Source organism: Phalacrocorax carbo, chromosome Z (genome assembly GCF_963921805.1).
Source record: "Phalacrocorax carbo chromosome Z, bPhaCar2.1, whole genome shotgun sequence".
Classification (NCBI taxonomy): domain Eukaryota; kingdom Metazoa; phylum Chordata; class Aves; order Suliformes; family Phalacrocoracidae; genus Phalacrocorax; species Phalacrocorax carbo.
This window is the reverse complement of record NC_087548.1, coordinates 56,109,640-56,230,408: the sequence shown is the minus strand read 5'-3', so window position 1 is coordinate 56,230,408 and position 120,769 is coordinate 56,109,640. Positions and strand designations below refer to the sequence as shown.

Sequence of the window (120,769 nt, the reverse complement as noted above, 5' to 3'; positions counted from 1 at the left end):
AGGGTCAATTAAACCAATTTTAAAAACATCACATTTTGAAAAAAATAGTTTACAGCAGAAATAGACTCAGAATTAAAAAGTTATTTGTAGTAGCTTTCTTGCATGGGTTGTTGCTTTGCAGCCAGATTCTTCTCAGGCATTTGTGACCAGGGTTAGTACAAAGTGAAATACTCACTGTGTGCGTCATGGAATGCTTTTGTGTCTACAAATCAAATAAAGAAAAGGCCTCTGCTTTATTGTTTCTAAGGAAGCCAACAGGAATTTAGTCCATGGAAGAAGTGTTAGATTCTTTGCTAGTATATAAGTCAGATTTACTATATTAGGAATTGCAGAAGTTCCACCATCAGTGATGCTGAAGGACTCAGAGAGTGTAGTGTGAAGAAGGAACCCCAGGAATCCAATCTGTAGAACAAAGGTATCACAGAGATTGTCCAGAAAACTTGATGGAAAACAATTTAGTGAATTAAATTTTTTTATGTACTACTAAAGGGAAATTTTTCACTGAATACTTCTTACAGTGTTGGGGGAATGTACAACTTCTGCTGTATATTAAATAGGTCCCTTCCGTTATGTCAGAGAAGATGAGGGTGATGTCACAGAACAGAAGGATAGGGACTCACTAAGTGCACAGTTGCAATCACTTTGATCAGACATGCTGGGAAGTTCTCCTCTGTGGAAAACTACCTTTTCTCTCAGGTCAGTTCTGTCAGGTGGGCTGGCAAGTCTTCCTTGGATGGAAGAACTTGAAATGCAGGGCATTCTAAAGGGACAAGACACTATGAAGTCAAACATAATGTATCACTGATTTGCAGAATCAGGACTTCTGTGTTATCTTTCACTAGTGAAGAATTCAAAAGGTTTTTCTGTGAACTTGTTCTTGAAGATAGAAATGCAATTGTTCTCTTCTAGTTCTAAGGAACTCTCTGAATTGCCATGACCTTTCAAAGATGATTGAGTGGCCTCACAATGACATTAGCCACCTTCCTAGTTAGCAAGGATGCCAGAGGAGAGTAGATTAAACAAATTTGATAGGCCAGGGATTTGGGGCTTCTTACCAGGGATAGAGGAAAACCAGATTAGGGAGCACTTAAACAAATGACATATATAAGTCCCTGGGGCCTGACGGGTGCAAAATCTGGCACTTGCCCTTGTTGAACTTCAAACGGTTGGTGATTGCCCAGCTCTCCAGTCTGTCCAGATCCCTCTGCAGGGCCTCTCTGCCCTCGAGTGTCAACAGCTCCTCCCAATTTTATGTCATCAGCAAACTTAATTATTATTCCTTCCAGTCCTGTATCCAAGTCATCTACGGAGAGATTAAAGAGTATCAACCCCAAGGTGGATTCCTGTGGAACCCTGCTAGTGACTGGCCACCAGCCTGTTGTAACCCCATTTACAGCTTTCATATAAGGAGAGGCAAAGAACTGGAACAGTTTAGCATGGAGAAGTCATGGCTCAGGGGGATATTATCAATGTGTATAAATACCTGATGGGAGAAAATGAAGAAGAGGGAGCCAGGCTCTTTTCAGTAGTGCCCAGTGATAGGAGAGCAGCCAATGGATACAAAATAAAAATAATAACAAGAGGAGAAATTCAATCTGAACACAGGAAAACACTTTTTTTACTATTAGGGTAGTCAAACACTGGAACAGGCTGTCCAGAGAGTTTGTGCAGTCTTCATCTGTGGACAATACTCAAAATCACACCAGAGACAGTCCTCAGAAGTCTGCTCTTGCTGACCTTGCTTTAGCAAGCAGGTTGGATTAACCAGCCTAAGCAATTCTGTGACTCACCTGCCACTTCTTTTGATAAAAAGTCCACCCTTAATGTCTAATTCCTTAGAAAAAGCCCCACATTGCATTTTCTTTTCTGGGTCCTTTAGCTCCACTCAATCCATTCAAAAGAGGATTTCACAACCTCATGTTCCCAAGACTTTACCTTCACAGTATTGCTTCCTCTGTAATTCATATTATTTCAAGTATCTTCTCCCCATATTTGTAAACCTACCTCTTTATACCACTCCTCCCTGATCTCTGGTCATATTAATTCCTACTGTTCTGCTCTGACAGTCTGTCCCTCTGCTCTGTTCATATTTGTGCAGCTTGTGCTTCCTTTAGGCATGGGACAATCCCTATCCTCTGCTTATTCTGATTCTACTTGAATAACAAGTTGTGATGATTAGAGATACAGCTGTAACATAAACAAAAATTAGCAGCACTGCACCACATGTTTATTAGCTGTAGGAACATTTCTTACTTCACCTTCTACTTCTAAGTGTTCTTTGGAAAGCAGCTGCACCTCTTATCTTGGGATGTTTGTGTTTAACATAGCAGACACTACTAGCAGCATCTCCTCTTCATTCCATCCAGTTATATTCTCATGGCAACAAATCAGCAATGTCAATGGAAAGCGGTGTTGGCTTGCTGCCTGCTGGCGGCCTTCCAGCAGAAGGCAACAAATTAATGTTATAATTAAAGAGGAGGCATTATAGACGATGGTATCTAAGGTGCCATTCTGTATTTCCTCCATTAAAAAAAACTCTCAGAAGAGGAGGTATAATTGCTAATTGTCTCCATGAATGTTTGTCAATATGCATATGAAGTAAGGGTAAGACCCTTCAAGCCCTCTCAGGCAGCTAGTGAGTCAGTGCTTCCCAAGGCATATGTCTCATGAAACAACTACCTTCCTTCCAGAGATGAGAACTACATATATTTAAAGGCTGGCCTCCCTTGGGTGTTGTAGCAATAAACTTGTGTCTCCAGCTTGATTGTCTGAGCGTGTGAAATGCTCTCGGCTCTTCCCAGGTAGGCAGAGCAGGCAGCTGGCTTATTCAGGCTGTTAATGTCAGTATGAGTTATAGACCCTGGCTTAGCTTTAATTCCAGCCCTGTCAAAACAAGGTGAACAGCTGCAGCGTATGTGTGCAGTGCCGATAGGTTTAAACTGAAGGGGAGTGAAGTGTAAGCATGTTTTCTTTGTGGGCTTTAGTCTTCATAAACCTTTAGTCTTCATAGTAGAACTGTTAATTGTGGCTGTAACTGCCCAAGTCAGCATATGTGCAGGGACCTCTACCAACCTGCTTGGAAGGAACTTCCAGACTGATGTTCAGTGATGCGCAGGGTAGTTGCTGTGAAGCTGTTAGCTTTATGTGCCTCTCAGACCAGGTCTTTCTGGCTCCTGTAACTTGCAGAGGAGTAGCAATCAGGCAAGGTAGCTACCACTTTTCAGACAGAGGAGTCTAGTTATAAACTACTAGGTTCTCATAACTGAAAAGTTAGCGCTTTTTTCTAGCTTCTCTCTATAGCTTGAAGGTCCCTAGCCATCAGCAGGTTGAGGAAACCTCTTAATTGTTTTCAATGGACCTGGACCAGACCCTAGTCATTATGTGCTCTCGCCTTCTAATTGCCACGAACTGTTGGCTCTTGCACAATGAGGTTCTAGTTAGAGAGACTTCTTGAGATGTGGTTTATATCCAGATGTTATTAGTACAATGCCTTTCTCATCTGCATGCTTCCAGAGAGTTGGAAGGACTTGCTTTTAAATTTTTTTTGCTCTGGAAGCATCTGTTCTACTAAATATTTAATTCCTTAAATCAAAAACATTTTGAAGGAGTCAGTAAAAATCCCACTACTCTTTTGCAATTATTTCCTTCATGTCAGAAGTACAGAACTGCAATCCCATATTTTCATAAATGCTTGAAAACATCTTTTAAAACCAGTTTTAAAATAGATCTCAGTACATTTAGAAATGAGAATTATGTCACTATCTTCCAAAGAACGGAAAGAAACAGAAATATCCTGAAAGTCTTTTGTAGTCTGATTGCCTTTTAGTCTTTCCATGAATGTTTATTGATGTAATATTCTTGTAATAAACTATTTTCCTCATTGTAACATATCAACAAACCACTATGGATGAATTACAAAGGGTACTACTCTGTAGTGGTCTCTAAGGAGTGACATCTACCTTTAGAAAAGGAGCTATCTTGACTTCTTTTGCAAGGTAAGAAAGCAGGAAAAAAATAAATTTGATAATGCAGAAGTATTTCACAGTGCACCTGACTTATAGGTCACATTTAATTTTGGAATTCATCATCAGAACAGATCTAATGACTCACTGTATTTTCCTTTGCATCTAAAGCCAGTAAGTTACCCATTCTGTGATTCTGATGGAACACAGATAAAAGTTTTCTTGGGCCATTTGCAAACTTTTAATTCATCTTAGAGTTCATATGCCTTTGTCCCTGTTCTGCAACTTTAATACAAGCAAGTTACCAGATTTGTTTTTCACTTTAAACCACAATATTCTATTTGTGTTTGTGGCATAAAGCCATCAGAAATCCCCACAGGGCTAAGAGGCAGTGGAAGAGCAAAAAAGGAAGTTTCTAGATTGTTGTCCAAAATTCACTATTCACAGTTAAAAGGAAGCAGTGAGATATTCCACTTTTGTTTACATGTAAGAAAAGAAGAGTGATGGAAATGCAAATTGGAGTGTGTTGTAAGAAGAAATTATGGTACAAAGTTAGCCAGTTTCTATGAGACCGTGGCATATATTTCATGATGGTGTTTAATTTTTGTAGACTTCTGTTGTGAATTATGGGCCTGCTTACTGCTGTTATTCTTAATTATTTAGTTTTCCTGTGGCTGCTGGAAATAATTTAAAATAAATAACCTTGCTATGTTTCTCCTAGAAGGCAAAATACAGGGAAGTCCAACCTCCTGCCATGCTAGATTCTGAGTTTTCACAGGAGAAATCTAGCATGTTCTAATTGACTAAGTGAGATGGATTTTCTGTCATATGGCATGAGTTTGCTTCCTCCTTTTTCCCTAGCAAATTATTTTGACAGCAGGGAAAAAAAGTATAACTCAACCTGCGATTTATCTCACACTGTTAAATTCACATAGGAAACAACTGACTTCAAGAGTTACATTTTTTCCTCTGAATTTGGCAACCTTGTGAAAAGTTTGAATGGGATTATAACATAAGCCTGGATGGCACACCTCTACTACACCATGAAACATACAAGCTTAGAGGCAACATGTAACTGGAGTTTAACAAGTACCTCTTGCAGCCCCTGCACTAGCTTCAGAGCCGACAGTGCTTTCTATGTTATTTTCCCCTCCCCTCTCTGCTGTGCCAATAAACCATTTGCAGATCAGTATGATAAACCAGATACAGAAACTGATCAAAGTAACTTTGTCAAAAAATCGTATCAGAAACTACTGCCTCTCAAATACACACTTTTCTCAATGCATGGTCAATGCAATACATGGTACTTGAAATTGCACTAATTTAAGCTTCCCTGTACCAGGCAGAAAACACACAAAATCACAACATAAACCACCAGGTGTTTTTATTGACTTTTTTTTGCAGGTTCAGACTTGTCTCCAAGATGCCCATGGCTGGATGTTGCGTTGGCGCTGGTATTTACACCGGACCGCTACCTTTGCCTGCGCCGGCTTCAAGAGGAGCACCTGTCTTCCGGCAGGCAGCCAGCACAGGTTCACGCGACGGGGTGGCCTGACAGGAACGCAACGGGGAGTCAGTCCCTGCCGCAGACCAAATGCTGGTCGCCGCCTGAGGCGGAAGCAGAGGCCCGTCGGTGCCGACCGGGCCTGCGGGGCCGGGCACTGCGTGCGCAGGCGGCCAGGCCCGAGGCCAGGCCCCAGGCCGGATCCCAAGGCGTTGCTGCCCGCTGGCGCGGGCCGCGCGCGCGCCGCACCACCCGGCTCCTCCTTCCGCCAGCAGGTCCGTGGCGAGTGACGAGCCGGGCGGCCGGGCCGCCCCCTCCCCGCAGCGACGTGACGAGCCACCCCACCTCCCTGCACTCCGCCCTCCCCCGGGACGCAGCGACGCTCTTGGCACTGATTGGGTCGAGCCCAAGGCATCACGCGGAGAGTTCCGTTAGCCCCGCGGGCGCCGCTCGCTGACTGGTTTTACCGCTGGGCGGTGCTCGACTCCCATTGGCGTAGGCGGGGCACCCTCCCCTTCCGCGCTGATTTCTGGCGTAGGCGCCGGAGCAGAAGCTGCTGCCGCTCGGGAGTCGGTTCCTCTGCGACTTCTAGCCCCCATGGCCGACCTGGAGCTCTTCGGTGCTCAGCAGCCGCCGGCAGCCGTCGGTAACGGGGCGCTGGATGGCGCAGAGGAGGATCCTGCCGCCGCTTTTCTAGCGCAGCAGGAGAACGAGATCGCGGGCATCGAGAACGATGAAGGCTACAGCATCCTGGAGAGCGGCGAGGTGCCCGCGGCGCTGCAGGGTCCGGAGGGCATTGACTCGGGTACGCGCGGAGGGAGGATGGGCCCCGCTCAACCGTTTCTCCCTATGGTGGGGGGGTTTCTGAGGGAGGCGCGCTGCACGGCGGGCGGGCCGGGGAGGAGAGGAGAGGGGTCCCGGCCTGGCGGGGGCTTCGCAGCCTCCCTTCTCCCTCGGAGGCCCCGTAGCCGGGAGGGGGCGGTGTCGGCGGGGCCCTCGCTTCGGCTTTCTGCACCGAGCACATGCCGCCGGTGAGCCGCGTCTGGCCGCCCAGGTGTGGCCCCGGGATTAGGTCTGGGCTGTGCAGGCATGTCTTCTTGGACGTCCTGAATATGCTCTGCCTTGTGTAAGTTATATCCCTGCTCCCCCAGACGGGGCGGTGTTTATATCTTGTAAAGATGTCTTGGTGCCCGGGCTCGCCAAAGTTAAGAACACTGATGATTAACTCTGATCTCGTCTAATCCAGGAGCTGCATGAAATGAAGATCCACTGAAAGCAGGATAAGTCAATATGTTGTGTTCTGCCGCTTGTGTTTCTGTCTTCCGAGGCAGTGATCTTGGTCTTCAAGTATGCTGTCAGTTGAGCTAATATTTAATTTTACTAAGCCTCTAGCCTTTGTTCCTTGGTAACCTTTGTACTGAATGTGAGAAAACCGACACTGCAGAACATGCTGTTAGATTCAGGGGAGGGTGGCTGCGTATGTTGGGAAAAAGAGGTTAGTGTGTTTTCAGTCAGTCTAACAGTACTTAAAGCAGCCCTGAATGAACACTTCTGATTATGAAACATTTGGGGTTTTTAACTGAAGTCTAATAGAAAGGTGTTGTGAATGTAGGGTGATGCTGCACCTAACTGATGCTTCAACACTCTTGGAAGACTTTGCTTGTACTCGTCTCTAGGTCCATAGGAATATATATTGCTCTCTTGTGACTTCCCTTTGTAACTTCAGGAAGATGCCACTCTTCTAAAGACTAAGTTGAATAACTTTGCTCACGAATTCAGTCTTGGAAAGCTTTAGAATTTACTCTTCATTATTCTGATTTCTAAAATTACTGCCGTGTCTTATGGGTAAGGATGCAGGTTCATAGTATCTCGTGGAATTAAGCCCAAAGCTCTAAGTGAGTAAAGGAGACCTGTTGTTTCCAGTGCTTGTTTAGTGGTAGCGCAGCCCTTATGCTCACCTCATTCATGAAGCTCAAAACATATGGGCTACGTTTGTAGTTAAAAAGGGTGTTTACAGGGGAGTTAGGTGCTCTAAGCACTAGAACATAAGCATAATTGTTATCAGAACACCATCCTGTTTTGATATCAGACATAACTTGGCTTCTGTGTATAATGCTGAAAAGGACACAGTAGACCTCCTTCAGAAGCTTCAGACAAGCATTACGCCTTATATGGTCTTTACATTCCAAACAGACTATGGAACACTGAAGAAGCTGTTCAAGGACTAAATTCTTTGGAGAAGGTTCTAACATTGGCCTTTCTCACAGGGTGCTAGAACTAACTAGCTCCATACCTTCTCTACATGCGTGCAACATGGCTATTGCAGAGCGATTCCTTGTCAAAATGTCAACTTGTTAAATACTTCTAGATTGGCTTGATATATAAAAGCAGTTCTTAAGCTGGTTTTCAAGAGCTTTTTCTTGACTCATGTAAGTTTACTTGTTATGGAATGCAAAACTGTTATTGGAGAACTTTCTTTACAAAGAGCATCATAAAATAATGAATATGATAATATGGTCTAAAGATCTGGGAGGCCTAGGTGTGATCTATATGCCATCTTGCTTTCTAATTTGCACTAGGATTGCATTTATGCTCTGGCCTATTAAACAGGCACAGCAGATTGTGGTTGTGCACTTTTGGTGGTCCCATGTTTTAACAGAACATACATTTGTTGAATGTCGGAGGCTGTACTTGCTCCCTCCTTGTTAAAAAGTGCAGGCCTGCAGCAGTGCAAAATGTACTGGTTCAGGCATGGTGACAAATGAACTAATGACTTCTGTTGCCGTTTGTGTTTGAGATTTCTTATCGTCTGATCAGTATTCTCACAAATACCACATAGCTGTAGTCTCTAGTGCATATTAGTTTATTAAACTGTTTTGTGATTAACTTAAATAGGTGAGTGCAAATTTCTTCTTGAAATAATACAAATTCTTATGTAAATCCTTAAGTACCATGATCAGGGATTTGTGGTTTTACTTTTTTAATGGTAACCTTTTTGAAGTCCTTATTTACAGATCTGTTGGATAAGTTTTTTTCTAAATACTGGGCCAAAAGTCATAACTCAGACAGCTCTCAACTGAAGTTTGAAGATCTTAACTTCAAATATTATGAGAAGCAGTCACCAACTTCTTCAAATATACTAGCAAGAATGTTGTCTCATACAACAAACAGATTTTAAATTACAGCCTCTGAAAAGATTAAACAGATACATGGACAGTAGTGAACTTCATGAACTGTTAATATCAGAAAACTGATATTAGTGTATATTTCTGTTAATTGTAGTAATGGTGGATACTGGGTGAGTATGGCGGGGAATGGCAGAATGTTGTCAAGCTCATGTGTCTCACCCAGCATCACTGCATATTGCCGTGGTCAGGGCTGGGATAGTGGCCTGGACCAGTAGGCCATTTATGATGTAAATAGCTATCCTGTTCAAGCTTCCTGGCCACGTGAAGGCTTATTTCCCTTGGAAGATAAGGCATAATCACTGCTTCAGAAAACAGAAAGTACTGTATAAGTCAAGTAATACAGTGCTGTTGCCTAGTTATTAGTAACTTTGTCTTTTATGAGATCTCTTTTTCAGTGATAAATCAATGCCTGCATTTATTTACAGTTAAATTCTTCAATTCTCTCCAGTCTTCAGGCTATAGCAGTTCACTTGCTATGTTCTCTGAGCAGGAGAGAGTGTATTCCATTAGAAGTGTATGGCTTCTAGAACCTGTATGTCAATATAAAAACCTTGTGACAGCTTGTCAAGTAGCTTCTTCTGGAGAATTACATTCAAAGACAAGCAGTTTTATATGTTAACGATCATGGAAATACACACAAGTTTAATGTAGGCTGTCTAGTTTCAAACATTGCCTTCACAGTTTCAGACTCTTGTCATTTTTATATGAACTTGAATGTATTATGCTTCTCCATCTTCTGAAGAGGCTCATGAATCTCTCTAGGAATTAAGAAGCTTGTTCGGTGGTTTGTGCATAAACCACATTTAATAGCCTTTAGGGACTGAATATCAATTTGCTTGAAAATATTAGGAAAGAATTGTTTCCTCCTGTAGCTCTAGTTAGCACCACAGACAGAAAGAGTTCCTAATTTGTGGCTATTGATATTTTTTCTTAATTGTTTGAACAGCCATTGCTCTGGGTTTTGCTATGCAATCAGGATCTTGAGGCTTCAGACCACCATAAGGTAGCACTGAGGTATAATAAAGGTGTAATAAATGGATGGTAATGTTTAACTTGTATTTGCTGTCTTGTGGTGGTACTGCACTATTATGAACCTTATGGCAGAAAAACCTATTTTTCTGTTTGCAAGAGAATACTACATCTGTTGGGAAGTTACAGAAACTCTCATGGCTCAGCATTATTGAAGAGGAAGGTGTGGTCTAGTACTAGCCTATTGATTATACTGAAAATGTGGGAATTCTAATGGGTTTTGGTACAACAGCAGGTTAGAACTAAAACAGAAAAGAACCACCCTTCCTGACCTTCTTGCTTTTATTTTGCATACAGGCATGAGACTGAGTTATAGGTAGGAAAACTATTCATCAGTTTATTGCATAACTAGCTAAAGAGAAACTTTTTGAGGATGAGAGGTAGGTGAAGGGGAAGCATGATCTATGCCCAAAAGAAAAAGGATTGGAAACTAGACCTTGAGTGGTGAAGTTATTTAATGTTATGCCAGAATATATTAAACTTTATTATATTCTTCTGTTGCTTTAACTATAGGTACTATAGTTAAAGTACTTTGAGTACATTGCACTCAAAGTAGCAATGAAGAAGTAGAGTACATGTTGTTTAAAAGAGATGCTGAAAGTAGCTCACAAAAATACTTTCTTGTATGGTCATATTGAATCACAGAATGGCAGGGGCTGGAAGGGACCTCTGGAGATCATCTTGTCCAACCCCCCTGCTTGAGCAGGCACACCTAGAGCAGGGGCACAGGACTGTGCCCAGGCTGGTTTTGAACACCTCCAGGGAAGGAGACTCCACAACCTCCCTGGGCAGCCTCTTCCACTGCTCTGTCACCCTCACAATAAAGAATTTTTTTATCTTATTGAGGTGGAACTTCCTGTGCTCCAACTTGTGCCCATTGACCCTTGTTCTGTCATTGGGCACCACTGAAAAGAGTCCAGTGCCATCCTCTTGACACCCACCCTTCAGATATTTATAAGTATGGTTAAGATCCCCCCTCAGTCTTCTCCAGGCTGAACAAACCCAAGTCTCTCAGCCTTTCCTCAGAAGGGAGATGCTCCAGTCCCCTGATCATCTTTGTAGCTCTTTGCTGGACTTGCTCAAGCAGTTCCACATCCTTCTTGAGCTGGGGGGCCCAGAACTAAACAGAGTACTCCAGATGTGGCCTTGCTAGGGCAGAGTAGAGGGGGAAGATAACCTTCTTTGACCTGCGGGCCGCCCTTCTTTTTATGCACCCCAGAATATGGTTGGCCTTATCCACAAGGGCTCATTACTGGCTCATGGTCAACTTCTTGTCCACCAGCACTCCCAGGTCCTTCTCAGCAAAGCCCCTTTCCAGCAAGTCAACCCCCAACCTGTACTGGTCCTCCCCAAGTGCAGGACCTTGCACTTGCTCTTGTTGAATTTCATGAGGTTCCCCTCGGCCCATCTCTCCAGCCTGTCCAGGTCTCGCTGGATGGCAGCAGAGCCTTCTGGTGTATCAGCCACTCCTCCCAGCTTGGTATCGTCAGTGAACTTGCTGAGGGCACACTCTGTCCCTTTGTCCAAGTCATTGATGAATGTATTGAACAGGACTGGACCAGCACAGACCCCTGGGGAACACTGCTAGTTATGGGCCTCCGATCAGACTCTGCCGTGTTGATCACAACCCTGAAGTTCATTTCTCCTCAATGAGGATATTGTCCAAAGCATAGCTGGATAGGAAGTCCTTAAGAGGAACTAATCCATGTGTTAAGAAATGGTTGCACTTATGTTAGAAGAGCTACCCCTGCAAAGTCCTGCCTCTGGCTGTTCTGATAACTGTCTTTTGCATTGAGAGTAAGACTTCAGAGAGGCTAGTGAACAAGGCTAAGCAAACTTCTTTTTATGCCAGGTAGTACTGAGGCTGATATTAGTGCAAGCAGTTGCCTTCAGAGTAGTTGATCATCATTGTGATAAGCCTCTGAAGTCATACGTTTACTTGTAGGACTGGAGTGACAAAACTATTCTTGTATTTATCTTCAAGCTACCTAGCCCTTTCTTTTGTAAGCTGTAGTACATGTGGAGGGCACTGATTCTAGCTGCCTGTTTCTGGCAAGCTTGGCTGTTTTTTCTCTCCTGTGAATGCAAGGTAGCTGATATGGGTTATCCTCTGCTAATCGTTCTAGACTTTAAAAACTATCTGGGTTGCTGTGTGGAATTTCATTATTACTCTGTTGTCAGCCTGTGTTACAGCTGTAGATGTTTGGACCTGTTCTTTGCAACAGTATCCTTAGAAATACAGCTTTATCCTAAGTTCAGGAGCAAACACCAAGGAGTATGGATCATTACTGACTAGAATAGTTCTAAACGTCCAATGTTAACTTCAGGAGCTTCAGGATGCAATACGGTGACAGAACTGGAGGGACGTTGAAGCCAGTAGAGAGCTCTCATTGTTCATGTCTGAGGAAAACATAATGATAGCAATAACAGTATTTAGGCTTTTTCTGTGGGAAGTCAGGTATGCTATGTTTCCATGGACAAAGAAATCTGATACACAACTAGCATTGATTATTGATACGAAGGCTGGCAAGTAGATAGTTGTTCTAGACTTCATATTGAATTATACAAACACTAAGACTGCAGAGCTGGAATAAAAGAATGTTTGACTATTGGTCTGGTTCCAGTTAGCATACTTGTATTACCATATGATAGTATGCTGGTACAATGCCATTTCCTCTTCTGCTTGCAGTATGCTTTGTCAGCATGCTGACGCTGCATCTTAATCACAAGTTTAAGGGAGCTCAAAACAGTTGAGAGGATTGTTTTAATACTTTTGATGCATCTGACATGGGTGCCCACTGGAAACGCTTAGCTCTGTGCCAGTTAGTGGCTCTTTCTATGCAGAAGAAAAGCTGCCCTAAGACAAACACATTTGTTTTATCTCAGCTGCAGCCCTCAGCAAGGATGTTCCTTTTACCTCAGCAGACCACCAGAAGACCTTAATGAATGTTTTTGGTATAACAAGAAAACTTAATCATGTTATCGCAGTTCTTGGAAGAATCTTAAAGACTTATTAGCCCTCTCAGGCAGCTAGTGAGTCAGTGCTTCCCAAGGCATATGTCTCATGAAACAACTACCTTCCTTCCAGAGATGAGAACTACATATATTTAAAGGCTGGCCTCCCTTGGGTGTTGTAGCAATAAACTTGTGTCTCCAGCTTGATTGTCTGAGCGTGTGAAATGCTCTCAGCTCTTCCCAGGTAGGCAGAGCAGGCAGCTGGCTTATTCAGGCTGTTAATGTCAGTATGAGTTATAGACCCTGGCTTAGCTTTAATTCCAGCCCTGTCAAAACAAGGTGAACAGCTGCAGCGTATGTGTGCAGTGCCGATAGGTTTAAACTGAAGGGGAGTGAAGTGTAAGCATGTTTTCTTTGTGGGCTTTAGTCTTCATAAACCTTTAGTCTTCATAGTAGAACTGTTAATTGTGGCTGTAACTGCCCAAGTCAGCATATGTGCAGGGACCTCTACCAACCTGCTTGGAAGGAACTTCCAGACTGATGTTCAGTGATGCGCAGGGTAGTTGCTGTGAAGCTGTTAGCTTTATGTGCCTCTCAGACCAGGTCTTTCTGGCTCCTGTAACTTGCAGAGGAGTAGCAATCAGGCAAGGTAGCTACCACTTTTCAGACAGAGGAGTCTAGTTATAAAATACTAGGTTCTCATAACTGAAAAGCTAGCTTTTGTTGATTTGAGTCTTCCCCTGCTGAAGCCAGTAACAATCTTCTTGGAGACTAGTATCTTCCGATTCACTGCCATGTTTGAACTGATGATTTTACAGTCCTCTACCTAATACAGTCAGTAATTGCTATCCAGGGCTTAGGGATAAGGACTTAATACTTGCCTAGTTCCCTGATAAAGGAGTATGAAGAGTTTCCTGTTGCCATTATCACTAGAGTGACACTGGGGCATACATAAGCACAAAGAAATAGAGCATACAGCAACATAATAGTCTCAGTTTTAGGTGAGTTAGCTATCTTTCTTAGGAAGGCGGTGCAGAATAACTGGATTTTCTGCTTACTGTTGCGTGGCTTTGCTACAGTCTCCTCTTTCATTGAAGAGTGTATTAACATGGTGGAAACACTTCTATGTGATAAGTTTATGCATGGTAGCATTATGGCTGAGACAAAGGTGGTAATACAGCCTGTTTATATCATGCAGGCAGATGTTACATAGCACTGTTCCAGACAGATGCCTTGCTCAGATTTAGCAGTTCTTGAAAATCTTGGTGTGTTTTGCATAGTCTGGAGATTTAACTAGCCTCACTAACTCAAACGTTTGTCTCAGCTGACACATGTTCCCCATGGCTGGGTTTTAATAAGATGAAATTTTATGGTTCTGTGGCAAAGCATTCTAGCTGATCCTGTTCCTGAGGCTCTACTGCCACTGTTACTTCAGAGGGAATAATATTGCATCTGAAGAAAGAAGCTATCAAACATGTCATCACAGAAGGCAGCAGAAAGGTGGCTTTGCTAGGAATGTTAGTTGTAGCTTTTGAGCTGGTTAGGAATTAGGAGGCAACCAAACTAGGACAAAAATTGCTAAGTGTGTTGGCTGCAGGATTGTTAATCTTCCAGGTGGAGACCAGACCACGAGAGCCATGCTTCTTCTGAACAGTTGTCTAGTAGCCAGCTTCTAAGATAGGGAGGAGAAAGTGGGAGTAACTTTAGAAGACTGTCTGTAGCAGCTTCCCAGCAGTGTCAGCTCTGCTGTCTATGTAGTCTGAAGCATTATCTCATGGTGAAGAAAAGACCTTGTATTACTGGATCTGCAAAATAATGGCTCACTTGGTTTTCTTGTGCCTATCTGGAAAAGTACGGAGATAAGGGAGTGACACTGCAGGGTATCAAGTAATGATCATTTATGTAATTCCCTCATTAGATACTCTTGTAAAGTTTTCCATACAAGTTACTGGAATCAGTAAATCTGGTGTTCTGTCTTTTCTCAAATGGCTAAACTGTAGTCACTTCTTTACAGGTGCTGTTGATGGAGTGCTTAATGGAGATGTCTATAAGGTAAGATAGAAGTGTTCTGTACTTAGAATGTCCTGTTATACTCTGAGAACTTTACCTTAATCTAGACTAATTTCTTGTCTCTAATGTACTTTTATGTCACCTCTGCAGAGGAACTTCTATTCTGACACTGCATCTCATAAAGCTGTTAATGCTCTTAATATGCTCTTCCTCTGAACTTAGAGGCAACTTAAAGCAGCAGCACATTTTGAATTATGGCTTAATAGGACATAACCACTGTCAGCAGAGTGACAAGCTCTGTGGTATGACTTAACATTGTCTTGCTACTGGCTAGTAAGCTGAAAGCATGCTCTGACTATGTAGATTGAAGCACAGTTTTCTGAATTGCTTGCCCTTTAAGGATAATTCACATGTCCTGGTTGTCTTACCAAGATTGGTCTTACAGCTGACTGAAAACATTGTCCAGTACTTAGTGACATAAAGTTACATGACATTAAGCTGCTGGCTAAATAGCGCAATCGTAGTATGGAAATGTGTTAGTCATGGTAATGACAAAAGGAAGAGTTACTTCATTTTTTAGTGACAGGGAGGAACGAGGCATGCTAAGGCAATCACTGTGTTGTAACTGAATTTCACACCACTGTGGCTAAGGCATTGTCACTGCCTGCTATCAGAGTTGGCTGGATAGCCCTGACTAAATGAATGCTTGGGAAGGGGGCATCATATGACCTACTTCTCCACAGAGTTCTAAATGAACACCAAACTTTGTGGAGACACAAACAGCTTTCACTGGTGCTAACATTTTTACATTCTCACCATTGCTGTGAGATTGATGGGGAAACTGTATCTTATTGGCCTTTTTGTTTCCTTGTACAACAGAAGGTAGATGAAATAACTTAATTTTGTTTGCAATTCTGAGTGACCAGCTGCTTCAGTTGATAGAGCTTCCTCTTAATGAGGAAGGACAGAGCAAATGGGCTATATGTATCTTTTGTTTTAGCTATCTGTAACTAGTTTGCCCCTGCAACTGGCCAGTTTATTTTATTTTGAATTGAATGTGAAGCCTGGTGGTGTTGTACCAGCCTAGCTCCTTCTCTTTGCATTATTCCTTCACTGAGGGCTACAGGAGGTCCAAAGAAGGGCAAGACACAGCCAAATCTGCCATTAGCTGCAATCCATCTGTTACTGTCAGGAGTGGTATTTCTTAGGTCTGTTAAGAGTAGGGTCAACCAATAAAAGTTATTAGACTTGGAGTATCCTCTGTGGCAAACAGCACAATATTCAGTAACTTTGCAAATCTGGCGTATTAATGATAGCCTTGTTTCTGGCAAGTCTTTGAGCTATTGTGTAGTAAAAAGTATGACAGTACTCACACTGTTTTGATGCTGAAATGTTGAAATGCCTCTTGTGTTCTAAGCTGGATACAGCAATCCAAATTCTGTAATGTCTTTAAAGGACATTGGCTTTTAATATTAATTAAGTTTTCAGATGTCTCTGAGGTACACAAATAAGTCAGAAGGTTTTAAACTCCTATGCACAAAACTGTAAAAAAAAAATACTCTCACAGCCAATATTTAAGGTGAAATGAACTTGAGGATCTCTAGGCCTACAACTGCCTAGTGAGGTGCTAGGCATTGTCTTCTGCTTTCTTCAGGTATAGAGCTCTGGCACAGTTTAACTTCCAAGTCAACTTGAGTTTGTGTTTGATCCCTGATTGCTAGAGGCAGTTCTGTATTAATTTGCTTCAAACCTGTGTAATTTGTGGCAAGAGATTTTTTCATGTTAATGGTGGAAATGCAGTATAACATCAGATGAATGTGTTATGTCCTCAGTTCTAATAGAGTGATTTTATGTAGCTTGCAGGCTCTTATCTGAAATATTGAGTTGTCATGTATAAATGACATTACTATTCCTTGCCTTTAAGGAGAGCAATGGTCCACCGGACTCATTTGCTGCCATATCCCAAGTAGATCGACTGCAGTCAGAACCGGAGAGTATTCGTAGATGGAGAGAGGAGCAAAAGGAGCGCCTGGAGCAACTTGGTAAGGAGGGTGTTTGTTGCAGTAGTGTTCTTGCTTGTAACTCCGTGGCACGTTCTTACGCAACAGAATTCTCAATGATGGCTTCTGGCTCTTGGTAATCTAACACACTTGAGTTTGAGCAGCAAGTCTAGATGAGTCTTCCAGTAAGCAGACTTAATACTGGTGTAGGAATCGGCAGGTAAGTGGCTTTCTGAACCTTGAAGTATTCATGTGGCCTGCCCTTTACTTAAAAATATGCAGACAGACTGAACAGCTTTTATCAGCAGAAAAGAATGAATAAATACTGCAGCCATTAGCACTTCTTTCAAAGGATAAAGATTGCTAATTTTGTAATTGCTGAGGCCATCTGTTGCCACATGGATCTTAATCTAATACTTAAGTAATGGACTGGTAACTAAAGTGTAAAATACAGCTATGAAATGCAGCAATATCTACCTGCGGACAGCTTCTAAGGGCCTACAAACTGGTATGCTTTTCACTTAACATTAGGGAGGAGGCTTTGCTGAAAATTTTTCAGACAGAACCTTCTGTACAATGCGCTTCTGGATAGAGTTGAGCTTCTTGCTCCTCTTGTGGGCTAGTTAGAGCAGATGAGCTTCTCCTGAACTGTAGGCTGGGTGTAAAAGCATGCTGACTCCCTCACTCTGTCTAAGCACAGAGGCTTTACTGAGCTTTGTTCTAGTACTAGCATAGCAAGGTTTCTGTTTTTGAATAGTTTGCAGGCCAGCAGACTTACTGAATCTGAATTAGTCTATTCTATAAATGCCCATCCTAAACTGGACTGTCTCAGTTTTGCAGTGCAGGCATTCTGTTTAGCTAATCCTCTGAACATTCATGGTATTTAGAGTTCTTATGGCCTAAATCAGAAAATCTCCTAACCCCTACCTGAGTAGGTCAAGCAACTGTCTGCACTAGAGTGCACCCTGAGCTATCAGCTGAAATGTTAGCAAGATCCAGCTGGAACAAACATGACTGACAAATCAATTCTTAAATCTTCAGATGCGAACTCACGAAAGCAGGAAGCGGAATGGAAAGAGAAAGCAATAAAGGAGTTGGAGGAGTGGTATGCAAGGCAAGACGAAAAGCTCCAGAAAACAAAAGTGAGCAACAGGTAAGATTTCTCCATCCCCAGCCATCCAAGGAGTTATGATACTGGATGTGAAAGTAATGGAGAAGAGAGGTTAGAATACTTCCAGTATGCCCTAAGGCACTAGGCCTTCAGATCATGAAAGTAACCCCTCCTACTAAGAAACGGGTCTCCAGTGGTAGACTATCTTTCTAAGTTTTCTTAGAATCTAGATTAAAAGTCTAGGAATAGCAAGAGAAAGCATTAAGATAAAACAGAATTACTGAAGATTCCTTAAGACACAAAGTTTGAATGTGGCCAGAAAAAGTTCTAGTCTACCCAGTTGTTTGCATGCTACTTGCTGCAAAGTTCTTCAGTGACTGTAATTACCTATCTTGAGACTAGCAATCTTACTTGCTATTTTTAGAGCACATGGAAGTGGCCTTCTAGTTAGTCTTTGCTACAAGTTAGTTCATTAGGTATCTTAAAATCTTTGGCTGCTCCTTTTGGAAGCATTTGAGAAATAACCTGACTCAGTTCTGCTAATGAAGAACTAAATGCTCACTGTGTCTATGTTGGGTTTGAATTGTCTAATTATGGGCCCTGGGGCAGAAACTAATAACATGGCTGCTAGTCTAGTAAGCTCTTACACTTTTAGAAGCTCCTAGTGAAATTTTGACTTGAAACTATGTAAAGGTAAATATGATAGTACTGATACCACTTAGATCTCTGCTTCTGACCTAGGGTTGCCAGCATCGTTCTGTCCAGGTAATCATCAGGGCTGCTTTATACTTTGGGAACCCACAGACTTTCAAGATGAACTGGGTTTTTTTGAAACACCGTTTTTCTTATCAAAATGGCCAGCAGGACTGTCTTGAGTAAGTAGAGTTTTAGGTAGACTCTACCTTTTACTAAAGGAAGAAAGAAGGCCTACACTTCCTACAAAATTATGGATTTGACACTTGCATTCACTGAGGTACTGTCTTTTGGTTGAGCCAAGAAACAAACAGGATTGGCACCCTTCTAGTTGGTGGCTATTGCTGCTGATACTCCCAAAGCTTTGTGGGCAGCGTTCGAAGGCAGGGTGTGCACTCTGGAGCAGGGTCCATTTAACAAGTGTCGTGCAGAAATAGTGTTTGGCATTCTCATCAGCCTGGTGAGATATCTCTCCCCTAATGGCAGTTTCTGTCCACTGGAAGTAGCCTAATGCTAACACTGGGGCTCTAATCTTAAACTAGCTGGTCCCACCTTCTAGGATGTAGCAGAGCTTTTGTGTTGCCCTCTGAGTCAGTGGCTTAATGGATACAGTTGATGTGGTAGCTGCTTTCCTGTTACAGTAAGTGTAGGTGAAATAAGGTTAACGTGCTTGTTAAAACTGCTTTCAGCTGTGTTCCGTACTTCTCATCCTTATCTCTTTTTTCCTGCCTGCTTGCCTTCCTGTTGGACTACTTGCTACCTAGGGTGGCAGATGAAGCTTTCTACAAACAACCCTTCGCTGACGTGATTGGTTATGTGTATGTTGCTTAACTACTAATTCTGCTTGCTAGTCAACTAGGTAATGAGGACTATCAGAAATAGTGCTGAATGTTTAAAGATTAATTCTGAATGTTTCAGAGCAGTACAAGCTAATATAAGTAAATAGCCTTTACTTTTTTGACTGCCTCTGAACTGCGGTATTAAGTGCCGTCTTCCTGTAAGGATCCCATACGCTGCACAATGTCAAGCACTTTCAGATTAAGTCATAGTATACGTACCACTGGAATTTTGGTAATGACTTCAGCAGTCTTTAGATGTAGGGGTTTACAGTTGCTTCCAGTCCAATGAACACTGCTTGGCCCAGTGCTTTGCTGGGTGTGTGGGTTAGTGTCTACAGGCTCACATGGGTGCTGTGTTTAGTCCTAGTCACTTCCACAGAGAAGCACAATGTTTAACTCTGCATTCTCTGCAGTAGGCATTGAGCTCCTAATCTGTGCTTATTTGCTTACATAATCAGAAAAATATTCAAGCACTGCTTGCATGTGAAGCTCCACAAGCCAAGGAATGGGAAAGGAATCACCTGCCATAAATCAGGGTAGGAGAGGTGTGTGCATATAGAATTAGGATGCCATTAGAGAACAGATGAGAAGTACAATAAGGTGGTATTGGAAAATCAGCATTAGCTGCTGGGAGAACATATATAAGAGCAGGAGCTCTGTGTAGACATTTTGCCAGCTTAATAGGTCAGTGAGAATACAGCCATGACTTTCAGGCCCCAGTGAGTATACTAGTTTCCATGGAGCAGAAGGATTGCAATGTTCATTGGCTTGTTCATGTGTTTTAATTTCTTACCTTAATTTGTACACTTGAATTGAAAGATGACCATGCCACAGATTCTAAGGTGACACCTTTAGAAGGTGTATTGGTGAGCCATGGTCTGGCTTTGAGTGCATTAATATTGAAGATCCAGTGTGCAATTCATGACCTAACTGTAGGTGGATGTAAACCAAGACTTGTGAAATGATGGATTTACAGGTGGTGTTTGACTTTTCTGAAATCTCCTGCAGTTGATTTAGATAGATTTTTTCCAATAAAACCCTTATTTTCATATATTCAATGCAAATGTGCAGTATAAGTGCTGCAGAATAAAATTGGCAGCCTGTTTCCTGAATATAGGCTAAGCTACTAGTGCATGTTCAGCCAGCTGATCATCTGCATTAAACTCATTCTCATTTTCTATATCTGACTTAAACTTTCTCTCCTTGTTTCTTTTCTTCTCTTCACCTTTAAGCACAAACATAAATCATCCTTGCTACAGCCTAGAACAGTTAAGTAAAAAAATCTTCACTGCCCCTTAAAAGTGTCATGTCACATGGAGTAGCAGTGTTGTAGTGACCCTTGTCTTCAGTGGTGTCTGTAACCTTATCATCCCTGTGAACAGTGCTGAACCCTCATGGGAGAGTCATCTTCACTGCTTTTTTTTTTGTACTGCTTGTTGGAGTAGATGGATTTGGTTTGATCTCTTGGTGCTTACTGCTCTTGCACTTAGGCAGCTACCAGGGCCCCACAGTTCATGTAAACTAGATGCTGGAGTGTTATCCATGCATTGAAGCAATGCTGTTGGCAGCATAGCAATGCCAGAACAATTCAGCTGGGAAGTCACTGGCACTAACCTGTGCATAATGTGAAAAGTCTCCTTAGAGTCTCTTTAGGGTGAGAGCAGGGGAAGTGTGTTTATCCTGTGAGCTGACCTCAGCCGAGTCATCCCTCTGCCAAGATATGCTTTAGCCTATAGCACCCACAAGCATGGGATTCATGACTTAAATTCCTTCTGATTCATGCTGCTTCTCTGCAGCGCTGGGAATCATCAGCAGATAATTTTATGATAGGCTATAGGCCTTGGGGCTGATTTAAATCCTCAAATGGAATCTGTTTTAAGACATGCTTGCAGGGAGTTGTAAATTTCCAGTTGGCAAGTGTCCAATATAAGCCATTAAGTGGCAGAGGCTTAACTTGTTAAACTTGGGCATCTCTCCATAAATAAATTGCCTACATAGGAGCACCTTACTTCCTCACAGTTTGTGTGGTGACTCCTTAGGCAGACTCAATTATCCTTAAAACCAAACACCTGTATTCCAACATTTTACACAGCAATCCTCTGCACTGCTTGTGCATAGCATACTACTGCAACCTACTTTCATCTCTAGGGTTGGGGCAGTGGGAGCTTAAGTAGTCATAATGTCCACAAGCAGCTGCCAGGTCACATTTCTTCTGAAACATGCTGAGAGAAACCGCGTCCTGTAAGAGGGAAGGAGCGCCTTATATATTGGGCATTAACGCAAGGTACATTGCATTGCTTTTAGGGCAGCTGAAGAAGCCTTTGTGAATGATGCAGAAGACATTTTTCCAGGCACTGAGTGGGAACGTGTGGCTCAGCTCTGTGACTTTAATCCCAAGTCTAGTAAGCAGGCAAAAGATGTGTCCCGCATGCGTTCAGTCCTCATCTCACTCAAGCAGGCTCCGCTGGTTCGCTGAAGGAAAGCACAATGGAAACACTACAAATGCAGTATCTTAACCTTACTCAGAGAAGCTATGTTTGCAGTAATTGGATTAATTGTTTCAATGTTTTTTTTGGACCAAACTTCATGATGTATCTAGAGCTGATCATTGTCTGATTGCATGTTCTTCCTCATGTTTCCTTTCTGTGTCTGAAATGGGAGAACCTTCAAAACTGTAGTCTCTGTGCCATTATGCACTGAGATGTCTCTTCCGACATTACTGATTAAAGATCTGTTAAACAGCAAAATGTGTTGACTTTGGATGAATTAAGAAGCTCTTCTTTCCATTTCGACAGGGGCTGTTTGAATTGAGTGTGAGCAAAAATTTCTCTTAATTGCTAGTTGATTTCACCTTGCTGGTGACTGACCAGCCAGCAATGCTCCTGGTCTCTGAGAGGCTGTTTTGCTGGTCTCCATAAGCTTTCTTAAAGCTCTTGAGAGCTTTAGTTTAAAAACTGCTTCCCTATCCAATTTATCACACAAGATAGAAGCTCTAGGAAACTGGAGTAGCAGGCTTGTTAAGGAGCTTAGCTCACTTCAAGCGGGACTGAGGACACTGCCTTCTGCAGGTAAGCAGTTCTGTGTAGTTTTCTGCTGTCACTCCAGCTGCAGATCTTAGGCTAGAAATACAGTACAGGGCACTGAGCAGTTAAAGCCTTTGACATTCTGCTGCATATACTGTTCTGCCATGTGTTTAATGCTGGCTTCATACACAAAGTCCTGTTGTAAAGAGGCTGTTTGGGTGTGTTTTGAACTGTGTCCTTGTCCTTACTGACTCTTGCAGACACTTTCTCGCATCAGGGTGGTGGACTGGAGGTTTGGAGAGCAAGGGAAAGGTAGACTTGCTCATCTACTGTGTTGGAGCTCTGTCTGCCAAGGTGGTTGAATTTGTAATAAACTGATACAGAAAATCTCTGTTATGCTGCTTCCTTGGCTCTCTAATCTCAGCCAGTATTCACAGGGGCTGTATTCTAGCCTTGCTTTGGTAAGACTTACATTAGCTGTCTATCTTGTAAGAATAGTCTGTTCAGTCTCCTACATTATTTCACCATTTTTATCGAAGATACAGTAGCTGAACTAGTGTGTAGCAGAACTCCTTTAATACCTTTTGTGTTCAGGTGAGGTTAGTCCAGACACTTTGAAGGAGGCTGAAGGTAGAGATTGAAATTTACTAAGGTTCAAGGAGTTGCTGCACAGCAACTGTCATACTAGCAGCTGTGTCCCTTTGGTTTATAAGATATTGAATAAGTAGTTGCCAGTTGGGCTTCAACAGTTAAGCTGTACTTTTCTGTTGTGTATAGTGGCTGGAGCTATTCTCATGTTCGCAAGTGTACTCACAACCTGCTGATGAGTGCTGATGAAAATGATAGTCTACAGGTCTGGAAGCTTAATTCTGTGGAAGATTAAAGCAGGAAAATATTTTCTGAACTGCACAGGGATGACGCAGGTGAGTTTAATAGGACTGAAGCACAGAGCAAGTCCATAGAATACTGATACTCAGTGCTAGCCTTGACCAGTTATGCATTCACCTTGACTGAAAACTTCCTTTCTTCCACTCACCCCAAAGCCCTACAAACAAAGGCTTCTAAGATGAATTGGTAACTTAATAAAGAAAATTCCACTGCATTAAAGATACAATGTTTAAAAATGTTAATTTGAATTTACTGGAATTTGAAAGATCAGCAGATTAGAGGGGCTCCTGCACAGAGTTTTGGAACTGATTAATCACCACATTGTCCTATCTCATATCTGTGCTAAGGGCATGGGGTTTGAGCTGCAGTCCAAGACAGTGGGCAAAGGCTTTCAATTCAAGGCCAAAGCAATGTGCTAGAAATCAAAGCAGTGTTTTATAAGCTGGGTTTGCAGGGGCTAACAATCTCTGGTTTTTTTTGTGTACACCATCTAGCTGGAACACTTAACGAGCAGCGCTCTGGGTTTTTGTTACCTCATCTAGCTCTTGTGCTGAGATTTAATTTAATTTTTTATTCAAGTATGCTACCTCGTGGTCTCCCTCCTACCTCCTGTATCAGTGCTGTTGTGGAATCACAGGAAGGACCTCTGGAGGTCGTCTGGTCCAACACCCCTGCTCAAGCAGCACCACCTAAAGCCAGTTGCCCAGGACCATGTCCAGGTAGCTTTTGAAGATCTGCAAGGAGGGAGACTGCAACACCTCTCTGGGCAACTTGTGCTCAGTCACCTTCACAGTGGAAAACGTGTTTCCTGATGTTTACAGAGGGAACCTCCTGTGTTTCCGTCTGTGCCCATTGCCTCTTGTCCTGTAACGGCACCAGTGAAAAAAGCCTCCCTCCATCTTCTTTGTACCTGCCATCCAGGTATTTGTACACATTAAGATGCCCCCCGAGCCACCTTTACTGCAGGCTGAACGGTCCCAGCTCTCTCAGCCTTTCCCCAAGGACAGATGCTTTAATTGCTTAAATCATCTTTGTGGCCCTTTGTTGGACTCTTTCCAGTCTATGTCTCTTGTACTGGGGAGCCCAGAACTGGACAAAGCACTCCAGATGTGGCCTCACCAGTGCTGAGTAGTGGCCTCCCTAGCGGTGTGGCCTCACCAGTGCTGAGTAGTGGCCTCCCTAGTGGTGTGGCATCACCAGTGCTCTACTTAGACTTTCTGTGTCTGAGAATTGTTTTAGATACTTAAACCATGTGACGCTGAGGAAAAGAACACTCAGCTTTATTTAGGCAAGTCTGCGCCCTTGTGTGTGCTTCTTAACACTGACTTTTTTCCTTCAGAGGTCAGCATCTGTCACTTTTTGTGGCTTCATGTGACTTCATGTGACAATTCTGTGCTACATCTGGCCTAGTTAAGGATACTCATTCCTCTGTTTACTGGCCTTAACTTCCCACTGTTTCTGCTTACCTCCATAGCAAATAGCTGATGTAGAAAACTGAGTCAGTCTGTGTGTCACAATCCACTGCTGCGTTGAACAGTTTGGCAGAGGTTAAACCCCCTTGCTTTCCAACCAACCTCAGATAATTCTGGGAGGTTGGGGGCGGCTGGGCTTAACTTCTGATTAACTCCAAAGTGTTGTCGTGACTAGGTTCCTTTTACATTCTCGAAAACAGAATTAAGACTCAAAATGGAGTCAAGTGCCAAGTCACTTTATTTGGCCAGAAATAGATACAGGAGAGAAAAGCAAAGAAAGAGGAAAAAAAAAAAAGGTGAAAAAGGGAACGAGAAGGAGGGAGAGAGCAGGACTGTTGCGATAGCTGTCACCACGGACCTGCGGCAGTCCGTCCAGTCTGGGCGGGGAGTCCGGGCGTCTGATGCATCTTTGAAGCTGGTGGAGGGGGAGATGTTCTAGAACACGACCCCCGTTGTCTCTGCTGGTTTCCCCTTTTATAAGGTTGCTCTCTTGCATAGTCAGTAACTGTTCTGCATGCCCCTGCCTCCCCCTCGGCGGTGGGGCAAATGCCTAGTGCTATAGCTAGAGGGTGCCTGAAAGTTCTAGAGGGTCCGAGCCCCCCTCATATGTTGCCAGTCGGCCTTGGGCCCGGGCGTATGTGCGGAGGACGAGTAGTCTGAGAGAACGGGGCGTACATTCCTGCTGGGTCGGGCTTGGTGGTTAAGCTGTTCTGCTCAGCTGCCGTAGTGGTCAGGCTTTGGTAGTTAAACTTGCCTGCCAGCAATGTTGAGACAAGTTTCTAGTCCTTGACACAGTGGAATCTGGAAAAAATCCTGGACACTTCCCATCCTTTGAGCACAACCCCATATGCATGTGCACAAAGATCTCGTGCAGGACTGAGAGAGAAGCACAGACTCCTGCTGAATACATCCTGGTATAGAACTTGCTTTGTTTACCTTGTGATCAGGTGGCAGACAGCACCCAGCCAGAAATGGTGATGAGCATTTGTAGAGAAGTAGGATGGAGAGAAGGTCATAGGTTCGTTATAAAGCAGGTAGCCTGTAAACAACAGTGCTGCACCTTCATCATCTTAGCCTCAGGAACATGGGTAACAGTTTCAAGTAGTCATTAACCAACATACTACGGCTTGCCTGTTTCTTGCTGATGTTTTTTTCTGACCAGCTGGTAAAGAGGGAAATGTATAGTTTACTGGCTTGTATTTTAGAATGGACAAGGAGGGTGTTTGTTGTTTTTGCCAAAAGAGGTTTCTTGCAGTGGCACCTGTCATGGGAAGCTTGTTCCTCTGCAGAACAGTGGTGCTGCAGCAGCACACTGTGGTGCTGGGTAGTAGCATCCCTGGGGCTGCACCAGATCTACAGGATCCTCAAATGTTAAAAGGTTACTGACCACCAAGGCCTTTGTAGTCTGACTTCACAGGGGATGGTCCATTTAAGTGTTGGTGTCTTGTAGTCCAAGAAAGGAATGTCTGCTCAACACTGTTCAAGAGGGGAGTGTTTCATTAGATCTTGTATCAATAATTCAACTTTCACTGACAATTAACACTTAGTCTTTTGCTTCATGCGGCTGTTTGCTGGTCACAGCTGGTTACCACGTGCAGAAATTTTACCTGGCTCAAGGCATGAGGTATGGATGAGGTCAAATCTTACTAGCTTTTTAAAAAGTGCAGTGTCGATACTTATCACAGGCCTGTGAAATTAAAAATAATAAAAAAAGAACCTCTGGAAAAAAATCAGGATATTACTTCAAAATGTTACCTTCAGTACAGTCTTCATACACTTTCTGTTTAATTAAGCACAAATTTGGCACTTCATTTGCACTTAAAATTTCTGTATAATGTGCTTCATGCAAAAAAAGCTGGAAGACCTAGTCTTCAGAACACCTGCAGATACAGTTAAAGCGGTGGTGAATGTGGTGTGCAGACGTGTTACCTCTTTTTGGACTATTGGAAAAAAATGTGTGATTTCAAGCATGCAAAGCTTTCTTCAGCTAGCAGTAACAGCCTGCTGTAATTTGTGATTTGTTAAGGATACAACTGACAGCTGTGTGAGGTCAAAAGGGTTGTGAACCCAAAAGCCTCCCTCAGTTTTGACAGCACCAGAAAGAATGGGCTGTATTACTTGTCCTCTCTCTGCCTTGCTCAATCTGAAACAGCAGTTTTTGTTGTCTGATTTTATACCAAGCTGCCACGTACAAGCAGTGGCTGGTTTGGGCACCATAGCAAAATGCGTGGCTGTAGCACGTACACTTCAGCTGCCAAAGCACTGGTTCTAATGTGCCTTTGACAAACTATTTTTCCTCAACACCATTATCTGGAGTGGTCCAAGGGGTGTATAGTCCAGGTGTTTTACCCTTACTAATGCCTTTAAACTCCCTGCAGTGTTTGGAAGGGACACTGCAATCAGATTTCACTGATGCACATTGCATCAGAGTATAAACTGTCTGCACCTGTGATGTGCTTATGTGATACAAACTTGACCTTCGATACACTTAAATGGAGGAAGGACAGTGCTTCAAGATCACCAGAAGGCTGTGGCATTTGTTAATTTTGAGTGTCTGGATGGCATATTGAAGACTCAAAATACTGAAAAACTAAACCTGCTACTCAGGAGACCAAAAAGAAATTCCAAACCTTGTTGCTGTACTGATCAGCTATGTGGCTTGCAAAGCATCAGCAATGTTCTGTAAAAAGATAGCTAGCAAAGCTCAACTAGCCTCTATGGTCCCAAGTCCTGGCTGGTTGGTTTTCTATGCTTATGCAGAGCTGTCATTGAAAAAGCAGACTTTCTTCCACCAGATGGAAGGATGAGGAGCAATGCAGTAGAGGGACTGATAGAGGTCTTACATTGGTTACATGAATTACAAGCTACAGCACTAAGAACTCCGCTTCAGTTTTAAGTCATCTTCCAACCTTTCAGCACTCTGCAGTTTAAGTACTGCGGGTACTCGCTCACGCAATGCTGATTATAAATATGCATGTCCATGAGGGGTCTCCTCCTGCCCAAGCTCTTTAGTGGCATATGCAATTCTGCTTAGAGGGCTGGACAGTGGCGTTCTTGCTAAGGCTGCAGCAGTTAAGATACTGTATGCACTTACCAGGTACTGCAAAACCGAACCTCTTCCTACAACATGTAGTATTAGCAGATGCTGCCAGTGCAGGTAACGAGAAGGCACTGCTTATTTAGACTCTGAAATGCCTATAATAGCTGGGGAAAGAGAGTTCAGCTGTTGTCTTGTGCTTTTGCTCCCCTTCTTCCCTCCCAGTAATGGATATAAAGTCGGGTTTGCCCTTGCTGGAGCCCATGACCTTCATGGTATGGGCTGCTCTGAAGGACATAGGACCAGCATCAAGTTACTGCACAGTACTGCAGATGTTCTGTGAACGTACTATATTCACTCTCCCTGTGACTTGATACAATTGGGAGCTGGTGTCCATAAAACCTCTGGCACACAATAAAGTGCCTGAAGTGCAAGGGAGGTTTCTGAACAGGCCAGGAAGGAGAAACAAACAAATAAAATCACTATTATGATATTAAATACGGTCTTTTTATTCTTTCTGATTTTATAAACCCACAAACTTCTTAGGGAAAAATGCAAAGACTTCTGTATCTCTTGCATGTTATTGTCCAGTTGACAGAAAAAACATTTTCAAAAGCATTTGAAGAACCATTTTCTTAACAGGAGGACTAGACAAAACATTTTACTTGAAACACCTTTAACAAGTTATTTAGTCTATGCCTGTACCTTCCTTTCAGCTGCTAAGAAAAAACATGTCTGGAGTCTGAGATACCAAAAATATCCTAGCTTCAGGAGGCCTGGAAAGCAAAAGCCTGGTCCCACTTTTAGACAGGCATTCCTTGTGAGCTAGAGGATGGGAAAATCAAGGAACGGGGCTTCCTCTCTGTTAGAACCTCAATACTGTTACCCCTGACCTGAGCTACTCACTGAGAGCAAAGCTGATTGCTCCTTTGACCTGCTCATGGAGCTACTGCTCTGGTATTGCAGTTACTGGGACTCACCAAGTAAACCAAGACACACAGGAAAAGGAATGAAGGACCCCTGGCGATACAAAGCCTGCCAGAACTTCCAAAATGGTTAAGAGTCAGTATTTACCAATTCTGAGAAAGACTATGGTATAGAGGCTTGAGCAATTATTCCTGGAGATACCAAGAAAGAGATCTGGCGGTGTTTCTAACGGCTGCTTATGAAGATGTGAGTTCTCAGTAAGCATTCCTTGTGGAAGAGAGGATAAAATGAAGGCAACTTATGTAGATTATATCCCAGAATTAGCCAGTAGAGTGGTTCACTACAGTAACAGCTATTCAGTCCAAGATTACTGTACCGCCCAGGGCAGTAGTTGCAGAAGGTTGTTTCATTTTGGTTGAAGAAGTTCAAATGTGCCAATAGCCCCTTTTATTCCCCTGTACTAGTCCATTACTGGGCTTCTGAGACTATCATCAGTGGTGGCTGAGTTAGATGTCAAAATAGGCCACTAAATGCAGGACAGAGGATGGTCTTCTGACTGTTTCTCCACAGGTACCTTCTTTCTGGGATAGTTGATCAGTTAGGTGGGTCTGTTTTTCAGTTTCTCCTTGTGTCAAATAGTTGTCATCATCTTGAAAGCATGTCAAAAAGCAGCTGGATAAAGACAGAGTTACAGATCACGAACAACTAGTTAAAGGAACATAAACCATGGTTTACCGAGGCAAGTCTTCATTGGTATTTGACATACTTTGCTCCCAGGCTTCTGAATGCCTTGAAGGTGAGGATGAGGCTCAGATCTGACTTGCCATCCTGCAAGCTGATGGCAAATGCAGGAAAAGAACAGTGTACCTGCAGCTACCAGAACTGCTGAGGAGATGCACTATGTCATTCCCCAGTGGAAGAGATTTCTTGAAAGGTAGTCTTTATGCTCGGATGCGCCACATAGCTGAACTTCAGCTAATTGGCTACCAATTAATAAACAGTCCCCTCTCTGCTAATTTGGCAGACATAGTAGACGAAGTTCCTTGAGAAAACACAAAACAATAAAATTCAAATAATTTATTGTTGGCCATGGCCAGAAGACAAAGATGCTCACTGCTACAGTTGTCAGTTTGTTTGGACTGCTCTGCAGGCTGTAAGCTCATGAGACCATTATCTTCTTCCTTCATATGCAAAGCTTCTAAAATGGGACTCTGCCCTCTAAAGATGATGCAATAAATAACTGCCTCCACCAAGTCCTTCATGGACCACGGCTTCTAGATGCAGCCTTTTTGACTTTTTGTAGAGGCAACTTTCTTGATTTCTATCCATTAAAATTGCTACCCGCAACTAGTAATTACATCATATTTACTTTGTGGGTGGAAGCCTGGAAACTAAAAAGCTGGTCACGTAGACTTCTGCTTTCACATAGGTGGGAAATGAGATATGGATCCTGAGATGTTAGCTCTAACTTGACACACCATACACATACTCCCCAGCATACACCAAGATATGCTCATAAATAATTCAGCTGTACTTAAAACTACATATAGGCTTACCAACAGAGGTGATTAAAAACAACAGAATTGCACATTAGTTCCTAAGAAGTCACATGAAATTTAGGAAAAATACAAAAAGATAATACCTCAATTAGGAAATGCTAAAATAGTTACTAACATTTCAGAACACTACTCTGATAGAGTAGCAGCTCTCATCAAAGAAAAATTTTGGGCAGAGTATTATCTCCACCCATTAGGAATTTCAATAGTCCATTTCTAAAATTATTCCAGGTACCTAGTATATTCTACGTGTAGTATAATCCAGTACAAGGCTAGCAGCTCCAAGAAGAGCAGGGTCTGCTAGATTTGAGACCACCACATCCACAGTTTTAACAGAGGACAGAGCCTGTCTATTTATCACATCTTTGACAACATTAACATAGTGGCTAGCTAGAACTCCAGAAAGGATCACAAGAGAGGGGTTCATGGTGTGCAGAATGTTCACAACTCCAAGGCCTAATGCTGTCCCAGCTGAAAAGATAAAATAAAAAGAAATTAAGCAGAATACTCAAAGCAGTCCAAGCGTCAGTTGTTGAAATACATCTGTCAGCAGCAAATGACACTGCCAGGGAAGTGTTCTATTCCAATTGGCAGGCAGTTTTAAGTTTATGTTATCAGACCATATGAGTTTGCTATTAATTTTTCTTTCAAAAGTGAAAGAAAAAAGGAAATTTTATTGCACAATAATGCATTATCCAATGATATGGATGTGAAAGACAAAGCAATTCATTACCACTCTTGTAAGCTAACAGTAAATAGGAAAGCATCATTCTACCATCTTAGTGCTGTAAGCTATGTATGAGGAAGAGGACTGTGCTTAAAGCTAGTGAAACAGTAAAATGTCCCACATAAAGTAATATGTAAATTGCCTTTGCTTGCTCAGACTAGCCATTCATTTTCCTACAATGAAATGTCCCCAAATCTTCCAGTATGAGCATGTTGAGACCACACTTTTTAAAAACTCATCTTTGCAGAAACTTTTCATCTACTCATTTATTGGAACAGAAACCTTTCGTACACACTTCTGCTCACATTTCCTCCAACATTTATATTTAACATTTCATTACCATTAGTAATTTAATATAGAGAGCTCCTCAATGTGTAGAGTTGTGTTTGTAATGTTACAGTGCATTACTGCTACTGTTTCCCCCAAAATCTAATCATGAGAGGGTTCCACACTTTGGGCTATGTTCTCACCTGTTCTGAGAATGCTGTCTGCTTTTGTGTTCCCAAGTTTAGCTGCTTGAATGAGATGTGCAGCACTAACAACCTCCTCCTTCTTCATTGACATTCCTTCTACTAAAAGCAGATCCTCTGAAGAGGATGAGAGAAGCCAAGAAAAGCATGGTGATGTGGTAAGTCAATAAAGGGAGGGTGACAAACAGGCAGTTAATATCTTTACATCTGTTTTACTTGCACACTGAAGCCTGAATCTGAGAAATCTGTCCAACCCTGTGTTTAGCCAAAGCAGTCATACCCGTATTAGTCAGGGAACTACTTGTAGCAGTAGGGCATCAAACTCAAACATTTACAGCATGGTAATTTACTAGTCTTGTCAGCCCCAAAAGTTAAGAAATGTTCTCAAACTTGGATTCTAAAACTGCGAAGCTATTGCTGAAAGGCACTCAGCATGAAACCAAACCTCACAGAATGCCTGTCTGATTACCTTACAGCATGCTTAAAAAGGACAGGCTGAACTCTGCTACATGCTTCTGGTAATATTGAGACCAGTGGTTCCAAATGTGGCTTGCCTGGGTATTGCCATCACTGAAAAACAACTGTATTGTACTACGCAGGTTGTGGCAGCTCCTGGGTTGGTCATACACAGGAATCCTCTCTGGTTGCCTGTACGCCTATTCTCATGTCCTCCTAGAAAAACACGATCTTTGCAAATTTCTTCCTATACTGCAATTTAGTAATCATGTTTTCAAAAATAAAGTACATAGATACCGTCATGCAGTTTCTTAGCTTCTCTCTGTAATGCTATTCCAGAGGCATATGCTTCTATACATCCTTGGCTCCCACACAAGCACTCTGGTCCATCTAAAGATACAACAATATGCCCAAGCTCAGCAGCACAGAAAGAACTGCCATGGATCAACTCGTGCTGATGAATGATTCCACCTCCAATTCCTGCAAAGACATGAAAATTTCTGTGATTAAAAAAACGAAAACAGTCTTTAAAGACCCCAATTCTGCAGGTCGTTGACATTTGTTTATTCTAATACAGATACGACAAAATATGTGCATCAGTGGTCTTCTGTACTAGAAACCAATTACTGGTTATTGAAGAACTCTTCTCTGACACACCTAATAAGCAAGCTCATCAGTCCCTCCTATTCATATATGTATCAAAATGGTATAAAATGCTTCTCCTTTCTTAAAAAGTCTATGGATGGTACTGAACTACTATGACAGATCTTTGAAGCTTGTGAGTCGTGCTCTTTATGCACAAAACTAACCCTTCAAGTGGCCTTAAAATTTTGCATTTCAGAGGCTATGTTTTAATACTGTATTTCAACACCTAAACCTGTTTGCTAAAGAACCAGGATGCTTCAATCCTCAATCCTCTGCTGGCCCTTCCCAAACCCTGGGTGGGATTCATCAGCTAGTTATAATTACCAACCGTTCTAAAGGACTACATATACTTAACAATGGGCAAAAGTTACCCTGCATTTGTATTTGAAATATTACAAGCATCATCTCTCATATTCAGCTGATTATCTTCTAGATACACGTATCCTGATCTGACTTGTATTTCTGCAGCTGGAAGACAATTAAGCTATAAAGCTGAAAAAAAAAGCAAAATTATTCCAGCTACAGTTGCTCAGACTTTCCTTATTTTGAAAAAATGGTTTGCCTGCATAGCTGGATCAGCAGAACTTCTCATTTGCTGGAGTACCTTTTAAGTACCTTAAAAGAAACAAATAAATATAGTAGCAAAAAGATTTTTCGTTTAAGAACCTAATGTATTAGGGTTTTGCAGGCACAGTGGTGGTGTTTATGCCTTTAAGATCAGCTGAGCCTCTGAATGATGGTGCTGGTATTTTGACTCCTGAGTTTCATTGAACATACCCACCTGTACCAGTAATGAGTGTTACAAAATTTTCTATTCCTTTTCCATGACCAAATTTCCTCTCTGCCAGAGCAGCACAGTTTCCATCATTGTCTACCCAAACTGGCAGGTGCAAAGCATCAGATATTGGAGTTCTGAGATCCACAGAGCTCCACTCCTGAATGAGTTTTGTAGAGTGAAGCACAATTCCTTCTCGGGGGTTTACCCGTCCCCCTGTGGAAATACCTAAGTCCCAGAAATACAGGAGAGAAAAATCAAAACTAAATCTGTGTAATACTTAAGTAAAAGATCTGTTTTTCTCTTTGCAGTGACAAGTGTCTTTATTTCTAATACTAGGCTTTGAAACAGAGCATGAAAGTAAAAATTTCTAAGTATTACTGGCAGTGCAACTTCTGACATGTAAAGATAATCCATTGAATTCCACTGATCTAATCACAACGCACCTAGTATCTTAAGGTTAAGTAGATGGGTAATGGTTAGTGTTAGAGTTAATGTTTCTACTTCAGGCAAGATTGCAGCAAATCACTTAATACTTGTGTTTCTTTTTAGACATGTATGAAAGACGTACAACACCAAACTGTACAAAATAAATTGTTAAAACCCTGGAACAATAGAAGTGTCCTGATATTTGCTTTAACTCTCAAGATTTAGAATGACTAAAAATAATCACTGGACTTTAAGTAGTAGTTTCTACTTAAAAATACACTGTTTTCCAGAAAAATCAAGAGCGTGTTCAGAGATTTGTCTACTGAACAGAATAATGGCCAATAATAGGCACTATTAGCCAAACCAGTTTTCTCTAGCTGGAAAGGCTTCCAAAGCTGAGGGACTCTGTCAGGACCTCTGAAAAGTAGGCCACTCTATTATGGAGGTATTTAGCTCTAGACAACAAAATTTGAACATTTTATCTATTATTCTTGTACAGAGATTATATAATTATGTCACTTATCTAAAGATGTTCAGAAAAAAAGGAGTCCCATTGTTAACATTGTAATAGAAAGCAGCACAAAAACTACAAGGTAAGCAGCTGAATTGAACAGTAACGCCGTAAGACCCCCAAAAATCTCACTTTATAGAGAACACATCATCTGAGAACCTGTCAGCAAGTACCTAATAGAAACAACATTCCCAATGTCCATCTGTGAAGGTCTCCCTAGGATTTTAAGAACCAAATGTTTATTACAACAAAACCTTATTCAATACTTAGTTGATAACTCAGCAATAGCTAGTAAAATATGTCTACTTTTTCTAAATGCTGTAATTCTGTCATTGATGTAAATGACTATGGGAATTAGCAGAAGCTATCTGTTCATCCTCTTTTCTCTACTCTCAGCTCCAGAAAGATAACTTAAATACTGCCTAATAGCAGTAAATAGATAGTTCTAACAAGTACCTCTGTGCAACATTTGTGCATAGATCTGGGTCTCCTTTGGTTTAAAATCTGTGTTCTGTAAAAGTAAAAAAAAATTCAGTAACAGCTGCTAGTGTTCTTTGAGCTTGATAGTCTACTTTTCCCTCATTTTCATAAAGCTGTTTTTAATGTAAATGCTTTAAGTGACAGAAAAAAAAAACACCAGCAAAACCCCCCAAACTGAAACTAACTGCAGAGCTGTTGCAATCTAGACTTACTTGATCATCAAGACAAAAAGATGTTGAAAATTATCTTTTTTTTTTCTAGAGTCCTACTTTTTAATCACTCTGCAAACCTGTTTTGTATTAGTGGGAGTTCTTCAATCAATGTTATACTCATGTAACTAGTGTTTTGATTATGACAGCAGTTTATAGGGCTAAAAGGAGGAAAACTTTTTTTTTTCATTGCTTTCTGTTAGTAGCTCTTTCTCCTTATTCATTCCCAATGGTTATTACTTTTACCCTTACCAATGATAGCTGGAAAAATTCCAGTATTACTGATAAAAAGTCCATGATTAAGTCCAGCCCTTCTGCTCAATCTTGCAAAAAATTTCTCCAAAGTTGTAGGAACTCTCCATTTTACGATTATTAGTCTTAGCGAAATGACTAGAATCTAATACATTCATTATTCCCACAGGAATTATACCTCATTCTCTAAAGAGGGCTTCCAGTTTCAGTTAGTGTTCTGATTCAAACTATGAGTCTGAATGAGGCAAAGGGCAGCTAACAAAAATAGGCAAGTAAGAAATTTCTTATTCTGTAGCATGACTTTTCCCCTCATTACTCAGTAATTGAACAGTAAGCAATCAGTCACAGAAGGAAGGGAGATGATGAATAAATCAGAAAGTAATTCTTGTCAAATGACAAATAAAAGGAAAATTTTCTCCCTGATATATAAACCTCTGTAAACCAGTTTATGATTTCATTATCCTTATAAACGTAACTGACTGTAAACTGTACTTAGATACTTGCAATAGTGAATACTCCAGAGTTTGCTATCTTTTCTACAGGAACTACGAGTCTTTCAAGATTTAGCATTTGGACATAATAAAATAACCTGGCATACTTATCCTTATGGATTTGTGTACTTAGTGTTGTTTTGAAAAATACTTTTAAAAGAATTTTGAATTAACTTTTCTTCCTACTGTGTGATTGAAGTAAGTTATGGTCTGGAGGAAACTACTTTTCTTTTGTAGTATCTCTCAGCTAAAATGAGGATTTTAGGTCCTCCTTAAAAATCCAGGACGTATTAATTGACATCTTCATAAATAACTGTAATATCTAAGACCAAAGCTCCCAGTCATCATTAAACTGAAGAAGCCCTGTCTGGTATAAACACACAGTTTAACTTGGAACTCTAATACAGTGTAAGTAAACTGGACATCAACATAAAGGCTGCTTTTGTCTCTGTTAACTGCTAATTTAATCTAACGTTTTCGCCTTCTTAGTCACCCAAATGTAACTGAGGATTCTGCTGCACAGCTGATCCTGGCCATAAAGAAAGGCTTGCAGACAACAGACGAAACTACTCAGCTGCACTTGTTTTAAGAGCTGTTTTGATACACACTAGGCGTGACTCACAATTCTGAGACTGCAGGGAGCTTCAAAATCCACAAAATATATATACCACACGTCAAATATAGTTTATATATAACTTAGCAGATTGTTTTCATGGCTCTAACAGACTGGAGCTTCTCATTTTCACAGACATTTAAAAAAGTTTTTGTGTTAATATAAGACCTCAAACTACTCAAGATCTGTTTTAGAAAGATGTTTTAAATTCATCAGTAGTGATTTCATTTCATGTTGAAAAACTTAGATGAAAAGACAATGTTAGTATTTAACTTACCTACGCCCAAAATTCTGCAGTTCACATTTACTGCCTCTGATGCAGCCTCTACACACATCTTCAGAATTAATTCTAGTCTGTCTTCATAAGTTTTAGGGTTGAGCTGGGTATACTTCTTAACTATTTCCCCCTATAAATTAAAAACAACAAAACATGCCCCATAGAAATGTACATCATGATAAAATTTCAACTTAAACTACAGGTCAGCTTGAAAATGTAGAGTCATAACTTCTCTCTTTTTAAAAAATACGGATGCATGCCTTAGATCTTGGTCCTACAGGCTGTTCTGTGCAAGATTCCTGACAACTCTCGGAGACAAGTTTGCAAGATTAGGCATTACATTCTGCTCCTCTGATCAACCTCCTGTCTGAAATAAAATACATATTTTAAGGAACACATGGATTGTGTAAGGAAAAATCACATGAGCTACTGAAACATTTGTTAGGAGTAAACCATGATACAACAATGCACTTAAGCACAATACTCTGAAGTGTTAAAAAAAAAAAAAAAAAGAACGAGAACAGCAATTTCTAAAAAGGACAGAAAACCCACAGTCCTTGAAGTATAGTTTCCAATTTGGCTACATGGAAGTTTTACATGGTGTCACAGACACTGCCATTTTACCAACAGAAGGAGTCAGTCAGGGAGAAATGCTAGAAATTTCAATGCAAAATTTACTACCCTTTCAGAAGGCACTTTTCTTCTAAGCAATTGTACTTCTGAGTCACTTGAAATATTTCTGGAGTGCTCTCTACTGTGATGTATGTTGTATAAGGGAGGAAGGGTCCAGCAGGAAGGGCTTGTTTTCAACCCTAGAAGTCATGCAGTGGTAATGAAAGAATTCACTATGCGTGCCTGAATCTGGAGGTACTAAGGAACTAACCTTACTAAAATGTTAATATTGCAGGATTAGGCCAGGAAACTGCAGAAGATATGCCACTTAGTGATGCTATTCTCCCTATTATATCCCCAGTACTCTGCAATAGATCTAGGTGAACAGCAGTGTATTAATAAAACTGAGCAAAAAGGAGTAACAAAGACAGTCTATATGCAACATAGCAAGTCATTGTTGCCAAAATAGCTTAGAAAATTTCAAGATGTCAGTGGTTTATTAGAGCCCACCATCTCAGCAACACATCAGCAACAGGGTGTGGGGATTTTTATGATGCTTAGTTTCCTCTTCGTTTTTGGTTTGGAGAGGGAGGGGAATCAGAGGAAGTTATTTTGGAAGACAAGGCTGCAACAAACATTACCAGAAAACACAAAAGCTTTTAAAAGGAGCTTCTGAAAATTCAGTTATTTTCCTTATGAAAAAACTACACCTTCAACTCTGCCATTTCCTGTTAAATGCTTACATCTGTTGTGTAGATTTTATTATGAAAATCTGATCCTTTTCACTTCAACTTGCTAACAGTTCAACATTCATAAATGCTACCTCAAGCTACACTCTGCCAAATGGACAGGGTTTTTTAAAATTCTTTTTTTTCCTGGCTGTGTCCGCAGAAAACGCGGTGTCAATTTTACTTCTAAAAAAATTACACTTATAAAAGTTTTCTTGAAGACCTTGAAGATCTGCTAGACATCTCCTTTTAAATGAATTCAAAAATTCTGGACTGGATCAGGTCAATTTACATAGCCCTTCATCTTTCTGCAGGCAACTTACTTTTCTTTCTGGGTAACTATGTCTAATTGATCTAGTTATCTGGAAGTATGCAGTGTAACAGTAGGAGTAATTGTCCAATACTTTTGAGAATAAAAGTCAAAGACTTCTCAACATGAGTTTTATTCACATCTTTAAAGTGCTGCAGAATTCAGAACTTTTACGGGTTCCTCCCCCCACCCCCCCACCCCAAACAGGAATATGGGTATCTGAATGAGTTAAAATGCTTCAGTTCTAACTATCATTTATCAGCATGCATAAGAATTATTTCAAATATTTTTACACCATCACCAACTAATTTTTATTCCGTAAGCTTGAGGCGCTCAGGTTTATGTAGAAATTTTGTGGGTTTTTATATTGATCTGGATAATCAGCTTGTTTTGCTATATGATGCCTTTGCAAGTGATCTGGCACCAGATATACTGATGCCATTTTGGTAGCCTCACTTGCTGCTTTTTAAGACTGAAGTTTTTGTTGTCTACCAAGTAATGAACTTTCATTTTCCTATGTTAGCTGTCAAACATTTGTAATATGTTGTCTGTGGTAGAGCTATACAAGCAGTGGATACTGATTAGTGCTATGACACAGGCAAGGGAAAGCCTCCTACTGTGCCATTACCAGAGAAATGGGGTGAGAAACTTCTAAGCATGGAGACCATTAAATCACACAGTATCCCTAAGCCTGAACATCTCTCCATACAGCCTTTACAAAGCAGTAACTTCAAGCCTATTTCAAATGGGTTACTTCTACAGGAAGAGAGGCAATTCAGACTCAAAACTCAATCTTTAAAGTCTCTAAGAATTCTTGTGTATGTATCAAATTCTACATACTCTGATGACAGTATTAAACCATCAAGTACCCCTTTTCATACATCAAAGGAGAGAGTCAAAACACACACACAAAAAACCAAAAACCCTATTAGGAATTTTTGATGATCATCATACAACTTAAATACACTATCCTTTTCCAATGCAAGATCAACAAACTACTATTTCAGCAACAGAGACACCATACCTTTCCAGACTATCTCTTCCAGCTTCTCTTGCATTGACTGCTATGCTGCATAATACGAAAAAGTTTAAAATAATTGTCCCTTCTGCTATATTGATACTTTACTACTTGTTCATGCACAAGCAGATCTGATTTTTCTCTTCATGGAAGAGGCTCGTACATATCTGAAGGCTTTTTTTTTTCTTTTCTTCCCAGTTTCTTCTTCTCTAGATGAAACAATTCTAGTTTCTTCAACTGTTCCCTGTTTTCCATGTCTGTAATAATTAATGATTTTCTCCTGATTCTCTCTCCAATTGGTCTCCATCTCTGTGGTGTGATGCATTACAGTGAACACTGTTCCAGCTGAGGCATGGTACTGTCTTACTGATTATACTTCCATTCAGGAAGATACTGAGGATTTTTCATTACTGGCTGTTCTTCTCTTGATAGAAGAGATGCAAAATTCTGTATCCTGAACCCATACACCATGAACCCACCACTTTTCCTCTGTAAATTGCTTTGCTAGATGCTGGTTTTTGCTCAAAATGGTTCTGTGTGTCCATCACATGCCTGTCTAAGGCACTGAGGAAGAAAAAAGACTACTGTTGGAGCCTTTCCCTTTTTTGCTGCACATATAAAAAGTTGCAGGGTGAATCAAGTCACCTTCTACAGGGAACCAACACATATAAAAGTTGTCCTGCTCTTTGAGGTCTGTATGACTTCCCAGAGAGAGGGAGCAGCCAGGACTATGCACAACCTTAGAAGAGCAAACCAGAAGGCAAATTTTATCAAGTTTGTATGAGAGGAGCAAAAAATGAGGGAAAATATACTTTACCCCTCTACATCAAAAGCCAGTAGGACTCCTTTGTTTTGGAGCTCTTCTGCATCATAAGCCCATATCCCCACTGTAGGAACAAAACCAGAAAGCCCAATGGAGTTTGCAGAATATCCAAAAGCACAACAGACTATTTACCTTCATACTGACAATTGCTACTCGGAGATTTGTTCCACCTAGATCCACAGCCAGAGCACTCTGTGTCTCTAGAATATGGTCAATATCTTGAGAGATATTATCTTTGACAGGAGGAAAACAGAATTTCTTTTGCAATGGCTCTTTGAGGTCAATAGATTTGAGGAACTTCAAAATCCTTGGAACAGCATTACCATCTCCATATATTTTTGAGCTATAATATGAAAAAGAAAAATCAATTTAATTGGAAACAACACTGCAAACTATAAAGTTCTTCGTATGACAGAAGGCTGTAACTCTTGTCATTACAAAATTATGATATGGCTACTATGACAATACTGCAGCTCACACTACTCGATTCTGTCATCGGATATGGTAGATAGTGTCAGTAGTCTGAAGATCACACAATGGATTATGCAAGTCGGGCGTTAGCTCTGTTTTGGAATACTAAACATGGAATGTAGAAAACTGGACAGCTAATGATGCCCCCCAAAATTTAAGAGTTTAATGAAAGGACCCACCTAATAAAGTTCTAAAATTATGGAAAGTTGGCGTATGTCCTTTATGTCCAGACAAGATGTACTTATCACACAGATGACAACTATATAATAATAAATTGTACATTCATGTAAGATTGCAACATGTAAGTCTGGTTTTGAAATATCATACATGGTGTCAGACATTTCATATTACAGAATTCAGTTCTGTTACTCTACTGAGGTTCTTAAGAAACACATTTTTGATTTTTGCCCTTAATTAGACAAACATTATCTCTTGCAGTTTGTAAGAACTTATGCATTAAACAACTGAGGGCCAATACTGGACAGCTGAAGAATAACAAAAAGCATCTTGCTATAATCCTGCAGCTCCCCTGAAAGCTTGCACTCAGGACTTGCTACGTATCATGCCTGAAAGTCAATCCAGCTATAAAGTAGCTGGATGTGTGTCCTTGAGGCACAAATCAGAGGTAGTGTGCTGGTTTTGGCTGAGAAAGAGTAGCCAGGGACCTTTCCATCTTCCCGCGCTCTGCCACGTGGGCAGGAGGCTGGGAGGGGCGGGGCCACAGCCAAGGCAGCTGACCCCGACTGGCCAATGGGATGTTCATTCCGTACCATGTGATGCCACAACCATTAACGCCATGCCCATTAATGGGGGCAGTCAGTGCACAGAGGGGTGGTTGTGCCTTGGGGATTGGTGGCGTTGGGCTGGTGAGTGGCTGCATCAGGTGCGGTTTGTTTCTGTTTCTCATTTCCTCCTTCCCCCCACTCCAGGTTTCATGCCTGTCTCATTGTTTTCCTTTTCATTGCATTATTGTTGTTGTTGTTATTTTAATTATTAATCTGTTCTTATCTCAACCCATGAGCTTTCTCACTTCCACCCTTCCGATTCTCCCCTCCCATCCCACCGTGGGGCAGTGAGTAAGTGGCTGTGTGGGGCTGAGTTGTTAGCTGGGGCTACACCACAACAGTCTCTTTTGGTGCCTAAACCGAGGCTCAGAAGGTTTGAGACAATAACAACTGCTGGTCACAGCCCCATGTTCTTGTTTTTGCAGTTCGTGTTAAAGATTGGTGTGGTTTGTTTAGTCTGCTGTGTTCTGCCGTGATTAGTGATGTTTTGTCTAAGAGATTTGTTACACAAACACTGGTTTTCAGCTTTATCTGGTATTTGGGGTTTTTGCTGAAACAGTTACTGTACTTTGGAAACCAAATTGAGGCAATTAGCAATGATACCTCCTCCTCTGAGAGATTTTATATAGAGGAAATACAGAATCGCATCTTTGTAACTTTTTCCTATGATGTCTCCACCTTTATTGCAACAACCTTTTTGTATCCTAAACATCCTTGGGTAGTTAAGATATACTTATTGTTAGTTTTTGGGCATGTTGTTTTGGTTTTAACTGAAGTTAGAAAGCAACTTAAGAATATCACCCAGAGATCTGCCCCAAGGCTTGATAGTTACGAGTGTCAGGGCATGTGGGATAGCATGGGCAAATGCCTAAGGCAGTGGGCACCCCCAGTGTTTTGGAGCTTTACCCCTGAACAAGCGCAGAATCCTGAAAAACTAGTAGAATATTTGGAGAAAGTATGTTGCTACGCTGGGAACTCCAGAGAGACACAGATACCTGCAACGTGCTGGGGCCTGGCCCATGCGTACCGAGCCCTGCTCAACAGTATTCAGTGCTCCCAAGGGGAAGAGATGGTCTCTGGATTGAAAGACAAAGCGACAGGCACTGCGGCCACTCCACCCCCAGGACAAGCACTGCAGCTGAATCAGAGAATCAACCCATGCCAGTATCAGTTGCCTCTATACACAAGAAAAAATCTTGGAAGTGGAAGTCAGCTTGTTCAGAAAGGGATGAGGAAGAAGCAGGGCCATAATGAGAAGAGGAGGAAGAAGTCATAAATGAAACTAAGACCACCTGATCCCTGTCCTTGAGTGAGTTGTGAGATATGCGAAAAGATTTCAGACATTGTCTAGGGGAACAAATTGCCACCTGGCTGCTCCAATGCTGGGATAACAGGGCCAGTAGCCTGGAATTAGAGGGAAAAGAAGCCAAACAACTGGGATCCCTTTCTAGGGAAGGGGGCATTGACATAGAAATTGGAAAAGGGAAACAAGCCCTCAGCCTCTGAAGGCAACTCCTGTCCAGAGTGAGGGAAAGGTACCCCTTCAAAGATGTTACATATCGCCCAGGAAAATGGACAACCATTGAGAAAGGCATCCAGTATCTAAGGGAATTAGCTGTGTTTGAGGTGATTTATGGTGACCTGGACGATCAACGATCATCCAAAGATCCAGATGAAGCCGAGAGCACGTGACCCATGTGGCAGAAGTTTGTACGGAGCACATCATCCTCATATGCAAACTCATTGGCAGTAGTGTCCTGGAGAGGGACGAGGCATGAACAGTGGCAGAGGTGATCGACAGACTCCGAGATTACAAAGCAAGTATCTCTTCCTCCCTTGTATCTGCTGTGGTGAAACTGTTCAAAGAGGTCCAGCAACTCAAAGAAGCTACGTCCTGCTCCCCGCCTCTACAGAGTAGTGTCTCAGCTGTTAGGAATAAGCATCCTTTGGCTCAAAGGAGGGGATACACACCACGGGCCACCCTATGGTTCTACCTGTGTGACCATGGAGAGGACATGATGAGGTGGGATGGCAAGCCTACCTCGACCCTACAGACACGAGTACATGAACTGCAAGGAAGAACAGTCACTCAGGGAGGCTCTTCCAGGAAAGCTGCTGCTCCAGTTTCCAGTGAGCAGTTCCCCAGACAGAGGAGCAGAAGCACTGATTTTATTTCTAAGCTTAATAGAGACTCTTGACTCATATTTACAGGAGGCGAGTTGTGACTGCCATGATCAAGACAAGAGGGGCCCTGCCTCCAACCAGGTGGAGGAAAGGGACAACTGGGTTTACTGGACTGTGTGGATTTATGGCCTGGCATGTCCGACCCACAGGAGTATAAAGCTTTAGTGGACACCGGCGCACAGTGCACCTTAATGCCATCAAACTATATAGGGGCAGAACCCATCAGCATTGCTGGAGTGACAGGGGGACCCCAAGAGCTAACTGTATTGGAGGCCAAAGTGAGCCTCACTGGGAATGAGTGGCAAAAGCACCCCATCGTGACTGGCCCCGAGGCTCTGTGCATCCTTGGCATAGACTACCTCAGGAGAGGGTATTTCAAGGACCCAAAAGGGTACAAGTGGGCTTTTGGTGTAGCTGCCTTGGAGATGGAGGAAATTAAACAGCTGTCTACCTTGCCTGGCCTCTCTCAAAGGACCCTTCTGTTGTGGGGTTGCTGAGGGTCAAAGAACAACAGGTGCTGATTGCCACCACAACAGTGCACCAGCGGCTATATCGCACCAACCAAGACTCCCTGATTCCCATCCATGAGCTCATTCACCGACTGAAGAGCCAAGGAGTGATCAGTAAGACCCGCTCACCCTTTAACAGTCCTATATGGCCAGTGCGGAAGTCTAATGGAGAGTGGAGGCTAACAGTAGACTATCGTGGCCTGAATGAAGTCACTCCACCGTTGACTGCTGCTGTGCCAGACATGCTAGAACTTCAATACGAACTGGAGTCAAAGGCAGCCAAGTGGTATGCCACAACTGATATCGCTAATGCATTCTTCTCAATCCCTCTGGCAGCAGAGCGCAGGCCACAGTTTGCTTTCACTTGGAGGGGTGTCCAGTACACCTGGAATCAGCTGCCCCAGGGGTGGAAGCACAGCCCTGCCACTTGCCATGGACCAATTCAGAAGCAGCTCCAGAACACCTTCAGGACATTGATGACATCATCGTGTGGGGCAACACAGCAGAAGAAGTTCTTGAGAAAGGAGAGAAAATAGTCCAAATCCTGAAAGCTGGTTCTGCCACAAAGCAAAGTAAGGTGAAGGGACCCGCACAAGGGATCCAGTTCTTAGGAATAAAATGGCAAGATGGACGTCGTTAGATCGCAATGGATGTGATCAACAAAATAGCAGCCATGTCTCCACCAACTAGCACAAAGGAAACACAAGCTTTTATAGGTGTTGTGGTTTTTTGGAGAATGCATATACCAAATTACAGTATGATCATAAGCCCTCTCTCTCAAGTGACCCAGAAGAAGAATGATTTCGAATGGGGCCCTGAGCAACAAGAAGCCTTTGAACAGGTTAAACAGGAGATAGTTCATGCAGTAGCTCTTGGGCCAGTCTGGGCAGGACAAGATGTAAAAAGCATGCTCTACACCGCAGCCAGGGAGAATGGCCCTACTTGGAGCCTCTGGCAGAAAGCGCCAGGGGAGACCTGAGGTCGACCCCTGGGGTTTTGGAGTTGGGGATACAGGGGGTCCAAAGCCTGCTATACTCCAACTGAAAAAGATATATTGGCAGCATATGAAGGGGTTCGAGCTGCTTCAGAAGTGGTTGGTACTGAGGCACAGTTGCTCCTGGGACCCCGACTGCCGGTGCTGGGCTGGATGTTCAAAGGAAACGTCCCCTCTACCCATCATGCAACTGGTGCTACATGGAGTAAATGGGTTGCGCTGATCTCCCAGCTGGCTCGAGTAGGAAACCCCAGTCGCCCAGGAATCTTGGAAGTGATCATGGACTGGCCAGAAGGCAAAGACTTTGGATTATCACCAGAGGAGGTGACACGTGCTGAAGAAGCCCCACTCTATAACAAACTGTCAGAAAATGAGAAGTAATACACCCTGTTCACTGATGGGGCCAGTTGTCTTGTGGGGAAGCACCGGAGATGGAAGGCTGCTGTATGGAGTCCTACACAACAAGTCACAGAAACTGCTGAAGGAGAAGGTGAATCGAGCCATTTTGCAGAGGTAAAGGCCATCCAGCTGGCCTTAGACATCGCTGAACAGGAAAAGTGGCCAGTGCTCTGTCTCTGTGCTGACTCATGGATGGTGGCAAATGCCCTGTGGGGATGGTTACAGCAACAGAGGCAAAGCAACTGGCAGCGCAGAGGGAAACCCATCTGGGCTGCCTCATTGTGGCAAGATATTGCTGCCCAGGTAGAGAACCTGGTTGTGAAAGTATGTCAGGTGGATGCTCACGTCCCCAGAAGTTGGGCCACTGAAGAACATCGAAACAACCAGCAGGTAGATCAGGCTGCCAAGATTGAAGTGGCTGAGGGGGATCTGGACTGGCAACATAAGGGTGAATTATTTCTAGCTCGGTAGGCCCATGACACCTCAGGCCATCAAGGGAGAGATGCAACATACAGGTGGGCTCGTGATCGAGGGGTGGACTTGACCATGGATGTTATTGCACAGGTTATCCATGAATGTGAAACCTGCGCTGCAATCAAGCAAGTGAAGCGGGTAAAGCCTCTGTGGTGTGGGGGACGATGGCTGAAATATAAATATGGGGAGGCCTGGCAAATTGGCTATATCACACTGCCACAAACCCACCAAGGCAAGCACCATGTGCCTACAATAGTGGAAGCAACCACCACCTGGCTGGAAACGTATCCTGTGGTGGCCCCATGCCACCACCCAGAACACTATCCTGGGCTTGGAAAAACAAGTCCTGTGGCGACATGGCACCCCAGAGAGAATTGAGTTAGGCAACAGGGCTCACTTCCAAAACAACCTCATAGGCACCTGGGCCAAAGGACACAGCATTGAGTGGGTGTATCATGTCCCCTATCATGCACCAGCCTCTAAGAAAGTCAAAAGATACAACGGACTATTAAAAACTACACTGAGAGCAATGGGGGGGTGCAATATTTAAACACTGGGATACACATTTAGCAAAAGCCACCTGGTTAGTCAACACGAGGGGATCTGCCAATCAAGCTGGCCCTGCCGAGTCAGAACACTTACGTGCTGTGAAAGGAGATTGAGTCCCTGTAGTACACGTAAAAAGTATGCTGGGGAAAACAGTCTGGGTTCTTCCTGCCTCAGGCAAAGGCAAACCCATTCGTGGGATTGCTTTTGCTCGAGGGCCTGGGTGCACTTGGTGGGTGATGCGGGAGGATGGAGAAATCCGATGTGTGCCTCAAGGGGATTTGATTTTGGGCAAAAACAGTCAATGAACTGAATGGCACAATGCGAACTGCTATGTAATAGTGTATGTCATCTCTTCTGTGGTTGCTGTATGCCATATCAATGATATCATAGTACAAATCTCCCAATTCATGAAAGATGAACTTTGATGAAACAAGTAAAGTGCAGCAGTGATGGAACGATGACTGACTCGGTATGCAGCAACCCAACACCACACACACCATCTCGCCTACCCTGAAAGACGGATACAGCAGATGGAGCCCAGAGTCATGGACTGGGTGAACTCAGTGGACATTTTTATTGACAGTTTACAGGGAAGGTCCATAGACTAAGGGAATGATGTCTGTGTATTATGTTAAAGGATGGGAAGGGGAGGGGTGGTGGTTGGTAAGGTTGTATTGGATGGTATGGGACCCGGGCATGGTGTAAATGGTATGGAATAAGGGGTGGAGAATGTGCTAGTTTTGGCTGAGACAGAGTTAATTCTCCTCCATGAGATGCCTGTACTAGTCAGGGACCTTTCCAGCCTCCTGTGCTCTGCCAGGTGGGCAGGAGGCTGGGAGGGGCGGGGCCACAGCCAAGACAACTGGTCAATGAGATATTCATTCCATACCCTGTGAGGCCATGACCAGTACATTAATGGGGGCAGTTGGCACATGGAGGAGGGGTGGTGGTTGCAACTCGGGGACTGGCGGTGTCAGGTGGTGAGCGGCTGTGTCATGTGCGGTTTGTTTTGGCTGTTCATTTCCCCTAGCCCCAGCCCCGGTTTCACGCCCTTCTCGTTTTCCTTTCCATTGCATTATTGTTGCTGTTATTGTTGTTTTTGTTTTAACTATTAAACTGTTCTTATCCCAACCCACGAGCTTTACCCTTCTGATTCTCTCCCCCATCCTGCCAGTGGGGGAGTGAGCGAGCGGCTGTGTGGGGCTGAGTTGCCAGCTAAACCGCAACAGGTAGGCAGATAGGATGTCCTCCCCCATGCTGCTCTTATGGAACAAGCTCTCTTTCTTAATCATGCCAGTTTAAACTAACATGAATTTTGTCCCTTGACTTTCTGTTGGATGTCAAATTACTATTTACTAGTTATATCAAAACATTACTAGTAACATTTTTCTCTACAAATACTAATGTGAATATTGGACATTGCACTAGATTCTGAATGAAGCATGTGAAATGAAAAATAATTTGTAACCTCAGACTAGTGCGTTAAAAGCCCTGCAACCAAATACGAAGTCCCTTCAGGACTAAACGCTTTTTACTCTACTGCTTTAACCTCCCCTTGAAAGAAGCAAGATGAATGTACTTATTACCATGGATACTGTTTACCAAACTGCAGCTGTAGGGCATGCAGAATCTTATCCTGTGTATCAGCATCACGAACATGAAGAACATTTTCACCTAGATGACAAAAGTTAACATAATAGGCCAGGTGAGCTCCTCGAATTACATTAGAGGTTAAAAACTGCTTTAGAAATGAAGAAATTATTATTTTTGTTTCCAATGAGCAGGAAAGACTCCAGCCAGATTGACATCACTCTTCAGATATATGCTTTCCCCTTGCTCCCAATAAATCAATGGTGACTCCTATGATATGCTGTCATGCATTACAAAACACTAGAGAACAGAGTGTAGTAGCTTTCAACAGAATTCTATTATTAAATTTAAAATGCACAAATAAAAACATGGGGCTATTTGTGTTGTATCTGGGTGTCTGTGAAATACCACTTCCTGAAGTGGTGAAGAGTTCGTATTAAAATTTCACTTTAAAAAAAATAGATGTCAAACATCAAACTAGCTATAAAGGAAAATAATTAACCGCCTATTCTGCTAAATGGAATCCACTGCAAATGGAGATATACTTTAACTTGTCTATATATAAAAGCCTCATTATCTTAAAACACACAAGCAGCACTAACACGATACAGGAAGAGCCAGCAAAGCTTTACAATGGATCAAAAATTATGTTGTGCTGATATTGTAAGATGGCCTCTTGTCAAGCATTCTTTGACTTTATCCTGTGGAACAAAAAAACCTCAGAACCCTGAGGAAATTGAAGTAGTTAAACAAACATGTACCTGTTTCTCTTCCTGTCTGACGTGTCCCCAGGTTGATGACAGGTGTACCAAATGCTCCCACCTCTCTGACACCACAACTGCTGTTGCCAATCATACAACCAGCATGAGCAACTAGCTGAATGAACTGGTCAAATGGGACATGCTTCACTGCACGAAAATTGGGATGATGTTCAATGCCCTTCTTCCTCATCACCCGAACCATCTCTTTGCTTCCTACAGAAAAACAAGAGGTAGCATAAATTATTCAAGTTCTATTGTTAAACTGAAAGTCCAAACATGCAAAGGAAGTAATAGCTGTTCATTGAGTTGCCAGCTCTGAGTTGTTTTTGTTCCCTTTTATCCTCCCAGTATAAGTCGCAGAGCTGGGCATGTAAGCCTAATTTTGATCCCAAAATCAACTGCAAAAGCATTTTTGTAGTTTTTAGTTTCTTTAAGAGGCACTAATATTGCTTCTATATGTCACATGGTTTCCCTTCATCTTCTTCCCCACAATGAAAAGCTGAAATGTCCTCCAGCAATGTGCACATGGAGCTGCAGCAGATGCACACTTGATGCTGAAACCATCCAGCTATTTCCATCTGGCTGGAGGGTCTGGGATAAAAGCACTCCATAAGAACCAATGTATGCTTTAAAGACAATCTGTTATGTGTTCCTCTGCATGAAGGTATTTTACTCACCTGCGTCCACATTAGGGAATAGAACAAGTGTTCTCTTGTTGAAGGAGATGAGTGCATCTAGTGTCAGCTCAAACATCTTTATGGAATGTTTAATATCTGTGGTTACAGGATGTTGCAGAGCAACTATATAATCTCTTGTTTTGACATCTTCACCTGTCCAAATGGAGCCCAAGAAGTTTTTCTTATTGGCATAGAATAATAAGAGGATATACTTTTGAAACTACCAGTGTGAAAGCCTCAACAGTCAAGGCACTGAATGGGATATCTAACACATAAATTTCAATGCTACAATAAAACTCAAGGGAGTACCAGGATGATCTAGCTTGTTATTTGCCTCTCTAAGCAAGTCTTGTAACTTTAGGGACCATTATCTAAACCCCAACAAACTGTTAACTTGCAGGCTGACATCTAAAGCTTTGCAGACCAGGGTCAAGAGCCTATTTTCACACCTGTGTAAATCTGGAATAACATGAAAGCCCTGAAGCTGCTCAGGTTTTCTGTCAGTTCTCCACCCTCAAGCAAAGACTTCACTCCCATTGCTTTAAAAAAGTCAGTCATGCTTGTTTTAGTGTATTTGATAAAAAAAGTTTACCTGCAAAATATTCACCTACTGGTCTATGCATATTCCAGCTTCTAACTACACAGGTTAATGTGACATATAGGAGATTGCTTTGTAAAAATAAAAAGTAACACAAACCCCACAGTTTACAGGAATTATTTGTAAGTAAATGAACATGAAACACCAAAAGCCTTTGGCATGTTGCCCTGTTGCAGTACATTCCCCAAAAGAATGTTCATAATATAAGTTCCCTCTGATTTTTTGATTAGCCCTGAATAGCTCTGATTCTATTAAAATACATCCTTTACATGAAAATAACTGTTCACGTGAGGCTATTGTTTTTAAATTGTTCAGCTCAGAAAAATTACCCATTTAAGGAATAATGGTTTTTTATTTGGCAAAAGGACTGGATGTGTTTACTAGGACAGATTTGTAGCTTTCCAGCTGCACATGGTAAAACACAGATCAAAAGAAAATTTAGAAAGAAAGAAATACTAGACACTACTACTAAACACACTAATTTTTTGAGAAGAAGCTACTTGATAATCATCTGCAATTAAGCAAATTTAAACTTACTAGCAAGAAGTCCATCTGTTTCTTTCCTGTACTTTTCTCAGAGCCACTGGTCAACAGATCCCACAGACTGATAACCTACTGAGTTTGTCTACTGTTGAAAGGTGTGAAAAACATAAAAAGTGGACTGCTCACCTATCCACATGCGTATAATACTCATGTAGTCCTTATTTTTGGCAGAGAGAAGCTTGTCATATGAGGGACAGCCTGCTAAAAGGATGCGGTCATGGTCTTCACACATGGCTATCAAATGTTGTTCTGCACTCCTTGTGCAGCACACGTGGTAATGGGCCAGTTTGGTTATAGCGTGTCTGATAGAGTCATCAATGGTCCCACTGACTTCCCCACCTTCAATGTGAAGAATGCGAATATTCATCAGGGCCGCAGATGTGGCCAGGGCCAAAGCATCAAATCTGTCCCCGTGAACTATCATTATGTCAGGTTTCAGGCGGTTCAGGACATCTGGTAACTTCACTAATGCAAGGCCCACTGACTCCACCATAGCTGCCTCATCCTCCCCTCTCACAATGGTGTGCAATCTTGTATGAATATCGAAGTCATCTTGTTCAATCATACGATAGGTATTACTGAAGGTAAGACAAAAAGGATTACACGTAAATACAACTTGGTTTTATGGCAACATAGTGTGACATAATTGCATATTAGAATAGTCGTACTGGGTTTGAACAAAGGCCTGCTTATCGCATCTCCTTCATTGAGGATCTAGTTTCCAAGACTTTAATAGAATGTCCTCATCCTTATGAATATCTTCCCTCATATTCCAAGCATGAAGTTTTTCTAGACACCTTTAACGAGGAGCCTTGCTGAACATTTTCCGGAAACCCTCAGAAATCAAACTCTCTGCTTGTGTGTTTGCAGAGACTTCCAGAGAATAGATATGGCATGATTTCCTTTCAGGAAAGGTATTTTGACCCCTCACCATATATCAACTCTGCTGGACAAACGTATAAATACAACAGATACGATGCAAAGCTTTATGTTTCTTTTATGTTCAAGGAAAACATCTAGCAGATAGCATCCTTTTTTCAGATTCTCTATTTGAGTTGCATCAAGACTTATATAATCTCAGACTTAAGGTCTTAAGTTCAAAGGAAACAGGCTTCCACACTAAAGAAAAAAGTTCTTCCACACATAATACCAGCTTCATTCCATATTGAGAAAGTTAAACCATTCCTTGAATACTGAGAATTGTTACTGTTTACAGTTACATATCTGAAATATGAAAGACCATACAGCTGTCTGTATAAGACTACTTGTCTGTCACATTCACTAAACCTGACCTAAGTAGTCTGCAGGCTCTGACTGGAATAAGAAAGAAAAAACCCAGAAGTTATCCAGTTTTGTCTTCAACACATTCACTGTCTTATTCAAAGGATTACACTTTTAAACTGATTTGAATCAGAGTTAATTTTAATTAAATCTGCTACTCACATTCTGCAAACGAATATCTCATGATCTGCAAGCTCAGCTAAGATAGCAAAGACTTCATAAAGTGCTGCAGCTCAGGTAAAGAAACAATCTCCATCCTGCGTAACTGAAGAAAATCCTATCTATCTACTCAATTCTGCTTACTGCTGTAACAACGGGATATATTCCTACAAGTAACTTGTCAGGTAATTTGTTTTTTTAAAAAGCACGAAAATGCTTTTCGTGTAACTGAGTGAAGCAGCTCAGATTTTTATAGCATAAACTGGATTACATTTCCAACTCATTTCACAATCACCCTTCATAGACCTGTCTTTTTCCCTACTATGTACATTTATTTCAAAAAGCTTTCTTCTCTTTTCTTCTGTATTCTTTCCTTTCTGAAAGGTCAAAATCTAGGGAATAAACAAGACTGCAGTGTTGGTGTTTGTTTCTTTTACTGTCATCCAAATGTTTCCGTAAGAAACATTTCACAAGATCATCATCCTCTGAGTTCTGCTAATGTCAAATACCCTACTCAAATCACTGGAACACACATCTTTTGAGAACCCACTAATTCTCTGGGATCCCCCAGATTAAGGAGTGCAGGGCTAGGTCCTGACAAAAAACCTATGCAGTACCAGCATTTAAGAATACTTATAACAAAGCAACTAACAGAAACATTTGAGAGACCAAAATCTCTATTGCTTTGGGGATTACAAACCATTTACGAGAGAGAGACAGGTGTTAAATACCTTGAAATTGGAAAAGTAGCATTTCATATTACTTTGCACATGTCTTGCAGACAGCAAAGGCTTCAGGACTACAGAAAAACCAGGACCATGTTTCTCCTCCTCAGCAAATGAATTGGGATTACCTTATTGCTCCAGTCAGACAGGATGCAGTTCAACATGCTAACCTGGCACAAGTTTGATTGGGTTATTTGTTGGTTTGGTTTTTTTTTTTTTTAATCAGGTTAGTTTTGTGGTGTTGAATTCACCTTGCCATGTCAGGCTATTAGATGGAAACAATGTCCAGTACACAGCAAGGAACAGAGCACTATACTGAGAATGGGCAGCAGTCTTAGTAGTTTGAGACAATACAACTTCCTCACACCCTAAGTTATAAAGTGCCAACATATCTTGTTGGAAAGCACAAAAAGTGTCTTTACTTGAAGTTATGCATCACATTTCTAAAAGCTCAACAATGCTGATACGCTGCAAGCCTTACGCTGAAGTCTGATTTTGACTTGTGAAGTGTGTTTTTTCCTATCTATTTCACTTACTGGGCCCAATCTGGTAAATGCAGTCTGCAAAAAACAGCCTGAGCAAAACCAACCCAACAATAACCACAACCTCAGCAAGAACATGCATGCTGTTCTTTCTGCCTTTTCTCCAGCAAACAGGAGAATATTCATCCAGGACATGGGAAGTCCTTCCAGAGGAAGCGATTTGGACCAAGACATTCCATCGATGCAGGCAGGCCATCTAACTGCTTACTTAGAGGGTGTTAGGGAGGGGACCGACCCTAAACTCTCCTGCGAAACCATACCTAAATATATTAAGTTGTTTGTTTTGTCAGAAAAAGACAATCACCTTTTGCTTCCTCCACAGTCCTGGAAGTAAGAACTAACAGTATTCCCCTGGGATATGGAATATATAAGCACTTTCTCCAACAACTACGCAAAGCGAAAGAGCTGCAACCAAAAATGAAGATTATCTTTTCTCTGTGAAAATTAAAAACTGTAGCACATTTTCATTCAATAATCACCAGATTCTCAGGAAAATCTGAATGAATTGAGTTTCTCACTTCATATAGCCTGTGATCCTGTTGAATATCTCAGTTACACCATTTACCCAAGACTTTCTAAAATTCCAAGGTTGGTTGAAAAAAATACAGAAAAATGCAATATCAGAAGGAGCTGCAAAATTAAATAAAATCTGAAAAAAACCCTAAAATTTTGTTGCGTACATTCATGATGACAAGGATTTTGCTACCTAACATTCATGATGTTATCACTAACACCCCAGAAACATACTGACAGATACAAATATTCACCTTACCCATAATCATCAATCAGGTGGGAACCAAGCACTACGACATCAAGCTCAAAGAACTGTGGTTCTGCCTTAATACCAAACATAATGGGAGCTAATTTTGAATAATCAGCACGGTTGCAAGTAGCAACACAAACACGAAGTTTGTGGTTGTTTCCATTCTTCTCCATGACTTCCTTTTGTTTCTGTTTTGAAAGATTCTTGAAATACACTTCCTGAAATAACAGGGGGGTGGGGGGAAAGAAGCAGCATTAATAATGGTCTTTATAGCAAGTAAATGGTACACTTCATGAACAGCATGCACAAGTGCAGCCCACAATTGCGGACACATACTAACTCATCTATTGATAACAGACAACTGATACCTTACAGAACCTATTATTAGAAGATCTTAGAAAAGGGCTTTTTTTTAAAATAAAACTAACTTAATTTTAATACCTCTATTTATATAAATAATATATAAAGATTCTATATAAAGAGTATTTAGGTATTATGAAGCTCAACTATAATTAAACAGTAAAATGACCTTTTCCTGTTCAGATGGAAAGTTCTGTATAAGTGGAAAAATTATTGGTGCCTTAGTAAATGAAAGAAAAATAAAATCTCATATTCCAAAATGACACAATGGAACAAACGGCTAAAAGATACATCCACTGACAGACTCTGTAAACAACAAGAGAAAGTTTTTGCCCCAGTCGGTTCATGCACCTGTTAAACATACTTTGGTGAAGGTAAAGTGAGTTAAACATTGACTTCTAAACCCTTCCATACTATTTTGCAGGCCAAAGTACATAAAGATATTCAACAATACAATATCAGGTTACAGTAAGAAAGCAACTTTTGGAGACAAGTAGACAAAAAAGGATGATGATTATCATCAGGCAATTTGGAGGCTATTGGAAAATAAAAAGTGTTTCTAACAACTGAATGTCATAGAAACAGTATTTTCACAAGCAACATCAACAATTACTGTAATAAAATGCTTCCTCTAGTCCAATTTTACAGCTTGTTTAGTAGCTGATAAAACTATATAATAACTTTAATGGTTACCTCTCCTCTTTTTACTGTTTTGCCTTGCTGGTTTTTTTTTTCACTTAGCAATTAGAAAAAACATTTTAGAGAAAAAGAAAAGCCTATCAAAAAAAGGATACAGCAATAACTCCCCTAAAATAACCCAAATTTCCTCTCCCCCCAGACAGAAACTACTAAGTTGGTAGTAGAGAGTATCAGGCCAGGTATTTATAAGTTTTTCGTTGTTCTCCTTCTAAAAATAACTGGATTTTAAGTAAGTACCATCCTTTTGGTATGAAATCTAACATTATGTCAGATTTTTACTCCAGTTTAATGGCAAGTAAACTTTTTCCAGATTAATGCACAAGGGTTGCTCGTCTCTGACTTAGAGCAGTATCAATCTCTACTGGTTTTGACAGCTAGAGAAGCTCTTTCTGGGAAGCTGCTATGCAAGCATGACAATACTGACATCAAATGTTATGCTTCTTTTATATTACATTTAATCTTCTTTCAGCAAATTTTTAAAAGAAAGGCTATTGTGGCATCCCACTCTTATGAAACTTGAAAAAAAATCAGGAACTTTTCAAAGATCTCCCTATCTTTAACACAGATCAGTTTAGGTTTTATCACACATAACGAAACAATGTTTTAGTATAATAATCATGTTAGGGGGATCAGGTATCTACCCCTCGTCGTCAAAGGGTAAGGGACATTTCTAGTCTCCACTTGCAATCCATTATGGCTCTGCAAAACTATGACTGGCAGTGATGTTTTTTCTAGCTTAATTCCAACAATCCTGATTCCCAAGAGAGCAGTTTACCTTTCAGAATGAAACTGAAGTGGCAAAAAGCAAAGATGGCTGCCATGACTAAGCTCATAAGAAAAGGCCATTCTCATTTACTCAAACAAAGCAGCTATGGCTATGCCAATCAACTTCAGTAGAACAGATACAGCTTGGAACTTCAGCATTTGAATCCTATCATAACAAATAAAGCTGAGTCCCATGGATTCAGTCATAAAGTAATAGATACTATTTGACTTACATTGAGCCCCTTCATTTGAAATTATACTTGAACCTTACTTCAAAAGTCGTATGTTAATTAATCACTGTTGTACACTTTCAAAGGGTCAGTTGATAATCCTTCAGGCAAATTAATTATTTCCTTATGCTGAAAACATCTGCAGTTATGTATGTAAATGATGGCTGTTTTAATTCAAGCTTGCCTTTCTTTTTGTCCAATAGATCGGAAAGATCTTAAATGGATGTAAGAAATTCAGTACCTCATGTTGAAAATTTAGAAAGAATACTTTGCAGGATTTTTGATACTGTATAAAGGTGGGTCAGAAAGCATGTTATGCTGTATCACTTAGTGAAACCTGAGACCACATTAGCTAGATTCAGATTTATCAGAACCACCGCTTTCTCATTTCTAAGATGGAGACGGTTGGAGATGGTTCTGAGCAGGACATCCTGTCACTGAATATGTAAACCCAGCTACTAAATCAAATAAAATGATGTTTAATATGTCAAGGACACTTCTGAGATCCCTATACACTTGTCTTTCAAACTGCATGAATAATGTTAGTGTAGTTAGAAGCAAACCTCTCACAAGCTTCTTCAGGTCAGCCACTGTTGCACACATACTCCATACTATATAAACTGAGATGACAAAGTAAAAGGGCACAGAATAAGGAAGCGACAAAAGTGAGTTTACCAGAAGCTTGCTACTCCCGAGTCACCTGCCTGAGCAAGAACCATCACTCTGCCTAATCGGTTATCTTTTCATTTATGCAAATCAGGCTTTTAAGAAGCAGAATGGTTTTCTGTACTCCTTAACCTTCAAGCAACATCTAAAATTCTAGAATCCTTCAAAGCAACAGAAAATACCATCTCCTAAAATAATAAGTCTGTAAGTCATTAAAAAAAAAAATTTTGTGGTTCACATTAACTACAGATCTACCAGAACTGAACCACTAGATCACACATTTTTGTTGCCACACAGATCACACTCAATTACAGCTGCTATTGGCTGCAAAAATGGTCTCTTGAAATAATTTCAGAGATAGATGAGGAGATGCTTCAAAGGCATATGAACTGACCAGAACCAAAAGCAATTCATGCTGTTTGTGCCTTTCAACTTCTGTTAACGTTAGGTTTCAGTAAACCCCAAAGCAGAATTATTTTTAGTACTGCCTCAAACCTCTGTACCACAACTAACTGAAAAAGTTGCAAGTAAGCTTCACACAGGCCTTGGTGCATACGCAGTTTCTCTACTGGCGTCAGTCTTAACACGTATTTTTCTGAAGAACCAAAACATTTACGCTAGCAAAAGGACACGTGTATACACCCACACCTACGCCATTGTCTTTATTCCCTCAGAAGACTCGTGCACACCTCTCCATCTGCAGGAATTACAGAACCCTGCATCTCCCCAGCGCACGCACACGGGCCTTGGCACAGCCATTTCCGCTAATCCCCAGAGCCCACCCGCGCACACACCACCCGCGCAGGCCCACGGGCTTCATGCCCCTCCGCACACGTGTGCGCAGGCCCTGCCCGCCTCGCCCCGCACCCACCCTCGCAGCAGTGCCCATGCGCATGCGCCCTCCTCCCCCCACCGCTGCCCGCGACACCGCCCACGCGCAGCGGGGGCAGCACTTCCCGCCCGATGACGCGCCGGCGCCGGGGCGCTGACACCGGCGGCTCTGCAGAGCTCCCGCCGCCGCCCCACCCGCGCGCCCCTCCCCGCCCAGCAGCACGACCTGAGCGACCCCGGTCCCTCTGGGTGCCCGGACACCCCGCGTAGGTCGAGCCGAGCCGAGCCGAGCCGAGCAGAGCCGTCGCGGCGCCGCACCGCGATCACCTCGCCCCGCCCCGAGGCCGCAGCGGCGGCGCTGAAGCCGAGAGCATCAAAGACCAAGCCGGCGCGAAGGCCCCGCCCCCAGCAGGGCGGTCCCGCCCCGCCCGCCTCCGCGGGGTGCTGGGCGGGCCTCGCTGCGGCGCGCGCTGCCCCCGCCGCCTGGGGCTCGGAGCCTCCCGTGCGCGCCTGGCACCGGGCACCGCCCGCCCCCGGCGTGCTCAGAGTCGGCCTGCTCGGGCAGGAGCCGGGAGCAGCGTCGCGGTGGCCATCTCCCTTTGGAGGTGCTGAGCACGGGGGCTGTCCGTGGTGGTGCCTGCAGGGTCACGTGGCCGTTCGCCTTCACAACGAGGAACCGCATCCTGTGTCAGGACAGCGGTTTCTATGTGGAATAAACCTGGTGCAGTACTCATCAAAGCAATCCAGTTAAAACTGCTGAATGATCTTACAGGCTCAGTGGGGATTACCATCGTGTTAAGAGCTTTTAAAATGAGGGCTGTCTGGAAACGTATGACCTGTGAGGTTGCCTGTAGGAGATGAAAAGCGAGGACAGGAACAGCCCGCAGCAATGCATGGAAGAATATAAGAAGGTTGCCTGAACTTGCAGGCTGTGAGGAACTATAGCCTGCTACAGAGCACCTGCCCTGTAGCTCACAAAGAGTTTCTGGGCGTGATGCAGAATTCTGTGACTTTGGGATTAATTCGGCCAAGAATGCCAGCATCTCCTTAAATCCTGTTGACTTCATTGGCATGTGACACAATCAAGAAAGCTGTTATATGAGCTGTCAAGTATTGCTGATCATCGGTGTGTTTTGGTTGATTGGAAGAGTGATGTGTTTTGTTTTGTCACACTGGATGTGTTTTGGGGTCAAAGTGGTCTCTTATTCGTGAGATTACTGTGACTTGGATCCTGGTTCAATACCCCAGGCACCACGTGTAACAACAGCGAGCTATTCCCACTATATTTTGGAATGGATGCACCTAAATATTTGGGTAGCTAGTGTCACACAACTCTAGCAAAATGAGAATTCCTCTCGCATTTTTCTCCCCCTGATAGATATCATATTCGTGCGGCTGAAACCTGACAGCCTGCTGTGGTAGGGCCAGCACCTGCACTCTGACAATAGTTTTTCAGCCCAAACTGTATCTTTGCTCACACATATCTGATGTGTCTCGAATCCCTTCTGCTTTTGCCTCTACTTCTCAGAAAAATTAGCCTTAATAGTGACTCCTGTGTCTGACATACCTGGAAAAAAACACAGATGCAAGGAATGGAAATGGTTGCATTCCTGTCCTTTACTAGGGAGAAAAAGTTGACTTTTCTAGCAGTTAGGAATATTTGCTTAGAAAGGCTTTGAGGAACAAATACTTAAGTCTTCAACTAAAAAAAGGAATAGGAATAGGAATTATTGAAATGTAATCTAAAAAGTAAAGTAAAAAGCCTTTAAGACTTGCCCTAGCGGATTTAAAATTTTGAACTGTTTCCCAAGAGAAACAGAAAGAACATCTTACGGTGGCATTCATAAAATCCTCAGACAGCTGTGGTCCAATGAGTCATAGCTCCTCAAAGCCTCAGTGTTTTCAGAATATTGCAGCACACCCACTTCTCAAATTACAGGGGATCTTAACCTGAAATACTGACCAGTGGTAGTAATAGCAACTGGAAAGCACCTTTGGTTCAATTCATGTCCTGCTTAAGTTGTTTTCATTGTTCTCTGCATCACTAGATTTTCTTTGTGCATACTGCACATCGCTTAAAATCCTGTGTGCATTCTGGAAATGTCATTATAAGTAACTTTGAATTATCTCCGGTAAATGCTTTCTGGTTATCATAAGCTCTCCAGTATATCTATATGTGGTTTCACCGAAACAAAATGCTGAGGAAGAGCCTGAATCATATCTGAGCATAAAAATGTGTATATATTTACAAATTTGGAATTATACTAATACTTTTGCAGCTATAAGCAACTGCTTTGAAAGTTAATTATTCTTACAGCAGTATGAGTGCATCGCTTGATGTATTTTTTCCTGAAATGTTTTAATGGTGTTTCAGCATCTTGCAGCACAAGCTTCAGAAGACGGGAAAATTTATGCTCTTTTTTGTTACTTCTCACCCACAGACCTTACATATTATATAAATAGGATGAAGTTTGTCTTGTGTTACTGTCCCAAGTCTCTCCAGCAGAGACAAATGCTATCCAGAAAGATGAGATGGGAGGAGAAGCCTCACCCCATAATCTTGCCTGCTGCCGTACCCTTTGCTGCTCAAAATCTCCAATGACACTGTGATGGTCTCCTGTCCTAGCCAAGCCTAGGGGCAGTACTGGGGCTCATTAGAGGAGTAGGGTCTCAGTGTTCGCATTAATTCATTGGCCTTCTCCTCATCAAAAAGCTATGCAGCAATGGTAAAAGCCCTGTAGGGACAAAATGGACATTAATACACAAAGTGCTGGGAAATACTGGAAATGAGGAGCTTCTTTCTAGAGAGATCATGATGCTTAAGATTTGAACAGAAGGACCAAGATCATCTGGTTTGGTTTGCAGCTGGCTCAAAGATCATACTCTTCGGAAACCCATCCTGAAAGATACTAAATTGTGGTCTGACAAGGGATTTGTCATTGCGTGACTGTCCAGGAGGTGGATAGTGTGCAGTCGGTAGCACTGTGATCTTTGCACTGGGGCTAAGCATCACGTTGCTTCCTTCTCCCTGAAAGCAAAGGAATGTCTTTTTAAATCAACATCTACATGAGGTGGAGCTTTAATTACGTCTTCCCTTAACTTTTCATTTATATCTATTTTATTTATGTCAAAACCAGTTGCTGAGTGTAAGAAAGTGAAAACTTAGCTGATTTTCAAAAGCAACTAGAAGCAGCTGTCCATGTCAATTCTGTACTGTCCAGCCTAGGTTGGGGTCAGTCTTGTGATGGAATTCTTTCTCTTACTGTGCTGATGATGCCTGTGCTGTGTTTCTAAACGCCTTGATCAGCAGCCAACATGGTTTACTTAAAACAGCTTGGGGTATGTTCCAACAGGAATGAGTAAAGCCACTGTACATACTCAAGAGTATTTGGACAAAAGCCAGTGAGGAATCAACTTGATTGGAAGCTGTCGTCACTAGGTAAGAACAGTGGGTAAGTCTGCCAAATACCAGATCCCAGTTTCCACCTCAGCTACAGGTGGGAGAGTTATTTGTTATGCGTACTTGGTTGAGGAAACCATGCAGAATTAACAGCCAGGTTATCTGGATGCAAATGGATCTCATATGTGAAAGACCGGAAAGCAAATTCTGCTAAGCTATCTCAGTTCTGGTCACTTTGGGCTTTTGTCACAATAACAAGTTGTCTATATTTCTTAAAAGAGGAAAGTTTGCAAAAGTGAGCTTAATTTTCTATGCAGCTTTCAGTGGAAGCTAAACCAAAGTTGTTTCTGCTTCATTCCTACTAGATTATCACAATTTTAAAGATGCAAGATACCAAAATTACCATGTACCAGTGGTGCTGTGGCTCTAACCTTCTCTCCTGCTCTGCACCATGCAGCCCTCTGCCCTCACTCCAATCTTTCTTTCAGCAGGTGCAAAGAGACTGAGGGCGAATTGTGTTGCCTGTCCAGAGAGGAGCAGCTGTGCATGTGGGTCTTGTGGAGGCTTGTGAACTCTAACAAAGGTGCAAGAGCTGTGCCATCTTGGAGCAGGAAGTCCAGCAGGCCAGAAGTTGGGAGAAAGGGAGAGGAGGAGCCAGAAATTATAATCTAGTGATAAGCATGCCTAATTTTTCCACTTAAAATTGACATACGGTGTTGAAAAGAAAGGTAAATGGCTGGCAGTAAGGAGGAACACTGCATCAAACTCTGGCCTCTTCTCAGTATTAATAAATACCTCTGTTGCAGACAGGTCTAGAAGTTGCTATTTGCTCTTCTTGTCCAACTAGCATCTTTTTTTTTACACCTTCTTATCCCTTCTGAGGCTCTACACCGTCCTACTTGCACGCAGCTGTGTTTTCAATGTGACTGTCGGCTGACAAATATTTGAAATATGTCTTCACTGGTAATTCCTAACTTCTAGTTTTAAGGGGTAACAATGCTACTACATAATTACAAAAAAAAAAAATCTGTTAAGCAGAGATCTGATGCAGGACTAAAGAATGATAATAGTAAACATGTATTTACATCTTTTTTCCATATTAAAAGAATATTTGTGTGTAGTTTGTGGACTTTTACTTTGGCTATTAAAAGCACTAAGACAAAAACGCGATGAAAGAAGAAAATGTAATTGAAAAGGTGGTGAAAGCACAAAACATATAGTCAGTTTACAGTTTCTAAGACAGATAAGGGAATTTTGAGAGACAGAGAATATAAAATGAGCAAAAGTGCAGCTGTAGCTGTCACTAAACTCAGGGTAAATCCTCCTGTCTTTGCACCTTGTAACACAATAGGTATCGTTAACTGAGTTATTCAAATGTCTTCTTTAATCATGTGACTTTTGCAGCAATCTTAAATCCTAAACTATTACATTTCCTTTACATTTACATTACTATTACTATGACATTAAATCCTAAACTATTTCCGGAAACAATTTCAGATTTTTCATTGGAAAAAGCTTGCAGAGATGTAATGGAAGGCTCAAAAGCCAGTCAAAGCACAGGGTTTTCTGTATCAGGCATTACACAGAAGTTTGTCTTTGTTTTTAATTCAGGGTCAAGGATAAAATGTCCTCATTTTTTGTTTAGAGTATCTATAGCCCTTATTTTCATTACCAGCAATCCCCAGAAATTGTTTTGGTTTTCCAATCAAGAAACAGAAGTCAACGAAAAGGAAAATCAAGCACACAGTTTTAAAAGAGGTACTATCTCTAAATGTAAAGAAATCCTTCAACCAACAAACCTTCTGTAAATGTGCTTTACTTGGACAGGAAACCAGGACCTTGTATATGATGAAGAGCAGACCTTTGGAGTTTGGGATGACATTTAGGAAAGAAAAATCCCCCCACATGTTAAATGGCCATTTACTTCTTTTTGATACTTATCTGGAAAAAAAGTCATATGAAGAGCATCTGAGTCTGCTGTTACTCTGACTTAACTTTTAGGATGGTCTAATTTTCTCAGCTGAATTTGCTATCCATGTTCATTAAAGCTTTGATTTAGTACTGGCTGTTTTAATGAAAGATGGTCCAGAATTACAAAGAAATAAAAGCAACTGCTAAAATACTTCCTGATTTTGCAGGAAGGGCAAGTCCCTTGATAGACATTCTAACTCCAACGTGCATGTCCGTAGGCTATGCTGAGTCCCTCTGGGAAAGACCATGCACCATTGAGAGACAAGCAGTCTATTTTCCCAAGGCCTTCTATGTGCCAAGATGTAGGAGGTTACTCAAAATCATGTGGTTACAGATCATCTTCTGACTGTCCTGGCTGCTGAGAAAGTATTATTAGAAACTCTGCCTGAATATCCCTGCCGTTTGGCAAGTGAGACTCCATGTTGTGAGAGGCTCTCCCTCTAACTTTTCCTGTGCTTTTCTGAAACCTCCTGGTGTATCTCTGAAACGCAGTTGTGAAGTACTGACATTGTGTAGCATGCTCTTATGCCTGTATTTTCTCATACAAAGTTCTATGAGCCATGTTAATCTTTTACAATGAAACTGTAAGAGAAATCATCCAATTTGAACAGGATTTTCAAAAGGACATTTTGTATTTTCAGAGCTAAGTACTTAGTGGGAAAAACAATATGATTGGCTTCTACCACATGAAATAATATTTATGGAAAAGATTACAGGGATCTTGGACACTGCCTAGTCTCAGTTTTACATAACCATATAACCATAAAAATCCCCTTTCCCTAGCCAGCACAGTGTTGATGGGAATCTCCTTTCCTTAATTACTTCCCCTAGTGTGGGCTGCCAACCTTCTTACTAGCTAAAGTTCTCCAGGCTGCAGGTAGACTTGTTCAGTGTGACATGCGAAAGAAGCAATGCAGAAGAGGTGAGAAATCTGGTAGAAGAGTGCTCCCAAGTCAAAAAGTCCATTTAGTTTTTGTGTACTAACATTTTAATTTAAAGTCTTGGGGGACATGCAAATGTTCTGCAGTCTCCATCAGCGCCCTTGATTTCCTTAACACGAATAGGGAGCTTTGTTAATTTTCACTTCTGTCCCTAAGTAGGTTTACTCTTTAGCATCTGATGTACTGACACAGTGGTGTCATATTTGGACTTAGAGCACCATAGGGAAACACTGCTACAAGAAGGCAAAAAAATGTCCATTAATTTCTTACTTAAAAATAAGGACAACGGACATATTTTCAGCACTCAGTGGAAATCTATCTCTTTAAAGGCTAAATCTGAGTCTTAGATGGAAGCCTTCATTAGAGAATATCTGAGGTGATCGTATTTCTCCACATCTCCAGATCTCAGGGAGACCTGGAGCCAAATCTGAAGTCAAAGCTGGCTGAGAGGCAAGAGGAAAGGGAGGCTATGTTAAGAAACACTTCAGAGAAAGAGGCATTTCCAGCTGACACGGTAAGACATTCAGATTCAGATGGAACTGGCTTTCCTTGCCTAATAGGCACACACCTTTTGTTTTGGCAAACATCACCTTGACGCCTTTTCCACACCCTTTCTGCGTGAAAGAGCCATGTCCCCTGGTAGCATAAAACAGCTGACAGGCTGCCAGAAAACCTGCTCTACAGGTGGCCAATTGAACAGCCTGGGGCCATAGCATCAGCAGAACTAATTCCTGCTGTGTGAGCGCTGGCCAAAGAGCAAGGAATCAGGACCATGCCCTGCTAGCTTGCCTGGCACTTTGACCCCCCCTCCAGTGCCACCTTCCCAACCTTTCTGGAATTGCTGTCCCTCTTCTCCCTGCTGCATGCCTCTTCTCTGCCTTTCCCTCAGCGTTGAGTTCATTTCACTTGTTAGCTGAATGCCTTTTGAGAAAACCTACCTAAAAAATTACCCCACAGAGCTCAAGCCCCCTTGTTACCCTGCTTGCATTCATGTATCTTCTCCCACGCCTGGTCCATATCCTGCTTCGATGTGAATCCTCTGAGGAAGAAAGATGCCTTTCTTCCCACTGTGCCTGTCCAGCACCATGGCATGGTGGGGCCATTCGTCATTGTCACTGGTATATCAGCAAAAAAAACCTGATTAATACTCCTGAAACCCTGAGGAGACCACCCTCTAGGGAGTACTGCAACATGGGTGAGTCCAAACCTAGTCTCTCATCTCCCAAGTAACAGACAGTGAAGTCACAGTGACAAGGAATAGCTTGGGAAGATCACCAGCTCCCCATAGTTTGCTGTGGACTTAATGATGAAAAGAGAATCCAGAGAGAATGGGCGCAAATGGGCAACCATTTAGCGCCGTTCTGCGGAGAACTTGTGAACGCCCAGCACATGAGCCGCCACGGCCGCAAATCCCAGATGGAGAAACGGAGGCACAGCGTCGGGTCCCGCGTTGGCCCGGGAGACGGCACCTGCCGTCACATCCTCGCCGGGCGGGCAGGGTCGCTCCCTCCCGGGGTTCACCACACGCCGGCTCGCCCTCCCACGCGGGGCTGCCCTCGCCCGGGCCGCCTGCGGACGGGCTCGGCGGAGCGCTGCCTCCCCCGGGGAGGGCGCGGGCCGCCCGCCCGCCGCCCCGGCTCGCTCCCCCGCCTGGGAACAGCCGCTGACGAAGGGCGGCTCCCGCAGCCCCTGCAAAGCGGGCACGCCCGCGAGCGCTCCCCCGCCCGCACCGCCGGGGCCTCCCCCTCCCCCCCGGACCCCCGCCGGCGGCGAGCGCATCAGCTGACTTACGTGGGGGCCGCGGCCGAGCGGTTCCCGGTGCGGCGGCGCGTTGGTCCCCATGGCGGTCGGCACGACCCCGGCGCCGAGCCGCTTCCCGGGCAGCTCTGCCGCTGCCAGGCCCGGGCCGCCGGGCCGCCGCGGGAGCGGCACCCGGGGCCACGCCGGGACCGCCCCGCGCCGCAAGCACCGCCTCCGCCCGCCGCCGGGCGGGGGCCGCGCTCGGCCCTGGAAGGTGCCGGAGGGGCCACGGAAGACAGGGTTCTGCGGGGACTTCCCGGCTGTTCTGGGATAAGGCCGAGCCGCGGCGGGGGCCGTCAGGCGCGCTGGGCGCCAAGGCTTTAGCGCTGCATTTGCGAAGTCTGTGCCGGTGTCCCTGCGGGGCAGCGTGGGAAGCGGGGGTCTGTACTCAGGGTGCTCCGCGCGTTGGGCAGTATTGCCTCCTAGTGTGCTTCGGTGTGTCAGGGAGCCATTTCCCTCCTGGGTACCAGCTGTGCACGCCCAGCAGGTAGGAGATGTAGGCAGCCTTACTGCTGCTAAGCCTGCTCTGTGGATGCTAACAGCTAGTATCGATGACACGTTGTGTTTTTAACATTGCCAAGACTAACCAGATCCATTCAGAACAACAGGGACCGAAGGCTGGCCCAAGGCAAGCGGCTCAGGAAACGTGTATGGCACCTGCATCAAACAAGCAAGTCTTCCAAGCACAGGTCCGAAAGACAGCAGCAGCCAGAACTTCAGAAGTCTGATTCCAGCTTCTTGCCTTCACGTATACCATTTCAAGGCTGTGTCTTGCTGTGGCTTGTTTGCAGTTGTACCTCTGACACCTTTAGGGTCCTGGGGCCTGCATGTTTTCCCTGTCCCAAGGGAGTCCTGCAGGGGGACACCCTTTTCACACAGGGCCCAGAGCTGTTGTAGGCACTTGCGTGACCCCTGACTTTCAGGGCCATCTTGGAGTACTTGCAGTTCTTTCCTTACTGTCTTTTGATCTCCGATATGCAGGTCTTCGTGTTTGCAGAGAAATTACTTGTCTCTGGCCATTCTTTCATTTCCTGCTTGTTTTTCCTGAAACACACATGTTCAACGTAACACATAAATTTATAACAGAAGCACTCCAGTAAGCAGGTCAGTCTACAGCACCTGTAAATTTTACTGATTGACTCTTCCGCTGTGCCCAGATTTAGGCTTATACACAAGCAGTTTAAAAATAGTGGCTGTGACTATTGCTGAGAGATTTTTTTTAACTTGGGATCAACATGCTATGCTGTTTCAGTTCATCCCTTTGTAGCCATGGCAGTTTATAATTTTATATTTTTTTCATTCTGTTAGTACAGTGTGTTTCTAGCTACTCATTTTATCCTGTTATATATCTAGAAGGTGGACTGCTAAGGCAAGCATCAGAAGAAAAGAAAGAACAATAAGGCAGCAACAAAAGACTTCAAAAGAGTAGAATCAGAGAAAAAGGAGGTACTGTGTTAGTTTGCTGTGAACCATATGCCGCAATTTTTTCCCTTATTTTCCACATATATACCAGCATGATTTTTCTTTCACAATATATTTTAACTGTGAGTTCTTTTGCTGTTAAGTTCTCTGCTTTCTTTGTCTAAGAAAAATTACCTCATTTTTTCTGTATGCAATCTAACCTGAAACCCACCAGTGTTACACACTGTTCTACTGAAGTCACATCCTCTACACGTGTTTGCGGCTCCTACTGCTTCTCAGCACTGAAACGTTCACTTAATAGATTTTCTACTCCCAGGCCTGCATTATGCATGTGTATGTGTGTATGCATACATATAAATATATATGCAGGTATATATTTTTTTTAAACCTGTTTGCCAGTTGTGGGAGATTTCAGAAAACAAGCTATATACAAATTTCCCAGTGTCGGATACTTGGCTTCTAAAATTTCTCCGTTGTTGTCAAAAAAAAGGACATTAGATTTGGAGCTTGAGGCTGTGTTCCTTTCTTGGGACAACACTACACAGAAAGAAAAGCCCAAATTCCCGTGGCCTCCCCAAGGCCAATTCCCTTCTTACTGTACTTTTCCAGTTTAGCAGACATTTGTCATCCTGCTTCTCCAAATCTCACTGATCATTTGCCTGGCATGGGACCTTTACTTCCTACTCTTCTGATGATTAATTCACTTCCGGAATGATGGGCTTTTGTTTTGGATTTATACTAATGTTAAGTTCATTTATTTAACTCAAATTTTCCACAGTGCTACATAATACAGTACTAAAGGGACAATTAAGTCTGCCGGTAATGGTGTCTGCTGTGCTGCCTCTGTGTTAGCTTTGTCTCCCACCGTAAGGTCTCTGTCTTTTGCTTTTCCTGCAACTTTGCAAAAGCAGGAGCCTAGAGAACAGGATGTTGGCCTGAAACATCCTTGAGTCTGCTCTGAAAACTAACAAAATGCCTTCAGACAAATGAACGTGCTCAAGTGCTTGCAGGAGCAGTCAAGTGTTCTTGTCCTGGTCCGTTTTGCCATATGGTGCTTTCCCCAGTGTGCAGGAAAACACGACCACAGTAAAGTACCCCCAAGGTGTTTGAGGCTCTGCACCAAAGTAGTATGAACAGCTCAGTGCCTTTGTCTTGGCTTCCCTACCTGAAAGGTCGTTGTTACTCTCAGGCAGGCTCTACAGGCATACCTGTGTAGGCATGGTAACATGTAAGTGTAAGGCTTTATGCAGGAGGGATCACTGCTGGATGCATAAAGTGAACCTTTGACAAGGTTTTTCCTCGCTATCCCTTGGCTTAGAGTAGCAACAGGTCATTTCTGTGATATGTCCACACTCCTTCTCTGCACAAATGACAAACATAGGGGAGGCTTGTATTCCTGCTAGTCTTGACTGGGCTTGTTGGGCACCTAAGGAAGTACAAGTTATTTGGGCCTAACTAAGTCCCTGTCTTCTCACACAAAACCAGACCTTCAGGTGCCATATCTGGCCTTGTCTTCTGGCCTCTCCTTTAGGGAACAAGTCTTCGTAAAATGTTGTTGCCCAGTGTCCACTCAGTCTACAGTCTAGAAAATTATTACATTTTTAATAAAATTTTGATCAATTTTATTTGGCAGAATTTTCAATTCCTTTACCTCTTCCCCCCATTTAATCAGACCAGTGGCTTGGTGTTGGAGATAACCCCTGTGAACTGGGGTGTTCTGAGGAACAGGCTGCACGATCAACTCAAACAGAGCTGCTTGCATTGCTGACCAAGTTGGGCAGCTAGCACACAGCTGACAGCAGCCTGGCTGTCTGGTAATGAGAGGGAAGAACAAAAGGCTTTGCCTTTGTACAGTTGTATGAGTTATTAAAATGAAGGGTAGTATAGTGATATATAGGATATACACCGATGACTTCAAACATCCATGCCTGTTCTCCACACCCCTCCACTGGCTTTTCCTACTGGAAGGCAGGTAGCACCACCCTTTCCCTGCTAATTTTGCCTGGGCTTTCAACAGCTCCTTACAGGATCATGTGATCTCTGTTTTGGAGTTTATACAGTCTAGAGTCCTCTGCCCTTCACAAATGAGGAGGCACTGGGGATGGTGGAAACTGAAATGTGGACCTGGAAGTTTTGCAGAAGGTTTTTCTGCTCCTGTGTGGGGATTCAGAGCCCTGAGCTGGTGTCGCAGGAAGTTGAGAGTAAATGTTAGCTCCTCTGTCCTCTCCTAGGATATGCTTACTTCTCTCTGCTTTGGGGCAAAGAGGGATAGAAAGTGCTTTTCCAGGAATCTCTGATTAAACAATTAGCCTTGCTATACTAGCTTTTCTTGTTCAACCTTCCTCTTTGTCCCCTTATTTGCCTCCAAGCTGTTCCTGTGAAAATAGCATGTGAACAAAATCCACTCAGAAAAGAGCAGACACTCTTAATGTAGTTCATGCAGGCTGTTATAAAAATGTCGGTGCAAACACTACAGGAATTTAGTACAGCAATTAGGACAGTAAAGTTATTGAAGGAGAAAGCAAGTGGCTGAACTTACAAAATGACAGAAAAAGAGGTGGTTTCTACCAGCCACCGCAGTGAGGGACTGTGGACTCCTCAGGCCAGCTGGGGCCTTTCCTTTTCATCCCCTGTGTAAGACCCTGGCCAGACTGTCTGACAGGTGTGGAACAGGGGTTCGGGCCCCCAGCAGTGGGGACTCTGGGCTGAGAGGGAGGTGAATGGGAAGGCTCTGTGTGGAAAATCCCTAGGCTTGCAGGCTTGATAAGACTGGGTAGCTTGTTCAGATTCAAACATGATGATGAATATTAGCTCACTCATATTTGATAAAAAGGTCAAAGCTCCATCCAAAATTCCAAGGGTGCTAACATGGTAAAGGCACTTGAGTTTCTGTAGGTAGTGGCATACAGTACAGTGAATGGCTAATACATTTAGTTACCCACAACTCATTAAAAGTAAAATCAATACCATCTGAAATATAAAAGCATCTCTCTGCTACTAGGAGCAGAACATCACATTTTTTGACATGTCCACAGCCTGTTTCAACACTCAGTGGAATCAGATCTTACCCCTGAGCCAGGTTTTGGCTAAGTTCTCTGTTGTAATCCCAATAATGTGGCTGTATGCAATAAGGTTCTCAGAGTAATGGTTTAGTACACAAGCTATGTGGTGCCAGAGAAAAGCATGTTTACTCTTGGTAAAGCTTCAAGCTCTGCTGGACCTGCAGAATCCTGCTTAGATGGAGTTCAAGGAAGTATTTGTAATGGTGGTTATCTTCTGACTGTTCAGACAGCATTGAACTACAATCCCTGCTACATTCTTGTGAAGCAGGAGACCGGGAAAAATACACTTACATAGCTAAATATGTGTGGAAGCAGGCTGGAGGTAGGAGATGGCATAGGATGATTACCTAGAAAACAAGAAGGATCCATCTGGTGTCCTGTATAAAAAAAGGGGCACATTTTGCTTACAGGGTTTTACCTGGGAAGATTGCAGATACCCATATACCTTGGTGACTCCTATTGACACTTGCTCTGGTGCTAGAAAAGGCAAATATAAAAACAAATATTTTGAGGGAGTTGAGTGATTAGCTCAAGGAAATTTCAAGCTTCTCTAAGGAGGCCTGTGCCAGTATGCAGGAGTCATAAGGTCTAATTAATCTTTCAGGAAATGGATCCATGTGACTGTTAGACTGTCTTGCACATGATTTTTGGTAAGAAAAAGCATGCAGAAAAGAGCACTTGCTTGTTACGGAGAGAACACCACTGTTAGAGGATGGTCCTCAGACAACCTCTGTCCTTAACTAAAGCTGGGGAAGATACCCTTACCTGCTTCCTACCTCACTGCTGTGGTGAGATATAACAGGGGGACCAGCCAAGATCCAGCACTTTCCAATAAACCCTAGTTCTTCACAGTGTTGACTGTAACAGAGTGACAGAGTGGCTGATACACCAGAACGTTGTGCTGCTGTTTAGCAGGACCTTGACCTCATACAGTTCAGCAAAGAAAAGTGTAAAGTCCTGGATGAATTCACCTTTGGATGAATAACCCCATGCACCAGTATATGCTAGAGGCCAACTGGCTGGAAAGCAGCTTTGCAGAAAAGGACCTGGGGGTCCTGGTGGACACCAAGTAGAACATGAATCAGCAATGTGCACTTGTGGCAAAGTAGATGAATGGTATCCTGGGCTACGTTAGGAGGAGTGTTGCGAGAGTTGGAGGGGATTGAGAGAGTGATCTTTCCCCTCTATTCAGCACTGGTAAGGTCATACCTGGAATACACTGTCAAGTTCTGAGCTTCTCAGTGAAACAGAGATAATGGAGCTACTGGAGAAGGTCCAGTGAAGGGCTGCAAAGATGATTGAGGGCCTGGAGCATCTTCCATACGAAGAAAGGCTGAGAGAGCTAGGATTCTTATAATTGTGTTCCAATATCTGAAGGGAGGGTGTAAAGAAGAGGGAGCCAGGCTCTTTTCAGTGGTGCCCAGTTACAGGCAATGGGCACAAACTGAAACACCGGAGATTCCCTCTGAACCTCAGGAAACACTTTTTTATTGTAAGGGTGACTGAGCCATGGCAGAGGTTGCCCAGAGAAGTGGCAGAGTTTCTCTTCTTGGAGATTTTCAAAAGCCACCTTGACATAGTCCTGGCAACTGGCTTTAGGTGGTGCTGCTTGAGCAGGGGGGTTGGACTGGATGACCTCCAGAGATTGCTTCCAACCTCAGTCATTCTATGATTCTGTGTTAGATGTTGTAAAGTATTGAAGGCATCCAAAAGATCCTACAGGTCATGTACTGGCAGCTGAAGGCCATAAGGGATGCTTAAACATGTCTAATATTATATCAGAAACCTATGTTTAAATGACTGAATTGTTCCTTGAGTGTGTCTTGGCAGTTACTTCTCCAAAGGGCAAACCTGTTCCACTCAGCATTGTATTTATGGAAGGGCAGGGACAGGATGTGGATCCTGTTGAAGAGGAAGATATTTGACTTACAGGTGTTGGCTCGTTTGGTGTGTCAAATGACATATTGCAAAAGTTCCTGCAGTTTTTTCCCAAGTGTGGACTTTTTACAGTGTTGTTTTTTTCAATTTTTTTTTCGTGGTCACGTTTTGGTTCTATTGTTTCATGGTTTGGATCCTTGTAGGACCAAATGTGTATTTAACTTTTATGGTGGCAAGGGACAATTCAACACATGTGGCCTCAAATATCAAGGTAGAAAAGGTCTGGGAGCCTAAATACCTGTGCCTTGATTCTTGATACTTCAAAGGTGCACATTACAGTCTTGGTGGCTCTGAGCCAAGTGCCTGGGACTTGGTGCTTTGGGAGAGAAGGTCTGGGCCAGGACACTTTATTGAAGAGTTGAAATCAGGGTTAGGCACTGGTGTCTTTAAGCTGAGGGACGGGGCTTGTGGTCCATTTGGGATTTGGGGTGTGCTGAATACCAGGAAAAAAACCTTTATTGATGAGAGAAAATTTTCAGGATTGTAATACAGTTGCCTATAGGCACACAATCTTTCCATCCTAGATCACTTGCCTTCTCATCCTGCCTGTTTGTGACTATAAGCTAGACTAAAACAGAAAGCTTCTGTAATGGATACCATTGTATGTACTGGATCTACACCTCCAGCAGATCCAGGGGTGGGAAAACAAGCCCTAGATGATGCACATTTCTTGTATATAATGGATTGAGTAGGCATATTTTTGGGCATCATGCAGGAAGGATCATATAATACAGCCAAAGTCAAAGGAGTATTTATTAAGCTAGTTTTCCTTTAAAGACAGAAAAGCAGGTTCATCTTCTTGCAAGTCACTATTTTTGCACTAAATGCAAGGGGAGCATTTAGTGCTGTGAGAGAGCAGACCTGAAGGTGAGTTCATACTTTCTGTTTGAGATGACCAGGGGACAGAGAACATCTTTCTGTTCTTGGCAAAGTTATTTGCAAATGTGAGTGTGGCTGACACTCTTCTACAGAAAAGACAAAGCTTGCATATATATTAAGGCTAGGGTTTTTTTAGTTCACCTCAAGAACAAGTGAGGTCCCTACTTACTTCAGCACTTTGCTCATCCAAAATTACAGGATGCCGTACCAGCAAAGCACTTTGGCAACCGGGCAGCTCTATGAGTAGACATGTCATACACTTGTACCACTTTTGCTCCAAGACCAAGATGTGGTATCCCAATAGAAGTCCAGGCCTGTGAGACAGCTGAGCCCCTCCTGTGGTATTTGTGAGCACTGCTCTGTTAATACTGCTCTTTGGCACACTCATGCCCCTCAGAACTGTGTTGATAGAGGTGCTGGTATCAGCTTCCTTCTGGGTTCTTCCTGTGCAGGCCTGTGCCAGAAACTGACAGTACAGCTCCTCATTGCAGCAGTTCAGTCAGGTGTTTTCATTCCCTTCTTCTGAATGTCTGTTGAAACCTGTTCCTGAGGCAGAACTGAAGAAACCCTAGCTCTGCAGCTAAGCTGCTATATGGCTATGTGCTGCTGAGCTGAGGGAGATCCTATCTGTCTGTGCCACAGAGGGACGGGAAGGCTCTGGAGGATGTTCTGGTTTATGTTCTGTCTTCACTGGGTTTTTAGTCCAAGTGAGGACCCTAGCAGACTCCTTTCTTCAGGTGAGGCCAGCAGCCTAGCGTAAAGGGAGAACTTAAGAAGCAGAGATGTAGGGTGTAATTGACACCTCTTCACAAATTCTGCAGTGAAAGCCTACCTCATTCATTTCACAAGGCTTCTCTGACATTCACTGCTGTACAGACCAAAGCACAAAGTCTTGAGGTAAATGTCCCTCTAAGCCTTCAAAAGAGACTCTTTTCCCAGTGCCCCATGGTGTCCATCTTCATAAATGTCATGCATACTTCTAGAAAGGATAAGAAGGCATGTGCAGAGTGCACAGGTTTCAAGCATTCATAGCATTAACCTTACTTAAAAGTTTAGTGCTCCATATGTTTTGCAATTACTTATGTACAGGCTTTATGGTATTTGAAAAGTTTTTGAAAATGTTTTATTCTTTGAATTTTAATTACCAATTAGCCAAACTGAAATAGTTTGTAAAGGAGGAAAATAAATCACCTTTGAGAGAGTATTCTAGGACATTTCAGACTGAGAGAGATTTTGTTTGAACAACTTAGGCACAATGGAGAAAGTCAAAGGTGCTGAAACACATAGCAGGCCTAGCTGAATTCTTATCAACCTAGGTTTGAAAGCCATTTTTAACAGCTAAGTCTTGCTGAATTGTAGTTGGGGGAGGGCAACTTTTTAAAGCTACTTTGACACTTAAAATGTACACAGGCACCACCTGTGTGGGCTGTTGCCTCTTCCTCTGTGCCAGAGGGCTTTCAGGGGTAGTGTATCGTGGCACAGCAGGAGGCAGAGCATGGTGAGCAGCATTTCTTTTGCTTCCTTCTTCCCTTTAGGTCACATAGTTGTTTTAACAAAGAGATCCAGTTCTCACACCAAACCCCAACTCCACCCTCTTGGGTATGTTGTCCCACAGCCGCACTGTGCTTAACAAACTGCTGCTATGTTTTCTGCAGCCAGTCTAATGGCATAGAGCAGAAGGGGGGGGAGGGCAGGCTTTTACTCCTTGCTTATGACTGGCTATTCTTAGGGCTCTGTTTAAGCTGTAAAACTCAAGGGCCCATCGTTCTAATGAAGGTGCAGTACAGCTTTGCTGTATGGCAAAAGTGTGCACTCAGAGAGAGAAAGCTGTAATACTTGCATGACAATGGCATGCCTAGCACACAAACAACTCAAGATTGCCAGTATTTGGCTAAAATCTGCAGCATGCAATACCTGACACAGACCAGTCTTTCCCTTCTTAAAAAATACAGATGAGAACAAGTCAAAAATAGGTCACACAACCTGCTTCAAGCATTCAGGAGTGAGCAGGTCAAAGGGCAGGGATGTGGTCAGGTGTCCTGCTCTGGCTGCTGGTGATCAGGTAACTTCCAGCCACTTCTCCATCATGCCTAGGATGTCTACCACCAATAAACACATACCTGTTCTTTGGCATAGCCTATCCATATGACCCAGTTTAGACACATATTTAAGCTAATCCTAGATCACTGTGGCTCCCATCTGTATACATTTGCAAATTCAGGTTGTGCTGGCCAGACTGAATGAGTAGAAGTCTTTGAATTTAACTACTTGAATTTAAGCATATACTTACTCCCTTTTGAAATCGATATGGAATAAACCCACACTTTGCTATTTTGCTGAGTTGTTGCTCACTCATCTTCATTCTAGTTGTATCATTGGGCCTCAATTCTTTGAGACAGCTTTGAAAAGCTACCATGTGGGAACACCTTACAACTTTAATCCTGCATGTCTTTCTCAGTCCTTAGGGGTTCTCCTCATAAGGCCATTTGATGACTGTAGGATGTCGCTTTCGAAACCCACAGACAAAAAGGTATGTGCATAACATTCTCTTATTCATGCAATTTTGTCAAGTGTCTTCACAGGGAAGGATGTATCGGTAGGGGATGTCATTCATGCCAGATTTAATAGCAGTATTTTTTTGCCTATAATAACTTCTATAAGGATAGAACATTTAATACCTAAGCCCAAGATTCTCAGCTGTTGAAGGCAATGGGACATCTCTCTCCCAGAGGATTCAGCACAAGGAACTGTTCCCCACACTTCCCACACTCCCTACAGCAGGAGATGCTGTGTACCCTTCTTCCCCCACCCAAGTCCTGATAGTCCCGTTCCATTTCAGATGGAAAAATAATTCACTCCTGAACCCAAATTTGGTTAGGTAATTAATCATGACCATGTCAGCAGGATATACTGGCTTTTTGTCAGAGAGAAATGAATGCTGCTTCTTTAGGACAGGTGAAGAGGGGTGATTTCATTCCCTTCCATTTCCTAGGTCTACTAGCACTAGAAACTTCCTTTTATTATTTTTTATTTACCTAGTCTCCAGGGACTTAAATTTCATTTGCCCCAAAGGCATCAACAGAAAGTGACTCACTTTTTCTTTTCAGCATAGCCCCAGCTGATCTGTACCTGAAAGTTTGCTGTTAGTCAATCAGTACCTTAATGAAGGTGTGTTGTGTTTGCTCTTGTACCGGTATCTCTTTCAGTACATCTTTCAGAAGAGGTCAGGAGAGTATTACATCCTCTAACTGAGATCAGGGAGGGGTTTTCTCTCTAGAAATTAAGAAAATCTGAAATGCATGGCATCTAAATCCTCCATTACCTTTTTGGGGAATAAGAGAATAAAGATAAAGTATCTGGGATTCTCTCCACTTTCCCTTGCTCTCTTTCAGTTCATTTGAGCCCAATTTCTCATTGGGATGAGAAACAAATACATTTCCTGAGACTGCAAGGACCCTATTATCTAAGGAGACTGACAGAGAAAAACCTGTGCTGAATCCTGAAATTTTGCATACCTACAGTTGCAAGGACAAGGGAGTCCTTCAGTGATTCCTTAATGGACTAAGCTTAGGGACAGTTAGGAAGGCAATGAATGTCTTACCCTGGCCTTTTTGAAGGGAAAGATTGCCTCTGAGAAATAATGTGTGATAGGATAAGGTGGGGACTTGCCTGTCAATATGAAGTGCTCTGTAACTAGTCACAACAACTGGTTTAGTGGAGTAAAACTAGTGTGAAGCAGCAGGGGAAATACTCACATGGGTCAGCTGGGTTGTTTCACTCTGTTGAGTATCGTGGTATGTTTTATTCAGGTCTTGCCAAGTAGGCTGTGCTAGGATGTAAGGAGTCAAAGTGGAGCTGAGGCGTGCAAGGACCAAGAAGAGCTGTAGACAAGTGTCCAGAATTCATCTGCAGCAGCAATGAAGGGATCAGAAGGAACTGATTTTGAGTGGAGAAAGCCAAGTCCCCTTTAAATTGGCTAGCGCTGGCACTGTTACCTCTTTCTGATGTGGCTGAACACATCTCAGCATAGGCTAAAGGGGTCTTCCTGGGTCAGCTCGCCACAGCTCTTGTCTCACTGCTATGGGTGCAGCATTTGAAGCCAACATGGGTATCATGACACATCAAGGTAAACATGGCCTCCCCATAAGATGAAAGGACATGTTATGGACAGGAAGGCCAGGTATCAAGGGAAGCTGTAGGCACGTTCACCTAAATCAAGCTGAGTCTTTCGCATTGGGGAAATCTGGGTTGGGTTTGACAAGGGGCTGTTTCCAAGGACATTCACCAAGAAACACACTATTGTCAGTGTTACAGTGTAAGTGCCAGTCTCATGGTATTGATGTCTGAATTTGGACTTCAAAGAGGCAGCAAAATGAGTTTGTAGCTCTTGGGACTGGAATATGAGAAATATTCTCTGAAGGTAAGGGGAAAGGTGAGACCTAAAAAGACTAAAAATAATTTTAAAAGATCTGACTGGGATTGGCATTTCTGTGTTCCTATTCTGTTTCTGTCCCTGGGTGATTAATCCTCATTTCCTACCCATATGTTCCAGGCCTGAATGAAGCAAATGTTAACCTTCAAGATAAAATAAGAATCCACATGCAGGACCTTTGGACCTCTGACATATATACTTCTGATATGGAAGAAACATCATGCAGTCCAGATGGACAACAGCTCTGTTCATTGGCAGAATGGTAAGGCTCAGAGCCTAGTGTGCTGAGAGATGCAGCTTGCTAATGGGGCTTGCATACTGACAGTGGACTAACTCAAGCCTTTTTCTAATGCTGCTCCTTTGATCTGCCAGTCCAAGCTTTTGTTCCAACTCCAGCTGCAAGCACTGCGGAACAGGAAGTCTGCAGTGACACTGGTTCAGGTCTTGGAGGACTTTTCTCTGTGGAACAATGTGTGCTTGGAGCTGATGGGCCTTAAGGCCTGGGTTTTTTTCCTCCGCACCTTCTTAACTGTTTCCAGGACAGTTAATGAACAAAGCATGATGGAACTGTGGAGATAAGCAATAAATCCAGCTCTCCTGAGTAACTTGGACTGGCAAATAGGAACTGTCACTTTTATCGCAGAGCAAAGCAGAATGCTTCATGCAAAAAAATGTATCTGAGCCTGTGGAGGCATTTGCTTGCTTAGTATATGCTAAAAACTGTAATATATTGAGGCAATAAATGCCTGCTCCATAAAATTTATTTTCCTTGATGTTTTTCAGATGCTTACTTACCTCTATCTGTTTTGCATTGATTAGTCCCACTTGTAAATTTAGAGCTACCTTGGTTTTCCATTCTGGGTTTTACTGGTCTCATATTTCTGAAGGCGATGATGGTGTCCTGTGGTGCAAGGTATAGATAGGAAATTCAGGGCACAGCTGCTACCTCAGACAGCAAACAGACTCAATATGAGAGCTACCATCATGTGGATAGGCCAGACGGTGAGAGAAATTAAATGAGGAAAATGAAATAACATATGGACTTTGGCAGGAAAAGTCTTAGCTCTTCTGCAGGAGGCAATGGGGAACAATGACTAATTGTCCAGAAATAGTATGAAAGGGTCCCAAAATGCTACATTTTGTACAGTTCATTCCCACCTCTGAGCAATGTTCAACTGTTACAGAGGTGATCTAGGTCACAGCCAGAGCTGTCTGAAGAGCAGTTGCTACAGTACTTGCTGTATTTGCCAGGCCATGCTCCTCCAGGCTCTGGAGCATTTAATAAATAGTCCTGATTGCTACTGTTAGTGAAGGGAATCTTTCCACTCTTCTAACCACCAGGTCAGAGCCGTCAATTATTGAACTTTGTGAGTTAAAAATAAGTACAACGCAGTAGTTCTGAGAACACCATCTGTTTTACACAAGGTAACTAAAAGGCATTTCTCAAATCGATGGCAGTCATGCATACAGATTTTCTATGCAAGCCAGTCTTAACTGGTCTTTAAAGGTCATTATTTCTGTGCAAATGTTTGTATAAAAGTTTAAGTGTAATTTCTGGTTCTGAACCTGGCTTTTTGTCAGCTTTTTCCTGGCTGTGCAGAGAAGTGAGATGGTGTTCAGGCCTATGTTAGACAGGCAGCAGAACCTCAGCTGTCAGCCTGCCTGTGCCTGCCTACAAGCAGCAGTCCCCTCTCACATCTTGTGCCTGTGCTGGGGGTAGGAGAGCAGGAGTGTGAGAGCTCTCTCATGCCAAGCAGAGCAAAGTGCCATATAAAGTAGCAGGCTGGCTGTGCCTGGAAAACACCCAGGTTGGCACATCCTGACCAAGGACAGAAATGTTGCATGTTGCTTATTTCCCATATTGGCTGGATCACACTTTGGTAGGGTATTCAGAGCTGGCTGAGGCTAGATCATTAAAGATCGAGGGAGTGTATTTTCCCTTTTCATCTATTTCATCTATTCCTATATGGCTCATTTGCCATTTTATGAGATTTTTCTATTTGGACTGTCTTCAGTTCACACTTGGATTCTCACGTAGTAGTTCCAGCTCCTTTGAAGTCCCCATGGTATTTCTGGGAGTTAGCAAAATAGAGTCCTAATTCCTGAGCAAATAATTTATTTTTAGCTTGCAGACTTATATATGACCAACAATAGTGGGCCTGGGATTGGTGAACATAGAATCATAGAATTATTAAGGTTGGAAAAGACCTCTAGGATCATCAAGTCCAACAACCAACCCAACACCCCCATGCTTCCTAAACCATGCCCTGAAGTGCCACGTCTACACATCTTTCAAATACCTCCAGGGATGGTGACTCCACCACCTCTCAGGGCAGCCTGTTCCAGTGCCTAACCACTCTTTCAGTAAAGAAATTTTTCCTAATACCCAGTCTAAGCCTCCCATGATGCAGCTTGAAGCAGTTTCCTCTTGCTCTGTCGCTAGTGACCTGGGAGAAGACACCAACACCCACCTCACTACAACCTCCGTTCAGGTAGTTCAGTAGAGGGGTATAAGGTCTTTTCTCAGCTGCCTCTTCTCCAGACTGAACAACCCCAGCTCCCTCAGCCACTCCTCATAAGACTTGTTCTCCAGACCCTTCACGAGCTTCATTGCTCTTCTTTGGACACGCTCCAGCAACTTAATGTCTTTCTTGTACTAAGGGGCCCAAAACTGAAGACAGTATTTAAGGTGCAGCCTCACCAGTGCGGAGCACAGGGGCACGATCACTCCCCTACTCCTGCTGGTCACCCTATTCCTGATACAAGCCAGGATGCTGTTGGCCTTCTTGGCCACCTGGGCACACTGCTGGCTCATGTTCAGCGGGCTGTCAACCAGCACCCCCAGGTCCTTTTTGGCCAGGCAGCTTTCCAGCCACTCTTCCCCAAGTCTGTAGCATTGCATGGGGTTGTTGTTTTTTCTCTGCTGTGTTGTATTTCCAGTAGACATCTGGTAAATTGAGGTCCCCCACTGGAACAAGGGCAACTGATTGTGATACTTCTTTCAGCTGCTTGTAGAACACTTCAGTTAACCTCTTCATTCTGCTTTGGAGGTCTATAACAGACCCCCAGCAGGATATCTGTCTTGTTGGCCTTCTCTCTCATCCTTACCCATAAACACTTGACCTCATCATCAAAATCGCTACAGGCTGTACACAATCGAAGCACTCCCTAACATATAGAGCCACCCCACCACCTGTCCTTCCTTGCCTATCCCTTCTGAAGAGCTTATAGCCATCCATTGCAGGGCTTCAGTCATAAGAGTCATCTCACCATGTCTCTGTGATGTCAACTAAGTCATGGTTCTGCTGCACAATGGCTTCCAGCTACTCCTGTTTGTTGCCCATGCTGCATGCACTGGTGTAGATGCACTTGAGCTGAGCTATTGGTTTCACCCCCAACCCTGGCATGCCACCCCCTAGGCTCCTCTCTGGTGGGCCTGGCTATACCCCCTCCTCCTTCAAACCTAGTTTAAAGCCCTCTCCATGAGCCCCACCAACTCATGTGCAAGAATCCTTTTCCCCCATTGAGACAGGTGAACTCCATCTGCCTCCAGCAGGCCTGGTGCCGTGTAAACCTCCTGATGACCAAAAAAACCAAATATTCCACTGATGGCACCAGTGTCTGAGCCACGTGTTAATCAGATGAGTTTTCCTGTTCCTTTCAGTATTCTTCTCTGCCACTGACAGGATTGAGGAGAACACTGCCTGCAGCCCTGATCCTTAAACCAGTCGCCCCAGTGCCCTGGAGTCCTATTTGATTGCTCTTGGGCTTCTCTCTGAAACCTCATCACTGCCCACCTGCACAACCAACAGCGGGTAGTAATCATAGGGCTGTACCAGACCAGGGAGTTTTCTATTTTTTTTTTTCATTACCAGAAACTGAATACTTCATAGCGAAATTACTACTCATTCTCTCAAATCAACAGGGATTTTTATTTTAATATGCCAGCCAAGCTGAAAAATGTCTACATTTTAAGTTGACTGAAAGCTCACCAACTAAATAAAATTTTCTGTCTGCTGACCACTCAAACCCATTAAGAGTTTTGTTCAGGGACAAAAAGTTTCAGTCAGAAGCAAACCATGTCTCTCATTTTTGTTTAAGATTCAGTTGAACTAAACTAATGAAATCTTATTACAGATTCCCCCAGGGATCGATATTGGGCCCAATGTTATTCAACATCTTCATAAATGATGTGGATACTGGCATCAAGTGTAGCCTGATGAAGTTTGCTGATGACACCAAATTGAGTGGGGAAGTAGACACTCTAGAAGGGAGAGCTGCTCTGCAGGAAGATCTGGATAGGCTGGAAGAGTGGGCCAGCAAGAACCTTATGAAGTTCAACAAGGACAACTGTAAGGTCTTGCACCTGGGAAAACATAATCCGGGAGTTCAGCACAGACTGGGATCCACCTGGCTGGAGAGCAGCTCTGTGGAAAGGGACCTGGGGGTCCTGGTGGACAGGAAGCTCAACATGAGTGAACAGCGTGCTGCTGCTGCGGCCAAGAGGGCCAACAGGATGCTGGGTTGCATCAAAAAGGGCATCACCAGCAGAGAGAAAGAAGTCACCATCCCACTCTACTCAGCGCTTGTCAGGCCACACCTGGAGTCCTGTGTGCAGTTCTGGTCCCCGCTATACAAAAAGGATGTGGACAGGCTAGAAGGGGTCCAGAGAAGGGCCACCAAGATGACCAAAGGACTGGGAAGCCTGCCATACGAGGATAGACTGGGAGAACTGGGTTTGTTCAGCCTTGAGAAAAGGAGGCTCAGAGGGGATCTCATCACCATGTACCAGTACTTAAGGGGTAGCTAAAAAGAAGATGGAGACTCTCTTTTTACAAGGAGTCACATGGAGAGGACAAGGGGGAATGGACACAAGTTGCTCTTCAGGAGATTCTGATTGGACACAAGAGGGAAATCTTTCACAGTGAGGAGAGTCAACCATTGGAATAATCTCCCAGGGAAGTGGTTGACTAGGGCACATTGGACACTTTCAAGAGTCGTCTGGACAGGGCGCTGGGCCATCTTGTCTAGACTGTGCTCTTCCCAGAAAGGTTGGACTAGATGATCCCTGAGGTCCCTTCCAACCTGTGATTCTGGGATTCTGTGATAGAAAATGTAAACTTTTTTTTTTTTTGGAACCATGAATATCTGACATTTTGGGAGAAAACCAAACCATGTCTTTCTTGCTGACCAGACAGATTTGCGTTTGAGTAAATTAATTGTTTAATTGAAATATTTTCCCTTGTCAGCAAAAAATGTCAGTTGAATTTTTTTGTTTCACTCCACTTCTCATTTGAGGCTTAAGAAAACTTTCATGAGCTCATTCTGGGAACAGTTGCTAAAATCCTGCCTGGCATGGCAAATTTGACTTGTTGAGCTATATTCTAGTCTCTCTAAATTCAGGGAGGGTGATATATAAAGCTCCCTCTCAAAAATGCAAAGAACCATGTGTAATTAACCAGACCAAACCTATGCAGTTATTTCACAGGATTAGCTGTCCTCAGGAGATGAAGTTACAGACAGTGGGAGGTCAGATGAAATTCCAGTGGCTGAGGCTGTTTGGAAAAATGATAGAGGTCTGGTAGTACACGGCCAGGATACCCCCACAATTCTTTCCTTCCTGCGCCTGTAGTCAAATCCTGGCTAAACACTAGTTATACTTTCACATCTTGCATCCAGGTATTGTTGTGGTGAAACAGGTTAACTTGGTTCTTTGTGATTGCTCCAGTGAGAGAGTGGTCCAGGGATAGTAGCTCTGCTGGTGGATCAAAGGGGCAGGTAACATCGCAAGGGAGACAGTGCCAAAGGTCACGTAGGAGCTGTAACGAGCTCCACTGTCCTTGCTGGATCTGGGAAAAGGTGCAGCAAGCACCCTGGTATTCCTGCAGGAAGTGTTCCATCCTGCAGTGGAAATCCTGCAGGAGGTTTGCAGCCTTACTGCAATCTCAGAAGCCAACTGTTGTCCTGCAAGTGCTGGAAAAAATGCACATTGTTGTCATCTGATGCACTGTGTCAGTATTCTCCAAGTTCTGATTTCTTCAAGTGAAGTAGAAAGCCTGTCCTAGAGTTTTTTACCTTCTGATGGGACAGGGAATAATTTAACTCAGAAGTTCCAGTGTAGTTTATGCTTCTTTAATGTTAGGATTGGTTTGCATGTCAGATGCTCCAAGAACACTCACCACTGATAATTAACTCAGAGAGCATGTGCCACAAAATACCATATTGCTCAAAGCTTGTGAATGGGTTGTAGTCTGTCATTCAGGGAGGAAGGACATTTTTAAGCACTCTGCAAAGGGCATCTAAACAGTGCTTCATTCTCATGTTCTGTTCAAAGGGTATCGCTAAATTCAGCTTAGGAACCACTATCTACAAACTGAGAGTCAGTTTGGACTTAGCATTCAGTTCCTACTAAGAAGAAACTGGGCAAAACTGGGCACCTCTAATCCCCAAGAGTTCAGAAAGCCTTAGTTATTTTGCAAAGTAATTTTAAACTATTTGCTTTGAAAAGTATTTTCAGTCTCTGCATTCAAAAATTACTGATATTTACTTAAAATCATAAAGCAATATATTTTACCTTCTTACTGTCTTGTTTGGATCTTTGAGTCTTCTGGCTGCCCTTTTTTTCCAAGGTTTTCTCTGCAGCTGTGAAGGTCATACACTTAATTTTTGGTTAATAAGGAGTAAGTCAGAAGATGTGATTTCAGGAGCTGGTACTTCAGGCAAAATACACAGTGCTTGACAGTATAGTTAGTTGAATCTTCTGTCTTTAAACAGTACTAACTGTGTATTTGAGGCTCCACATCAGGCTCCTGGAATGGCCTGAGTTATCTGCTCAGCACGCAATATGCCTCAGAGGTTGGTTGTGTAAACCACAAATCAAATGACTCTGCACAAAGCATTCCTTTTTATATATAGGGCAGAAATTCCTGTCTGACTGTGGTAAAAACCAACCAAAACCTGCCACGTTCCCAGCATTCACTGAACAGAAAGCTGAGGTGACCCTGCTGTTAGTCTGTAGGGGAACTGGAGAATAGTGGCAGTTTTCCCTGGTACATTTTCACATGAGCTGAAACAGGAATCCACTCCTCTAGGTTGAGCCTCATTTCTATAATTGCACTGTTATCATCCCCTGGGTGTACAGCAGACATAGCCTAGGGATGGTTGCAGAGGCTAGTGGGGTTGTTTGAAGAAGGGCCAGACTCTTTGAACTTTTGCTCCTGTCCTCCATTCCTCCTAAATTCTTCACTGACAACCCCATTCGTGTTTCAGTCTAGAAGGGTGGGAAAGGGCTTTTCCCGGGAAGGTAAGTGGGATTCCCTCCAAAATGTTCCCCAGTGTGTGTGTGGGGGGGCAATTTTAGGTCTCTCTGTTGTAGGTTAAGACTGAGACTCTGGTTATCACAGAACCTGGAGCATGGATGGCAGAATCTTTACTGCCAGAATCGAACCTTGCTGATGGATCTTGTGGACTGTTTCTCTTGGTGACCCTGGTCTTGGACAGCTCTCTTAGGGATAGGAAAAGCATAGCAAAGGCCTCCCTGACAAGCAGCAGACTCCAACTGAAAGTCTCCATGTCTTTCTGCAGTCAGACAACAGGCAATGGGAGATGTCTGGAAATAGCCTTCCCTCCTGTAATGGCAAACACATCCTGCACAAGCAGTCCAGGCATTGTAACAGGGACAAAGCAACATTTCTGTCACAGCAACAGCAGGTTGTGATTGCATTCAGTCTACCAGAACATGTTGGGATTGCGTACTGCAGTAAGAAGAACAGAAAAGTCTTTGAATTTGCAGGGGAATAAACAGTGATCCAAGAAGTCTGTCTCCAAAATCAACTGAACATGTTGTATGGTTTCACCAAACCAGATTAGCAATCAAATTGGGAATTTTCCAGGAACGGACCTATCCAGCCAAGTCCAGCAAATAATTTATGAGATCTTTTGAACATTTCCAGTGCTACAGTATATTCTTCTGAAAGCCTGCAACGGAAGTCGGTCATTGCTGTACTATATTCTATAAATATGCATAACCAGCCCTTTCATCAAATGCTTCACTTCAAATGAGTGAAAAAAAGAGAGGACTAGCAGCAGGGACATAAATCCATAGGGGCATTAACTGTTTGCCTCAAAACTTAGTGATTGCACCAGGAGCGTGTCCTACATTTCTAGACTTGCAGTTATCACCCTCTCTGTTGAACTATGCTTCCCCATGATTTTGTGTTAAGGCTGTGTCACATCCACTCTGTTTGTTTTCCATCTCGAGCTGGGATGAATATGAAATATGAAATGTCAAGTGTTTCCCATAGCTTTTCTTCCCATTGTACGTCTGAGTCAGTTCAGGAAGGTGCCCTGAAAATCCACCTGCCTTCCTAGGAATGAAGGTCCAGTGAAACACTTCATTATGCAGCACTTAGAAGTAGAGCAACAGCATGTTTGCAACCGATGATGCAGGTTGCAAGAAATACTTAATGCAGATTTCACTTTTAAGCCCTAAGAGGCTGAAGTCCTTTGAATAAGGAAATAAACTCTCAAGCAAGGCTTACTGTTCCGTTCTTCCCAGCATTCTGTGCTGGAATATTTCCTTCCTTGCCAAAATCCATTTACAGTATCATGCAATAGCATGTAGCATGAAATTTCCAACTAACTACTCAGGTAGAAGATGAGGCTGTCATTGGTTACCTTGCTCTGCTAAAAGCAGACAGGCTAGACGGTGATGGCAATGGTGCAAATGTGTTGTGTCTGTTGCACTGGTAGAGCTTGGGTGATATTTCTCAAGTGACACTGGCACTATCTGATGGTCATCTCTCTAGGGTGATTGTGAATACCATTAGTGCTGGTTTCACACGTGACTCTGGCAGAGCCGTTTCTGGTGTTTGGCACCTGTACTTGGAAGCTAGAGCTTGCAGGCTTCTTCAAGTGATTACCAGAGTCCAAAGGTGGAAGATTAAATTAAACTCAGCAGAGGCAGCATCACAGCATGGGGAGGAGACCTCCTGCTATGCAAGGGTAATGACTAGTAACCTGTTGTTAGTGTTCTCTGGTGGACAGCAGTGAATCATCACACATAACCCGTACCTTCTTATGTATAAACAGTTTTCTGAGGCATAGAAACAGAACAGGTCCTCCACAGGCCAAGAAGTGTTTATTTTCTTATTTTTCCAAGGAAAGAATCCGATTTCTCATATGTCTAATGAAAACAGAAGTTGCAAGGGGAAATGTTGGGTTATCTGGAACAGGGCCACGGAAAAGCTAGTCCTTGTAAGCAGGATGCTAGTTTTAATCCAGATGGACCTGTGTGAAAAACAGGAAAGGCTGGTTTCACCTTTTGATGGTCAGTTATCTTTCCCCTTGACACTTTCAGCCTACTCAGTGGGTACTGCCTTTAGTCTTTCAAGGGGTCCTAGGGGAGCTATGTGCCTTCGTTTCACTTCTCTTTTTAAGTGAAGCAGTGGGATTCTTTCTAAACATCTGATCTCCTTGGCATTCTAAAAATTTTTGTTGTAAACTGGATCCTGCAGTGAAAAAAAGTCCACATTTAAAAAAAAAAGTTAGGTAATGTTTTTATCTTTCTTTGTCTTGTTTTCAGTGATACTTTCTTTCTTCTTTCTTCATCTTTTCCTGTAATTTAATTCTGTTACTAAGTCAGCAGACAATTCTGTTTGCTATGATATGTTTGCATGATAAATGTGACTGAAACACGGGGATTTTTTAGGCCAGAGACGGTATGCAGTTGTGCTCAATATTGCAGAAAATGTCTCAAGTAATTTATGCATGCCTTCACACAGATAAAGTGTGTGCAGAGCATATGGCAGTATCACATGCAGTGTGCTGTCATTGTAATTAAACTGGTTCAACTGGTCTATGATAGCCTGGTGTAAGTTTTAGATGTTACTGATACCATAAAAGCTCTCCTAATCTAATAAAAATAAGATAATAATGATAAGGAAGTAGACCTGGAAGTTTGCATCCCATCTGGCTGTCCCAACACAAGGAGAGAGGAAACAACAGTGATGTTTACCACAAAACAGTTTCTCACTGTGCGAGCCTATAAATCCAGTGTCAGTCTTTTTTAACCTTGCAGGTTAACCTTAGGGATGGCCATTACTGCCCACATGGCAGCACAAATATTTCTCTACACATGCAGGGCAATGTGGGTGTGGTGGGAGAGAATCTAACAGACTTTGATTTGGCAGGCTTGGGGAAACTGCACAAGCTCCTGAATGCTGCTCTGGTATTCTGATGGTGGGGTGTGGTTTAGAGGGGATGGAGCTCATTTCAGCCACATTGCCATCATGGGGATGTGAACAAATCCCTGCCATGAGGGCATGGGAGGGATGGAAACCAGCTGTGTTCAATGCAAAAGACCCCAAAAGTTGTGGGGAGTTGTCAGTTCACTGTGATTTTGACCTGAGAAAGCTAGACCTATGGGGAGATGTAGTCAGCAAACCTCTGTACTGTAAACTAGTGGAAGAGATTTCAGAGACTTCTCATCTCCCTTCTTTATGAAGATGGTCTAAATGTGCATAAATTTAATTTAAAATAACTTTAAGGGGTAATTTTAGCAAAATGAGACAGTTTGACTGCAAATCTACTTTTGGCCTTTTTAGTTTGTTGCTAGGAGTCAAGACAGTTTTTGTTTTTATAAAGTTGAAACTTTTTATTTGTTTTGGGAAAGCTGACTTCCTGCTTAGCTGGCAAACACATAGTTCCTCCCACCTCAGGCTTTTAAAAAACCATGGAGAGTACTCAAAAAAGGCATTCAGCCCACCTGATTCTGATCCCTCAGAAACTTATCCTCCATTGTGAGGAATCCTGTCTTTTTTTCTTTATTTTTTTTTTAAGAAAGCAGAGTTGTTCTCCAAACTGGACCTGGGGTTTTCTTAAAAATTAACAATGTTTCTGATACCAGTTACAGACAGCTGAAGGTTATTGTGTCAGGGGAACAGGCAGGATATGAGAGTGTGTCCCACAGTCTCACAGACTAGTCTCCCTCCTTGTACTGAAAAGTTTTTCTGGAACATTTTCCTTACCAGAAACAGGAGAAAGCTTAGCCACTTTTGCAGAGGCTAATTTCAGGACTGAACTTCGCTTTTCTGCTTGATTTTCCTTGCTGCCAGCCCCATGGGGCCAGATTTCTGCTTAGAAACTGCCATGTCTGACAAATGCAAGGAGTACAAGACTTTCACAACTCCTCTTATTTCTGCAGCGCCACAGTACAGCAGCCTTTTCTACTTCTGGACCCTGTGCACTAGGGACAGGTGGCTGGTTTGGTCTGTATGCAGCCAGGCTGATGCGTACAGACATCTGCCTTTCAGGACCTAAGCGTTCCCTGTAGCCCAAGCTCCACCTCTCAGCACTGCCTAGGATATGGTCTTGTCTACTCTTTGTGCCTCCCGGAGACACCTGCCAGAGTGGAAAAAGGAGAGAGAATAGAAAGGAAAAGTCTTATGTCTTATTTTGGGATGGAGGGCTCCTACTGGAGTTAAAGTGCCCGTCCTTTTTGCAGTGTAGAGAAGTCTTCCCTTAGCAGAAAATGAGGAAAGCCACATATGCTCAGAACTTCCCATCACAGCTACAGCCTGTCAAGAGAGAAGAGAAAGGACATATCAGCCCAAGCTGTGCTGTGTATCTCAGTTCTGTGCTTGGGGAAGGTGGTTCTGTTCCCTCTGAGTGTTAGCTATCTTTGAGTGCATTGAGAACATGGGCATTACAAAGCCAGGGTGGGGAGCCAGGGCAAGTGTCTGGAGATGAGCTTGTAAATCATAGAGAAGAGACTCCTGACAGGACAGAGCAGCAAATGGGACACTGGGAGAGGTGTTTTGCATTTATGACAGAGAAAGAAAAATAAGAGTCACTGTGTTCCTGCCAGCTGGAAGTCTTTCTTGGCACACTGAGCCTGGAGATGACTCATTTGGCTTGCAGCAAGAAGGAGCAAGCAAGCAATCCTCATTTCTGCAGCCAAGAGGAGCAGGAAGGTTCAGCTTACACTGAGTCTGGGGAAGTGCAACAGGACAGTACACCAAGCCAAAGTGGGTACAGAAACCAGACAGCTCAGCCCAGTGGAAAGATCCTTCCTTCCCTGGGCTGTCTACTGTGGTGGGTAGAGTAGGCAGAGGAAAGGGAGAGTCTGGCAGTAGACCTTCATCCACCAATTGTCCTGGAGGGCCCTGTGGCCTGGATGTTACTTGGAATGTGGCTCTTAGCAAACCACGTAATGGCTAGGCTGGGCCTCAGGAAAGTTCTGGTCACCACCCTTGTCTGATGGCCTCACACTCCTTGTTGAGTCAGTAAACTGGAAAAAAAGGGGCATCCACCCCAGACAGGGACATGTTCCCACCCATATCCCAGGCAGCAATTTCTGGGAAAGGCAGAGCTGTGCATAGAGTGCTGGTGTGGAGGGAAAGGCAAGAAGAAGCTGGGAAATTATGGTTCAAGTGCTGGCTGAGGTCAGAGATTTAGGTTAACACTCCCATTTCTTACCTCCTGTTGTGGTCTAGGATACTTTGTGCCTCCCTTGGAAATGTGATCACTTAGTTATCTTCCTTCCCATGTCCTTTCTTTTCCTAATGGAAATAATTGGCAAGGCCTTAGGTTTTAGCTAGCTACTCCAGTTAGAGAAGAAAGATACTGACCGAGGCTGCACATAACTAAAACTCAAGAGGTGCTGGAGTGAAAGGCTGAGCTGACCCAAACTGGTGAAACTGAAGCTATGCTGGCTCCTGTTGAGTGACAACTGGGCTTTGTCTGTTCCATGAAGAACTTACGTTTTGGGTTTTTCTGCTCCTGTATGCTTTGTTATTTAGTACAGTAGTGACCTCTGATGTCAAGATCTCCCATAGCCTTTGTCCTCCAAAAAATGCTTAACAGCTGTGGAGCTAAACTGTCGGCAGGAAAAGAGCTTCCACTGTACCTGCCAGCGTCAGCCACCATGGGCTTCTCACATTACAGAGTCTAGAAAGAGGACTGAGGCTTGCATTCATTCACTGCTTGGGCAAATTCTATCCTCTCACTCTAACTGAATGCCATTTTGAGAATTGCTTTGGTATAACTGAAAAATTTGATTGCAGGAATGAAGTCCTGCATCCCATTACACCTAATTTGTCAGAGTGTCACTCTGTCATCTGAGTGATGGGCATCTCTAGACTGTTGCAACCCCTTGGCTGCCAAAAGCATAGCAGGGTCCTGGGCATCCCTGATATTATGCTTGGCATAAGGGAGGATGTTTTGCAGTTGAGGAAGGACATATTGAAGAAAGGTGGCAGATCATGGGCAGGGAATGGGGAAGTGGCAACTCCAGGAAGTGTCTTGTGAGGCCTTCAGCAGCAGTCACTTAAAATGGCAAGACTTGTGGCTTAGGCAGGCTGGTACAGTGGCTAGAGCTGGGCCTGAGGAGACCAAGGCCACTTCCCACTGATGAGGAGGCCAACCAGAGCAAAAGCATGGCTGCAGTCTGTACGGGTGAGAGTTTGCACAGCCTGTGCTGTCATGGGATGTGCAAGCGCCTACAGGATACTGTGTAATGCTAACAGCAAGGCTACAGTCCCCTAAACTGCGTGTCTCTCCAGGACTGCACTTTTTTCCACATTAGGGAGCCAGCTTTTCTGCTGATGACCTGCTTGCAACTGACTCTTAATTAAGGTTAACATTTGCCCCACCTTGAACTCCAGTGCTCTCTGGGAATCCCCCTAGCCCATTCCTACCTAATAAGGAGGTCCCTTTCCTCGGAAGGCCTTACTTTTTTCCAGCTCACCTTCACTGCTCGTCAAGGTGTCACTGTGCCTTTAAAAAAGATATCTCCTTTGAGCAGGTGCAGGAGTCCCTGAACTGTTCTCTTTGTCACTGACAACGGGAGAGCAGCTGAATATCCAGACTGAACGGGCCCTCGTTACCGTGCAGGTGACCACCTCTTGTGGAGTAGTAGTGACACCCAGTGGCCATTGAATAAATTCGGGAAGTCCCTTTCACCTGAATTCCACCTTTCTCTTCACCCTGTCTGTGCTTGGCACATTTGCAGGGACATTAAATACATGCTGCAGTAACATGACAGTCACAAGCCCTGCAGGCAAAACTCATTGAACTCCTTCACACCTTTCTCAGCCATCCAGTGCAAACTGTGAGCAACAGATTTCTTTGGTCTCCTGAGAATTGTGGAACCAAGTACCAGCTGTATTTGTTGTACAACACAAGACTAAAACATCTCTGGGAGATGAAAGATCAGATCTTAGAAACAGGGTGTGTACAAAGGAAATGACTCAAATTAGCTGTACCCAGTTTATAATCCCTAGCAAGTAGCAGAAGATTGGAATGATTATGATTTGTAACAACATACCCCAGAGCTGCCCAGAACATCTTTGCAAACCTTGAGGAAGACAGCAGTTAGGCTGTACTGTACACAGGCCAGTTTATCTTTGCACTGGCAGGCAAGTACTGACCACAGTTAGTCTGATCATCAGTAGATGTTATCCCTTTTCCTTTTTGCTTTGAGAAAATTGTGAGGTATGTGCAAGCAGGAGAACACATTTCTACAAAATTACAGTCAAAGCTGGAAGATTCTGTGCAGCCTCCCTAGTCTACAGCTGTCCACAGAACTGTTGAGACTGGCAGACACCACTTGAGATCATCCAGTCCAACCCTTCTGCTCAAGCAGGGTAAGCTAAAGTAGTTGCCCATGTCACAAATACAAATTTGTGGATATGGCCAACTACACCAAATTGTTGTGAATACAACCTTGAGTATCCTGCCAATTACACCAAATTGTTGGGAATATGATTTGTTACACAGCTTTGGTTAGCAGTTTAAGATTTATTAATATTTTTGAGATAGATCACAGTATTAGGTTGTGTAATCCTTAACAGCATCAGCCAATTTAAAACAGCAATTTGATGGAATTTTTTACAATCAACATAGCGACTTAGTTAAAGATTTGAGAATGGCAAGAATCACTCTATTATGTAGATGGAAGAAGTGCACAAAGGAAAACTGAGGTATACTTGAGTTAGAATGACTCAGAGGGATTGTGGATGCAGGGGATAAGGAAGACCCTCCCATTGAGTCACGAGGTTCAGAATAGACCCCCTTGCTTTCTCAGCTTCTTTCAGAGAGAAGTCTAGATGCAGGTAGGTCCAATCTTAGTCTCAGACTTGGTCAATGGTTTATGTGAATAGGGATTTTATATATATGTGTGTGTGTGTGTGTGTAGTCAAATTACACACACAAACCTCAAGGTTAACCTGTGAATAAAATTTCCCTTTTTGTGAGTTTCATAAATTACTCACTTAAATATGCTGTCATTCATCAGTGCATGGCCAGTGAACCTCTCAAAATCAGGCCTTTGAGTCCTCACAAAATCATCAACAGATGGTCCTTCAATTCTTGTGAAATCTACCCTGAGAGGTGTCCCAGCCCAGGGGGATATACAGGGTCACACAGCCCGCTGTGGTCCCAGAGATCTCCAAGGATCGCTAGTTATAGGATCGAGATCATAAGCTTTGGTCCATATTTTACATTCTGGCCACAATTCTGGTACACAAGTCAGGCAGCAGATGGCCCAGGTGTGGACAGATACTGCCTGACGTCCAAGTTGTTATGACCAAGATAACAGCATGATAGGGCTTATCCTGGGATCTCAGGGTGGTCCTGATGTACCATTCAGGCAGACGATATCCAAGGTGTGGACAGAGATTGCCTGATGCCCAAGTCATTATGACGAAGGTAACAACACAATAGGGCTTACTCTGGGATCCCAGCGTGGCTGGGGGACTGTACCACCACAGCCCAGGTCTGTGTCCAGTCAGATTCTGAAAACCTCCATGGGTTCAAACTCCACAACCTCTCTGGGCAACCCATCCCAGTGTTTGACCACCCTCACAGTAAAAATGTCTGCTCTTGTGTGCAGATGGAATGTCATGTTTTTTTAATTTGTGTCCTTTGCTTCTTGTCCTGTCTTTTGGCACAACCAAAGAGAGCCTGGCTCTGTCTTCTGTACTCCCCTCATGAGGTATTTATATACATTTATAAGATTCCCAGGCCTTCTCTTCTCCAGGCTGAACAGTCCCAGCTCACTCTGCCTTTCCTCACATGACAGATCTCCCAGTCCCTTAATCATCTTAGTGATCCTTTGTTGGACTCTTTCCAGTATATCCATGTCTCTGTTGTACTGAGGAGCCCCAAACAGGACACAGTACTCCTGGTGTGGCCTCACCAGTGCTGAGTAGAGGGGAAGAATCACCTCCCTCAACCTGCTCAGGTGCCTGGGATAACTCTTCCTCAGATGCAGAACTTCACATTTCCCTCTGTTGAACTTCATAAGATCCTTGTCCCATTTCTCCAGTCTGTTGATGCCCTTCTGAATGGCAGTATAGCCTTAAGATGTATGACTACTTCTTCCACTTTTGTGTCTTCTGCAAACTTGCTGCAGGTGCACTCTACCTAATTCTCCAGAGCATTAATGAAGATATTAAACAGTATTGGCCCCAGTACAGACACCAGGTGATACAACACTTGTGGCCAGCCTCCAGCTGGACTCTGTGCCACTGTTCAGAACCCTCTGGGCCAGCTGTTTGGCCAGTTTTTAATCCACCCTAGTGCCCACTTACCTAACCAGTGTTTTTTTTTTTTTTTACCAGTTTCTTTTTTAGGATGTTATGGAAGAGAGTGCCAAAAGCCAACCTAAGTCAAGGTAAACAATGCTCACTGCTCTCCCCTCATCCACCAAGCTAGTCAACTTGTTGGAGAAGGCTATCAAATTAGTTAAATGTCTTCCCCTTTGTAAATCCATGTGGAATACTCCTGATCACCTTCTTCATCATCTAGATCACGTGTCCAGAAATGGTCCCCAGGATTAGTTGTTCCATCACCTTCCAGGGACTGAGGAGACCTGCACTGGACTGTGCTTCCCTGAGTCTTTCTTCTTGCCCTTCTTGAAGGTAGCATTGAGAATTGTTCTATTCCAATCCTCAGCACCTGTCCCAGTTGCCTTTCAAAGATAATTGAGTGGCCTCCCAATGATATCTGCTAGCTTCCCTCACTACTTGTGAGTGCAAGCTGTATCATGTATACATCATGTATATATCATGTATACATCAATATCTGTATGTCCAGTTTGTCTAAGTGCTTCCTAACCTGACCATCCTCCACCAAAAGTAAGTCCCCCCTACTCCAAATTTTCCTTCTGGTCTCAGAAGCCTAGGATTCCTGAATGCTGGTCTTAGCAGTAAAGGCTGAGGCAAGGAAGCCATCGAGTACCTTGGTGTTTTCCATAGCAGTGTACTACTAAAACAGGAGCAAGAGCTGCACTGGTAACATTAGATAGTTTTTTACTTATTGGTGTGGAGGAACAACATGCAAACTTCCTCCTTTGTTCATGTTTTCGCTTGAGTCATAAGAACAGCAGTATTTGTTCATCTGGTTTCTGCCATGGCCACAGAGCCATCAGCCAGGTCTTAAGTGCAATGAACAGCAGGAAGATGAGAAGCAAGGGCTGAGATGCTGGGGTGTGCTTTTGGCAAAATGCCTCCCTGGGTGTAATTCTCTCCTGTCCTCCAGGCAGGCACGGTCCAATGGGATTCCAGATGGTTTCCCTGCTGTGCTGCAAGTTAGACATACTCCCTGCCAGAGAGGGAATGGAAACTGCAGGTTTTAAAAAGAAATCAGATGGCAAATTTTTCCAAAACTACTGCTAGAAGATACACTTTGTAACCACTTAAGAAGTTCTCAAGGACTTTGCTCTTAAATGACCCAAAGGTACCCAGTGGAGCCAGTTTTCCAAATGAAAAAAGAAACTCCCTGTAATACTTACTAGAAAAGCTAGGAGAGCGCTGTCTTACCTATGTTTGGACTAGTTGCGATGTGCTCAAGATAGCCCGATTTTTTTCTTTCACAGTAATAGCTGGATACTTCTCTGCAGTGAGCATACCCCTATCCCATTAAAAAAAAGCCAAAGGGGTAATTTCTACTCTGAGTGACATATGCTCCCATCCAGTGATTTTATGAATTACTCTGTAGCTCAAAACCCAATTCACCTCACTCAACTCCAACAGAACTATATCAAGGAAAGACAGAGGGATCAATCCAGAATCCACCTAATGAATGCTGCTGAGAAAGGCCATTGCTTATGTAAACTCAATTTTAGCAAATACCTGCTTAGATCAGATTTGTACTAGTCATTTTTTATGAGCTATGGTCTTCTCAAGCTTTTTAAATTAGATTTGATCCACAATAAACTGCCGATGAAACTGGAGTTTCAAGTTCATCACTGGTTACTGAAATGCATTATTATGTCATATGTAAAATTCAGCTCTGCTGAGTTGTGACCGCACATTGGTTTTGTGATGCTGTTGGCTGATCATGATACTGTGAACAGCATGGCGTGTAGCTTTTCTTTATAACCAAAGTTAGGATGAAAGGACATGTATCTGTGAAGCAAGCATGTGAAGTAAGAGTTGCTTCTTTAAGCAGATACCCTGAAAGACTTGGCAACCCATGGCTCACTCTGAACATCTCTGGCAGCTTGATTGCCTTAGACTTAGTTGACCTGGTCTTTTCTCAGTCCTTAGCCCTGCTACTTTCTCTTCCCTGTGCTACAACCTAATGCTGGTGTGCAAAGGATGAGCATGACATGTCAAGGCCTTACTGCAGTGTTGGTGAGGACATTGAAGGTAAGGGTACTTCTTGAGGGCTGATCTAATCAGGACTGATCCTAAACACCAATGTGGGTCTAGCCAAAATAATTTTTTTCAGTAAGGGGAACTCAGCTCAGACCTTTTCTGCAAGACTTGTCTGCATCTGTTCTAATGACTAATCCAGTCAGAGAGTCATAGAATAACTTAGGTTGGGAGGGACCTCCAGGGGTCATTTAGTCCAACTGCCTGTTCAAAGCAGCTCTAAACAGATCAGGATGTTTAGGGCTGTGTTCAGCTGAGTTGTGACTACCTTCAAGGAGGACGATCCCCCAAATTCTGTGGATAACATCATCCAGTACTTGACCACCTTTATGGTAAATATTTTTTTCTTAATACCTGATCAGAATTCCCCATGTTCCAACTTATGCTCATTACCGTTTGTCCTATCCTGATGCACCTCTGAGAAGAGTCTGGCTCAATCTTCTCTGTACCCTCTGACCTTGTAGTTGCAGATAGTAATGAAGCCTCCCCTTCACCTTCTCTTCTGTAGGCTAAACAGACCCAGTTCCTTTAGCCTTTCCTGACATGCTGTGTCATTCAGATCCCTGACCATCTTAATGGCCCATACTGGACTGGCTCCAGTATGCAAAACCTTTCTTGTAATGGGAATTGAAGCTGATAGATGGCTGCCTTGCAAATGACATCTGCGTCCTACTGGATGCATTCCATATGAAGCCATGGACTATTGTATGCCTTAGTAATACCTTGCCCTATTTTCCTTTTCTATGTGTACTTCCACAGATGCCTGGTGACAAGCCTTACCAGGCAAAACTGAGGCAAAATAGCACTGAATATTTCAGTACTTCCTGTGTCCCTTTTCATTATATCTCCTTCTCTAAGCAATGGGCCCATACTAGTCTTAGTCTTCCTTTTGCTGGCCATTTTCTTACACAAACCTTTCTTATACACCTTCAAACTCCAGATGATCTTTGACTTTCCTGATCCCCTACCTATGTTAGTGGGCAATGTCTCTGTAGTCCTCCCAGGTAGCCTGTCCTTGCTTCTACTTGCTGTGTACTTCCTTTCTGTGTTTGAGCTCAGTGAGGATCTCTATGTTTATTCATACTAGCGCTCTGCCATGCTTGCCTGACTTTCTGCGTATTGGGATGGACTGTTCTTGTGCTTTGAGAAGGCTGGCTGCAAAGATAAAACAGTTCTCCCAGGCCCCTTTAACCTCCAGGGCAATTTCCCTTGGGATTCTTCCAGGCAGGTCCCTGAACAGTTCAAATCTCTTCTTCTGATGTCCAGGGTTGTAATTCTGCTCTTGGTCTTGTTCATTCCTCTCAGGATCTTGTACTTTGCTGTCCTATGTTTGCTGCAGCCAAGGATGCCCTCGAACTTCTCACCTATAACTAGTTCTTCCTTGTTTGGAAGTCACAGGTTGAACAGAGGATCTTTCCACATCAGTGCATGTGTCACCTGCATCAGAAATTGCCTTCAGCACATTCCAGACATATTGTGGTTTCTTTCCAGCAGTTGTATTGCTGTTCTAGCGTGCATCAGAGTGCTTAAAGTAATCCATAAATATCAAGGACTGTGATGGCGAAGCTTTCTCCAACTGCTTAAATAAGGTTCCATCTGCCTCCTCTTCCTGATCAGGGAGTGAGTAGCAGGCACCTACTACAACATCACATGTGCTGATTTGTCCTCTAGTCCTTACCCACAAGCTCTATACTGCTTTGTGACCTGTTCAAAGGCAAACCAATATGCATTCAAGGTAGTCCTTCATGTCTAGTGCAATCTCTTCTCCTCACCTTCCCACCCTATCTTTCCTGAAAAGCCCATAACCCTCTATTGCAGCACCCCACCATTGGAGCTTATCTCACCTATCCCACCTTGTCTCTGTAATCCCAGTGAGGTCATATCTCTGCAACTGTGGAGGGACTTCTAAGTCCTCTTGCATGTTTCTCATGCTTCATGCATCAGCGTACAAGCATTTGAGATAGGCTGAAAGTCACACTGCTTTTATAGTGGAAATGTGAGAACTTCCCCTGTCATGCTATCCCCCACGTTTGCTCAGCCCCATGTGCCCTCACTTCCCTTCAGGTTACAGTAGTCCTCCCAGGCATAGCTATTTTAAAGCATTCCTTCCTAGGTTAGCAAGTCTACTTACAAAGACAAATCTTGCCCCACTTTGTCAGATGTATCAACTCCCTGCTCAGTACTCCTCATTTCTTACAGAAGGTCAATGGTCTTAGAACCACAACCCTGTTTTTGATCCTTGCTGTGCAGCCAGGTGTTGGCCCACTCAGTGAGTCTGCTTCTGCTAGAGTCTTTCCCCTTTACTGGTGGGATTGAGGAGACACCACCTGGGCACCCATGCCCTTCACCTTCACCCTTGTCCCAGAGTTCTGCTGTCACTCATGACATGATCCAGGTTACCTGTGGCAGCCTAAAATATTTCTCAAAAACATGGTTTTGCAGCCTAAAATATTTCTTAAAAGTATTATTAAAAATATTTTTGAAAAAAAGAATACCTGTGTTTTCTCTGGAAAAGGAAAAAAGAAAAATTCCAGGTGTAAAAAGCCTGCCTCATTACAGGGCTAGATGGGCAGAATCTGGCTTTAATTGTAATTGACTATAAGCTGTTCAAGGCAGTTTGCAAACAGGAAAAAAATAAAGTTCATAATCTATAATATTTACTCTGAATTATTTGCTAAGATCCATAGAGTAGGCTGATATTCCTTCTAAATCTCTTTAAAATCTGCCTGTTGTTCCTCCATGCCAGAATTTTATCTTCCAGATATGAGTAAATAATGGTTTACAGTGTATAATTTGTGTAACAAAGTACACTTATTTCCCCCTCCTCTAGTTCATTAATTGTCTATGAAGTGAAAATGAAATCCTCATAATTTTGGCAAGCATTTGCGAATTTTCTTTAGCTAACCTTAATTCACTGTAGATATTCACAGCCCTCTTTGACCAGTCCTTGAAGGCTCTGTAGGAATATTTGAGTTTCTTCCTTGGGTGACTGCAATAATGAATAGAGTTTGTGGGAATTTCAGATGACATCATTTCTGAAAAGAAAAAGGCACTAAAAGGCACTAGATCCTTACATGTAAAAGTAAAAATTAAACTTAAAAATGAAAACTTGCAAGGTGAAAATGGATTTTGAGAAGCAAAAGATCTCCTTCTCCTAGTACAGAATATCTGATAAAGCAAAGAAGCAGTCTACAAAACAGTGATATAATCAATTCACTTATGACATAAGGCTAACTAATCTGGAGAGGCTGGCTGCGTGGTTGGAATTGCTGCATGCAGTTTATGTGACTGAAAAGTTGTCAAAATTCGCAAGATCCCAGGCAAATGGAGAAAGGGTTTGTCAAAACCTTTCTTGTATGAATCTTTGTTCCCATTTTCCATGTGAAGGAAGGGTTTGGATAACCTAAACATGGCACACCAGGAATCTAGGCCAGATTTCAGTCCCTGTTCAGAGGACAGGCATTGTCTTTGCAACAGCCTTGTTCAGATGTTTGCTTAATCACACAGATTTGAACTAGGAGTCATCTAAAATTGCCACCTTAATTTGCCAAGGTGGTTTGGTTCCTTTTTTTTTTAATCCACCTATTACAGAGTTTTCAATTCTGTCTTATTTTTTTCCTGTCTTTCAACATGATCTTACAGGCTTTTCTTGCATTAGATAAAACCATGAGACGTAGGCTGTAATTTCACAAACACATTATGCTAGTATAGACTGGGACTCTAAGCTGAAGAGGTTGTCCAAGACACAAACCCAGACCACTATCCTAATTCTATTTCTCCATGTACTTGAAAGCATATTTTTTGCTGGTACAACAGAGGAGTCAGTTTTGACAATGGAAGTAGGGAGGAAGAAGAAAGTGGGTGGTTTCTTTTGAGGCCACGATTTTGATACATGACTTCATAACCAGCTTTCATACCAGACTCTGATCAGATTTTGACTGTGATGAAGACCTTGAACCAAACTTATCTGTTCTTTCTGCAGTGGCTGGTGACAGTTAGTTTGTCAGTTCTTAGATACTGTGATCATAGCTGAAAACATGGTGAAAGACACAGTAAGACTCATTTCCCCTCTGTAGATTTACAGATGGGATTCAGTGGTATGTTTGCCTGTGATAGCAGGATCAGTTTTGATGATCAGAAAAGTTCCCTTCTGTCTCTTCTTTCTGTAGCCTTGAAAGGTACACCTGCAGAGATCTGGCCTCATCTTAGGTTACTAGTTTGTAGAACTGGAATCTGTTGAATACGGCTCACTGTTGAATTCCTACTGAATCAGAAGCTGAGTTTTTAAACAAGCCCTTCCTGGCCATTATTTCATCCTAAGGGGTCTTGCTTCCTTCTCCTGCTGAGGCTGATTTCCTACTCAGTCTTCTACTTTATCTCCAATTTTTGTTTTTGATAAGACAGGCACCTGTCTGAGACATTGTTCCAGGTCACTTCTCTCCTTTCCATGTGCCCATGTCTTGACATGGGAAGCAGCATTTTTCCAATGAATGTTTTCCAGGTATTTTCCTGTGCACTTCTCAAAGAATCTAAATTTTCTGTTTTTTGGCCCCCACCCCTTTGGCTTTTATCTTCTTTGGCTGGTTTTGCTTTTGCTCTTTCTATTCCAAAATCATTGCTTCCTGACCTTGTCTTAATTTATTTCCTCAAGCATAGTTCAGGCTTAGTTCAGTAGAAAATGGTTACATGGCCATTTAGTTAGCCCCAGATTTCTTCTCTGCCTTGGCTCTACAGGTAATTACAGGGCTGTGGAGAAGGGGCCTATATGGCAGGTTTGACTGATTAGGTGAAAGACCACTATTAGATATCGTGGTGCATTTACCAAAATCTCCCAAATTGGCTGTTCAGGTATTGCACGCCTGTTTCCACTCCTGTTTTCTGCAGTGGTGGTCCTGTGATCTCTGACCAAGACTTTCCTGGCAAGCCTGTGTCCCCGCTGCCTCTTACTTCTCCAGACGCCAGCCAGAGCAAAGTGCTGGACCTGGCAATTCACTCCTCAAGTAAAAGTAATCCTGACACTGGTTTGTGACTCAGCTATTGGTAAAACAGGCAGGGTCTTGAGCTACTGCCCAAAATGGGGTGCCAGTATGGAAGCTGTAGGGTAATATAATTTCCTTCTATCTGACTCTCTGTTGCTGATGTGAGACACTTGTTTATGGAAGCTTGGATTCCCAAGCTTTCCCTTTGCAATGGGATGGGCTTATCCCACCTTCCTGTGAGGAGCCTGAAAAATCTCCCTGGATGCACGCATCTTGACAAGTCAAGTGCCACAGCAACTCAAGAGTGAATGCTTCAGTTTGGGGATATTTTGGGAAACAGCTGCTCCCACACATATTGACAACCTGTTGTATGTCCCTGCCAGGAAAGGACATGGGTATTGAAGATGACTTCAGGAACAAAATAACAACTCGGTGAAGGACTGAGCTTGTTAGTGATCCACAATAAAGTTAACCTTAGCATGCCCAGGCCTGCGCTGGGCCGCGCCGCGCAGACAGCATGGCCTCCGCTCCCGTGTTGTGGTGCACAATCCCTTGGCTGCAGGACAAACCCAGCCAGCTCATTGTAACAGAGGAGTCTGTAGAGAGCTCCCACTTGGCGCTAGCGATTGCTACACCTGCACGGTCTTGCCTTTACCTAGCTGAGCAGCAAGTTCTCATGACAGCATCCTTTACAAATAGAATGGTTTTCTTGTAAGAGAATAATATAATATTTCAAATGACCAGAAAGATAAAAGCTTCTCTCCGTGGATGGGATCTGCACAGCGTGCTGCGGGGAATATCCACCCAGAGTCAGTTCAATGCTGCATGAAAGCAGGGTTCTCAAAAACGCAAAGGAATGTAAGATTTACTCACTATCTTTATTTTTCTTTTTAGTCTATCTTACTGAAACAGCCATTTTATTACACTGTTTGTTGTTTGGCTTTTCTTATTGAGATCCAGAAAACGCCCTGCAGAATCTCTACCACTCTTGCCTCCAGCATCAGCTGCAGAACAGATGTCATTGCACGGCAGCTGTGAGCTCAGTATGTTGTCTGAAAAGCAGATTCGTAGCCCGGTGTGCAATGAGTCAATAATCACACAGAGGAGAGACATTGCCTATTTATGTCAGGGTTGCGCAAGCCTGGGTGCTCAGTGGTTTTCCACAAATCAAGCACACTGAAGCCGGCTCCCTCATTATATTTATACAATAAGTTCATACATATTCTGCCTACCTAATACATATTCAGTCTAATCTACACAGGTTGCATAATGGCATTAAGTCACTCCACTTGGCTCCGCTCCAGATTCTTCTATGCATGCCTTCCTCTCTTCAGGGGTCTTTACAGATGAAGTACCCTAACCCTTTTTACCCATATATGGTTGTGTGTTATGCAAGAACAACTTAAGGCTATTTTCTCTTCCCAACTTTCCATAATTTTCTTCTAAAAGGAATGCTTGTCCTTGATGAAATGAATAATCTCTGATTGCCAAGATAGCCTGTCCCTAAATTTAGACTAAATATCAAAGGGGTCTAGATTCATGCTGATTAAACACATACAATACCTGTTCTTTCCAAGGGGCGTGGGGGTGGGAGTGTTCTCTTACATGTACGGCTGCCCTAAGTGAAAAACAAATGGGAAGAAAAGTACAGGTGAGTTTAGGAAGTAGAGGTCATGGCACAGCCAGGTCACGCCTTCTAGACAGCACAAGGATTGCCTCAAGATGGAAGCATCAACATATTCCTGGTCACACAATACATAAGTGGTGAGCAGGCTTCCTGGGGCACAGGAAGTTGAGCAGACAGTATTTTTCAGAGTATTTTTTGGGGTACACTAGGGGGAAGGCTTAAGATTTACTTTCCTGCTGGTAAGGAATTCTTAAGTAGAGAAAATGCTGTGAAAGGTGTGGTTTCAATCTAAAAAGCTCTGACAAAGCCTTTCTTCTATTTTTTTCCAAAAGCAGTTGGGACTGGGGGAAGGTAAGAAAATATCTTTCCTGAGAATTTACCTCAGGAGTGTGTGCTGGTAAGTTAGTGGAGCATCTGGCCAGCCATCTATCAAATCTTGTGCTCTTGCATCTTTTCAGTTAGGTGTGCATATATGTATGTGTTTATAAGCAACACACACACACACACACACACACACACACACACACACACACGTGCTGTTTTCTGAAAAGATAAAACTGGAAAGTGAAGTCATTCGGCTAGCTAAGTGCAACTGGCTTTGGTATGGAAATTGCTCTCTGCTCCTTTGTCCTCCACATGCAAATAAATCTGCAGAGTAACTAAACAAGAGCCATCCATTAGAAAGCTGTTCCCCATGACACAGTGAGTGTCATGCCTGAGTCTGCAGCAGAGAGAGGATCTCTATACAGTCTTATGCAATATGAAGGAAAAGTTAGTCATTAGTCCTGCAATTTGGCAATACTATGGAAAATTTTCTTCTTTTTTTCATCAGTGATATAGAAGTTGCTACAGTTTACTCCCATACTTGGTCTTTTTTGAGGATGTTTGTGCTGTTATCACAGCAGAGTCCCTGCTGGGAATCCTACACAGTAACAGGGATTAAACTCCTAGCCCTTTAAATTCTGCCTTGTAGTCTTGCTACACACCTCAAATTATATCTTGCTTTGTGCCTGTTTCCTCCAGGGAACTAATCCTCACGGCATTTCACTGCAATTGAAATCACACTGCCAGCCAAAGCAAGGCTGGATGCTGTGTTTTTTTTCTAATATTGTCTGGAGGGGGCGAAGCAGAACATATTTGGGGACAGGGATAAGGGATAGTGGATGGGCAAAGGAGATGCCACCGTGGGATCTGTTTCCCAGCTTGACTTGCAAGGGACCTTGAAGCTGAGCCAGAAATAGAAATATTGCATAACAGGGCAGAGCTGGGCTCAGTTTTGAGGAGGAACCTTTGTGCTCCTCCCCCAGAATAGGCTCAAACAGAAAATGACACATTAAACCTGTCGTTCCCCTTTGGACAGTTACAGACCCAACAGATCATGAGAAATGCTGGCACCAGGTATTTTAATCATAAGAAGTGGGACTCTGAGGCACAATCCATATATTTCCAGGACAAGTGGCGAGGGATGAGCTGAGCTGCTAGTGATGTTATGTCCACACTGTAATCACCTGTTGTTTCTGGGAAGCTGGGTTTATGATCGTCTCTGGCCTGAGCTTCCTCCCTGCACATGGTCATTGCCTTCCAAGAGAGAATATTGAGGCCCCATTCTGTACGCTTTCAAGTGAGTGAAGAAGGCAGCTGGGCCAGCGATAAAAAGGAGGCAGAGGAAAACACTGGCTTTCCATATGCTGATCATTCTCAGGGCTGTGCCTTTGGGAGGCTGCAGTGAACTCTCTGCAGGCTGTCTGCTATATTCAGTCACTCAGATGGGAGCTGGCACCTTGTCCAGGATCAGCACCCACTTAGTTAGTTTCCTAGTGGGTGACCTGCCATAGTGTTCTGTCTGCTGCTAAGGAGAGGCATGATGAACCCACATGCGAACATCCCAAATAATTATGTGATCACTGTGTTGCTCCACAAGCTGTTGTGAGTTGGGCACATCAGAAATGAACCTCAGTTGTGAAAATGGGACATTACCTGTTAGTTCAAGGCTGGATTCTTGTTCCTTGAAGCTGCATATTGCTTTTAAGTCTGGGTGTTTATTAGATGCACAGACAGCAGGTAGCAGTGACTTAGGAGACTCAGTTCTGTATCAGGACTGCAGTGGATTATTCAGTGTGCTAGTGATGAGGGAGAACTGGTGACAGATAGATATCCTGCCTTCTAATCTGTGGTAACTAATTTTACAGGTTTTTCAGTTTTACAGGAATTACTCCCTTCCTAGGAGGGACAACGGGATATTCCCATAATTTGTATAATTTAACCATAACTAATACGTTGGACATATACGTACTTTATCATCTTCGTAGGGAAGCTGAAAGACAAGCACTTTGATCGCAGTTGCTAAGTTGTGGTTGCCATCTGCTGATGCATGTCTTCAAGCTGTTAGAAATGGTCAGAATTTTTCCACTGGAGTGCTGGTTTAGCACAAAATATGTTTGGGTTTTTTTTTTTTTTTTGACTGTAACCAAGTTAATTTTGCTACATGTGTCTACTCCCTGCAGACCAATTCAATTTCTCCATTGCAAATTTAAGCATAACAATACAGGAATGTAAGTATATTATTACTACCTCAGATGAAGGCCCCTTAGCTAAGAAGCCTGTCTGTCATCATGTACAAAAGCACGTGCTGAGAGAAGAATAAGAACAGGGCATATATAGCTGATACTTCCCTTGAGGATTCCCCAGCTTCCTCCTACTTTCAGCTCAGGAAACTCCATGAACTTGATGTGGTTTTTCCATTTAGTAATTCTCATGCAAATACTTACCCATTTCTTCCTTTAAATACATGCCAACTTTTTGCAATCACAGCTTCCTTCAGCAATTAATTCCACTAACACCCAAATTGCAATTTCAGCTGTAAGCATCATGAAAGCAGTATCTTTTCCTCATTGTATTCTGTATTCTTTTTGAGGTTTTCTACAGTGAATATGAATAGATTTTCTACAGTGTAAACAGAAAAAGGCTAGTGTGCTTCAGGAAAATGTTGTGAAAACCAGGGGCATTGAAGTCGGGAGGGTATGAGACACATTTCCAACTTTCATAAGTCACTAAATTTCATTGGTGAAATAAAACCATACATCAGATGAAAAGGTAAAATTTTCAGGTTGCTTCTTTCTCTTTTGCTGTCCAAAGAGCAGCAAGGGGTGGGCTGCTTTACAGGGGAAGGGAATTCAGAAGCTGAGGGTGAGCACAGCACAGGCACGGACACTCATCGCCCTAACAGGGTGCTGTCATGCAGCACCTGAAGGAGAGCAGTAGCCACAGTCCAAAAAGAATCCAGTGCTGGCCAGACAAATCCACAGTGATGGACAAACCTGGTCAGCAAGATAAATGGTCAGGCACAAGCATGACCATGGACTCAATGATCTTAAAGGTCTTTTCAAACCTATACAACTCTGTGTATTCTGTGTAATACCTACAGAGTAGCTCAGGCGTCGATCAAAGCAGCTCCCAAGCAAAGGGGTGAAGGGTGTGTGGGTAGAAATCCCAGGTGAAGCTTTTCACAGACCTTTTAATTCAGCTTTCCCCAGCAGTCCCAGGTTACAAAGCTGTACCATGTCAGAGCTGGACTTCTACACAGGCAGCCAAACCCAGCCAAACCGAAGCCAAACCCAGCCAAACCCAAGAGGTTGCAGAGCCTACTGGTACACTCATGATCCTGATTCTCATTTTCCAACTGGCTGCACATCTTTCTTTTCCTGCTAGGTCTCTAACATGAGAGACATCTAACATTCTGTGACAGTGTGATTTACTGTTTTTACTGGGAAGCAAGAAAGAGCTTTTCTGTCCATTAGGGATAGTGGCAGCTCCTGTTTATGTGTACACTGGCTGGTTGGCAAACCCATACAGGCTGATGGGCTGGCTTATATAACAACAATAATTGTTAGAATTATGCCTCTGGTTTTACGGTCTTAATTTGCAAACCCCTATCAAGTTACTTGTTTTCAAGAAACCTGTAAAAACTTTGTATCTTGGATTGCCCATGGCTGAAATAAGTTGAGTCAGACAGATAGCTAAATCCTTATCTGTTTAATGAATTAGGGCCTCTGCCTCTTATGCATAGCCTTAGGTGTCTGTTTTAGTGGGCTGAACCTTGCTGACAGGATGAAAACCAGAAATTGCCATAGAGAAGAAAGAATAGCTTAACTTCTAGCTCTTAACACAAGCTTCTGTCTATGTGGAAACCACTAGGAAGCTATGCACTTTAGGGAATTACCTTCTTCCTCTTCTACAAGAGGAATTGCTTGGTCCTGTGAGGAATGTTGAATAGACTGGTGCTGACCATGAGTTATGCAGTCTGCAAAGATCCTGGATTTTGTGAGCACTTTGGCAGCTTCACACCAAATCCCAGCAGAGAATTAATCTAAATACTAGGGAAGGACTACTTTATTAGCAGCTGCCAGTCTCATGTGGCTTCCTCAGCATACCTGCTACCTCAGATCATTCAACATGGTTTTGCGAGCCTGCATCAGGTGTGAGCATTTTTCTTTCTACATATCTGAGAGACATAAGAAGTCAGCTATACTTCTGATTTTGGTGACCCTTATGTCCACAGAAGACCCTAAATGCTGACTCACAAACACAGAAGGGCTACAATGATCAACACATTTAGATTGTGTAGGTCTTCATCCCCCATCACTCCCTAAAGTTACTAGGAGCAGCCTGTGAAAACCTCTAGAACTGCAGAGCATTACACGGTGATTGATGCTGATCTGGGATTACGAATACCACTCCCTGGGCTCTTCTTTCAGCCTATCCAAGCTCTTGCCTCTGGGTACCCTTGCTTGGCTTCACTTTCCCACTTAATATTAAACCTTTCCTCTCTGGGAAGGTCTAGGACAATTGGTCTCCAGCTGACACTCTCAGCTTGCTCACTAAAAAATCCTGCTCTTCTTGCTCTCTCCTTTATGGCTATGAGTAGACATTTTCTAGTGTGAAAGCAAGCCTAAGACAAAAAAGTAATTTTGTACTTTTGTATTTTGCCACAAGCCTGGGGAGTTGATGGACCTGTGGTACTTTCTTATAGTAAAAGTAGTAAACCAGTAAAAGCTGGTTCAGTAGAGCATGTTCACATACACTGCAAATATATAAACTGGAAAAAACTAAAATTTTCTGATTAAGCTGCAGCCCTCTATTTTTACAGAGGGCCAAAAATGGCCAAGTTATATTAGGAATAACTTGAATTATGCACAAGTCTAATTTTATAATTCCTATTAATTTTGACACTGAATAAAAATGACAGTATTTTCTCAGCTTCGAATGGTTTTCAATAACTACATGCACTGCCTTTTTGGTATCTATTAATAGCTTGAAGAACATAATTGTAATGAGGATATTAGCAGTATCTTTTGGTTGGAAGTGTCATTTAAGCAGCCTCCTAAGCAGCGTATTAAAATTACTAGTCTGGGACCTTAGCGAGAGTTGGAACTTAAATCCTATACATGACTTCAAAAATAGTTTAGAGGGTGACCACCACAGCCTTTCGCTTTGCTCATGAAATGCAGTGTATATGTAGAGGACATTCAATTTTCCTAAATCTGTTTAGGTATTCTGGCTGCTCTCATGCTAAACAACATGTCATGAGGCAAATTGTTGAGGGACTGAAGGTGCTTTGCTTTCCATGCCTCATGCCTTCTACCTGCTTCAGAGGGTTTCTCAACAACTTACTTTTTGTTTGTTTTTGTTTGTTTGTTTCACTAGTATTGTTTATGGTGTGGCAGGCAGAAACATATTGGCACACCTAGCACCCTGGAAAGCAACAGAGATTAATTAGGAGTTTCTCTTCACTGGTTCTCGATGCCTTCCCGTCATACCAGTGTCACCAAAAATTATGGGGACAGGCAGATTCTTTAGGGATCCTTGGTAGGATGGTGATGCAGCAAAGTTGTTTTTACAAACAGAACTTTATTTTACCTGGACCTTCTGCAGACTGGGTCATTTTAACACATCAGTCATAACTTAAGCTTAAAGTACACATATAAGAAGTTGCTCAGTCCTCAGAGGAAGTAGCCAATGGTGGTGTCCTTGACTGCTGGGGGATCACAGGCCTGCTCTCCAGCAGCAGCTCTGGTCCTATACACACCTGGGACTTGAAGCTGTGCATTTTAATAGGCAGTGCCCACATGATGTTATGCTTCCCTTTCTGCTATGTGTGTTATTCTGACTGGTCTGGTGCCCAGGACACTTTTAAAGGAGGAGTCAGTATGTGACAAGCTTGTTTACGACTAATGGCCATTGCTTCACCAGATGGCACTAATCATGCAAATCATAACACCAGGGGTGAGGAGTAGGGGGCACCAGTCACAACCAGAGACAAACATTTGGCAGAAGATAGGTATGTGCCTCACCTTCATTAGAAGTTTCTGTCAGACTCCTTTTAAATGCATCTGAACTCACTACACCTTATTACATTTGAGTTAAGGAGGGGAAAAGCCTGAATTTCACAGAGAGGAAAAAGCTAATGAGACCCCTGAGCTCCCCAGGCTAAAAAGCTGGGTCGTTCTTAGGGTTATTGGATGATTGGTCATGAGTTGCAGCCAACTGTAGATCTAATGAACTACCTGAGGTCTCCTGAAGGCATTGCAAATGCATACCTTACAGCCCTCTGAAGCCATTCTTAGCAGTTTTGTGGCTTCCAAGGCATATTTTTGTTTACCACTGTGTTTTTCTCTTCAGTGGAGCCTTTGTGTACATGGCTAACACCATGTCTCCTGTTCACAGCTGTGTCTGCTGGAGTCTGCTTTCAGTGTATGTTCATAGTAAGCATGGCATTGGTGTGTCCAGATGAATGCTGAAGGCCTTTAACTATTGTTCCCCTGTATTCCTCTACTGGGTACAAGGCAAAATCAAGAAAAGGAAAGCAGTGTGAAAAAGGAGCTGCTATTCTGTATGTACCAATGCCCAGGCAGGATTTGAGTACAGAGGTAGAAAAGATCATTTGAACTATCTTTGCAGATTTTTTGAAGCTCAAAAATAGCTCAAGATGCTCACTGGAGCAAGGCCATGGCTGGTCTATATTCATTCCTTCTTCCCTCAGAAGGCTGGGGTTGAAGTAGTGCAAGTGGTAAGAATGGGGAGAGACTTGCATACTCTCCACCACCTTGCAGTCTTCCCACTGCCATTGATCAGTTCTTGCCCTCTTCTCTTTACATCTGAAAAGGGCAATGTTATCTGTCTGTTGCTGCGGCTGCTAACCAGCTCTCTAATTTAATGTAGTATTCTATGCCAGTGTGTGAGGACATGCGGTGTATTCAGAATTCTGAACTCAGTTCTGGCTTTGCAACAGCTGATTTGGAAGTAATAGGAGCATCTCTTAACTTCCTGTGGCCTCAGTGATTCAGAAGGAGAGCAGACCTACTGAACTGGAGCGTGGGCATCTTTTAGGTACACCAGTAGCCAGAAAAAAACTCACCATACTACCAGGTACCATAGAACATGCTCATTATGACCCACACATTCTGCACATTGTCACACAGGAACACTTCTAGAAGAGCAGCTCATTGGGGGTCTACAACACAGTGAAGACCTTCTCTGCTGCAGTACACTCCCTTCTGAATTGCTAACCATGCTGCCACTGTGCTCTTTTAATGTATAAATTACTTTCCTGGCAATCTCAGAGAGGATGATCATATATGTCTGAGGTCAGAATGTGACCCTGTGACCTAGGAAAATTATGAAATCAGCCTGCTGCCTGTGGGATGGCTCAAGGCGAGTTATTCTTCATTATTAACTGATCACATACACTTTGGATTGTCCTTTCTGAAAGGACTTATTGGGGAATCTAAGAATTTTTCCTTAGCTTTTAATATCATGCGGTTCTTAGCCATGGCGCTAAAGGCATCAAATCAGAACAGCAACATGTAACGTCTGCTTGGTCTTGCAGTCAGTGACTACCCAGAAAATGGAGCTGTTGCTAAATTGAACCAATTGCAAAACTCTCACCAAAGCCAGTAGGAAAAAAATAGGTCAGAAGGAAGTGTTTCTGACTACAGAGATGAACAAAGTGTTCTAACTTGCAGTTTGCTAAAGAACTTATGCTTGCTAGTGCTTCATAGCCTCATAAGACACTTAGGGATGTAGGTACAAACATGCTTCAGGCACATCCATTTCAAGCAGTAGATGAGGGCTGGCCTCAGTTTTGATACTATCAATAGATGACATGTAGTATTAATCACAGGGGATTGAGATTCTAGAGGATGTGACTGTCCACCCACAGCAGAAAGGAAATTCCTGACATTTTCTGCCCCTCTTTGCACATGCAGCATTTAATGCTGAAGACCATATTTATGAATTAGCATGGTTTAGGTTGTTGACAATTCCATGGTATCAATTTTCCCTTTTTGCTTTGATTCTGTGCATTCTGCTTCATGTGTACTTGACAGCTTATGCCAAGAAGTGGCAAAAATAGTAAAACAGAGAAGCTGATATGGCCCAGGCAAAATGAAAATGGCACTGTTATTATCTTGAAATACTAGATGGAATTAGGGGAAAATAATAAATGGTTTCATGCTACAGAAGATGAACAAGAGTTGACTGTTCATGGTCTTTTCTAGTGCAGAACCCAGGGTAATGAAATGAAACTAGTTGCTAGCAGCTTTAATACAAACAAAGCAGATGGTTCTTCGTTTAGTTTGCAGATAGGTATGAAAGTCCATGCTGTAGGATGTTAGGGATGCTGGAAATTTATGTGGTTTCAAGAAGGATATTGGGCAAGTCAAGGAAGACAAATCCTTAGTGGGTTATTAAGTAGGTGATAGTTATCAGCTGTTGTTTATGATTTGCTTGGCCCATAAACTGTTGCAAACTGTGGAAGTACTGCAGGGCAGTAAACTATAGGGCTTAATGTATCCTATCCTTACCTAGTCACCTGCTTTTGGCTACTGTGAAGGACAGGACACAGGGACAGTGGAATTGTTAGTGTGGTCTAGCATAGCCTTTCTTAGGTTCTTCTGAACAAAGCTGCACGAGAGATGCAGAAGAGCAGAAAAGACAGGGATTATCTGAGATGTCTGTAACTGATGTGGCCAAACGGGACACTTAGCTTGATAATGAAAAGAAAATGCTGGTAATTAACAAGACTGAAATTCTATCAGAAAAAAATGAGGGAAGTCAAGTGACATAAAGTATGACAGTATTTGAATACAACTTGAAGAAACTAAGCACTAAAGAGGCGTAATCATGAGGTGCAGCAGAGAATGTTCTTTAAGTGGGAACTGCTGCAGCTGCTTATTATAGACACCAGAGCAGGCGCAAAGAGATAGCAGGGATAGCAGGAAGGTCTATTCAGGAGTGACTAACATGGGGGTTCTCATAGATAAGTGATGGAAAGGAGACAGGACAGGATTTCGTCTTGCCCAGAGGATGAGAAGAGGCCACAGTAGAGCATTCTTGGCTAATTGAAATTTGAGTACACAAGGCTGGGACTTGAGTCACATCTTTACTTGCCAGAGAAAAAGCAGGGCTTTGGATCTGGGTGGATGGAATTCTGTCCCCTCAAAACAGACTCCTAGTTCTGCTTTAGATGCGCCTATGTATCCCACCAGTTCTTCAAGATCTAGAAAGGCAGGTGCCTCCCTTAGCCCTGTGTCATGAATTCTGGGCACTTGTGGTGACTTAAAAACACCCAAGATGTCTGAAGATTGGGATTATATGGTACACTATTGGCATATGCACTGTACTCTTTACAATATATTTCACTAACTGCATCCCAGCAGTTAGCACACAGAAGCATGGCTTTTTGGCAAAACCATGTAACTACTATCCAGTGTTCTGATATGTACCTAGAACTTCCAGCTTTTGGAATTCCACTGGGATGCTGAGCTGCTGTGGTAAAGACAACCCTGTAGTTCAATATGGTTATGAAAGTGCAATATTCAGAGAAGGGCAGCAGTAACCAGAAAAAACAGTGTTAAACCTTCTAGAACTGTGCAGAAAAGTCAAGCCCTGCAGGTTCACAGAATCTTCTTTGGCCATTTACCTGACTTTTGAAATAGCTTACCAGAAGCTTTACTGATGTGCAAAGGGAGAAGGAAGTAATTTGGATTCCTCAGGTCTGTTGTATTACAAAAAGCAAGAGCAATACAAGGGAATAGAAATGGGAATAAAACTACACGGGTACCAGCACTTGCAAAATTTGGGAAGATTAAGAGTATTGTGAATGTACCACAGTAAAATATCTTCCATGTCTTCAATGCAGATCCACTGCTTGAACTCTAAAACAGGGGGAGAGCAAGGATTTCAAGGCTTTGGTATCAGGTCATTCCAAAGGAATCTTCATGTACCATACCCACAGCACAGTAACAACCACTCAGCAGGATGCATGACAGTAACTGGATCTCAGAGTCTCTATTGTCATGAGTACAGTAAGGCAGAAAGAGAAGTGGGAGTGCCAGCATCAGAGAACAGTTTGGCTGATAACAAGTAAGCTGCACAGGTTAATGGGTTCCTAAGTCTGAAAAGGAGTGTTGGGAGCAGAGATCCTGTGTGAAGGGTAGCAGCAAACAGCGCTTCCGAGTGATGCCTGGTTACATGGTATGGAAAGTGAAGCTCTGATATGCGATGTCTTACCTGGAAAACAAGGTGGAAGTATGGGATGATGTACCAGTGTGTCCCCTGCAGCCCTGTGGTGTCTCCCTGAGGAGGAGTTTGAGCTCTCTGCTTCCCATGCCTGACACTGAGACATAGGTTTCCAATGTATGGCCTATTACCACCCCGATAAGTGATGTATAAGGATCATGTCTTGGGACAAAGATGGCATTCAGGAACTGGTTTTCCTCTAACTTTTATTTTGATCTGATAATTTCATTACCCTTTTCATTACATCAATTACCATGGCAGCTTCCTGAAATTAACTGAGAGATGCTTAGCAAGTACTGAGTGTTTCAGGGCTGTTTTGAAGAGCAATTTAGACCAGTTCTTGTCTAACTTTTCTGAAACCATGAGACAGAACTCTGTCTCTGGTCATTAAAAGTATTACTCTGGCAGCTAGTAATACTTTATTAAAATGCCTGATTTATAAAAAGAGGTTTTATTTAAAATGCTCTTGGCTAAGTTGGGAGGGTTGATTAAATCCCAAACAAAGATTAAAGTCACGTATATTTTATTTTATTTTTTAATAAAAGTGATATGACTTTGGATCATTTAAGTAACAGACAGGCTACTTAAATAGCAGATTACTTTTTAGAATTCACATAACTATTGTTAGTGTGTAAGCTTTTAGAGTTCTGTTGCACGTGCAGATTTATCATTTTGGAAGAGAAATCAAAGTTGTTGGGACGAGTGATTTCTTTTGCTCTTCCTCTGATTTCACTATCATGATCCTAGACAAAGAAGTTAGCTAAGGTACTGGCCCAGGAATGGCAAGAACTGTATTTCCAGTTCTACAGACAACTCACCAAATTCCTTGGGCAGATTATCTTTTCAACTCAAAGGAGTACAAAAGAATATATGTAGAAAAACATGCTGGAAATAGCATGGTGCCCTTGACAGATACTGACCTTCAGTGGCCAGTATTAGGAGTGGGGCGTTCAAGGACTGTCTTTGAAACACAGCCTATGAAAATGGTAAATGCTTGTCTTTTTACAGTTACTGTTTTTGTCCTGTATGCCTGGAAGATTAGATTCCGTTTGTGAGGATTTTTGGGAAAGAATCAGCCCCTGGTTTCTTTATGTCCTTTCCACATCTGAATAAGCTGGTGAGAAAGGAGAGGTGGGATGACACTTGAGTGTGTTACCCTAAGCAAGCAGAGATTGCTTTTGTATCTCCAAGACTGCCTGGGAGAACTTGAGGTTTGTCTGATTTCCCAGTGCTCATCTGTCTGTCTTCTACCCTCTCGACTGCTCAACCACATTTCAGTGCCCATTGCCCTCGTAATACTTTCCTGCACAAATTGTCCTTAAGCTTTGTCTGGCAGTATGGTCTGCTTTCTTCTCCTTCGCAGATGGGGAACCAGAGAGTTAGGGATTACGTTGTCAACCTCATCTTCTCCTCACCACCATCCAAAGGGGTAACTCACATTTGCATAATAAAAGCAGTTTGTTTCAGGCTGCTACAGAGGAGAGAGATGATAATAATCATGCCTGTCTTTTTCCAATAGGAAAGCCTGGAACAATTTGCAGAGGAGACCAGGCAGCCAGGCTGTTTCTTTCCAGCGTGGATGCAGGGGCATGTCACGGGCTGCCCAGGAGCTGAGTCAGAGCAGAATCTGAGTGTCAGGAGTCCCAGTCCTGTACAACATTCGCATCATGCCTGTCTGTATTGGTTGCAGCACAGACTGCCTGGGCATGATGGGAGCTGAGGGCTCACTGGGGCTGTGGGTCTGGGACCTGGGGGGAATAATACCACCAGCAGCTCAGGGCCTGGGAGCCAGCTCCATCCCACTGCCCCAGCCAGGAGCAGGGTGGCTGGGGGCACTGGAGGCCACTCCAGCCACGAGCATCAGGCACCTCCCAGAGGACAGGGGTAGGCTCAGGCTGGGCCAGGGTGTGGGCCCATGGTAGGACCCAGCTTAGCAGGGCCTATGTCTAGGCAGGGCAGGGCTGTGGGTAGCTAGAGATGGGCCCTGCTGGGGTGTCACTGGGGCAGGGGATGATGGCCCTGTGGGCTGGCATGGGGTCCTGGGCCATGGACAGGTATGAGGAGCCCCAGGGGGCCAGGCAGCATCAGACAGGGCCACTGGTACCCTTCAGGCCGTGACACAGACACTAACATGTTGAACTCCTCCCTTGGGTGACAAGATCAATATCACATGCTTCAAATGTCAACATAGATGTGAATATTAGTGTGAAGCTTGTGGGCTTCTGAATACTACTGTGCCTGCTGCTGCACTAACTAGAAGCTGGGTGAAGCTGAGTTTCCTATGTGATAACACACACCTGGGTGACGAGGCTTTATGAAATCTCGATGAGCTTGACGTTTCTGAGACAGCAGAACTACAAAAATACTAACCCCATGCAGTGCAGAAGCTGAGGGTTTAGGAGGGAGCAGAATGTGGATTTCTTTCCTGGTGCCAGGAGGAACACAGTAGATCTTTCACCCTCCCCCAAAGCTTGTTGAATTAGATGGAGAAGCTCCCACTCATTGCAGCAGGCATTGTTTGCTTTCTCAGTTACACTCCTGTAAAGCATCAGGACTTAAGCTTTCTGCTCAGTCTGTCTTCCAGTGGGAGGATGCAGGTGGTCTGGCAAGATCAGCTGAGGTTGGGTGTGTCTATGCCGCAGCCCAAACTTTTAGCACAACTATGCAACGCTACTTCCCCTCCCACTTCACCTATTTTCCTTTTCTGCCTGAGGAAGCTGTTGCTGTAGAGTTGTACCCTTTGCACCTTCCATTGTAGAACATGGTGGAGGGTTCTAATATAAAACAAGGGAGGTCTGTCAAAGTAATATGTCACATCTCTTTGAATAATACAAAGAGCAGAAGGGAATCCTAAAGTAGAGAAATCAGAGTTGATAAAGAGTGAAACATGAACAGACCAGTTCTGGGTCTTCTATTTTCCTTCTATTCAGTGACATGCCCAGAATGCCTATAAGGCAGATGACTTTCCACATATATGAACAAATTTAAGAATTAAATTTTGCATGGTTCCCCTTAAATTTCAGTCTCCTAATAGCAGAACTGCTTGCCTGCTGAGGTCCAATATCTGTGACTATAGCCAGCCAGAGTGCATGTTTTGCTCTCTGGTGACAGTGTGATGTCCTCTTCTCCAAATGTTAGTTGCACGGTATGACAGGTTCACCGCCAAAAGCTCCAGGTAGTAAGGCACAGTATAGCTTGGATAGATGTTAAAGCTTTCAGTCTTCAGGGCTATCAGCTCACCTCATGCCACCTCTTGCTGCAGAGCATAAATTTGCTGCTTAGAAAGTAGGGAGAGAGAGCTATAGTATAGCATGGCTATCTCCTAAGGAAACAAAACCCACAGCAAGCAGGGTGCTGTCTTTGCAAAAATATTTGCATTAAGTATCTGAGAACTGGAAATAACCATCTGTAGGTAGAGCGTGATGTCACGCAGAGGCCTGGAACTGAAAGAGGACTGTGTTTGGGGATGAAATTCTTTGTGTTTGCTGGATCTGTTCATTTTGTTGCTGGCGGTAGGAAAAAGTATACCTGTGATCTTGTGGGAGATGTTTGACATACCTGTGGGATTCACTCCATGGTTGGATGAAGGCATAAAGTTCCTGGAGAAAACAGTTCTTTACAAGGAATTCAGATCAACACTTTATTCAGCAAGATCAGATTTGAAATGCCACTCAATAGCAAGAAACTATTCTGGTGTGTTCATGAGATCTTCCCCTCCTTCTGGAAAAAATATGTATTTTTTCCTGGCATATGGCTATTGATGCAATGGTAGCTCAACAGTGGCAAGTCCAAAAAGATTTCAGCTTGCGAATGAAGACAAAAGACTTTCCCCTGCTTTGTTGAATGTTGAGAGAAAACTGCAGAGATTTCCATAAAAGGAAGAAGTGGTGCTTCTTCTGGGTGAGCACAATCTCCTCTGTCAGTGGGATTACTTTTGCAAACAAGATGTTCAGGGTTTAGCTTCGATGCTGTGGTCTGTTGGTCACATTCTTGTGGCTTTTGCCAAAGCCTCCAGCTCTGATAGCCAGCATTTATCCCAGCATTTCGGCAAGGAAGATCAAGGGTATGCTGAGATGCTGGTGACACTTTGAAAGAAGATCTAACTAATAAATTCAGATTTCCATATTAGTACCATGCTCCTCTATGAAATAGCTCGACTATCTAGTCAGGAAGTTGGATCTCATACTGTGATCGCAGCCTATTGTCTGTGCTATGGTTTCATGCTGTGCTCTGTGCAAGGTTGTTGCATTCTTACCTTCCAGCAAGGCTAAGGCTTTCTGTTAATTTCCTTCTTCTGAGGTGTCATCATGTTCTCTAAAAGTGTTCACTTACTTGCCTGCTGCCAAGTAAATTACTCTGAGTGCAGTGGATTATACTGGATTAAAAAGCCTGTCCAAAAGAAGCAGTCCTGACTTCAAGTACTGAATTAACAGAAGGTAAAGGCAGAAAAGAGAAGAAAGTGAAAAGAACTTGATTGAATATGGTTCTTTCATATAAAAAGTCATGCTTCTATATTGTGTCTTCGAAAGTACAGAGATAAAAGTTGCCAGTGACTTTAATGGCTTCTGAAATTTGAAGCCATTCAAATTTCAAGGGAGAGAGTGTTATGTTTCCTGTACTCATCCCCTACACTATGCAGATGAAAGACCTGTGCTCAGCGTGTTTGGAACCACTTCGTTTGTTTCCATCTAAGCTACCCGCACTGCTTTGCAGCCTGGGTGTAGGGGAGCAGAGGAAGAACTGATTGCATAACTGTGAAGTGGCTGCCCTGCTCATGTTGAACAGTATATGTGAGTGTCATGGAAGAGGGCTATGTGAGCTATAATCCCAGACCCAGCCTGACAAGAACCTGACGTAAACAAATTTAAGCAAGAGCTTTTCTGCAGTGGTCCTTCTGTGGGGAAACAGTTAATGGAACTACCTGAAAACTCTGACCAATTTATGCTGTCTGGGAAGCAAATCTTAAGTCTGCCTTAGGTAAAGGCAAAAAATTCACCCTAAATTTCAAATGTAAGAAGCCAGAGACATTGCTGTGTTAAAAGGCAGCTAGGAAACATAGAAAATTTCATGATGCTGTGATTGAGTGATGGTAGTTCAGGTGGAGTTGGAAGAATCAGGTCTGTTTTGGAATAACTTGGGAAGATTCTGAATTTGTATTTGAGCATCAAATGAGGATTTTGTGACCATTTTTAAAATAAACTTTTTGGTTTTCTTAACTTACGTTTTCAGTTATAAGGGAATCTCAATTTCGGTTTCTCTTTCTCTCTCTTTCCTGTTCCTGCCCAGAAGACACCAGGAAGCTGGTTTGAACTTTGTTCCACCATCAGTGAGAACCTCCATAAAATTCCTTAAGTGTTTACAGGGAAATTTTTTATCAAGCCTATCCAAGCCTCATTCTGTTAATCTAGATTATTTCTGCTCACAGTTGTGCTCAGTACCTGGGCTTTGTCAGTTAGCTACAATCCAAGGAAAGACAGAGATATCAGCTTTTAAAATGTAACTTAAAAAGTACCTTGTGCACTGAAAAGTACCAAAGACATATATAAAAACCTGCTAGGGTCAGTAACTGGTAACTTGTCTTGTGATCTGCTAAAGAAAGAATAATCCTGTATTTCTTTTTGTTATACTTTATTTTGAATCTCAAAAGCATGGTAGTCTTTGGAGTTTGGAAGTGTGAGAATAGAGCACTGAAACACCTGGGATTTTTTGAAATTGGGACAGATAGCCTCCAGTATCTTTTTGAGTTAATTCATATGTGTGGTGAATGCTTCATTATGTGTTCAGAAACAACCTACTGCATCTTGCTTGGCTTTTATGTTTTTTGCTGCACTTTCTGGAACCAGTCTCTTCCTAGATTATCAATTACACAGCCTGGATTTCACTCTCTATGCTAGGAAATATTTCAGTGCAAATGTTTTTATCTTCTGAGAGCTCATTATTGAGATTTTGCTTTTATTTATTTATTTGCTGTCTGAGAGGAAAAGAAAAACAAATGACATTTTGTTTCTGGCTTTTAAAAATAAAGATAGGTGTTTTTTCTTTTCAAATCCAGAAATGCTTTACAAAAAATTGTGGTGGTTTGTTGTTTTTTTTTTACCATTCCAGCAACGTGTACACTTTCTTTTCTCAATAGAAATTATCCTTTGGAGAAACATAATTTAGATAGATAGTTATTCACCAGAATCAGCGGAAAGCACTACTCCCTCCCTCAGCTGGCTGTGTGTTTAGCTGTTGCCTTCCCAAACCAAAAAGGACTTTACAGAAGAAGATGCTTCGGGATCGCTTGGGCTGGAATGTGACACATGGTGTCTATATTTGGCACAACAATGCTAGGCAACTGAAGACATCTTTCCAGTCTGGTGTCATTACTTCAACCTACTCCTTACCTCAGATAAACAGGCTGATTAAAGCCTTTTTTGTTGAAGCTCCAAACCTTGACTTGATTTAACAGAGAAAAACAGAAGCAAATGTAGCTAATGAGAATTTAAATTGCTGATGTTTTCCACTTGCATGGCTTGTATTTTCACATCATATAGACGTGTAATTGCATTAATTGTGTTGTGATGTGTTCATTATATTTGGTTCATTATACTTGTTGACAAATGCCCTTGGTCTTTGCTGAATTTTTTATTCACCCCTCCTTCCTATAGCTGACAAGTGAAACTCTGAATATATGAGAACCTGATACCACGTTATCTTATTTTTGTATCTGTGTCCCTCTGTATTAGCGTAATTGCTTGAAGTAATTAGCAGGGATAATTGCTGAAAGAAGATCTTTGTGCAGAGGACATGTAAACTCTTATGGCATATTTTGAGGGGAGGGGTCTCTGCTGTTTATTTCCACCTAGTTAAGCTCTAAGAGACGTTTGGATGGGTGCTTCTCAGCACCCAGATATTTGTACTGTCTTTTTTCTGTTGATGGCCTAGATCTTGATGAATTTGCATCTTACCAGGGAGAGCTCCTGGTAATGCCTTGGTCAGAAGGAAAGCAGATGTTAAGGAGCTTACTGCCCTTTACATGGACAATTTAGTAAACTCCTGCAGCTGTCACTCAGAAGTTCTTGCGCTACATTCAATGAGCTGACAAAGAGAAATGCCACCTGGCTGAGCAAAGGGTTTAATCCTTATAGATGTTCTTGGAAATTTATAGGCAAAAAAACACTGCAAAAGAACTAGCTATTCATAGAAGATGAGAACAGTGTAGAATAATTGACTTTCTGGTGGGAGGGATTTTTGAATCTCTGCGCTTTATATAATGCCACATTTCTATTTATAACCACATGGAAAAGAATCCAGTAGCGTTTCAAGAGGTTAAAGTAATTTTTCAAGAAGGCTTTATTTTGGATAATCCCAACTCAATATATACAAAATAATATGCTACATGCAATGTTCTTTCAACCTGTCTTTCACTGACACCAGAACAAATTCTTGCTCTTTTTAATGCTATGTGGTCTGAAAGCCCTTTCTAAAGAATCTCATTATTTGTTCCATAATGGCCAAATAGCT

At 42.9% G+C, this 120,769-nt stretch overlaps 2 protein-coding genes and 1 long non-coding RNA gene across 6 annotated transcripts; 2 read left to right on the top strand and 1 right to left on the bottom strand.

Annotated features, from left to right (window-relative positions):
- The first annotated feature begins 5,979 nt into the window (after positions 1–5,979).
- Positions 5,980–22,038, top strand: CLTA (clathrin light chain A). Of its 2 annotated transcripts, XM_064438551.1 has the most exons (6): positions 5,980–6,271; positions 14,653–14,690; positions 16,573–16,690; positions 17,690–17,801; positions 19,217–19,270; positions 20,524–20,605. In XM_064438551.1, the coding sequence occupies exons 1-6, from the start codon at positions 6,064–6,066 to the stop codon at positions 20,588–20,590; spliced, it is 597 nt and encodes a 198-aa protein (XP_064294621.1). In that variant the 5' UTR covers positions 5,980–6,063; the 3' UTR covers positions 20,591–20,605. The 2 variants fall into 2 exon arrangements, with proteins under 2 accessions (XP_064294621.1, XP_064294619.1); XM_064438549.1 differs by lacking the exons at positions 19,217–19,270; positions 20,524–20,605 and adding an exon at positions 21,596–22,038 and having other exon boundaries at positions 5,982–6,271.
- Positions 22,039–29,700: 7,662 nt separating this feature from the next.
- GNE (glucosamine (UDP-N-acetyl)-2-epimerase/N-acetylmannosamine kinase) lies at positions 29,701–65,826 on the bottom strand. 3 transcript variants are annotated; one of them, XM_064438546.1, is made up of 12 exons: positions 65,679–65,826; positions 54,034–54,242; positions 50,681–51,132; positions 49,414–49,566; positions 48,737–48,949; positions 47,972–48,059; positions 40,153–40,363; positions 36,530–36,659; positions 33,274–33,495; positions 32,145–32,327; positions 31,392–31,508; positions 29,701–30,665 (listed from the first exon to the last, which is right to left on the bottom strand). In XM_064438546.1, exons 1-12 carry the CDS (start codon positions 65,727–65,729, stop codon positions 30,430–30,432), a joined length of 2,265 nt encoding a protein of 754 aa, XP_064294616.1. In that variant the 5' UTR covers positions 65,730–65,826; the 3' UTR covers positions 29,701–30,429. The 3 variants fall into 3 exon arrangements, with proteins under 3 accessions (XP_064294616.1, XP_064294617.1, XP_064294618.1); XM_064438547.1 differs by lacking the exon at positions 65,679–65,826 and adding an exon at positions 57,802–57,937; XM_064438548.1 differs by lacking the exon at positions 65,679–65,826 and adding an exon at positions 56,120–56,351.
- On the top strand, positions 57,948–63,097 carry LOC135310540 (uncharacterized). The gene is made up of 2 exons (XR_010370635.1): positions 57,948–61,014; positions 61,464–63,097. It is a non-coding gene; the product is annotated as an uncharacterized LOC135310540 (long non-coding RNA).
- Positions 65,827–120,769: the final 54,943 nt, after the last annotated feature.

Coding starts and splice junctions, on each gene's coding strand:
- CLTA (XM_064438549.1), top strand. CDS start 6,064: ATGGCCGACCTGGAGCTCTTCGGTGCTCAGCAGCCGCCGGCAGCCGTC. Junction 6,272..14,652: donor TCCGGAGGGCATTGACTCGG/GTACGCGCGGAG, acceptor ACTTCTTTACAG/GTGCTGTTGATGGAGTGCTT. Junction 14,691..16,572: donor TTAATGGAGATGTCTATAAG/GTAAGATAGAAG, acceptor CTTGCCTTTAAG/GAGAGCAATGGTCCACCGGA.
- GNE (XM_064438546.1), bottom strand. CDS start 65,729: ATGGGGACCAACGCGCCGCCGCACCGGGAACCGCTCGGCCGCGGCCCC. Junction 48,060..48,736: donor TCAGACAGGAAGAGAAACAG/GTACATGTTTGT, acceptor TTTGTCATCTAG/GTGAAAATGTTCTTCATGTT. Junction 40,364..47,971: donor TTTGGTAAACAGTATCCATG/GTAATAAGTACA, acceptor TTCATATTATAG/CTCAAAAATATATGGAGATG.